The 121896-nt window shown below is 49.3% G+C and overlaps 5 protein-coding genes across 5 annotated transcripts; 2 read left to right on the top strand and 3 right to left on the bottom strand.

The window, feature by feature from the left end:
• The first annotated feature begins 1226 nt into the window (after positions 1–1226).
• Positions 1227–9362, top strand: RAMP1 (receptor activity modifying protein 1). The gene is made up of 3 exons (XM_084289613.1): positions 1227–1341; positions 5953–6091; positions 8564–9362. The coding sequence occupies exons 1-3, from the start codon at positions 1302–1304 to the stop codon at positions 8817–8819; spliced, it is 435 nt and encodes a 144-aa protein (XP_084145739.1). The 5' UTR covers positions 1227–1301; the 3' UTR covers positions 8820–9362.
• Positions 9363–10060: 698 nt separating this feature from the next.
• UBE2F (ubiquitin conjugating enzyme E2 F (putative)) lies at positions 10061–71163 on the bottom strand. Its single transcript, XM_084289292.1, has 10 exons — positions 71048–71163; positions 69014–69147; positions 64408–64437; positions 61672–61737; positions 55712–55779; positions 49508–49578; positions 44164–44221; positions 32630–32662; positions 30944–31006; positions 10061–11357 (listed from the first exon to the last, which is right to left on the bottom strand). The coding sequence occupies exons 2-10, from the start codon at positions 69129–69131 to the stop codon at positions 11307–11309; spliced, it is 558 nt and encodes a 185-aa protein (XP_084145418.1). The 5' UTR covers positions 69132–69147; positions 71048–71163; the 3' UTR covers positions 10061–11306.
• Positions 71164–78163: 7000 nt separating this feature from the next.
• On the bottom strand, positions 78164–79248 carry LOC311210985 (interferon lambda-3-like; the record flags this gene model as incomplete). The annotated part of the gene is made up of 4 exons (XM_084289406.1): positions 78164–78259; positions 78441–78521; positions 78631–78774; positions 78868–79248. 4 exons carry the CDS (start codon positions 79246–79248, stop codon positions 78164–78166), a joined length of 702 nt encoding a protein of 233 aa, XP_084145532.1.
• A 3704-nt stretch (positions 79249–82952) lies between these two features.
• On the bottom strand, positions 82953–85489 carry LOC311210694 (putative methyltransferase). Its single transcript, XM_084288788.1, has 6 exons — positions 85107–85489; positions 84716–84876; positions 84281–84494; positions 83860–83960; positions 83501–83638; positions 82953–83259 (listed from the first exon to the last, which is right to left on the bottom strand). The coding sequence occupies exons 1-6, from the start codon at positions 85215–85217 to the stop codon at positions 83169–83171; spliced, it is 816 nt and encodes a 271-aa protein (XP_084144914.1). The 5' UTR covers positions 85218–85489; the 3' UTR covers positions 82953–83168.
• A 2370-nt stretch (positions 85490–87859) lies between these two features.
• MREG (melanoregulin) lies at positions 87860–97568 on the top strand (the record flags this gene model as incomplete). Its single annotated transcript, XM_084289405.1, has 5 exons — positions 87860–87951; positions 90640–90799; positions 95704–95794; positions 96960–97123; positions 97449–97568. The coding sequence occupies 5 exons, from the start codon at positions 87860–87862 to the stop codon at positions 97566–97568; spliced, it is 627 nt and encodes a 208-aa protein (XP_084145531.1).
• Between the last annotated feature and the right edge of the window lie 24328 nt (positions 97569–121896).

The following is a 121896-nucleotide window of genomic DNA, read 5'->3' as shown; positions in this document are numbered from 1 at the left end:
TCACTGCGTGATTTGCAGTCTTGGTTGAGGGAACGTAGCCTGGAGGTCAGTTGGTTGTTTTTCTGTATCGGCAGAAATTAAATGATTCTTCCCAGTTCTGTTGTTCTCCGCAGTTGGTTCAAGTGCTCAGCACGTTTCTCGAAGGCTGAAGAAATCACATTTCAGCGTGGCGAGACTTCTCTAATAACAGCAGGACTTTGCTGTGCTGAAGTACGCAACCCTTGCACACCACTTCATTTTAGGCATGGCAGTAGCTGCTACGATGTTAATAAAGAGCCAGCACGCTTAAGTTCTTTCCTGATAGTATTCTAAATGGGCTGTGGAAGTGTCACGTATCCTTCTGATACCCGCAGGAGAGGGAGGCAGCGAGGACGTGGAGCAAAGCAAGCTTTGGAGCTCGCGGTGCTGAGGGCCGTGGTTATGCAAGCCCCGTGCTGCAGCGGCGACTCGCAAGCAGGCATCTCCTGCCCGCCCTCACTGCAGCACCATTCCGCGTCCTGGCACGGCACGTCTCTCCGTCAGCATCATATTGTAGCCTAGATTCTCTTCTTCCAGAATACGGCTGCCTTTTTTTTTTTTCTTTTTGTCTCCTATTCCACTTCTGTTGCTGTAAGCAGAGCTGGGCCTCTGCCTCCTCCTTTTGTACCCCATAGCCCAGGACAGTGGTGAGCTTGTCACCCCACTGCTGACCCCTGAGCCGTTGGTGCAGGGGGAGCAGGAATGGTGAGGGAATCCATCTGTTGGTTTTGGGGGGGAGATGAGGAGAGGTCTGCACTTTAAATCCTGGCAGAGGAGGGAGAGGCAGCTTGGGTGTGTGTGGGGTGAGGGGGTGAGGAGAATTATTGTTGGGATCAGGGGCAGGCACCCCCACCTGCCGTGGTGCTGCGTCCTTGTCCATCTCTGTCCCTCTGCCGTGCTCTGCTCTAAATCCTGCCTGCGTGTGCTGCTGCAGCTCCCCTTACCTGTGAATAAAGGTTAAAATCCCTTCTTCAAAAACTTGTGCTGCCGTTTCCCTTCCTCCAGCCCTCGCCTCTCTCCTCCCTTAGCAGGACTCCTGCCGTTAACGCTTCAAGCCCCAGCCTCCTCCTTCAGCCCCGAGCTGCGGGGCTGGGATGAGCTTTGTCCCCCCCCCTCTCTCTCTCTCTCTGAAAGCAGCTGGAGGCTTCTCTCCGCCGCGTTATTAATAGCAAACGCCGCCCTTCGCTTCGTCCCGCGCTTCGGCAGCTCTGCCAGCCCCGGCTTCTCCCTCCTGCGGCCCCTCGGCGGGCTCAGCCGCTCTCCAACGGGGACAGGGCCCGGGCATGGCCCCACTGCCGCGCCGCTTCCTCTGCTTCGTGCTCGGTAGGTGCGCGCCTGTCCCCGGCACCGTGGCGTGGAGGCCAAGGGTGAGCCACCGGGGCCATCCCGGCCTCGAGCTCTGCCCAAATCCACCCTCTGAGGCTGGCTGCCGGGGTGCAAATCGGCCTCCGGGGGTCCCATCCCTCCCTTTGCCCCTTCTGCCTCCTCCTGCGGGGATGCTCCGAAAAACGCTCAGCTGGGACCCGCCGTGCTGCCCGTGCGGGGCTCTCGGGGGGCTGTAGGGCTTCAGGTGCAACAGGCGGCGGGTTGGGCTGCTCACCCCAACACACACACGCAGCGCAGGGCTTGGGAGGGCCGTGCTTTGCTTACTTTTTCTTAAAAGCGTGTTTATTTAAGGTTGTTTAAAGGGAAACCGGGTGCTGTGCGTGCGCTGCTGCTCCTGCATGAGTTGCTTTTCCCTTCGCTCTCTGAGGGTTTTCTCCTCCAGCCCCGCTGCGAGCAGCAGGCTTCTCCGAGCGCCCTAATTAACTATTGAGTGCTCCCTGGCTGCTGCTGCTCCGCGGGGAACCGGCGAGTAGTTGGGATTTCTCCCTGCCCTGCTTTCCCCGCTCCCTTTCCCCTCTCTCCTCACCACTCTGCCTCTGGGGCTCGGTGCTGCCGGGGTGTCTCACACCGCTGATGCTTTCTCCAGCCGTGGCTGGGATGCCCTGGCCGTATTTCCATCCTCCTCCCCATCGGTCCCGAGCCCCAAACCCAGACCAAACCCACCTCTCCCCATCCCCATCACGGCTGGTCCTTGTGCTGCTCCTCCCTCCTCGTGCCTCGGTGCCGCAGCTTTGGGCGCTGAGAGCGGGAGCTGCCGCTTCTCCAGGCTGCTTTTTGCCCCCTCCCGCAGGAGCACAACATCTGCCTGCGTGCAAGCCACTTAGCCCTGATAGATGGCAGCTAATCCCGCTGCTGAGTGCCAGATGCGGTTGGCTTTCACTGCGTCCTCCTCCTGCCTTTATTTTTCCTTTAAGCACGTTAGGGAGGAAAAAAAAGCCAGTTTGTTCCTTGCAGGGCTGTTTTTTTCGGGCACCTGCCAAAAAAAAAAAAAACACCTTCAAGGAGAAAAAGTGCAATAAATTGTTCCCCGGCTGCACACGTGGCTCACCAACAGGTTGTGGTCCGGCTTCGCAGCCTGGGTTGAGCGGGCAGCCAGGGCACCGCAGCGATTTGTGTTGCTTTTCTCCCTGCTGGATTTTTGTGTTTATTTAGTTTGTTCTGCAGCAGGACGCAACGCACAGCCCGTAACGGGCCCGAAATATCGCCTCGGCGAGCAGATGCTCGGCGCCGATAATTGTCGGAGCCGGCTGGAACCAGGGGCGGGCGATGCCAGCCCCGAATCCCCGGTGCGTGGCTGCAACCTGTGCTTCTCCCCATTAATTCAATCAAGGCGGATTATTTTTAAAACGCCCACGCTATTCATTAAGGATGTAATTATCTTTCTAACTAACTGCTCATGCCAGGTTTTGGTCTGTAGGCAGCCAGCGGTCCGTGTTTGGGGTGCCTGGCTTTTGAGCCATCCTGGCTTTTTCATTCATCCCTCCCCTTTTCAGAAGATTTTTATTTTATTTGTGTGCTAAATCATTTTTTTGGGGGGAAAGGGATGTATTTGCCATTCTGCCCTGCGTGGCACCGAGGCCAGGGATGTTCAGGATAAATCCCCTTCCTGGAAAGGTGCTTGGCAGCCGCCAGCGCCCAACGAGGACATCGTGCTTCTGCTGGGCCAGGTGGGAAGCTGAAGCCTGCAGTGATGAGGTGCTTTGGAAGCCTGCTGCCATCCCCAAGCATGCCCTTGCTTCTTCTCAAATCCACGAGTGCTAAATCAGTGTCGAGGCCAGAGACTTCATCCAGCACCCCCCGATGTGTTACTCCCCTTCACTGTGTGGCAGAAAGGAAAACGAGAGGCTTGCTGTTTTCCAGCCAGCACCTACAAGAGATGCGGCCTGCAGCTGAGCTGAATAATTGTGAAACCCAGACGGGTGGCTGAGGTTGTTATTCTGACAGCCTGGCGGGTTTGTGGTGGTGTAACCTCAGCTTCAAAGCCAGGTGCCCTCGCATCCCTGGGATGCGAAAAGAAAAGTTTCCCTCTGTAAGTACCAACCACTCGAGCAGCTGGGTACTCCTGTGGGCACTCACAGGTAAAAAGAAGCACACAAATGGTGAAGGTTTGTGTGAACCAAGAGTAAAGAAGCGTGCAAATAATACAAATGTGGGAGTATTCAATAGCAGAGGCATTCCTGATTTTTTCTATCTCTTCATGGTTATCCTAAACACTGCAAGATGAAATAAAATATGCAGAAATAGCCACCGGTGGCTGCTGCTGGGAGCTCCCCATCTTCCCGCAGCGTTCCCGTGTCAGTTCAGCCTTCCCCGACGGTCGGGGATCTGCCTGTTCCTGTCTGACCTTCTCCTGTTACTGCCTGCCCTAAATACGCCTTCCTCCCGGCCCCGGGCTCCTCGCCTTCCACCCCAGTGGCTCTGCCGGGATCCCAGGGACGGCTGCGCCATCGCCTTGTGGTGGCAAACACATCCCATTGCGCCTCGGACACCCCTGGGGATGGCCACCACCTCCCAGGCAGTCCTGTCCGTGACAAAAGCCTGCCCGAGGAGAGAAGCTGTGGTTATTTAGAGAAAAACCCTGCAGAAGGACTCCTCAAGGGGTTTCAGGGCCGCCACAAGTTCCTGCCTGGGGAACTTTTTTTTTTTTTCCTTGAAATTTTTGAGCCCTTCAGTGCCTGCATGGTTTTTTGGCTAAAAGATACCCGAGCGACTCCTTTGTGCAGCTCTCAGCTGAGCCCTGCTCGGTGTTTGCTGGGACTCCCCAGGACACCAATCCCACAGCAATCAAGAGATGCCCGAAAAATCCTTTCCTCAATCACTTTATGACCGGTGCTCTCGGGATGCTCGCCGTGGGACGCTGAAGCCGCGCTCCTTGCGGCGATGCCTCCCACCAGGCAATCAGCCGCCCTTCGCAGGGAGCGCGTTCGTTAACAGAGGCACGAGTCCTCGTTAGATAAACCCCCAGATCTTGTGGAACTTCCTCCTGCAGCCCTGTCTGCCTCAAGTATGAAAGTGAAGAGCTCTTCGCCGTGATAAAAACCAAACGTGCCCGCGAGGGACCCTGCTTTATGGCAGCAGGATGCGTTTCGGTGCTGAATACAGGACAGATGCAGCCTGCAGCGGGTGCTGCAGCCGGGCTTCGTTGTGTCTCCTCTCCCCACCCAAGGTGGAGCTGCCAGTTAGGGTTTTCCTCCAGAAAATGGCCACGGTGCAGGGACAGACATCAGGAAGCGCTTGGGCTTCCCTAATAATGGTTGTTTTGCTGGTAGGAGTGACCTGGCGCCAGCCTCCTCCGTGCTAATCAGCACAGGCAGCCAACTTCTGCTTCTCTTCCTTCTCATGCCATGTTGCCCTTGAATTTCTCCAGGTGGCTTCACCTTCCCCACTCACCAGCTCTCCGTTTCGTGTGTCTCACTCGGCTCTGCCGGCCTCTGGTTCCTCCTCAGCTCCTGCTTCCCCTTTGGCCGCCCGCCTGGCTGCGTTTTAATCCGCTCTCCCCACCCCACAGCCAGCATCGCTCCCGCAGGGCTCATCGTGACCCCTCACTCCCGAGCCCCCCACGCACCCCTGCACCAGTTCCAGAGCCCCAGCAAGAAGAGAGCTTGGGGGCAGCTTCTTATCAGGGCTTTCAGGGGCTGTGGGACCACGCAGGGAGGATTTGGGGGCTGCAGCAAGACCGTGCACGGAGAGCATTGCCTGGGCAGCAAGGTGCGCTGGCACGACGGCCACCTTCAGGTGCCAAAACGCCCCGGCTTTCCTCCACTGCCAACATTTCTGCAGCTAAATACCGCGCTAATTATTTCTTTTGTTTAAAAAAAATAAAATAAAAATAGCGCCCCCTCCCCTCCCTTCCCTCTTGTGCGCGGAGCTATTCACACGTGGCAAAAAATAGCGCTGGTATGCGATGCTCGCCCGCAATGTGCTCCAGTAGCTGCAAAGGCACGAGCAGGCTCTTTGGGACCGAGAGCAAGGTGTTATTTATAGCCAGCCTCGGTAAATCATTCCCACTAAGGTTTTTCTTTCAGCCTGATCCCCGTTCCCTGTGTAACATTGCTGTTATTTTTCCTGGCAAAACTGTACAAATTTATCCAGCAATGGGATCCAGCTGGGACCCCCGAGCAGGCTGCCCATGGCCGGTCCCTGCTGCCCTCTCTCCATGTGCCATCCAGCCTCCTGCCCCCAAAGTCTCTGAGCCCATAAGAAGCATCCTGTTCTCCCCTGATCCCAAACCTCTGCATGGCAGAGAGGTTCGGCCCGAGGCGAGACCAGAGGGGACGGGAATTTTGGGAATTTCGCTGTGCTCCACGCAGAGATGGGTGTTTGCCTGGCAGCCCAGCACCTTGCAGGAAATGTTTAAGGGTTCCCTTGCACAGCAGCAGCCGGGACCTGTCTGTGCTGTTGCATTTAACACAAAAAAAGCAAGTTTAAACCCAAAGAGGCGCCCAGCAGAGGATAAAGCTGCATCCAATCTTATTTACGGCTTACCCCAGAGGACGCCGTGTGCCTAACCAGCTCAGGGCCGGCGCCTGACCCGTGCCTGTCTTTCAGCCCACCACTTCATCGCGGCCACGGCGTGCCACGAGGCGGAGTACGGCCGGCAGATCCGCGAGCGCTGCCTCCGGCCCTTCAGGCTGAGCATGGAGGGCATCGGGCAGCGGCTCTGGTGCGACTGGGACGAGACCATGGGGTAAGTGCTTGTTTTCTGTGTCATGCTATGGCTGTTCCCAGCCCAGTGCACAAAAACCAGCCCTTGAGATGCACCAGGGGGTTGAGGGAAGTCAGGAACCGTGAGCAGGTGTGGCTGCACGCCACGAGTGTTTTGCAGAAAAGTAGAGGGTTTTGGTTAATTTCCTGCTTGGTCCCCTTCTTCTGTGCCAAATTCAAATCTGTATTTGTGTATATAAACATAAATATATGCATCTGTTTATATAGAGAGAGCCTAGGAAAAGCACAGCCTGGGTTTCTTTCCCCTTTGTTGGTGATAAGATGGAGGGGAGCAGTGGGAAGGCGGTGTGGGAGATGCTCCGATCCCGAGAAACCTCAGAAAACGCTCCGCTTCCTCAAAGAGGCTTTGGCTTTGTGGGACAGGCATTAGCCATGAGCCAGCTTTTCCTATCGGGAAATTATCTGGGGGATTTGGGCATCCCTCACGTTTTCTGTGCAGCCCGGGGCTGCTGCCATTGCCCAGGATGGTGGCTGGGACCTGCTCGGGAAGCACAGGTGCATTAAGGAGCTTGTTCCTTACCTCTGACATCCTGTTCTCCTCCTGAATAGCTTCTGCTAAACTTGTTATCCCCAAGGCACTTGGAGGAAACGTTAATAAACTTGCAGCCTTTAATTTGATTGCGTGAGTCCGTGGGAACACAAGGCTGGGGTTGGTTAAGAGCCGACATTCCTCTGATCCTCCCGTGCCCTCAGGACAGCCGGCTAATCAGGTAGAAATAGCTCAGTGTGGCTGCAGACAACCTGCCCTGCATGGGCAGGGTTTTGGGGTGAGGAAAAGCAGCGTTAGGAGCATGGCCCGGGTAGGAATGGCACGGGCTGGGTGCCTGCTGCAGCAGCAGAGTGAAGGGGTTTGCTTCTGCTGAGCACGAGATGGAGAAATGGAAATAACCCCCCTGCCTAGAGCCTCGAGTCCTCTCCGTGTCTTCCCCCAAACCCAGGAGTTTTGGTGCTTGAACCTAGCTGAGATGGAGAGCTGAAGGAGCAATGCGTGCAGGTTTTTGGCTCTACCCGACAGCTGCCCCCCGGCGCTGGGCTTGGAGCTGTGATTCCCCCGAGTGGCATTTCGGGGTGAGGGACCCGTGAGGCAGAATCACCACGCGCTGCACTGCGGGGCTGGGGCTGCGTGCCCTGCAGCATCTTCCCGGTGAGGGGAGAGGGGGAGAGGAGGCTCGGGGGAGCCCATCCATGCCCACAAGCACCACGGGGAGGGCGCAGAGGACAGAGCCGTGCCCTCGGGTCCTGTCCCCTGTCCCCATCCCCTTCTCATCGCTCCCCGTGGTGCCGTTGGGCAGTGCCCTCATTTGGGGTGCACCCGCAGGACCCCGAATCCACCCCACTTGGGGTCACCGGGAGGGGGCTGATGGCGAAGCCACCGTCACTCCTCTGTGTCCTATTGCCACAGCTGTGCCCGTCAGTCCTGGCTGGGCACCCGGCTGTCACCCGACCCTGCCCCGCTACGGGCACCCCCCGGGGCTCTGCTCAGCTCCCGGCTCTTCGGGATGCGCCTCGGGCAGGGGCATCGCGCAGGATTTGCAGTGCCATCAGCATCCCGAGCCCCCAAAACCATAAATCATCCCTCCATTGCCTCCCTGGGGCAGAGTGCAGCAATATCATTATATTATATATTTGAAAACAAATCGAGCTGTACTTTCCAGGAGAAATGGAAGCCCCCAGAGCCCTCACCTCGCTCTGGGAGCAGCAACAGTGCTGCTCTAGCGTGGGCTCGGCAGCCCCTCCGACAGTGTGAGGGTGGTTACTCGCTCATCCGCGCCCCTCCAAATGCCACGAGCTGCGAGGAGACCTGTTTTCCCTTGGAGAGCCTGCCCATGGCCCGTGATCAGCCCCTGATTAAGGACAGGTGTGGGGAGGCACTAACGAGCACTGCAGGAGGCATTTCGTGTTCATCCCAGCGAGCGCACGGTGTCCCGAGCTGGTGGGACACCCCTAGCGAGGAGGTCCCTGCCACGGATAATGTGGATGTGTGGAAGAAATGAAAAAAAAATATATATTTTTTTTTCTCTGTTGTTCTAGGATGAGGTGTGAGTAGTTAGGATGGGAACAAAATGCCTTTGTACATATTTATATAGCTGTTTTTACACGTACAGACATTTTTTAGGCGGGTGTTTTGTACTTTACTCAAGGTGTCGGAGCGCTAACTGGGTCAGGCCCCCTGTAGTTCCTAACAGCACCAGTACGGGCGTGTTATTATGGCTAAATAAATATATATTTAGCCCAGTCAGCTCCCTCCTGCTTCAGACAGCACCAACACTGAAAAGCGGGCTCAAAGAGGCAAAACCAGATGGGAATAAAGAAAAAAAAAAGTAATAATAACTTAGATTTTTTATGCCTGGCTGCCTGCAGCCTCACCGCCGTGCCCGCAGCACCCCGTGGCACGAAGCCCGGTGCCAGCGCGGTGCCCCTGTCTGTGTTGCAGCACCTACGGGGAGCTGACCAACTGCACGGCGGCCGTGGCCGAGAACCTCACCTGCTACTGGCCCAACCGGCTGGTGGACGAGTTCTTCGTGGCCGTGCACAGCCACTACTTCAGGAACTGCTCCCCGTCCGGCCGGGCGCTGCACGACCCCCCCAACGGTGTCCTCTGCCCCTTCATCCTGGTGCCCGTCCTCGTCACCCTGCTGATGACGGCGCTGGTGGTGTGGAGGAGCAAACGCAGCGAGGGCATCGTCTAGGGACGGGTTTCGGGCACGGCGCGGCCGAGGAGCGTCCCAGGGGTGCCGAGGCCCCGCGGCGTCCCCGCCGGCCCCCTCCCCAGGCGGTGGTTCCCAATTAAATCAATCGTTAATGACCCGATCACCGGACGGCACGGGGTGCTGGTGGCGGTGAGGATGCTGCTCGCCGGGTGCCGGGGCAGTGCTGCGGCAACACTTGGCTTTTCCCTGCTTCCCTCCCAGCACCCCACAGCCCCCACCGGGGGGAAAAAAAAAAAAAAAAAAAAAAAAGGAAAATTTGGGAAAATAAGGAAAAAAAAAAGACAAATGGGGGGATTGGAGTCCTGCCTGCGGTGCCAGTGCAGCACTGGGACGTGCCATGGCCACGAAGATGGCAGGTCTGGGTGCAAGCTGGGTGATGAAACCTTTGCTTTTCTTCCTTTTAGCCTTTTTTTCTTTGTCTACCCTTTTTAAGGCCAGGAAGGGAACCTTCTCCCCCCAGCCCACCCGTGGATGGTCGCTGCCCTGCGCTGGGAGGTGACGCCGGTGGTGGCACTGGTGGCCTTGGCGGTGCCGCAGGGCCGACGAGCAGCGGGAGTTGGATGCGTTTCCTAATAAATAAATGAACACCTACAGAAGGAAAGCAGGTGCCGGCCTTTGGTGTGAACCCTGAGCGCTCATCCCCTCCACGAAGCCACGGCTCTGCGTGGATCAGGGGCCTCCGGAACCTGCTGCCCACGGGCTGGGGTTGGGGCGTCCCTATGGGGTCTCCTTTGGGGTCGCAGGAGCTTCACCCCAAGCTGGGCCCAGGGGAGGGAGGGGTTGGGGCATCAGAGGCTGAGGAGGAGCCGGGGGGATCGCACCCAGCTCCGGGCTGCGGGGAGGCTGCTGGGGAGGGAAACGTGGCAAGGGCAGGGCAAGAGCAGCCCCTGATGTCCCCCCAGGGTCCCACTGCTGCCCCCAGGTAGGGGTTTCACCCCTGGCTCTCTGCAGCCCCCTTGCTTCCATTCCGAGGGCCCCAAAGCTGCAGGACGGCTCAGCACCCCACCTGCATTCACATCCCCGCAGGGACAAGGGTGAGAGCCCAAAAAGCGTGGAGCTTCTCCCCTTGTGCTGCAGGAGGGAAGGTGACGGGTACCGGGGTGCAGTGAAGGGGGCTGGTGTCCCTTCTGCCTCCGTAAGCAAAATCGCGCTGCGCTTCCCCACCCCTCTGTGGGGTTAACCCTCAGGCAGTGCCCGGGCGCCACACAACACACGCTTGCTCCGTAGGAAACCACACGAACATTTATTTCTATGGTTCATCTATTTATAAAAGCATTTCGCTCCCCGGCGGGAGCTCGGGGCGCCGCAGCCGGCAGCAGGGGAACGCCAAACGCCCTCGGCCTGGACTCCGAAGCGATTCCTGAGGTTCATGCTACTCTTCTCGGGAGGAGCTCGGCTTTCGCCTCCTCTGACCGGGTGGGGGACGTGCAGCTACTTACAGACGAGGCAATTGCAGCGGGATATCCTTCCAAATTACCCAAAACCAGCCAGGCGCACAGGAGTGTTTGAGAGGGGGTGCAGCGCGGTGCTACTCCGAGGCTGAGGGGCACCCCCGGGTGCTCTCCGGATGACGGTGCCCGAATTCACTTCCATCAGATCCAACAGCGCCTGCTGCGCCCTCACCGCATCCAGATCCGAAAGCCAAAGGCAGATTTCTTAAACAAAAAATCTGCCTTTTGTTACATTTTCACAGAAATATATATATAATATATATATAATTTTACTAATACTACACATTTACTTAAGTTACGGATTAGCCTATATTTCTTTTAGCTACTTCACACAATGGATAGAAACAAACAAAAAAAAAAACATACTGTAGCCCAAACAGGAGCTGAAAATAACATAAAAATCCCAAACTTGTGACAAGATGGACTTACATTAAATATAATCAGAATTTCAATACCAGAGCTAGAGTTTTGTTTCGGGCTTGCGCTCAGGCAAGCTCTCAGCCTGACTTCACTGACTCTTGGAGAAAGCTCCCGTTGGTTTTGCTCATCAAAGGCAACAGGATTGGGATTTGGTTCACAGGAGACCATTTTATTGCCAACTTGAAGTGTTCCAAAACCACACCACCTCCTTTCTTTTTTCTTTTTTTTTTTTTTTCCCCTCAACCTAGGCAAGAGTTTAAAAAAAAGTGTGTAATTACAATTTCAATAGTGATTTCTTGCAACTTCTCAAGCGTATCTCATCAACAGGATATACAGTACAGTTCAGAGGAGTAAACATTTTAAAAGTAAGCAAACAACTTTTTTTTTTTTTTTTTCAACCAACATACACAATTTCTCGCTGCATTTATGCTGAACTCTCCTTTTAACATGGACAGGTTATGAAGTTAGTTTTCTTCTTCGGTACAACATGGACACAGGACTAGTACAATCCGGGCTGGTTTTCTGGTTGGTGTTGTTGAAGTTCAGGACAACTCTGCAGCATGGAAACCGTGGTCCTGCCATCCCTCCCCCTTCATCATCTCGCGTAGCGCTTAATGTAATCTTCAACTTTATTTCGGAAGTCCTCCTAGAGGGAAGCAGAGGCAGAATTACCGCGGGGGAGCCGGAGAGGGACTGAACAGGGCTTCAGCTCCGGTGCATAACCGAGCAAGATCGGTCACTGCTTTTTTGTTTGTCACAGCCTAGAGAATTAAAATTTGATAATCCAAGCGCCTCGTTTCCGAAAGCGGTTCAGAGGGGACACAGCGACACGGAGAGCCCTCTGCAGAGCACCCACAGGACTGTCACACAGCCTCTGAACCCCTGGAAAAGCTTGCACTGCTTGGAAAGAACGACTGACCTGGTCACTGTGCAAGGACTTTAAGGCTGGGTTTTCACTGTTTTGTGAAGAGCAGGAAGAAGGGAGCACCACGAGACGCGCTACGGCTTTGAGTGTCAGTGCCAGGAAGGTCTGAAAAGCAGCGAGCAGTCACCTCTGGGGTGAAGCTCTTACAGACACCCACAAAATCCGTGAAGTGCTCCAAGTCTCTTCCAGGAAACCACCCTGAGGGCTGTGTGCCGCCAGGGGGGCAATGCCTTAGCCTCACGCATATCTGCTTCCACGCCTGGACACGGTGAGTGTGCAGAGAAACCAGTGCTGGGGAGCTGCTGCCTTCTCCGCTTTAAATAAGATGCTGTGCATCAGCCAACTTCAATCCTCTGACAACACTCGGGAGCGCTGAGTAGCACGCTCGAGTGTTGCTGAAGTAACTACTTACAAGCAGCTCGTCTCGGAGCGGTCCCCGGGTCTCGGGCTGTCTGCAGCACCAGAAATCTCCCGGTGCCTCGCGTCTGCTAAAATATCACGCAGCCAAAAATAAGTGGCACTTTGAACTTGTTTTCAGCTCGGCTAAGTTGCGGACTACCTTGATGCAAAGCAGAGCAATTACTCACGACGGCACCGCACGCTGGAAACCTTGGCTGGGCGTGATGGGCATCCTCAGCACTACAGGCTGATCCCTCGCCGCAGCACAAGGCACGAGGCCAGGAAAAACAAGGCCAGGAAATACCACTGGGCACGTACTGGGGCCAGCTGCATCTTTCCCGGACCCACAACACCCGCAGGCAGCTCAGGAGCCTTCTCCCTGCTCCCACCAGCCCCTTTTTGTGGCTCCCAGATGCACAGGATTACGCTCTCTGCACCACGACGCGGCACGGAGCAGCTGTCCCCGTGCCACCGGGGCTCTCCGGGATCCAGAAGTCCAGCTCTGCAGGTGCTCGGCTCTCAAACCCACGTAGGAGAAGAAACCAGCTAAAACTGGAGATTGTACATGGCTTTGGGGCATGCCTAGAGCAGCTCTGCCCCGAGCTGCAGGGAGTTCAGAGGGGTACGTGAGCACCACGCGTCCTGGGGGGACGCGCGAGCAGTGCTGCAAGAAGCATTTGCTGCGTGAGTAATGCTCACCGAAATCACTGCTTCGTCTGCTGAAAATCCCTCTGGGACAATCAATCCATCAAAAGGAGATTCCAAATGAATCGCGAGATGAAGAGCACGGAGTAGCCAGCTCGTACAGCGCAGCTCACGATAGCACTGTGCTGGAAACCGGGTCACAGCACGGGCTGCGTGCTGCAACACACATCCCACCCAACTTCTCCTACACGCGTTGAAACAAAGAAGTTTAGCCTGTAAACTTCAAGCAAATAGAAACAGATTTGTAGTTGACGCTCTGGCCAACAGTCTCAGCTTCAGACATCTACAGATTTCACAATTTCCACTTGTACTCTACGTTCCTGCTAGGCAGCACGGAGCGTGCGGCGATGTGCAGTAAGAAAATAGCAAAAACAACTCCTTGCCTAATTACATCGAGGGAAAAGTTACATGGACTGATGTATTACCAACACAATTCACCGCAGTCTCAACTGATGAGCTTCTTGTCTTGAAGACACTGAAACGAGATGAATTCCTAAAGCTATGGCACCTCTAGATTTGGGAACCTTTTGGAGAAACGCTGACCTGATCTGGCACCTCTCCGAGCGGCTGTGCCTTCTTCCAGCGTGCTGTCCAGCACCGAGCTGCACTGATTAACGGCTCTCCTATTATTAAGCTGTTAATTGGGGAAGAAGACCTGTTCAAGTACCCAATGCAAACACAATAAATGCTTCAATGCAAGTACCCACAGCAACCAGAGAAGCTTGCAGCTTGCTGAAAAAGAGTGTAAAACTCAGATTTTTTACGTATGAAGCTGCATAATAAAACAAAGAGGACTGAGCTCCTTACCCCTAGTGTAGTTGGCAAAACTTTTCTTCTTCCTGCTAACATTGACCTTGGTTTCTGCCTTCAGGGAGGCCTTTCCACCCTCCTCGTGGTGTGTTAGGGTGGCTGCAGGCCGTGCTGCCCGGCTCCTGCAGGAGGATGCGCAGCTACTGCCTCCAGGGTGACTGCAAGGACTGAATTATGTTGGTTTGCTATTTCTGACCCACCTTCATATCATTTAGATTTACAGTTCTGGAAAATCCAAGCTGATACAAAGAAGTAATGATCACAGAAATACTCAGTTGCTCCTGCTCTTCCCTCCTTTGCATAAAGCAAGGCTGAAATATTAACAAGAAGCCACCGTTTTAACAGAAAATTATTTTAATCCAAAGTTTATCACAGCTTTATATCCCAAATGACTTCTCTCAGGTCCTTGTGTTTTTACTTAAAGTGCATTTCAGTCCAAAAAAAGGGTCTTTGTGCGCCAGTAACCAAGCAACAGCCAGATGACATTACTCAGCCCCGTGCGAAGTTTTGGGAGGAGGATATAATCATCAGGTAGACTCACCCGTGAGCCCCACGAAACATGTTTAAAACGACCTTCCCTTTCTGTTCCTCCTCCGGGGAAATAATGAGTGCTCACGCCCACCAGCCCCCACACACCCACTCCCAGTTAGAGAGGAGCTGAATGAAACCTGTGAGCAACCCGAAGAGCTCACGTACGAGGCACGCTTCCAGCTCACACCCCTACCTTGCTACGATTTCCTTGTCACCGGTATATTTAGCTCAGCTTCGACACCATTTGGGGAATTTTCGGAGCTAATTACATTCGAGTTCCGTAAAGAAAGGCTCAGAGAAAAAAGGGAGGGTGGAAAACCTGGCCATAAACCCACTGCATCTCCTGCAGGCTCCCACGGCTAACAGACCCAGCCCTGGCAGCATCAACCTTTGGACACTTTTCCCAAAATCGCTGTGCTGACAGGCAGGTTACAGGATCGATGTGCAAGGTGGCAGTGGCCTACCTGCCTGCTGGAAGGAGAAAGGGAAAAAGCATTCCCTGAAGCTGTCAGGAGAGGAAAGGGCTCTGGATTGAAGGCAGAAGGTGAAAGCTGCTGGGGCAGCCGGGGATAGCTGCATCTCAGTCCTGGTCGTGCAAAGGTGATGGGACCAAAAAGGTTGAGGAGGGCTAAGCAGAAAAATCAGATCAGGAGTGATGCAGGTCCTGACGTTCTTGCCAAATCTGCCCTCTGACTCGTGGAGCAGCTTGGCTGGAGGCAGCTGGAGAGAGCCCTCCTCTGTGGCTAGTGCCACGGCTCGTTGTAGGGCCGGGGCTCACCCCCAGCTGCATTCAGCCCCCAGTAGGGGAAGGTCCAAGAGCCCCGCAGCCATTCTCACCTTCCCTCAGAGTGGAGACTTGTGTGAAATCCTCTCTTGTGGGAGCTTTTGCAAGTCCTGCCCCATCCGAGCCGTGCCCTGGGCCAGCAAACCTCCCCGGGCTGGTGAGCGCTCGGGGCTCGGTGCAGGCACTCCTGCTGTCTGCTCACATTTTAGAGCCGTGTTTTTTTCCTAAAGAACCCAAAACAAAAGCTTTCCTGTTCAGCCACTTATTTGCCTAAAGCACGTAAATCAGAAGCTTTAAGACATCTGCATTTCTTTCACATTTCTCTCATTACCTCCAGTCAAACCATCTGCAAAAGCTTAATCAACTTTCGCAAACCACAAAGAGGCTCCATCCGTAATCAAAGCGTTGGGAGCGATGGATGATGGCTCCTATAAATATTTCTAGCTCTCCAAAAGTAACTTTTGTTCCTATTTCCATCTGTTAGCACAATTAGCAGATGTGCTGCTGCTCATTTGCACATGCTGCTTAATGCGCTTTACGCTCAGGGGGAAAAGGCTTTGAGGCTGTAACAGGGGCAGCATAAAACGGTGGGGAAACCCAAGAAAAAAAACACAGTGCAGATCTCTAAATGAGTGAATGCTACAGAAAAACAAAATGTTTGTCCTACCGCAGCTGCTGCAATTCCAGGAAGAACAACAAATACCAAGCAGGGTGGTCAGCTGTGCAAAGCAAGCAAAGGATTTGCTGCAATAAATATGGGGATAAGGCAATGTAATGACTCACGGGGTGAGATCCACACCAAGAGATGCTTTTGGGCTGGGGTGGTTTTGTTGTTCTCATTAGGGCAGCTCAGCCGTAATCAAAGAGTAAGCCTGCACTACCTTAGCAAATATTTGTGAGAAAGCCTTGATGCAACACGAGCTGAATCGGTTACAAGTGCTTTGGGATTCATTACAAATCGAGGGGAAAAAAGTTGGCCTCCACGTCAGATGACAGGTTTGTCTGGCCAAAGGTGAGCACATACTTCAAATCCTCGGATACGCTTGCGGGTGCATTTAATTAGAGCAATCCTTCAACGTCTCACAACCTCTTAGAAGACACTGGGAAACAGATCCTTGCCTCGGCATCCAGGAATAAATGCGAGCTGCTTATTTTACTTGAAGGAGGGTAAAAAAACCCTCGCGCTTTTGTCACGTCACAGCTTTGTAGTGTTTGAAACAAGCAGCGCTGCTGCTGAAGAAAACGTTCAGGGCCAGCTACTTCCTATTAGCAAGAGAGATTTCAGGATGTCAAGGGCTGGCGCAGGGCTATCAATTTGAACCAGGGAACGAGGTTAAGTGGAAAACCTTATAGCAGACAACGGACAAAGCCAGATCCCAGGCCACGAGAAGCTCAACCACGAGTACACAAAGCAGCACAGCAGGAGCACGCTGATCTAAGCAACGCCTTGGCTCAAATATTCTGCAATGCAAACAGCTTAAAAAATGAGGGCCTGATAATGCCAGCTTGAAGCAAACATAGTGAGGGCTGCAACAAACCCCACGGACACGCACTGAGCAGCCTTGCTGCTGCCTGCCCTTCCTCGAGCTGATTGCAGCAACTGAGCTGTTGACAAAGTCCAGCACTGAAGAAGCTGAAGGTAAAAACACACCGACCTGCGTCCTAAATTCTTGGACCCCGGTGAACACACAAATCAAAAGGCCGAGGAGTTCCTGGAGGCACGGATCGATTTTGGTAGCTCTTCCCGAGTCTCTCTCTGGAAGAGCAGTGGAAGAGAAGTCGGAGGATGGAGGTGGCTGCCCTAGCTCAAATCGGCTGCGTGTTTGTGCTACGAGGGCTGGCACTGAGAACAAAGGTTTAGCACTCCGTAAGAGTGTAAGTTGAACACACAAACCAGCAGTTTCAGGCTCCCTGAATGCCAAGCACAGCAATTATCCAAATGTTTAAGCCTGATGTATGGGGACTACAAACGCTGCCACAACCAGATGAGCTCCCGGGTAAAATAAACAGGCACCAAGAAGCCCCAAGCTACTTAAGAAGAGACAAAAGTAGTGAAAAGGTCGAGTTACAGCCTACTGATGTCCTCAAGCATTTCATTTCCAAGATTAATTGGATCATCCTGCAGCAGAAACTGTCTGGAGAGCTGTCCTGACATACCTCAACAGGAGAAGCAACATCGGGAAACCACACGAAGACCAAGGGGTTCCTGAAATGTTGTAGCGATCAATGACCACGTCTGGCAAAACATTTCTTATCCTATTAAGCTTCATTACGAGCATCTCATTGTTCTTACTGTTTCTGTGGGTCTATAGAAGCACTCCTACCACCTCCAGCTCTTCTCTTCCATAGCCTTGTGTCCCACAGCAAGCTCCTGGGCACTTTCTTTTTCCACTGTAATTTCTTGCTGAGAAACAAGCGCGACATCAGACTCCGCTACGATACGATGTGCAATTTTACAGTGAAGAATTAATAACGCCAGATGAAGTCATTCCAAAGCACTGACCTCTTAAGCAGTCTGCATAGCACGCGTCTCTCTATTGTTGGTGCAACTGTCAATTACAGAACGTGAGCTGTGCAAAAATCCCCCCAAAAAACAACGAGCACTGCAGTAGGTACGGCTAAACACGGCAAAAAGCAAAAAGCAAGCAAAAATATGCAGAGCCTGTAATCAGGATGAGGTAATGGGGCTCCCCTCGGTGTTGAATAGCTTGTGGGTAGTTCTCCAGCCCAGAATAAAGCCTCATTTAGTCAGTGTGCAAGAGTCAATTTGCAGCCCACACGCTTTTACCCACACAGCCACAGAATACCCAGCAAAACTGAGAACGGGCTTTAAAGCACACATTCAGCAAGCAAAGATAGCCTGCAGATCTGTAGGCAGTCAGGTTTCGCTATCATTACTTCCCTCCTCCCCCCAGCACAATAGAGCCTCCTTGATATTCCCCTCCTCTCTCCAGCTCCTTCATCCTCCTGGATGCAGGTGGGAGAGGGGCGAGGCTGTGCTCCGAGCTCCGCGTGCTCTCAAAGCCTTTTGCTGGTGGCTCACTCCCAGAGCATCCTCTCTTTATTCCTGCTGCCGATTTGCATGGAGGTTATGGGAACTGGATTTAGAGATGCTGCTGCCCTGTTGGGTTTGATGGAAATTGGAAAGCGTGTTTGAAGGGAATGAGGATTGATGGGGAAAGGGACAGATGGACGGCACTGCAAAGCCCAATTCCTCTACAGAAAGACTGCCAAGCAAAGCAGGAAACACTGGGAAAATAAATTACAGTGAGGGTGATGGAGCACAGGAGCAGGCTGCAGTCTCCATCGGAGATGCCCAACATCCACAGGACGCCATCCTGGGCAGCCTCCTGCAGCTGACTCCACCACGAGCTCAGGGGCTGGATTAGATGGATCTGCAGAGGTCCCCGCCACCCTCAGCAGCGCTGGGATTCTGTGAGATGCCTTCTGAAAACGCCTCGAGGATGATGTGCTGGACACGCCGTCACTGCAGAACAAACAGCCCTCCCAGCATGATTCAGACTCAGTTTATTCAGTTACGCCAGGCATAAGCAAGCAAGAACAAATCTGTACTCATATCGAGGCCTCCAACTTCAAGTCCAATTAAAAACACGAGCTCTTCATGTAACCTGCCAGCTGCCTAGCAAAATTTCCCAGCGTCTCCTCACTCATTTTAATCGGTAATCCATCATCTTATATTTCTTCAGATTATTTTGCTGCTGTTGCAGGAATATGAGACTGGCGGTCTCCAAAACAATACCCAAGTTTTATCGGAGAAACCAAGGGAGAGAAAACAGAAATCCTTCAAAAGCAACAGCAGCACCGAGGCTGGCATGTATACCCAGACTGGAGTGAGGCTCCAAACAAAGGAAATTCTGTGAAAAGTCTAATTTTTAGTTTGAGGAATGATGCAGGGAAGTGTCAGGCTTGTCAACTCAATAAATCCTTTCCTCTCAGCTGCAGAGAAATGCTTTTGTTCTACACCTAATTGCTATTATCTCATATTCCAATGTGCTCCAGACCAGATTGTTTAGTACACAGCTGAATTCCCCTCCTACCCCTACCCAGCTGTAGTTTTACAGTCTGGGAAGCTTGAATCAAACAATGAAACCTGAAGTGCCGTGCAATTCTGCATCTCTCCCCACGTAAAATAACTCACATTAATCACGTTGAATTGATTGCCACCGACTTGAACCACACTAGAGAGAGAATTCCCTTGAAGCCAAGGAATTACAGCCAGGACTGCCTCTTACACCAGCTAGAGAGAAGTGAGAGTTACTTAAGAGTTACTTACTGTTAGGGACTCGGTCTTGAGACCAATTTCCTTGCCAAACAATCTCTGTTTACCACAACAAGCACTAGATTGTGGGGGTGATGTTGCTAAGATGTTAGAGAGTAAAGCATTACGACGAGAGCCTTGGCTGTGACTGCAGTCAGTGCAGCACCGGGCTGATTTAAGACACAGTCTGAAAGCCAGACAAGGGGATTATTTTGTCGAAAGATTAAAAAAAGCAGAAAGTCAAACTTAGTTTATAAAATAGGCTGCTTCTCCCCTTTTCCTTTTATCTTTTTTGTATAACACGAACCTTTGGCACCCACACGGAAGATGAGCACCACGTCAGAGAAAAGCAGTCTGTGCTCCTTCAGCCCTGAACTTGTCAGAGCAGAGACAAAGCGGGCTGAAAAGGTTGCCTGTGGAGGAACATTACAGCAAGACTGAGACATATTCAAGTCAAAATTAAGGAAAGGACAAGAACGAGAATGCAAGTTAAATGCCAGGGCATTAATTCAGGATTAAGATGGTCCAAATGAATGCCTAGCCATTAACTGCCTTGTTGTCTCCACAGGGTGAATCATTTCCCTCTCTGCACTGTGCTCCCTCCTGCAAAGCAGCAAAAATGCAACGTGCTCTCCATCAGCGTGCTTCGTTTCCACTGATTTAATGTCCTTAATAAGAGCTAGGAATTAGATCTCGAGTTTAACAGTGACTTAGACTGCCCGAGCCCTTGTCACCTCTGCCACGCTGGTAGCTGTGTCCTCTTACCATGATAACGAGTCCTCAGCTGCTTCAGGGCTCTGCCAATTTGTACAGCTCCGAGTCCTGTCTCCCAGGAACTGCTCAAAATTGCATGCTGGATGCAAAAACTAAAAATACAGACATCAGATCCTGTGCTACTCGCACAAAAGCAAGCGTCAAACACATGTACGAATTTTGCTGCAAACCAACATTCACTAAATCTGTAATATTTTTCTTTAAAAACGTTTCTTCGGGTTATTATTAAAAGGCACCAAAACTGAAATCGCTTACAATTACCACTAATTATTGTAACAAAAATGAACTCAAAGCGAAAAGCTTGGCCTGACTGCAGCCAGTGGAAAAACAAACCCAAAAACCAAAACTGCAAGCAGTGAAAAGTTAAATTTAATTCCCAAAGAAGCAAAAGTCTTAAACCAAAGGATCATCCTTGTTGCTGTCTGCTAAGTCTTTCAGGCCTATCTAATTATTTAAGCATTGCAGCACAGCAGACAGACATCTGTGGGTTTTCAGACAATGTGAAATAACCAGAATATTCAGAATACGTCCAAGCCTAGTTTACTGACTCTTCCTCTTATTAAATGTAATTCCCATTTATTTTTCAAGAGGGATTTCAGCTCCTGGGTTCATGTGCTCAATGATATTAAAGAATCAGAAGCAGCTGTTGTTTTCTCCAACAAGCAGGGCACGCACTCTGGAAGCTGTACAGGGCTTGTTTTGAGCTGAGCGATAGGCAAATACCCCAGCAGCGTTCGATCAGAGCAGAGGTATGAGGATGGAGGCTCTGGACCATTCGTGCAGGTCCTGCTGAATAATCACGTAAATTCCAGAGAAAGCAATTTGCAGGTTACCTGGTGAATGCCTTCACTAGTGAAACGCAGCTTTCTAGGCACCGGAAGAATCCAATATCCTGGCTCTACACATTTTGTTACCGAGCATTTACACTGCTGACAAGGTAGTGGGCACACCACGACAAGCTGAAGTTTGCAGCCACTTTCTGCACAAGTCTGCAATCCACTGAGAAGCCCCACTCCCTGACAACACCTCCCTTGGCAGCTGTAACCCATCCGTTTCCTCTGCTGACACCGACGCGAGGCTAAACAAGGCGGAAATGAGATTTCAGATTATTTTGACAAATACTCGGTGTGCTTGTCTGAACCACATGCAAGCTTGGTTTTGTAGCTAAGAAGGCAGCAAGCGAGCTGCTGTCAGGCAGCATCCCTTCGTGCTGTGCCCAAGCGAGCCATCAGCCTCCACGTCCACAGGAGCTGGCAGAGGCTCACGCTCTGGATGTGCCAAAGGGCGAGTGAGGAGTCGCAGCCTGGAATCAAGGCGCATCCAGCACCACGAGGTGCTCTCAGCACGGTGCTTGACTCAAGGATGCTGCTTGACTCCGTTTTTTGCTGTGTGCCTACCAAAATGCTCCTACGCTGCTGCTGCGAGACAGCTGCGCCTGCACCTGCGGCTCCTCTGGTCGTTTTGGAAGGGGAGGCCGCTCTGCCTCACTGAATTACAAATTAAACGGGACGAAGGCAGATACTCGAGCAAGCAGCGCAGAGCTGTCAGTCACGAGCCTGAGGTTCCTGACAAGCAGGCAGCAGGAAACAGGCTGGTAACGAGACGAGCCAGATCTCCTCACTCGTGCACAATTAGCAAAATATCAGGCTGTTTCCATCACCCTGGAGCGAAGATACCCGATCGCCTTCTTCCAGTAACAGCAAAGTTTCGTTTTGTTTTTTCATCTCCATTCATTTATGCAAGATTACACCGGGGTGCGTTGACCCAAGACGTCACTAACAGCTTGCTATTCCCCTCCACGCTGCCGTCAGCCTTTGTTCTGGCACGCAGCAGACAGGGATGAGTGGCAGGCAGTCTGCATCCTGACTTCATTACACCTCTGGGCCTTGCAGGAACCGCTGGTGCTTTTTCATGTGTCATGCTGAAACGGAGGAAGGACAGTCAGCTCACGGTGCTCTGTGGAAGGGCTGCTACGTGATCGAGGCAAAATTAAAAGGCTCCTCCTGCAGAATTCGGAGTGCTCTCGGTTCTGTTTTAATTGAAAGGGAAAATGATGGCATCCAGCACTTGCCACAGTGAGATGCACGGTGTAACTGGAGTTTTGCAAGCTAGCAGTAACGTCAAACACCAACCTGATCCTTCTGCACTGCTAACAAACTGGTAATGATGCTGTCCCGATACTCGGAAGGTGTGAAATCACACTTTGATCGGCTACATTCTGCATTCAGTTGGCTTGACAGATGAAAGTAGGGGCTTATTATTACAACTTTTCGGCTTAGTGTTTCCGTTTTCTTTGCATTTCAGCTTTGTGGCCATAATGTTGTTGGCCAGAAATTACAAAAAAAAAAAAAAAAGCTTTAAAAATGATACATGCCCACGTTTTAACCTCCTAAAAAGAATTTACCTAGAACTTCAAAGCATCTAACAGCTGGGTGTTTACACTGTGGGACTACAAAACAGAGCCTGGCATTTGACTATCTGGAAAGAAGGACTCCTACATGTTCTGACCCCGTAGAGGTAACCCTGTAAAGCCGACCTCTCGAATCTCCACTTTGGTCCCACCAGCAGGAAAAAGCCTGCTAGGAAGAAACACAAGCACCTCATTAGCAGCGGCCAAGCCACGAACTAAACCATTTCTGCCCCAAACAAAAGCATTCCCACCCAGTGGGCCTGTCAAGCTTATCGCAAAGACGGGTAAAACAATAATTTAGCAAGAAGGCTCTTCCACAAAGCATGGCAGCGGGGACTGAAAGGCCTCCAGCATGCCTTCAGAAATGGCCAAAGCACAGGCTTTCCCTCTAGACCATTGACAGCCCAACTCACTTTTGCACTCTCCATGGCACCTCCCCACCTTTTCCACCTGCAGTGAGTCAGGCACGGTGCAGTTTGGGGACTCCTCACCTCATAAAATCACCCTGCACAACGCCCCCCTGCCTGCTTGCTCCTGCAGCCCCAGCTCAAACACCTTCCCAACACAAAAATGCAGCCAAAAGACAACCCGAAATGAACTTCAAGTAAATGTTTTCAAATAATTCCTCTGTTCTAAGACTTATTTTCCAGCTGTCTTGAGCCATCACTAAGCTTCAAGCATCTGAGCTTGGAAATGAAAATAGTAATTAAAACTTGACTGCTATTAAGTGGAAAATTAAGATTCATGATCAGAGTTCTTCAAATATTAGTGGCACTTTCTGCATACAAAATGTTACGGGGATATGGTTGAGACAGTGGAGAAGCTTAACCACGTGTATGGCTGTGATGGGAAACTGCTGGCAACAGGGCTGCACGTTTGGCACAGGGAACTGGGCACAGATATTCCTTATTTAGTTCACCAGTGCATTACTTTTTAAATGCACAATGGGAGAAAGTATTAGAAAAAAAAAATACTTCTAGTAAAAACCTTTTGGAGTGCATTGCTCAGACCCAAACGAATGTAGAAACAAATGCTCAGATACAAGCAGGATATAACCCTGGGTAACACATCGCTGGTATTTGACTTCTGGCATACCCATAAGCTCTTGACTACTTTGCAAAATAAAAACGTTTCAACTGCTTTCAATTTCTTCAAGGAACAGCAGCCATCAAAGGACCGCAGCTATTTCACATAATTCATCACAATCTGGAAAATAAAATGCTTGTTTAGAGCTCTTTCTAACACTTTCCACCACGTATTTATGAATAGCTGTCTTTTTCTGAGATGCACAGCAAGATGCAGCACCCACGGACCATGAAATTTTATGTGGAGTATTTTATGTCATATAAATGTTTCATATTGAAATGTCTTCTATAAAACCTTGGTCAATCCTGGTGAGTGCTATCCAAGCAAACTGCTTTGCACTCAGATTTGCAACAGTCACTGTAGGCGGACGTTATTTCTAATTCTCAGATAGACTGATTTCGAGAGACTTACGCTGCTAACTGGTAAATCTAGAGCAGAAAACCCAGTGAGGAACACCCCCAGGCAGGTTTTTGCTGCCAGCAAGAAACCCAATTAACTCAGAGGTGGAAAAGATGTCCCTCTGGGTCACTCAGTCTGTGCTCACGAAGAGGTGAGCTGACCAGGATGCCTTGAGCTAACACAGTAACTTACATGTTCCCTAAAGCCAAATTTAAAATCATCAACAAGATGAAGAAGAAAAAAGAAAGCAAGCCCCAAACTTCTCGGCTGTGGGTGGGGTGCTGAAAGATTTCTTTCAACACAGAAACCTCTCGTCTCTGAAAAAAAACAACAGCCCACCATCATCCCAACAGGGAAAACTGAGCACAAAGAGCACGTAAAGACAGATGCCTTGCTCACAAAATGCCTCTGACATAAAAATATTAACCGAAAAAAGAACTACTATGACAGAGAAGCTAAATGAATGAGTTAAATGAATTAACTTGGACCAGAAGATCTGAAGAAATACAATCTTTTTTTTTTTTTAACCAAGCTTTAATTCCAGTTTGTGTTGCCCTTTGTCTGCTTAGAGGCTCCAAAACACCTACCGCAAGCCAGCATCATGCTTTTCATTCAGATGCATCAAATAACGTTTTAAATGGGCTAATCTCCTACTATATGAAATTACATTACTAGAAGAAAACTTGGAAGTGATCGCAAGAGATCAAGGACAATGCAAATTTGAAAACTCCATTTCTTTTCCCGTGCAGTTCTCCAGCTACATAGAAAAATGGATTTTCAAGGTAGACTTAAATCCAAATATAATTTCGCCCGTATTAAATATAGGCACAGAAATAAAAAGCCGAGGGGATAAGGGTACAGCTAGCCATGCCATTATTTAGGAAGAGTCTTTAGCAGGATCGAATTGGAAATGATGCACAGGCTGCAAGCTCTGGGACTTTTTAACTCTCTGAAGGCATTAGCAGTCTGAGGACAAAATCACTCGAAACTCCACCGTGATTTACAGGCAGACCACTTGCTGACAACTCTCTCTTTCAAGGACCTACCTGGTTTCAGAAGATACACTCACGTCCTCTCCAGAACATGGCCCAGGTTCTGGCGCTTTGTCCTGGTTCCTGCCCAGTAGCCAGGGGAAGGCTTTGAGATTTAAGATTGTTCTATAAAAATATTGAACTGTTTGCTATTGAAGGACTAAAAAAAACTGCACACGATTATGAATAGTTAAAAGGTCTTCAGCAAAATTTGTAACCTACAACTGTCCCTAATTATCAATGGAATTTGTAATGGGATTAAGTTGGCGCGCTCAGTTGTGTGGATGAATTCCTCAAGTAATTCAAGGAAAACCTTCATCCCCAAAGCCTCACTAGAACAACCTCCAAAGGCTGCAAGCAATTCAGAGACTTTTTCCAGCCTAGCTTCCTAACGAACCGAGGCTATGAAGGGCCATTAAAATCCCAAGAGGAAACTTAAGAGGCGGCTTCGGGCTCTGTACCAGCACCACCGCTACAAACCCATCTCCACAGAAACAGTCCTGAAATAAAACTTACTCATTTTATCACTGAGAAGACTGGAACGACAACAACAAAAATAATTGCAAATGCAAAGCGGTAATGAACTTTCTTCTGTAAAAAATTTGATGGCTGTCAGCACAGCAAGCAACAGAAGGGAAAGGCTGCCCTGACAGCTTCTGGCCTCACATACCCCTGCAGCAAGCACTGACCGTGTTTTATTTATCTGAGGGTACAGTTCATGAAAACAGGCCATTATCCAAGGTGAAAGGAGGCTGGCAACGCTGTCCCTGGTGTCTCTCAGAGGGTTTTTGGCACTACTGCAGTGAGGAATGAGAATAACATTAGGACAGGAGTACAAACTGGCACTGTAAGGATGATCTACTGGAGAATAAAGGCAGCCATGAAACATCAGGAATAGTCCAGAGTCACGTGTAGCTGCATTATGTCATGTACAAGTCCCAGCTCCCCTAAATTTTAATATCCTTAATATCATTAATATCCTTACAGATGCACAACCCCCTCCCGCTGTCTCTGAACAAACCCACCCCGGCACGGAAAGCTACCGAAACCCAGATGGACCAGACACAGCCAGCGACAGCCACAACTGCCAAAATCGTGCAGCTATAATGAAAAGCCATGATTTCTAAAACCTGGACTAGAACCAAATTCCTCCACGCAAATCAATGCAAAATAATTCATCGTTAAAATGTCAAAACAACAGCACTAGCTTCGCGATCCAGCCATGGGAAGGCAAGGGCACAATTAAAACTCCCTTCACTGATAGCAGCAGAAGGTAGCTAGGAAAAAAAAAAAGGGCAAAAAGGCAAAACCAAGAGCAGTTTTACGCAGGGGTGTTGTGCTGCGTGTTCTTTACAACCTGGCAGACAGCTGGTAAATCAAACAACGCAGGTAGGGATGAGGATGCTTGGCACCTGGAGTGCCTGCTGGAAGCAGCGCGCTGACCTCCTCGCATCCAGGAGGTTTGCAGCCAGGATTTTATCGAGTCTGACAGCAGCCTTCCTCCAGCAACAAGAGTCATCCCTCCGCCTGGGGCGAGCAAGGAGAGGGCCACGAAGGCGAGGCATTAATCATCTCCTCCTGCCGTGATCGCCAGCAGAGAGGTGGCACCCCCACCCGGCAGTGTCCTGTGATGAGGGGCAGGCTGGCACTGCTTTCCAAGGAAGATTCGAATAAAATCATTTACATCAAATTCAAAATATGTTTAAGACTGATCCTTGGCAAATGTGTGCTTGTTCTGGTTAGACTGCTCACCTCTGGTATGCCAGAACTGCTGGGAGAAGTTTTACAGAAGATGACGTGCAAGATTTTCACAAGGGGGAAAAAAACCTCCTGGATTTTAAAAGGATTTTACCCTTTAACAATGACACAGCAGGAAACAGCTCCATGCACCAGACACTGGCAGGTGAATTCCACTGAGAAGATGGAAAGATCGTGCAGGAGAAGAGCAGGGTTGCAGTGTTACCCAGCTCCTCTTATTAAAGCTCCTCAGACTGACGCACGGATAAACAAGTAAAGGAGTGTTTGCTAATTTGCAAGGCTACAAAAATTGCTTTAGCCTTCGAAATTATACAGAATACAACAGGAAAATACAACTTCAATAGGCCATGGCATTAGCATTCATGGTATGGAAGGCAGAGATGAAGAAGATAAGAAGTATTGGGAGAAATATTTTTACTTGAAGCCACGTGAACAGCGCAATGAATTTTCTTGTTGGGTAGCACATATGGCTTTGAAATGGCTTTGGCAAACGCAGACTGCTAGGAAATATAAGGGCAGTGGTAGATAGGAAGCCTTTAAGGAACCCAGGGAATTGCAGTGTCCTGAGATAGCATCTTCAAACACCCATGACAGACGAACGCGTGGAAAGTATTTTCTAGATTGCAGCTAACAAATAGCAGGCGGGTCCCACAGCACCTCGGGCTAGGGAATACACAAGTCCTGAACTCCTGGGCTGATCCTGCTTTGCATTACCAAGGCACAGCCCTATTATTGCAGTGCTCAGCTTGTTTGCCACGGAAGGCAAATCAATAATGCTCTGTTTGTTCACTGCACAAACCAGCAGATCCTACGCTGAGTGCTCAGGAATCCCTGGAATCGATTTTAGCAACAGTCAATGGCTCTGGCATCCACCTAACGAGGGGCTGACTTCTCTGCTAGATACAAAGCCGCTAGTTAAGCAGCAGGTTGTTATTTTAACGAGTAAGTTCTTATTTGAAATCCACAAGAAAACTCAAAGCACTAAACTGATGAGATTTTATCAGCTTGAGAAGATTAAATCATGGTAAACACGCTGCTCAGCTTGTGTAATGACACCAATCATCTTTTTATTCTGATTTATGGAGCCCTAAAACAAAAGAGGATGGCCACTTACCTTCCAGCAATCGTGACTTAACTGCAGTGTCATGTGCAAACCACAGATGTTCCCAAAAGCAACACGACAGAAACGAACAACGCAAACTTTAACCGTTTCCAGAGTAGGCAGAGGGGAAAAAAAAAGTGAAGGGGAGCTACAAATTTTAAGGAATGCTTTACTAAAAGCTGAAAGCCACAGGCAGCAAGTTTGCAAAGAAGATCAGTCTTAAAAAAATGAGCAATGAAGTTGGCAGGAGGTCTACAGGAATACAGACACTGGATAGGATGCAGTCAACGTGCTGGAGGGCAAATGCAGCCTCCAGAGGGAGGTGGGAGGGCTGGAGGAAGGGCTGGCAGCACCCCACGAGGCTCAGCAAGGCCTTGGGATGCTCTCAGCAGGTAATCTGTGGATGCAGAGGTAGAGGGCTGAATATTGAGGTGATCTCATTTAGGAAAATGGATGTTGACTGCTGAAGTTTGTTGTACGACCTCCCCAAAAGTTACTGAGATCTAGCAGAACATTTGGGGACGAAACGTAGAATTATTACAACTGTAGAAACAAAGAAGAGTGCATTTAAAAGTGACTCGATGATCAGTGGCTGACAGAAGCTGCAGGGGCAGAGGTTCAGTAGCTGACAGCTCCTTCCTCGAGCTGAAGGAGCTCGAGGGTTAGGAGCTGAAGCTGCACTAACACAGCTGATCAAATGAGCCTTTTTTTTTTTTTTTTTTTACAGCAATTAATTGAACAACTTGAGCTCTGAATTTCATATAATTTCCTGATATTACAACAGCTATGGCTATGTGCTCTGGTAGGAGCCAGAGATCTAATGCAAAAATTAAGCAGTGCCTTAAGCAGGGAGAGAGGAGAACCATCCCTCGCAGCCCGGTCTGTAACGCAAACATTCACGGTACAACTGCTCTCCAAAAATCAGCAGTAAGGGTTTGATATCTCTGATGTGACTACAAACATGACTTCCCGTCAGTTTTGATGGCATAACACCGGCCCAGGGAGCTGAACAAACTCCTGCCCCACACTGTAAACAACCAGAGGCAGGCTTCACGTTATCTGCTAACCTCTCAAGCAGCCACACTTAGCCTGAAGGTCTGCAAAAGGATCCCAGGATCTGCGATGTGAAATGACATCAGCGAAACAGCCATCTCCTCCAGGAGACCCACAAAGACCACTCGATGGGCATTTGGTTTGGCTTTTCCAGTCCCACACTGTCAAATGGCCAAAGGGATTTTCTTCCAAGATCTCCTCTGCACAGCCATCCATACGCAGAACTATTTGCACACAGATATACTTGCATACCTGTACACAGCATATGTGCACATCTACGTTACATTTATACCAGCTGTATATTTGTATTACGCATGTAGGAGTGTCTCAGGGAAAAATTCATTAAGGGAAAATTCATTACAATTCTCTTATGAATCACATTGTGCATTGCAAGTATGTTCTTGAGAGGGACACAGCACAGCAGCTTCGCTTCCCAGTGCAGTGCTCAGACACTACATGACATCTATGCCTCAGAGAGACAAAAACTAACTCAAGCTGCAATTACATCCCTTGAGGCTAATTGTAAAAGCTGCCATTTCTCCCCCTTGCATAAGTTATTCTCTCCAGATAAGCATTATTAGTTTCGTTTTGTGATGCTGTAGAGACATGCTTTGGGTAGCCCAGAACAATACCTGTTAAAATATAAGCAGTGTGTGTCACCAAGTGCACTGAAGACGAAATTCTGATAAGCACCAAAAGAAGTTAGCATGGTAGAACACAAATTTCACATATAACTAAATGCAATGAATCTCCATAGGAGTTTAATAAATAAAAAAAAAATAGTCTGCAATTTTTTAATTTTTTTAACTTAGAAGACTGACAAAAAAAAACACTCAATTTCCTTTTCACGACTTCTGCAGCTGCTGGTATCTGAAAAAGCTTCCATGCTACTAGAGCAGCAGCGCTTTGAATGCTCGCCTCTCCTTTTCTGAGGAAGGTGACTTCTTAAAAGCAAGTTGTGTTCTTCCCCTGTTAGGGCTCCCCAGATTTCCAGTTTCTGAGTGAGGTCAGGGGATGCAGGACAGTGCTTTCTTCGCTGTTCTTTGGGAAGAGGACATTACTGCCTGGCTTGTCTGATGCCTTGCAGGGCTGGCAAGCCTCTAAAGCCTCAGGAGATCTGACACAAGACTGTGCTAGGGAGCATCACTCCTTATGAAACCTATCCAGACACACACAGCCTGCTTCCCTCTGGCAGTTACAGATGCCAGATTTGACACTCAGCAATAGGTGTGTAGCCTCACCATTCCCAAGGGGCATACACCCTGGCACAATGTTGGAACAATTCGGTCTGGCACTGCAAACAAAGACAGTGCTGCCACCTCCACCAGCCTGCTTTTCTTCCTTGAGCTCCATCCTGCCTGAGACTTTCATAGCTTTGCAGCTTGGAAGGCTCCCTGGCACTCTGCACCAAGGTGGTATAACACAACTGTAGATAAAATTACTTCCAGAAGAGGTTTCTACCTGAATTTGCATTTTCAATGAACTCTTCACATGAATACCTACCTAGAAACTTTGCTCAGTCTTTAAGGTTAACCTCGCCAAAAGTATCTGAAGAGTTTAACTTAAATAAATGAGTGATCCTGACCACACCACGTGTAAATTTGATATGCTGAAGGTAAGCACCCATATAATGCACGGTGATACAATTTCAGGGATGCATGTAAGGGAACTTACCACTTTTGCTCATCTCTACCACCACACCATCTCAGCTGACAGGTACGCATCCCCAACACTTCCAAATTTCTTATGGGTCAATAAAAGCATGCAACGTCAAGGCTTGTGAAGGAAAAAGTAGCACTTTGGTAGAGAAAGAGAAGAATGAGATGTGCTTGTTGGCCTTTAAGTTAAAGGCTGCTCACGTAGCTGTGCCAAAACAACTCACTGTCGCTTGCTCCACAGAGCATATGCAGCTTGAGGGAAAATCTTAGAAACAAGAAGCAAAAGACCATCTATTTCGGGGATGTGATGCTCAAATTGTTGACCATAAGGTAATATAGACGACCACGTTGAGTTTACTTGCTCAGATAAAGCACATTTTTGTTTAAATATCTGCTCCCTGATACACTGAGTCACCCTACTGCCTGAAGTACCAGCTGAAATGCTATAAAAGGACTGACTGGGAATCACAGAGCACAGCGTGTGTAGTTGTTTAGGAACAAAATGCTTTAAATAAACCACTGACTCACCTTGTCACGCAAATGATGCTCTGCAGCCTCAATATTCAAGGGATCGTCAAAATTCAAAAGATCCTGGAAAAGAACCAGAGAACATTACAGGGTTTCCCCCCATACTCCCTTCAGTGATTATACAAGAAATCCTAAGCCCTAATGAACAAGAAAATGAAGCAATGCAAACAAGACCAGAAAGCACAGTGCTATTTCCTCCCTACCTTTGTAGGTATCCCTGACAAAGGTAAATGCAAATAAATTCGGTGGCTGCGAACTGAATCACAAGTCAATTAAAGGATAACCACGGCGAGGCACTCGACCCCAGGCTGGCTGCATGCCACATACAGAGATAAATGTAACTAAATGAAGTTTTTAAGGGACATTGAAAATTTCAGGAAGCTCAACTGCTGTTGATTTCTGTTCAAGGGTAAAGTAAACCCTAATTACGTTCAGACCTGCAAACAGCCTGCTGATAAAGCAGGAAGAGTTTCCTTAATGCCACTTCCAGTAGCAAAGTAATTTCATTCTCTCTAACCTACAGCCTGATAGACTGGAAATTTTAGGGCAAGGGAAAAACATGGCCCAGAAGGAAATGGACTGTGAAGACCTCAGGAGTTAAGGACACATGGGATGCAGAGAGCAGAAACACCCAAAATAAATCTCAGGTCTATCAATTTACATCTCAATATTAACTCTGGAAGGAGAAAGGGTTAAGAGCAAAGGAAGGCAAGCTGCTGCTAACAGGTGAATCATCACAAAAACAATGCCCCTATTCTGCCTGCAGTCTAAGCCAATTTTCCCCGGTTGAAGACTGCCACCATTTCACAGGTGAGAACAGCTTGCTGCTCTCAGGCTCATTTTCACCTGCATGGCTGACAGATACAGACTTCTCCCTGGAAAAGTCAGCTTTTCAAAGACAAATTGTTGTTAAGAAGCAGGGTGGGAGGGGAATATGAGGCAAGCTGCAAAGCATGACTCTTAGAGGACACAAGGAATCCCTGAAGCCTCCGATGTGTGACCATCGCTGCTCTTTGCCCAACAGATTATTTGGATGTGCAGTTCTGCCACTGAAGGACTGCTTTGTACCTCCGCTGGATTTCATCTTCCTCCACTTACTTAACATGCAGCGGGAGACTAACTGTGAAATGCAGTTACTCTTTGTTGAAAGGGCAATGTTCCCCCATCTCCTAAATCAACTTATTCCTCTCCGAAGCAGCCTGGGGCTAACAAAACCTCCAAAGCCCATGGAGATGCTCCTCAGCCAAGTTTCTCAAAGCCTGCCCTGCACGCCCTTGAGCATGCATGTAAGTATTCAAAGCACTGAGACTGCAGGACAGTGATTAATCCCTAAACATCGCTCTCAAAAACCCAAACACCAATACAATTTTCTGAGTGATGATGAATTTCTAGTTCGGGCAAAGCAGCAGAAGGAACCTCGTAGCCTGTGGAGTATCCCAAGGAACTCATTACCAAAATATCCTGTAATAGATTTGCAACCAGAAGTAAAAATCTAGGAAAACATGGGCATTACAGACCATCTGTACGAGTCCTGCAGTTAACAAAAGCACAAACCGATTTTTATATTTACACAACACCCACTGAGGTCTGAGGGAACGACAACCTTACGAGGCAACATAAGGCGATGCTGAAACCATAGCAGGCAGGAAAAGGGAAAGTGGATAAGCAAAATATTCGTTTACTTACAGTAAATAAAGAGTTTAATCCCCAGACAACATCCTGCAAAAAGAAAAGCAAGGTCAGTTAGGCATGCATTTCAGGTGCTTTGAACGAGCTGAAAAACTATTTTTAAATATTAATCCATTAAGTTCCTGGAAATTAAATCTAGATTAAGGCCTTTTACTAGTTTAAATGAAAATACTGTAAAAGCTTCCACATCTCATGGATGCCTGATATTTACAAGTCACCGAAAAAAACAATACTCAAATAAAAATTCAGATCTTCCTGTGCATACAGGAACCTTATTCCTGTGGCTTCTGTGCACAAGGAGAGGAGGAATATCTTATATATCACCACCTGAGAACTGCAGTGTTTAGTTCAAACTATGGGTATGAAACTTAATTTAGCAATCAAGTCTAATAATTAAAAAATTAAAGTTATGTCAGCCAAGTATTTGAAACTGTGTCAAGAAAGAGAAAACAGAGTGATGCAGTATGAGCACAGTGACACTATCCTCACGTGAGCCTATGTGTCAAATTATTTTCTTGCCTTTAAGCATCTATTTTAAAAATACTTGAATAGAGAGGATTTGCAGTTGCTAAAAGCAGGAAGCTTCAGGGGAAACTGTCTCCAAATGTTCCCTCATTTGGTGTCAGCAAATGCAGCTTGTTTTGGGGCGTGCATCTCCAAAACACGTCCGTTAGCACTGACCTAGGAGCCAACACCCTCAATTACAAGGGTTTAAGACAACGCACAAAAACTAATTATTACGGGCTCAAAAGGATCACCCACCACCAACTCCAAGACTTTCTAGAGAAAAAAAATAAATCTTTAGCAGCAACGTAACTAAACTTCCCTGCTGCAAAACCCCAGTGAAGCCAGGGCACTGGAGCTCGGACCTACCAGGCAAACGTGCAAGCTCAGCGCTGCACGCCCTGCTCGCAGCCAGCTAGCACTTGACTGCCTACCAACAAAATCCACGCCGCCTGATTTCCACTAGTGGGACAAAGACCACCCGTTAATTGTTTCCTGGCTAAAATGCACCCTTCACAATATAGCCTCAAAGGAAAAAGTGCCTAGCCACAGCCAAAAAGCCCCAATAAATGAGCGTATTTCTGCTTGTTTCCTGTTCTGGGCACATTAGCTGAAAGTGGAGGACCACAGAAATCCACATCCCCTAAAAAATCTATCCAATTATGTCCTAATGCAAAAGACACCATGTCAGCATTATCTGAACAACAGCCTCTTACAGTCCCATTTTCCTTTGATCTTGCAGAAACAAGGTGCTCAGCGCAGCTACTTTTACTGACGCCAAGCTGCCCGGGAGAGCTGACGCTGCCACCGAGGATTTCTAGTTTGTGTCTTCTCCTAATGGAGCCTCTGAAACCAGCAGCTGGGGCGAGGACAGTGACTCTTTCAAATATATTCCTCACCCTCCCTGACAGCATGAACACAAACTGCAAAAAAAGGGGCACACCTGAGATATCCAAAAATTAGTTCCCCATATATTTGAGGATTGCAGTCACCTCTGCTCCCAACCAACCCTGCTGGCAGGTCTTTGGGAAATAATAGAAAGACTGCTCCAAAAAGTGGATGAAAGCCCTCATTTTGTCCTTTCCTGCTGTCCTGCCGTGGCAGCACCACAGCACGGCGATTTTGCTCTCCTCCTCTTGAAGGAGCCAGATTAAATTAATTTTTTAAGGGTTGGCTTTTGTCCACAGCGTGTAGCAGCAGGCTGTGGCTGGGGAATGCCATGCAGAATTAGGATCCTGAGTGTTAGAAAACATCCAAAAGAGGTGCAAGCAGCTCACCCTAGTGCACTGGGGTCTGCCCGTTTCCAAATCCTGCCTGAATGCCCAGATGGCACGGCCAAGGTTGCAAAGCCTTTACAGCTGTTAGCTACCAGCACGGCTAAAAACAGCCAAAAAAGCAACTTGTTCACATGGTTTCTAAGATCCCGATCAGCTCACCTCCTCCTCCTACCTTTCAGGTGTCCTTTCCAAGCGTTACAGCCTTGGGTTTCCCCGAGCCTCCCCAAGAGGAGGCTCACACCCCCCAACAGCACCACTTCTGCTCTACAACAAGCAGTCCCGAGCTGCACCTTATACAAGCAGATGCTGCAGCTCAAGACAGAAATGTAATTTTTATCAGTTTTGTCTCCCACATCGTTCAGTAAACACCACATTTTTACGTCTCCCTGAATTGCTCCCAAATTCTCAGATGTCAAACCCTGTTTTTAAGGCTTCAGGATCTTCGATTATTGAATTCAAGCTGGCTTTGCAGAGAATCATATAAAAAAATAGCAAAACCCTCTCTAAGGCTGCAAGCTTTCAAAGTGCTGTATGTTCTCACAGCCATTCTAGAGACCAAAAAGCATAAAAGGAGGATTATTATTCTTCCTGAACAAGTCGTGTGCGAGATTCTTAAAATATGTTTCCGCCTATTCAAGGTTTAGGATATGCTGGATTCAGTTGATGCCGTTGCAGGGTTCCGTAATAAATAATGCTAAATTATTACGAGAGGACAACACTTGTCGTGAGCTTGAGGCTAGCCCAGATTTCAATCTAGGGTACTGAGAAAGCGAGGTGGGGTGGAACAGCTGAGCAGCAGTGAAACAAGCATTTGGGATTTGCAAAACGTGACAGTGTTGTACTGCAAAAATCATCACTTGGCTTTACGGACTTGGGCAGAGCTGCGAGCTGCATGCAGATGAGCCCCAGTGCTTCATGTTTTCCTGCCCAACTGAACGGATTTGCAAGGCAAAGAACAGATTGAACAGTTCAAATAAGCTCAACTTCAGTTCTCCTTTAATGTAAAGTATCAGCCCTGGCTCCAAACATCCACTGAACTTCTGGCTGAAAAGCTCTGAAAGCAGAAAGTTTTTATGTACGAGAATTTTAATGACTAATCTCATATACATGTGGGGCTGGGGTTGCCTTCAGATCTTAAGTATCTGTGCCTTTATGCAGCTCTGTTTCAGTAACACTTTTCTCACTCCCAAAACTTCAGAAAAAAACGCCTTTAAAAGAGAATGGAGCATGGGAATCTGCACGTTCACAGTGCGAACTGGAGAGGCTGTGTCCTTCACAATGATTTTTTTCTATTTGCTTCCATGTGCTTAGCATCACAGGTATGAGTGGTGGTGTTTTTTTTTTAATTCCCTTCTGCTCTGTTAATTGGGAGCTGCAATTATCACACCTGAACCAAGGAGCCCAGCAGGTTGAATCCCCATTGTGAGTGAAAAAAAGGGTATAAGTGAAAAAAAGGGTGTAACGGAGGAAAAGCATCCTTTTCACGGCACTGTAACTGTGTCGATGGTGAAGTCAACCAACACAAGCAGCTCAGAGATCAACAGGCTGTTGGAAATAACCCTCTGTAAGTGCCCCTTTCACTCGTGGGCAAGTCGGTGCTGCATCCAAGGGAGATGTCAGAGGAAATCCCTGCCCGCAGGTTTATTTCTGGCACGCCGAATGAGTGGGAAAAAAAAAATCCACCGCTGCAGCGACGCTTAAAGTTCAAGAGCAAAGAGGCACAACGCTAAGTACAGCCTTTGAAGCAGCCTCTCCTGAGGCTGGGGACTCTCCAAGCCCTGTGCTCGCAGGGGGCCCTAACTCAGTGAGCCAGAGCACACCGCACGTGGCCCATCCCACAACCACTTCACAGAAGCGATGCCATTGAAACCATGTCAGAGACGAGCCTTCAGCTCCGGCTTTCGGATGTCTGGAGGAAAACAGCCACACAGCAGTTCTTTTGAAGGGCGAGCAAACATGGAAATTGTAAATTAAGGCTTTCCTGGAGCAGGCAAAGTATGTGTAGTACATTAATTTAAGCGGGGAACGGGCCAGACAAAAGCAGCTAATGAACTTCCAATCAAAGAAACTTCTTTAGAGATTCAAGGAGGATTTCTGATCTATTAGACTAATTAAATTAAAGCCCTTTGCTAAGCCATTTTTTATGTACAAACAGTTTAACCCATTCCGATCGACGAAAGCAGCAGCAGCAGTCACTTAAACAAGCTGACGTCTGATGGGAGACTTCAAAAAATGAAGTAGCAGCTCCTGTAAAACACATGCCAGGCTTCGTAGCTCACCATGTGGAAAGGGAAAATCCCACCTGCAAACTCAGCTTGCAGAAAGCCAGGGGGCAGCTCGCTCCTCTCTGCCTGCGGACCAGCCCAGGGTGATTTCCAGCTCCATTCACTTTCTGTCAGCTCTTCTTCCTCTCTTCATCTCAGCCTGCAATGCCGAGCATCCTTCATCCCACCCACACCCACCTTCCCTAGGGGCTGGAGGACTCCTTTCTGTCTCTTCAACATGCCTCCATGAACATCTTGCATTTCTCCCCACGGATTAACCACCCATTTGCAACCACTAACCTGCAACTGACTGCCCAAAACTTATCAGTGGGGTTAAGAAAATACCAAGTTTTCACTCCAGAGGTGGCAGAACTTCTTGGTTCACCAAAAAAAACACACTTCCTTCCTAAGCAGTCCTCTCCCAAACACAAAGTCTGCGTTTAACATTGCTTCCCCTGTCCTGCTGCTCTGATCTTGCAGGTAACGTTGCTAAAATGTCTTGCAAAATGCCCGTGCCGGGTGAAACACCGCTTCCACCCGCAGTAAGGGGATGGAGGGAGTGTCAGCTTTCCTCTATCACAGCAGCAACCTGGCTTCTCACGTGCTTGCAGCCCCAGCCATACCAGCAGCTCACTTGGAGGGCTCTGGGGAACTTAAATGGCATGAGCTGCCCCAGTTAGCAAACACAAAAAAAAAAGAAACAGGAGGAAGGCTGCTTCTGTGCTCAAACACACTGGAGGGAAGAAAATAGGAACAATTATCGTCTGTTCCTCTCCCAGGCTAAGGCAGCTGTGCATTGCCAAGCAGGCAGGAGCGCTCAGCTAAAATCCCCTACTTTTGTTCCTGACTCCTTGACTTTTGTCCCCAAGGTTACTCGGGAGCCAGCAGATAATCCGGGGGAAGTTGTTCCCAGGGGAACTCTTAATGAACTACTCCACGCTGATTATGTATGCCGAAGCGATCGCCCTCTGGAGACCAGACTACTCAACCGATTGAAGTTCAACACAAATTGGGCATTTCAGAAATCAACGGTTTGGGGAAAACAAGCACAGTTTAATTAGGCTTACAATGCCTACTGAATTACACTACCCTACTGAATCACTCTAAAAAATCGCTAGTAATAACAGCGGCAGTGTTTAAAGCAAATATTTAAATACATTTTAAATGCCAGAGCCCTTTAAGAGCAAAAAAAAATAGTATTTGCAGAAGTTTTCTCTGTGAAGCAGAGGTTAGCACAGGAGATTGATTTGTGTCAGTATTTTCACCGGTTTGGGCACGTACAGAGAGAAAATCAAACCTGACAAAATTGGTAAAACAGGTTTATAAAATCAAGCTACAACACAACGTGCTCCTGCAGAAAAACTTCCCAAAGCTTATTTTGAGAAAAATACAATCGTGTCAGATCTACCCAGAAGACCATATTCAGAGGTTTATAACTTCTCTTTAATGAACACTAGAGGTCTGATGGCGTTTGTCTGCTGCTTATTCAATTTCTAGAGGTAGAGGAGAAAAGGAAAGTAGTGAAAGCAACAACAATGGACATTTTAAGCATTTTAGAGAGCAAAGATATTGAAAAAACAGCAATCTTTTGCACTGCACTTTCCTTTAGATGACTTTCTTCACAGAAGGAGACACGAACCATGGAAAGGTAACTGGTGACAAAGCTGTGCCTTTTGCAGTAGCTGCAACCAGCTAATTTACTCGTGACCATCCCAGATGTTCAGAAATCCCTGTGTAACAGCCCGCAACACTCTCCAAACTATACCAGAAAGAAGGCTCTGAACCACCTGGAGCTCCTCCAACGCCAAGGCACTTATATTTGGAAGAAGAATGGTGCACCTCCTGTCCTGGTTCCCAACCCACCCACCCTTTCCCGGTTCAAAGCCTCTCTCCTGGACCTGCCTCTGCTGCCTGCTTGCTAAATTTACTGTTTCTTCTTTATTTATCCACTTGCTTTATTGCTGGGCTGCTGTAACCTGCCACCGGTCCCTCTTCCTCCTCAGCTTGAAGGCAGGCAGCCTGCAGCCAGGCCAGGAGCTGCGAGCAGGTCAGGAGCTGCCCGTGGGAAGGAGATGAAGAAATGCGGTGTTATTTGCTAACGTGCTGTGGGCTCTAACAGGACGTTGAGATGCCTGCAGATGCACCGCATTCAAAACGAGACCTGGAAAAGCCTTAATTTCAGCAGAAATCCCCTTCTTCAACCAGCCAGGCAGACACCCGGACACCCCTGCTCATCTCCAGGGCTTGGGGAGAGATGACACTGCAAGATATTTGGCTATTTCACTGCTCTTTTCAGCCCACGTGAAGGGAAAACACTACAAATACTCCCAGTGCTTCAAGGGAAACTGTCAGCAGGACCTGTGGGGACAGGGACCATACGTGGCAGACCAGCACCCTTTCCCTCAGGGACACTCAGCAACCAGCAGGCTTGCTTTCCTTTCATTCAAAGATATCTTCAAAGGGGATACATTTTCCAGAAGCTCAGGTTTGTAATCTCGATAATCACATCCAAGAAGATCCCAGAAGCTGGCTGTAAGATTCATTAAATCGGGAATCTCCTTGCAAAGCTGTGCCTTACGTTCTGATCCTCCTGCGCAGTAAGAGCTGGCATCTGTGCTCTTGGGTACAGCCATCGAGCCTTCAGTTTTCTTCCTTTGGCACATTTCTCTTCCTTGCTTTGCCAGTATGGGGGATGAACATATTCCGTCTAGGAAGGCAGCTTTCACAAGCGGGTGCTTTGATGCTTCTGCATACAGCGGGAAGGCCCTTTGCAAGGTGGGATTTGGAGAAATCAATAGCACAACACGAATCAGGAGTGATTCTACCAGGGTGACAGCAAACTGCGTTACCGTAATGCTGGCTGAGAAAGAAGGAGCAGCAGCAGCAAGAATTGAATTAGAAGAGCACAGAACATACAGGCTTACTCTTTTCCTCTTCATCTTGAAGGCAGTGACAGTCATTGTCAGTTTAAAAGACTCCTCTACGCTAATTGCATACAATTTTGACAGCAGACCACCTATTTTCATTAAGACAATGAATGAAGGCTTTGTGCTTACACCAAAGCTTTTAAAACTGTGCTTAAACATTGGTAAGTGGAAAAATTAAGCCAGGACCTTCTGATTTATTTCTCCACGACACTGCGGTTTGACATTTGCATGATTTCAAATAAGATAACTTCACTGCCTGAAGACAACAGCAGAACAAATACAAATAGGACATTTTCCCAGCTAATAATACATGCTAATTAAATAAGCAAACCTCTTAAGGACACACTTCAAATAATGGTAGTTAATTTGAAATGAGCCATAATTAATAAAAAAGGTATTAAAGGAATTATCTAATAACACAAACAGATACTTCTTAGCCTGGTATCTGAAGCTATGGGAAATTAATTGCTGAAAAGAAGTATTTTTTCCTACAGGATGGTACCAAAAGCTGTCTGCACAACAATAGCTCAAGAAAACCTTGATGATTCCCACTCCTGCTCTTATCTCTATTGACAGCAGTGCCACAAACACGACAGAACCAGCTCTTTAAAATACCTTAACAAAGAACTGAAATGCATATGCATCCTAGCAGCAAACATTAAGACCCCACAGAAAAAGACCAAATACTCCCTTGAATGTTCATCATTAATTTTAAAACACTGTTTTTAACATCACCATGCGCAGCCCTCTGGAGTCAGAGTTGCACATAAGTGCTTTGATTATTTTTATGGTTCATAAATCAGTCACTGACCAATTTCCAGTTGTAGCTCGTTGGAGGTAATTGCAGAAGAAACAGCTTGACTTTTAGAACCAATTAGGCAATCACAATACATGGATCCACTCTTTTTTTTTTTTAATCAATCGCCCGAGATAATTTCACAGCAAAGTCAAAACAAACATTTGAGAGAAAGCTGATGAGCGCCGGGGGGGGCTGCCTTAACCAGGCAGATGATAGTTATGGTGAACACGGCACAAGGAGATGTTTGTTGGGGAATAACAGGAGCTAACGAAGTACTTCCGAGTCCAAATTTGGAACTACAGAGGGTACAAGAAGCAGGCTGTCAAAGCAAAGGTAATATTGCTATTTCATAGCAGGTATCTATTTAAAAGCTGGTAGCTTTAGTAAAGTAAAAATCTGAGAACTGAATGAATTAAAGCCAGCTATCCACTTTCCACCTGGGTAAGTCCAGCTTAGACCATTAGACCTAAAAAATGAGAAAAGCAAACTACCCAGATAGTTCCAGCAGGGGCATAAAGTGGCTTCTGCAGCCCCACACTTTCTGAACAGTATTTTAGAGAGAAGCATGCAAGTAAAACAATGCAGGACCTCATGGTTCAGAGACAGAAAGGTAAGTGAGCTCTTGCTGGCTCTAAAGAAGCAAAAGATTACCCAGGAGGATCAGTCAGGAAGTAGTGCATTGGTTTTTACACAGTCCCTGCTCTATGGAGCAAGCTGCTACCAGAATTTATCTGAGAATGTAGAGCTCAGGAGTGTTTCTATGGATACAGACAATATTTGCAATTGCATCACTGGTGCTAAAATACAGATTGTTTTAAAAATATTAACCTACCCATGATCATCTTCAGGGTTAAAACCCAACTTTCCTTGCAACTTGCTTAGAACATATTTAATCCAGGCACATTCCTTAGCCCCTTCCCTAGCACACAGGCTGCACCTCCCTGCAGTCCGTGGAAACATGTTCAGCAATGGGAAGTGGAAGAAAGCACCGTGCTTGATACCAAAAGTGTAAAAAAAAAAGAAAGTCACAGTAGTTTTTTTCAAAGGATTTTTCCTTCAAGAGCTCTGCTGCCACCGCAAGGATGTGGAAGATGGGACAATCTGAAAGTTTTAAAGCTTGGGTCCTCTGAAAGTTTAAGCATGTAACATACGAATGGATGTGGTAGCAGGAAACCTACAACCAAGCTGGTTTGGTTTCTGCCTGTGGCTTTTGAGGTTTTTGTTACCCATTGAAATGGCTTTATTAATGCACTCAGAATGGCTGCATCAGTAATGTTTGACAGTATTTGTTGTAGAAACCCAATACATCCCGCCCATTCTCCAAGAAAATATTTCAGCAGTATTTCAGAGCACTGTACTTGACAAAGTCGGGCACTATTCCTCCACAAAACCAGGCTGCCTTCGTATTCTCAGTGAGTGGAGTACAAAACACTGACTTTCACATCTGCCACTGGCCAGGACCGGATATTTTCCATAGTGCTACTGCGCAAATTCACATGGTATTCAGCCTGGGGAGATGAGCTACGTCCTCCCAGCCACGGTGCCCGAGTGTTGGAAAGGATTCAGGAAGGCTGGATTAGTGGGTGCGGAGATAAAAGCGAGCCGTGTCGGATCGAATGGCTCCAGTTTGCCACCAGTCACCCTCACAGACTGCTCCACGCAATTCTCTGGTGTGCAGTGATCATGTACCTACCAGAGAATGATTCATGTGGATGGCAAATCCTGTGTTTTTGTGGCTACACTGCAGATAAACCAGCACAATTCTGTGTTTTCCAGCTCAGAATTGCATGGAGCCTGCAATCCAAGCACTTGGACACCAAATTCAACAGCACTTCTCTGGGAATAGAGCTTGCAGCTTCCCGACATCCCCAGTGGCTATTTCTGCATGTTTTTTGAAGCTATTTTCCTGTTAGAGCAACGTTGCAATCACCACGTTTCTGCAGAGGCACAACTCTGAAGTCAGGACCGATGGTCAGTAATTCTGCTTAGTGATGATGTGTCAAAAATCACAGGGAGAGATCACACAACTGGTGAGAGAACACTTACTGAAACTGCATATTTTAAACGGACTCTCTGATAAACTTTACAGATTTTAAGCTATAAAATGTGACCTTGCATTTGTGGTGCTCCAATGTCCAATGGGAGTAAGGAAATCCAGATGGGATGCTAGATTTATTTTACTTTACCTTATGGAAGGTAAAAATGCCCTAAATTACTTCATAAATAATTTACTTATTATTTAAGTAACTTGACTCTCCTGGTAGCTGAGATTCCAGGATGTTTCCTCTTTGAAATCAATCACATGCAATTAGTAAACTGATGCAAGAATAGAACGGAAAAGAAAATTAATACGCATCTTCCGTCCTTGCTGAGGATAGGAAGTCAAATGCAGTGTCAATAATTATTGGCACCCATGGGCTTAACACACAGCAGTACTTTAATCCCCAGGGGAAATACCATAAACAAAGCTAGAACAGAAAAATCCATGTGCATTCTTGTTGAGTTGTAATATTGGTATTGTAATTTTCTAATTGTCTGAAGCTTAAACATTTGTCGTCCAAAAACTTTCTCTGGGAATGAAATACAGGAACAGAACCAGTTAATTTAATTACCCAGTGTCTTGATTTAAGCTAATAAAAAATTGTATTTACTGATGAAAAATAAGCAAAGAGAAAAAAAAAAACAGATGAACACACACTGATTGTACTTCACTTTTACAGGAAATCAGATCACTCATGAAGAGATTTTTAGAGACAAGTAGGTTGCATAGCTCCAAAAAGGAGATTAAGGATTCAATAAAATTCTTTTTCAATTTGCCTTTTAAAAAGAAAAACACCTGACGTGTACCCTTTATTGACCCAGTTAGTGCTCCTTGAGAAGCAATTCTGTTGGGTTTCCTGTTAAGAGCTACAGAAATTATTGCTCAGCACTCTGTGAGACTTCTGACAGCAAGGTCACATAGCAGCAAATGGACAACAAAGCAGCTTCTATCTCCAGACAGGAGCAGTTCCTGCACTGAAGCAGATGTCCTCAGTGACCATCCCAAGAGTACTTCATATGGGAGCTATGGCTCTGGACTTGTTAGCATCACCCAGCTGTTGGGGGAGCAACCTCTGAAGCCATTCTGTGATCGTGGTGGCAGTTAGTTCCCTCCTGCAGTTATCAGAACAGCTAAGACTGCCTCAATTACACAGTATTTAAGTGCAGACATGTTGCTCACTCCTTCCAACACCTGGGATGAAACAAAATTCAAGGCAGTACAGCCCAATTCTATGCACCATGTGGTGTTTCTCCCAAATGCATTGTGCCCTTTACACCTCCCCAAATCATCTCTATGCAAAAAAGAAGTTTGTGAGACAGCCTATTGATCTGTCAGAAATGTAAATGCAATGGAAATTCCAAGGGCTATGGATTACTGTTAGTCCTGCTGACATCATGCTGTCATATTTGTTGCCTGGGTTTAAAAACAGTGAAGAAATCAGATCACCTTTACTGAGAGTGTTTTTTTTTTGGGTCAAACATAGTCCTATCATTCTTTTAAACTTTTTATCAGTCAAATCAGCTACACTAAAGCTAGCAGAAGTTTCTATACTCAGCACTGTACTTGTTGCTTCAGTATTGTCACCAGCAGAACTTGAAAAACTACAAAACCACACAGCTGTTTCTACAGCAAACTGCATTACCCGTCTCTCTGCAAGTCCATAAAAGTATTTGAACAGGTACATCTAGTTTGAGGTATGGATCTAAAAGGAAACGGTACCTTTAACGTTCTAGTTGGAGCCCAGCCAGTGCCATCAATTGAATGTTCTCTCAATAAACTGAAAAAAAAAAGACAGACGTATTACACAGTGTAACTTCTAGTTAAACTTTGTCAGAAGTCTTCTCAGAAAGCATTAACACCGTTGGAAGAAATTGCACTGTTAGAGTTACAGACCTCTTACACCTGGTACTGGTGTCCTAGAACTATGTTCTTCACAGAGCTCATTACAGGTTTCCTGATCTGAGCTCAGCTTTGTTAAAAAAAAAAATCAAATTATTTTGTTTAAGTGTACCAAGTGTGACAGCAGGCCTCATGACACAGCCTGACGCTGAGCCTTTCTGTTCCCCTGAGCACAGACACACGTGTGTGCCCCAGTCCAGAACACGTTCATCTTTGGTGCCAGACCAAAGCATGCCAACAGAGCAAATCTGGTGGGAGGCACCACGTCCTGCCTCATTCGATCCCCTGAAGAGGATTTTTTTGGAGGGATAACTAATTAGCAGCAATGAGGATTAGTACCCTCTTCTGTCAAAGGACTTCAGCTGCTCAAAATCAGGTAGAATAAAATTAAATAGCTCTGGTTTGTCTCTTCAGGAAGGTTTTGTGACAGCCATAACATCGACAGATGTGTGCCAAACCTCCGGGGACCCAGAACAGGGAATTCTGAAGGCAAAATCTTAGAGGCAGCTTCTCATCTTCCAGCAGGTGAGCTGCATGGCGTGCAGAACATTTTAAGGCTTTACAGGCAAACTCAATACAGCACGTACCACCAGCTTGAAACCATGAAGCACTTTGTTAATTAGTCTGTGAAAAACGGATTGCTACAGAAGAAAAGAGTTCCTTATGAACTGCAGTACACACTCTTATCATTTATATCAATGTAAATAAAGCATGGACTTTCCTACGTGCACGCACACCGTATAGGAACGTTACACAACCTGCCTGTCATGTTAAATATTAAGTCCACTGAAATCGTTGACCCATTTACAAGATGAAAGCGTTGAGGTGCATTCAGTTGGCTGGGCATTCTTGGACCTTTTCTTGGTAAATCCATCAGCAGTTCTGAGAAGTACTGCAGCCTAGCACACAATTTAGAAGTTTCAAAAGTCTTGGAAAATTGACAAAAGAACTCTTGCTCACGTTTGTGAGAGCAAAGGCAATCATCTGAATAAGGAAGAGGATCTGGAAAACTTCAAGCATCATCTCACAATCGTGCCTTCCTCTGTTAAGAAGCAATGAAACTGAAAACATACAGTATTGAGGCACAAAAATTCATCAGCAACAGTAGCTTCTACTACTAAAGTACCAGGGTTAGAGAGAAATAGTCTTAAATTACTCTTTTTTTGTGCGACATTACTCCTGGTTCCCTGTACAGATGCTAGGACCAGGATGAATGCACTAGTCAAGACTATCCCATCTTAACTGCGCTGCTAATCTCATTTCTGTGCCTTTGAAAAGATTAAACATGTCATTAACACAAGCACAGCCCCAAAACTAATTTAAATAACATTAAAAAGAGCATATTGTGGCTGTGTCTTTTGATTGTATTACAGAAGTATAAGCAAAAATGCTACTGAACAGGCAACAGCCAGGATTCTCAGATTTTGAGGAGATAATGGGCTTTTTGAGCTTCCTTTCTGGCTGCTGCTCTGAATTCTGCTCCCCTCTTCCTACTCATACATAGCTCCCTGAGAACCTAAGAACGAGGAGTAAGTGAACACATATAATAAGAAAGCCTGAGAGTATCCACTGAGAGAGCTCAAGGTGCCTGAGCACATCAGCCAAGCCTCGTTAACACCCTTCAAGCTCCCCAAGCTCCTCTCTGTGCAAATCTCCAGCTGGGGATGCTCAGCAGCCAGGCCTGGAGAGGAGACACTCATATCCCTCGTAGAGCTCTGGCAGGAAAGCAGTGACGACAGATAATTGTACCTTTGCCTCCTGTTTCTGATCTGCTGATGTAATTCGGTTTTAGAGCAGCATCCTCTTTCTTCCTACAGATTGGGAGCGATCATTACGCCCCGAAGCAAATCCTTTTTCTGTGCAGGGTGCCTAGAAATTGCATCTCACGTTCTCCACGACGTTGACCTAGATACAACTGCCAGGCAGCTTGGAGGTCTGAACGGCGATCTGCTCTCAGCACTTCACACGAACCAACAGCAGAAGGAAGACCAAAGCCAGCAGAAAGGAGCCAAGTACATCCTGAATTAGGGGATGAGCAAGCCTCTGCGGGTAGCTCCTGTTCAAAGGGGATGAGTCCTGCTGCCACGGAGGAGCTGGTTAGCACCAAGATCTTGTATCACACAACCTGCAGAGCTTTCCTCCTCCACCTGCTGCTTCAAGACGCTGCCCTCAACAAGCTCCCAGCCAAGCTACAGGAGCCACGTGTTCTAGCAGGGACACCCGATGGGCTGGAAAACCCACCAGGTTTTTAATTTGAAGTCACTACTGTAAAACTGCCAGGACTTGGCTGCATCATAGCAGGCTGCTGGAAGGCTTATCCAGCATGATGTGCTTCTTTGTGATGCTGTAGAATGAGTGTGCCTCCAGAGAGGGAAGGGTAAGCAAATTCAGCAGTTTCAGCAGCACTTCTGACCCCTAGAGCTGGTTACTAAAGGCACTCACTGCTGCTGAAGGGACAGGAGGGTAAGTGCCAGGGTCTGAGCAGTTTACCAGGCAGGTAACCTACCTGGGAACTGGGGTGGTCGGTGAAAGAGCATTCCCAGCTGTAGTCGGATCTGACAGAAGCCAAGCACACCCTCAGTGATGGGAAGTGGGAACTGCTCCTCAGCTCTGATATCGCTAAGGAGACCTCACCAGAGCAGGATTTCAAGTCCCTGTATCTGAGTCGCCGTGGGAATACGGTGAGCTCACTATTTCTGAATGTATGGTAACCAAAACAGCCACCAAAATGCTCTGCCCTCTGTTCTGCATTCATTTCCACAAATACCTTCTCCTGCTGTGACTTCACTTGTGCATGGAGAAAAAATGAGGAAGTTTCTTTTTAAATACATAGCAGCCTAAAAAAACTACGCAGAAACAGCTACTGAGCTGGGAACTACACGGCTCTAGCAAGCTGAAAACTTTCTGAAACACCAGTTGACAAGATTATAGCTTAACTAAAAAGAAAAAACAAAGATACTGCAATGGGGGGTCAGTCCCAGAGGATGACTGCTTTACACGAACATCTCAGACAAATGTTTATCAACACAAAGCATTAGTTCCAACAGAAGTGTTGCTTTTCATATTGTTTTGCCCGGAGAAAATGAAGTGGTGGGTGCCCTGGCAGTGCCCAAGGCCAGGCTGGATGGGCTCTGAGGTTCTTCCAGCCTTCTGTGAGCCTGTGGTTCCTTTAGCCAACACAAAGCATCAGGCGAGGTAAGCTTGAATTAAGGTATGATAATACAATTATATGATAATATACCTATGATAATACAACTCGTCAGTTCCAAACACTTCTGCATTCATCACCCTTTAACACCGTGCCATGAGCTCAGGGCACCAGTGGCAGGAGGACACATCCACCAACACGGAGCAGCTCACTGTGTTTTCCTTCTGAGTATCTCGATGTTTCCTATCCACAGGTGGAGTGGAAACAACATCCGTAATTACGGTCCAGACCAAATTTGAGTAATTGTAATTCATACAGCAGAGGAATCATGTTTTTTTATGCCCAAAACTTGATGCAAATTTAATCATTTGCTGTCTTTTAAATGGGGACCATTACCTATGAAACCAAGACATACCATGGTGTAAGGTGTGTTTAGCAGAAAACAGATGGAAAAATACTGGTACTAATTTTTTTTGCTGCTTAAAAAAAACACCTGAAGCTATTTTTATGTAAATACCCTGGTAGAAGTTGATTGCAGGTACTATATATAGACTGCATTCTCTGTTATAACAGGCAGAAAGTAGTCGGGGTTATTTTAGCTTTTCCATCTAAATGGTAAGACATTTCAAAGGTTTAATATGCTTAAGTATCTGACAATCAAATAAAGCTGACATTTCAGTGCAGATGCCAAAGAAATGACTTCACTTCATTAAGCAGAATTATGATGTTCCAACACTGCATTTATCTGTCATAATTAAAACCATTTTTAAGACTCGAAACACTGAAATATCCTCAAGAGTGCAGGGAGGCTTTGTTTAACCTCGGAAGACGCAGCACTGCAGGCAGAGCTTCAACTTTCAGCTATCTTTTGGTATCCAGCATTTCCTGCTCACTGGTTCCACACAGCTCCTCTACTCACACCTTTACTCAGTCTTTTAGGCTAACAACATCCAGGCTCTGACCCTGTCTAACGCCAGGTACATGCTGAGCTGTCCGAGGCTGGTTCCCATCACCCTTTGATGGCGTTAGCTTCTCGGAGGCACGGATCAGCCCCCAGAGGCTAAAAGCACTGATATCAGCTCATTAGCTGTTATCAACCCACCAGCTTCACCTGCCTAGAAAGGGAGAGACTACCCTGAGAAAGCTTCATTTGTAGCCAGGACCTCGTTCACAGCACTAAAATGATTTTTAAACCTAGAGGGGAAAAAAACATCTATCTTTTAAGCACTAATTTGCTACACATGGTGCTAACTGGTTTGGATTTTCAGAGCAGCCTTCAGTCGTTCTTCCATTGCTTATGCTTCATTTCATTTGTGTCCCATTAACTTGAGAAATGAGGGCCATGCTTCTCATGTCTGTTTATGTTTACTTTCTGGCCAATTTCACCATCCGGCACTCGAGATGAAACGGTGAATTTACGAAGTTTCAGAAAAACTGATTTTGAGGAGGAAACATTTACTGTCAGGCAAAAAGGCAGAGCACCATAAACTCGTCCCTTTTGTAAAAGTGAGCTTTCGTGCTTCCTATTTTGACTTACACCTACCCAATTCCCTTTTGCTATAACAAGTGTGTCTTTTAGCAGATATTAAATGTGAAAATAACAGCAAATACAGAATCGTTACTGTCAAAGTTAAATTATTTGTTTTCCTTTTATGAAATAGAGTTTCCAAGCACTTAACACGTTTGGAAATAAAATAACTGAAGCCTTCAGTCCTTTCAAATCCTGAGGACTATTCGTCTACGAAGGGAGGAAAAGTAAAATAAATAAATAAATAAATTCTCTAGATTGGATTTTATACTTTTACCCTAAATAGAACAAAATGTTAAGACCGAACCTAAAGAGCCAGATTCTACCCAGTCTCTAAAGCACAACAAGAACACTTTCAGTACATTTGTGTGGTCCTATGGGTCACATGCCAGTCTAATTTCCAAAATCTGTTGAAGAAGTAATACTGACATGAAAATTACATGCAACATTTTATGACACAAAGGCATAAAAAAAAACGCTGTTGCTACCTTAAGCAGATTTCTCCCATCTCTGTAATGTTCGGATGCCAGATTCTTGTCAAGCATTTTACTTTTGGAGGCTGTCAGGATAGAAAACAAATTGCAACGTTATCCTTTAAAATAAAGCCAAATCACTGCTACAAGTCACAGAACTGCAAAGGGAAATGTATTTGATATTCACAGCCTAGGTTCGCATGTTAAAGACCCCAATAATATAATCTACAGGAGGTAGATTATATTATATTAATATATAATATTAATAATACAATATTAATGTAATAATTATATTATTACACCAGCTTTCTCTGCCCTTTTAGCTTCTCTCCACTCTTTACAAATCATGGGCTGGTACCGGGCCTTTTCCTAGAAAAAAGCAATTTTGAAGAAAGACAAGAAAATGTACACTCTTCTCCTACCTCCTTCAGGGAAAGGAAACCAAAAACCACTCGATGTTATTTAGTTTCTCAACACTTAACTAGTAAGACAACAATTTGAACTGCATAACTACTAAGTGTTTTTCTACATGGTTTATCCAAGTTTTGGGGGGTTTGTTAAAAAAAACAGCAGAGGGTGTAATGATAAGTGAATAGGAGTAGTAAGAGAAATGTGAAGAAGGGCAGTTATACCCAAACTCAAGATATTAAGTTAAAAAGACTTGTTTTCAGGCAAGACCACCGGATTTCTCAATTGCACAGTGAGTTTTGAAATACAGATCCTTAAAACACAGCCTCGTTTCCTCTACTTTTGGAAGTAAACAAAGCACAGGTCATAAAAACACCAGTAGCTAAGCAACAGCACACGATCCCATCCCTGTTCTCCAGCTGAGGATGTGCAGCTTTCAATCAAGCAGATTAGTTTTTACAGTAGGCATACTGGACCATCAGCCCGGCCCAGTCTAAGAGCTGTATCTGCATGGCGGTGTGTTTTGGCTCGCTGCTTTTTTCTCAGTTCCCCAAAATCTCCGTAAAATATTGAGATGCACATTAGAAACTTATATCAAATAATATTTGATATATACTTAAAGTTTGATATTTAACAGCGGTCCAACAACTGCTCAACATCCAGCCCTCAGGGCACCGGCTGCCTGTTACCGAACAGCAAGGGGAATGCTGATAACATTTTCCAACTTTTTAACCTTTAAAATCCCCAAATGTTCACCTTGGAAGCTTTCTAAGAGCCCAACCTTCCGGCAGCTACGCCCTCACACTGTTTTGAAAGATGTCTGGCTCTCAAAAAAGGGGAAAGCAGCGGTATTCATTCCGTGCTGGTAGCTCGAGATAAAAGAGCAAATTTCACCATACGTGCCTTCAGACAGAGAATGTAGTAATGAATAGAAAAAGTGAGTTCTACGCAAACTAAATCTTTACAAAAAATCCCTAAATCCTCACAGTTACTCAGAGCGAAGTAACTTGTCTCAATTTTGAGTAATACGGTTACAAAAGAATTCATTTATCCTTTCACCACAGCGCTTTTCATCTCTACAAATTAGAAAAACCCACTCCTGACAGTAAGACAAAGGTTTTCTTTTTCTCTCCCCTTCTCCTTCTGTTCGGAAGACAAGCAGGACACCTGCAGCACTGCCACAAACCGTCCTTCAGACAGAACTTCTTTGAGCAATCATTGAGTTTTCCTTAAATCAGGGAACCCACACAAGCTTTCCTTGCCGTGATGTTTCCCTTGAGCACCTCGAACCACCTCCAGGTCATACACGGGACACTTTGCCCAGCAAAGCTTAAAAAAATCCATGTACTTTGCTGTTTATAAGCTCACCTTTCCCCTCAGGTGCTGGAGGATGCATGCGTAGATCCAAACTCAAACACAGCAGCAAATTGAGTGATTTCCTTCTCCATCCCTAAGCAGCCACTGATATTTTCTTATTTGCCAGAAGAACCAAGAAGAGCAGCTCTGCTGCTAAATCCCTGGCTTTTGGCCTCTGCCTAAGGCATCCCATGTCATAAAAACCTTGGAAAACCGCAGAGTCCCTAAGCCTCTCTACGCCAACAACATGACAGATGAAAACCACGGGAGCTGCAAACCAGGCCTGGCTCGTGGAGTCACATTGGTTTTATGTCCTCGTCAAACCACATCTGTGCTATTTATCAGGTTTGGTTCCTTAAAGCACCAGGTCCCAGTCTTGCAGCACTCATTGCTTCATTAGCTGGCACCTCAAGGCAGAAAAAAATTGTTTTAAATCGTACATCCCCTGGACAGTGGATTTTTTAAATTAAATTAAAATAAAAAACAATTATTCCCATTTCTGAATGTCTCCTGTTTCTGGGTAGCTGGTCAATGAATAAAGCAGTGCTTGGGAAACAGATGCTGCAGAGCCAGGGGTCGGGCAGCAGCCCGTGGCACTGAAGGCATCTGCTGTGCACTCCACCACCACTTGGCTTGCCAGTCCCCAGCTTCCTCTGATGTCTCTGATGTTGGTGACAGCAGCGTTCATTCCCGGAGCTCTGTGTGAGCACAAACCCTGGCAAGCCTCTCCTCGCCGTTCACAAACACAAAGGTTTGTGTACTAAGGGCAGCTTCCTGCGTGTTTTTGCAGGCAAGAAGCACACAGTCGCTTTTTTTTCCCCCAAATATGTAGTGTTTAACAGCACAGTGGGTGCACCCACATTCCCTACCTGGGACAGCAGGGAGCCCTCGTATAGAAGCCAACACTGAAATTTCTTCCAGTACTTCAGCAATTACCTCTACACCACAATTGAGGAAAAAATTGGAGCTTTAAAAGCAATTCAGAAAAGGTAAAGTTAAGCATTGACCTTCTAGAGACTTTTAATGCCACAAGAAGAGCCCTGATGGCTAAACATCAATCCCCTTCCTTCTACCAGCACAGCATCTTACCACAGAGTAGCTCTGATTTCAGGGGGAAAAAGGCCTCCCGGGACAATTTTTTTTCTCTTTTTGTATTCAGACCATGGCCAGTGCTTACGGGAAAAGCTAACAGAGTCTGGAAAACATCAGAAGCTCAAGCCTACCAGTTTTCTGTGTCTTGCCCGTAAAACAGTGCTATAAAAATGAAGCAAGTCTTGGCTGTGAAGAGAAATCAAGGCGACCAGAAGACTTTGGATGTGAGCAGAGGGCTCTGCAGGCACCAGGGTTTCCTAAGGCAGGCAGCCTGAATCAGATGCGTACGGAAGGAACAGATCTGAGGTGCACAGATTCCTTTTGGAATATATTTTTGGGTGAATTCCTCCCTTCAGGATGTTTTTTACCCCATCTGTCCCTGGAAAACAGGCCTGCCCGTTCAGGACCACATGAATACACTCGCATCCTTGTCACCAACTGTGCTTCCCTCCTTAGGGCTGCAGGAAGCATTCAGTTTAGTTAATTATGGATACAGCAGCAGAACCCTTACAATACTTTATTTCCTTACAGCTGATCAGAACAAGCATCCCCGGTACCACACAGAGCAGCTCAGCGATGCTGCAGTGCCTGATGAGCCAGCTGGGTGCTCTGCTCACAAAAAAAGAGGCAGCTCTTCATGAGAGCTCGCTCCAGAGCATCCCCCCCACACTTTAGGCTCTTGAATCTTTGCCCAGAGGAAGTGTATGGCCGAGGTGCCAGGAGCTGGAGCACGCCTGACTCAGGAATACACAGAGCAGAGGATGAGTTACTTCCCTACGTTCACTTCTTACCCAGAAATGAAGTCAGCTCCCAGCGCTTCGCTCCCTGGACAGAGCAGCACGCCCCAGCTGCACATCACAACACAAAGCCTTCCACGTCTTCCCTCTGCCATCATCCTACACAGCTGCTTCTTTTTCCAAGGCGAAAGCTGACTGCTTGCTCATGAGGAACGAAGGGGGAAGACAATTCCCCAGGGGAGCAATGAACATAAGGGATGTGGGCAACAGCTGGCTACAGAAATTATAGGATGCTGTTACAGAAACTACATTACAAATTACGCATTTGGTAGCATTAAAACCAGATTTTTTTCTGATATACAAGCTCAAGAAATTAACTGGAAAATGATGGCTATAATGACCTGCCTGGTGCTTATACTGCTACCAACACAGCCATGCTCAGCATCACTGCAGGCAGCTTGATGCAGATGTGCAATATCCCAACCTCACCTGCAGGCTGGAAGAGCACTGGCCCCTCTAAAGAGAGGTTAAAAACGTCACCACCGCTGATCTCAGTTTCCTCCTGCCTGGCAGAAAAACAAACCAGACTATTTTCACAATATTTCTGAATATATACACGTTCGTTAATAACCTGGCCAGCCCTCGACATTCAGCCACCTGCATTTTGCTTTTTTTAAATAAATAGCACAAAGGCAAACTTCACCTTTGTGCTGAATGAGGCAGGTGCTCAGGATTCAGAAATCTCTTAGTAACATTTGCTGTCAATTTTCTGTCAATGTTGAGCAGGGAGCCATAACAAACCAGAAGATTTTTTAATTATAGCAATTAAACAGATCTAAATTAACATTGTGTTCTCCTGTTACCACGTAGCGAGTACTTTCCTGCAACAGCATTGTGCAGGTGAATACCTTAAATTCAGGAGTTCAAGAAATTAAACTGAGTATAGAGATTTTGTGTATTACCCTTACGCCCAGCATTGCCATAGTGGTTAAACTCTTACTGAAGATGACTAAAAAAAAAAAATCAGGCAGGTGAGAACATCAGAGGGTTCCCCCTCCATGTTTTTCAGCTACGTGATGGCTCAGTTTATTCAAGTTTGCAGAAGGATGCAGACATTTAAGTGGCTACCTATATATCTATGTAGTGACCACCTATATATCAATAGTAGGCACGAAACCACACGCAAGTGTGGAAAACTCACCACGTGAAATTCTCTGGGGAGGTTACAAGGGGAGCTTCAAAGCAAAAAGAAACACAACTGGAAACACCAGATGTACTAATAGAAGCCTATCGATAGACACCCAGGATTCATCGTTTGGTTTTGACCAGTCCCAATAAAACACTGAACTGCAGGAGTTTCAAATCCCCAAAGAGCATTACTTCTCTCTTTACCTGTTCCCAAAGCAAAGGGAAAAGGTCCTCCACAAGCAGGACCCTTTTAAAAGCTACAGTGCACGTCCCCTGCATTTGTTGACTATAAATAAAGGAACATTAGGAAACTTGTGAAGGCATCTTCTAGAATGCCAACCCAATTATTTTGTTATATATAAACAAACTAACGATGCTGTGACTGCAGCTACTACGTAGATATGTTGCTGGATCTAGGCCTGGTGCATCTGAACACAAGTCGAAGGTCTTCTCGGACACATTTCTCCAGCATCCTCCCCTATCCATTTTTCAGCCTCTAAGCTACCACCACCAGAGGCCAGAAAACGGAAAGAAGAGATGTTAAATAAAGTTACAAAACCAGGCAAAATCGTTTAGTTTGAACATTTTTAAAGAAAGTAAGGCTTCCTTGGTAATTCATGCCTCTAAATGCAATTATTGCAACTCAAACGCCCAAATGAATATAGTTTCCTTACATATCAAATTATCAGAACACAGAACAGCAAGAGTAATTCAGGAGAACCAGACATATGCCCCAGCTGCTTTCCATTTTTGAGTCAATCTTTTCCTTTTTGACAGCTAAACTCTGAAAACAACGTCTGAAGTTATTTTTATCGTAATTGTACCTCCACCTCCCTTGCCAGGATCTGCAGCTTTAGCAGGGGATAATACTGAAATAACGTTTCTCATGCTTCAGAAGTTCTCCGGAGCTTTCTTTTTATCTATAATATATGGCAATCATTTGGGGGTCCTCTGGAGAGGCTGAGGGACCTGGGTTTGTTCAGCCTGGAGAAGGGAAGGCAAAAGGACCTTACTGCTGTCTGCACCTCCCTAAAGGGACAGTCTACAGGGCTCAGACTCTTCTCCGAGGTGCACGGAGATAAAGGAAGAGGTGGCAGACAAGCTGCAACAAGGGAAATTCTGACCTAAGAAAAAAAATCACAAGGGTAATCAAACATCAGAAGAGAGGCACAGAAAGGCTGCGCAATCCTCATCCTCAGGTTTTCAAACCCCACCTGGCCAAGGCTTTGAGCAACCAGATCCTATTTTAATGCTACCCCAGCTCGAAGCAGGACTTAGGGGACCTGCAAACGTTCCAGACATCCAAGATTCTTCTACATTTCTACAATATCTAGCAACAGGCAGAAGACCCTTTCTTAATCTCACTGCCAGCTTCCCTCTCAAATCCTATTAGGTAGAAAGGAAATTAACGACTACTGGACTGATGAGAGACACTCACCACCATATTGTAGGCATCAGGAACTTCAATTTCAAATTGAAACTTTCCACCTTGGTAATAGCCCTCATCTAGGAAAGAAAAAACAATAAATATTAAAATGGTTACCTAAGAAAATAAGGGATGCCATGTAATACATACACATCATTTCGTAACAAAGATTCAAGAAACAACATTAGTTTATCACCAAAAATTTAAAAAAAAATACCAAAATGCTAGCTGCCTGCTACTCCAAAGGGTATGAACATGGTGTTTTTCACCCTCCCCAACACCTGTACAGCAGAAATTATCAAATCAGAAGAGCCCACAGCCCCAGACCTGTAGGATCACAGCACCAGGTGACACGAAGCTGGACAAACCTTTGAACTTCTCGTGTTTGTCTCCACAAAACTGTGCCACACAATGGCCACAGGGCTAGTGGTACTCCAAATCCAGCTCTCAGGAGGAGCTGGTTATGGATGGTGCTTGCCAATGCACGCTAAATCCTGCTCAAGCCCTTCATCCTCAGCCTTGAGCTGGCAATTACTTACCCTAATAGAAATAACGGTGTGCGAGAGCATGCTTCGCAGCGTGCTGTAATGAAAAGGCAAGTCAGGCCTTCCAGCTGACAATTATCCCCTGATGATGTATCAGTCAGGGAAATCTGCCTGCCTCTGCCAACCTCAGACTCGATGCTGAGTTATCAGAGCTGCTGGATTGTAAAATATAAATTCTGGAGATATCTAGCTAGGTGTAACCAGAGATAATACAGTAGGCATCAGTCAGCCTGCAGCTCCTGAGGTCCTGAGCTCCCCATCCACATCCACCTGCACGGAGCTGCAAGCCTGACCTGTTGCAGATCTCATGTTAATAGCCTGCCCAGAACACAGTTTTTTCAAATACATCCTCCGTTTCCACTCCAATTCAATTGTGAAGTGTTTGATTTATTAAGCAGACCTCTCCGGCACGCTGCTAACGCCTTGCCAGCGAGTAACTGCACGTGCACTGATTTTTATGGAAAAAAAGGCAAGTCGAAGCATTTATTTGTTTCTAAACGTACTAGAGATTAAAAAAAATGAGTAAAGCAAGCCATTTCTAGAGAATCACATCTGTAAGAGGCGAGTTATACCAATATCCTTTCAATGAAAGTGCTCCAAATTCACCAAACACTTGAGGCAAGATGCTGTTGCAAGGAAGAATGGTGGCATAACACTGCTTGGTGTTCAAAGAGCCCAGCCACCACCGAGCTACCCTGTAGGACGCAGCTGATGCTTCATTTTTATAGGTTATCCACCAGCTAGCACCATGTACCAGCCTTTCAACCAGGATGCAGGAACCCACACGATGCCACTCTGTGTAAAACCCTAGTGGGAAAATCAGATTCAGGGCTCTTTCGGTGAGCCTAACAGCACAACTAACACCCGATGGGAATTTGGTGCTTGCTACAGCACAAAGCACGTCCCTCGAAGCCTCCCACCAGCCTCCTGGCTGCCCTTTGGCTCGCAGGCACTTCTCAGGCTATCACCTCCCAGCTGAAGCCATGGCACGCAACGCCCACGTGTGAACACCCAGGGAGAAGGCTGCTGCAAGGTAAAAGCAGCAGCAACGCTGGGGAGGCTGCTGGTGAAGCCCGGCAGTGGGAAGTTATTTCCCCTGGCTTCGTTTCAATAGTTCCAGGATTTGCTGGCCTGGGAGCGCAGCGCACAGCAGCCCTTCGTGCTCCACCCCTGCTAATGTGAAATAGATGCCTGCTGATGGATGGAGCTGCATGTGCCTCATGTCAGAGCAACCCGCAGATTTAACCAATCTTCGCTGTAATCCAATTGTCCAAAAGAAACATTCAAAAACGGCTCCAGGGGAGGAGAGCTTGCCAGAAGGCTGTCAGATTGCTGCCAGCCCGACGGCGAGAGAAAAGCCATGCTCCACGTCCCCACGCACCGAAACAACCAGCCCCACAGCCTCCCTGGGCGGCAGCATTAATTAATGTACGTCCTCACCTACAGGCACAGGCAGCGAGATTGCTGTTGAGATTGCTCAGGAGATGCACAAGGAGAGGGAAAAAAAAAGCTGAAGGGCGGTTCTTCACTCTCTCTGCTGAATCCCACGATGCAGACACAGCCCAGGGTAGCTTTTGTCTGGGGCCCCCCGCAGGAGGAGGACGGGATCTGTTAGAGCAGGTCCAGAGGAGGGCCAAGAAGATGATCAGAGGGCTGGAGCACCTCTCCTCTTAGAAGGGTAAAACATTTCTTCCCTACCTTCTTTTATTGAAACAATTCTTCCTGTATGCTTGTAGATCTTTTCACTAAAACCCCAAATCCCAAATCCCAACCCCCTTGATTTTTCAGCCATGTAACTGTGCTGCAAAAAAAAAAAAATGAAGTTCTGGCAAAGTTAACAGCGAGAAAAGCCCTGTAATGGTCAATTAAAATAGCTTTAGCTCATAACCTGCCCACTTATGAGAGACTTTTCCAAAAAGGGAACAAGCCTCAGCTCCTGATTTTCTCCTGCTGCTTAAATTTCTGTCTTCAAGCTGTATTAACATTCCTCCCACTTCAGTCTTGAGTTTCATTACTACCAGCCCGACTCCGATCGTAGTTTGTGTTTGCGAGGTGGTTTGATGGTTAAAAGTGCTGTGAAGATGCAAAGTTATTCTGCTGCTTTAAAAGAAAACGCGTGATAATTAGGGCAGGCCACAAAGGATGGGCTTTTGACAGCAGCTCCTTGAATCAGCACTGCTGATTGCTCAGCCATGCTCGCTGACATTCGGCATTTCATGGCATGCCAAACAGAAAACAGGCTCTGTAGGAATTCCCTGAAGAATGCGACTCAAAGAAGCACACCAACCCGAACCTCCCCAACCGTCTGGGAGATCCCATTAACTCTACACCTTCCTCTGGTTGTCTCCGTGTACAAGCTACCCAACTCACCCTCCCCTGCAAAGTCATTACTGTGTCTCAGCTTCCAATTTTGGGCTCCAAGCGGAGCAGGAGCACCTGGGTTGTAGCAGCCATCTCTTTATTTCGTCTGGCTTTGGATCCAATAAGGTGCTGGTGCAGAAATAAGAGGCAAATGGTGCCATAAGGGCATTTTTCCAACGGCAGAACAATTGCTTCGATGGCACAAGGGACAGAACAATTGCTTCAGACAGCAGCAAAAGCCAGCAGAACCTGCCTCAGGAACACGCAGCCTGCACACAATATGGCAATAAAATCTATTTTTTTAGCCATTTTCTCTGCTATACCTCATCTCATCGGGCACCGCACAGAGCTGCACCTTAAAGGAAACACAAATTCTCGAGCACAAGTTAAAGTAACACTTTTTGCATGAAATTAACAGTCATCCTGGTCAAAGTTTTTTGAAAATTCATTTCCATTTGAAACTCATCCACCAGAATGATTTTGTGACATTAAATACTAAGAAAGGTTATGGTGGGACGTGGAGAACAAAGGAGCTGGAAGTATTTCTGCTTGATGTTAGTTTATTTTCTCATTCAAACCCAAAGAAGCTTCTTTTATTGTCCTTTCACAACCAGCCACGTTCAAAATGACTGCATAAAACAAAGCGCCCAGCAACACTGTCAGCAAAATAAGGCCAGACTGCAGAAGGCACTTCCAATGTCAAACATCTTCAATTGGTATCCTCACGGTAACTTTGGGAAACTGTCTTGGGGTAGGGTTCCCTACAAAGTGCAGTTACAGAATTCAGGCTTTAATGTTGATCAGAAGAAGAAATGTAAGCGTAAAGTGTGAATTTAGAACAATCAGCACGCCTTCAGCAGATCTTTCATGGAAGGATGCAGCTTCTGACTGCAGGTCAGCAAACTCAGAAGCCAAAGGTGTGAGCCTGCAAGCACCAGCTCACGATGCAGCCTACCAAACCCGGCTGCCACACGCTTCCTACGCAGCCCTGAGCTGTGAAAACTGCAAGAAGGCATCAGATACCCCCTGAGCCCAGCTCTCGTTCTGCAACTGGAGAGCCACAGAGGTATTTGCAAAGCTCTCCCTTCAGAACCACGTGTGTGAGCAGGATTCCTACAAGTAATTTGGCAGTGCAATGCCAGAGACACTTGCAGGCAGGAGGAGGAGAACTGGCTCTGCCTTCTAACTGTCAAGATTCATGCAGCACTGCATAGACACTACAAAAATAATTGCCTCCAGACAAGGGTTTTATCCCGCTTGAGCCAGAAAAGTTCCAGGACAACCACTTAGCAGCCTCTCTGCTATCCCTGAGAAAACAGAGTTAGCATTCTTTAAATAAAAAAAAAAAAAACAAAAACAAACAAACAAAAAAAAACTCTGTATAATAAAGGTAATTAGAAAGCTACAAAGATTTTCTTGTCCGTGTCGTGCTCTGCATTGACGGGGCTGTGCTGAGTTGCAGCCGATCACAAGATTCTGTACCTGAAAATAGATGTTTACCTCGCTCAGGCTGCAACTGCAGAGACTTCAGCTGTGCAGCTATATTTAGAGCAACAAAATGTTAATTAAGATCGTCTCATTCCTGGGATCATTTCAGCAACGAAGCCAGCACAGAACCCATGCACTGCACTCCAGGGCTGCCTCCCGACTGCAACATCTTGCTGCACAGCAGTTAGCAAACAAATCAAATGATTACGTATTTAGACACCTTAACAAAGAAGCCATCATACTGAAGACATCCCTGACTTGTGCTCTGATGAATTCATGAATTCAGCTCATTTCCAAAACATAACAAGGAAGCATTCACAAACTGAAGGACAATTAATTGGTGCAAACAGACTAACACTCACCGAGTACACGTGAATACACCTCCTACATACAGTGAGGGGTTAGAAGTTTGACAACAGCACCTGCATTGTTTTTCATTATACAGACTAGGGCAGCCTTACTCATTTTTCCATCCCCAAAAGGGGTTGCAATGAATTAATATGTTAGAAGATAACCCAGGATTCTTACTGCCAAGGAAGCGATCGTTGATTTGGGGTAATAAGAAGCAACAGTGACATCTAGTGTTTATTTGATACCAAGATGCTGATTAGCAAAGCTATTCCTATAACCCTATTAAATGTAAACCATTAATTGCATAAGGTAGGACACCACAACGACCATCACACTGCACACAAGTTCTGTTGTCAATAAACAGCTACAAAAATCTACCAGAATTAGCTGGCAAGGAGGCACTGATCCCAGCACACCTCACTCACGTGTGCAGTGTACAGCACGTATCAGCGCCCTCATCTGAATTGTTGTGGAGTCTCAAAGGGAACAGACAAAAAGTGTTCCTGAAGTTTAGAGAGATGCAAATCCCATGCAAATTCGCCCACAGAACACAAGCACAGCTTTCTACTCCCTAACAGCCGTGAGCTAACTCCATAAATTCAGGTTACTATTAAGAAACTCACCTGAAGTGATGAATTCTGAAAAGGTGGTTCTGAGGCTCTGTTTTACTGAACAACCTGCCAGCAGATGCTCTCCAGCATACTTAATCATATTAAGAGATCTAATTTCCACACACTCGGACATTCAAACACAAAGAGACTCCTACTTGTTAAGCGTCTTCAGACATGCATAATTTGACGTTTTCCAGCAGTGTTACACCCATGATCTACCTTTTCAACAACAGAACCAACTTAATCACTAGAAAAGAATAAATCTGCAACGTAACAGGGCTGTAAAACATTCATTTCTCTAGAAATAGCCCAAGTGTTTTTTTCTCAGCTAATAAAATGACTTGAAATTGGCTCAGAAAAAAAAATGTTTTTGATCAAAATGAGCAAATAAGGCCTGATTACTTACTGAGCCTGCCTGATTGTAATGGCATTTTTATTACCAACTAGTACTCTAAATCCAGCCCAATTTTTCAATTGACCCTATAAAATAACCACTGTGTTACAGCCAGTCTTTCCTTGATTAGAAGGTTTATTGTGTTTTTTACCAGTCTTTGCATTATGGTCCCTAACCACCAACACACACAGAAACAAAACCAACTTTTTAAAAGAAAATTACCTGGGATTACAGTTAGCTGAAAGTAATGAAGCTTGTTTGGGTCAGGAAAATTCACTTTACATGTACCTGTGAAGCAAAAGAGCAATTTGTATCAGACAAGTGTATCTCCATTGGTGGGAAGACAAATATATCACCTTTCATATCCTCCAAATTCACACCCTGATTAATCCCCACATTCCAGTCAAATGACTTCCTACACTTTCTTTTCAAGTGCCTCTTCTCCCTACAGCTGGAGCTCACCTGCAGTAATCGAACCTCACTTCTCTGAGCTGTGAGGAAGTTTATTTCCTTTCAGCAAACCACGTTGTCTCATGGACTTGAAAACACCAAGAGAATTACCTTCTGCAGAGATGCTACATGTCAGCATCCAGAAGCAGCATTTCTTCCTTACAAATTCTTTAGCAGTAACCTGTGCATCTTAACATCTGATAGATAATACACTGCAGTTCCCAAGAGGTCTTGCAACCACAGCCCTATGCTAGCAAAGTATTTATATTTATTTTTATTTATACTACAAGGCGTGCTGAGATGACAGCACCATCCCAAATCAGGTGTCCTGTAGAACAAAGTTGTTTCTCACCCCAGCTGGGTGCCACGATCAGCCTGCTTTACTACACCCAAAGCAAGGTTCAAACCCCTAACAGGCAGTCAGATCCCTGCCCTATCCCTTCAAAAATTAGCTCTTAGAAAGAAAATTAGTTTTTTTCAGGCTTTTGCACCAAAATAAAAAGGGCAAGGGGAAAGAAAGAGTCTACGTTTCAATAGGGCTTTTTATAATGAATTTCAGTACTGAAATGTTGTTAAAAAAGGGCTTAATTAGCAAACTAACGCTGCATTGGCAACGTGCACATTTTAATTTATGAGGCAACATTTCCTCCTACCCAGGCTTCACAATCAGCCAGGAGCTGCTTGGATTTGACGACCTGACTGCTCCAGACATCATGATTGCAGAATGACTGCAGCTACTGCACTGTTCAGAAGTTGGCAGGTGAGTGGAAATCAAACAGATACTGCAGGCGTATGCAGCACCCAAGACTGCCTCAAGATGTGCATGTACAACTACTGCATATTTGTGTTTTGTTTTCGTTTTTTTTTTTTATGTTATTAGCAAGTACATGCATTCGGAGCAAAGGCTCTGAAGGTTCAACACAAACACTGTTTTTATTCTCAGGCTAGAGGAATTTAAGGACAATAATGAGAATGAAGGACAAGTGAAAAAAAGAAGTGAAAACATCCATCTGCGAGGTTTTGTGGGGGCTGTTAGGAAACTAGTCAGTAGTTTCAGTTCAACAGATGCAACTGGGAGCATAACAGCCCTTTGTTTGCTTTTGATGGCACAAAGTAGTTGCCTCTCATGCACAGAGCTGGCCTTTCTGGGTTATGGCACAGACAAGATGTCAAGCTGGCAGCAGACACGTATATCCATGGATACATTATTATCCATATTATGCAGCCTTTAGCTTCTGAATCCATCAAGCTGGCTGTGTTATTTTCCTTCGTCAAGAAGATAAATAGCAGCAAAGCTACAGATCCTATTTGCCTGCAGGAATAAGTAGGAGCTTACACAAACCCTAGTAATGCATTCAGCATAATAGCTACAAACCCCAAAATACATTTTTCAACACCTTATTATCGCACAGAGGAGTCTAAGCAAAAAAGTTAAAAGCTAAAACTACTGTGTAAGAGCTCTGTAATTGCCTCGAAGACAGAAGAGCGGACAGAAAGGAAGAGATAAATAATGCTCCTTCATGCCATCCCTTTTTGCTGCTTCTCGTCTGTATTTTTCGCCCCTCAATTCCTCCCATCAGGCAGCCTGCACACTGAGAAGGCTGATTTTTGAGACCTGACAGCTGATTTAGAGGCATGCAAATAGAAGAGGCTCAGCAGAAGAAGCACTCAGAGGTCTAACCTGGAGGGGGGAAAAAAAAAACAAAACAGCCAAAGCTTTTCTCAGATGGAGAAGACTGGAAACATAGCGGGTTACCTGCCAGCGTAATCAGAGGGCACATTCACTGCATTTTTGGGGGAGATAAGCATATGGGCAGGCAGTGTGACTGCACGGCATGGCAGCACCCTGCACATGAGCTCAGAGGCTGCAGCGAGCAGCTCACACCTTGTTCTCTCCTGGGCTCTGAAATAAGAGCACGCACCAGGGGAAGTTATGTAGAGCCAGTGATGGGATCTTGAAGTGCCTCCAAGCCTGCTACGTGGTAGCTCCCAAGCTCCTTTTCCAGGAATCTTGGTCCTTTTGTCATTAGTTTTCATTATTATGTCCACTTAAATAGCACACCAGGTTAGGGTGTGCATAATAAGTAATATAAGAAACAAAAAAGCAGCAGGCTGACAGCACGCTTCCTGAGAACTCAGCTATTTGCCCTGCCTCTAAATCAGCATTTCCAGTTTTTAAATAAAGAACAGAGGAGAAACAGCACCGAGGCCGTGAGCGTACTCCTCAGCTCCAGGTAACTTTGGGGTTTTGTGACAAGGAAGCTCGCATTGCACCAGCAGTCAGGCTCTGTAAGGTAACCAGAGGAGCAATAGGATCAATGGGATCCCCTTCCAAAAGGCACCAGCAAGGCCCCACGACTCCAACAACGATAACCTGGGGCTGGCAGAGTTTTGCACAGCTTGCCCTCCAGTTAACCAATCCATCAGCAGCATTCATACGTCAGTCCAAACAGTCAGACGAACGGTCCTTTCCCCCTGAAAACACGTGCCATGAAATGCTATACTTACAAGGTAAATTAGCTTCAAGTTCTGCAACCTCTGTTGAAAGAAAAAAACAAAACACTGTTATTTACGCAAGCATAACACCACACTTGAAGCCCAAATTGGCAGATGTAATTTAAGCCACGCCGTAAATCAATTTTCACTTAGAATATAATTAAGCCTCGCTGAAGATTTACCTTGAAATTTCTCTTTCAGCCACACAATTCATTACTGAAGCTGCTTCCCTGCCCCACGGAGGAAGGCAAGCGCGCCCTGGTGTGATGAGAGGGTCCAGCTCTGCCAAGAGCCGAGCGCCAGGCTTCTGCTGCACACAGCACTGGCATTTCAAAAGCTGGCACCGTCCAAACCTCCCAGCTCGTCTACATCACCTTCTGGGGGATGCCTCCAAGCACAGTGCCACAGCCTTTGTCCCTAAACCCCTCTCTCTCCCCACGCTGCCCTCTTTGGGAGACCTGCTGCTTCCTCCCTCGTCTTTACTTTACACCAAAGCCTTACTGACAGCTGCTTGTACCTTTTACAGGAACATGTTTAAGATGCAGGAAGCTACCTCACCCTTTTACTTTTCAAGTTCTAGGAAACCTAATCAAGTGTGTATCTGCATTTCCTGTAGGTTTTCTTTCCCCTGCTTGATTTCTCACTTCACTTTCTAGCCTGCACAGCCACCAACTATTAATGTGGGCTGACAACGTGTATGAGATCTGAACACCAGCTCTGAAAAATATACATCTACAAAAAATTATGATTAAGCTTCAGATACGGGGAGGCTTTTTGGCACAGAATCCAAACTGATCTCAACACAATTAACAACTCACTAATTCCCCAGCACTCTTCTTGTATCTGTGCTTCCCAAACCTGCCTGGACGCTGCAGCAAGCACGATGCTTGTTTGACTTATGTGTTTCACATAAAAAAATCACCATTGCATTCTTTAAAATCCCAGTCTCCTGAAAAAAATAAAGGACAAAGGCCCACAGTTCAGGCACTGCCCAAAACACCTGCATACAGGAGAGCAGGATGAAACAACGCTGAACATTTGGAGCAATCTGAAACACAACCTACCAGCACGGACAGTGTCCAACTGCTGCAGCAGCCCAAGGACTGTGTATGTGCAGCGTCCTGCGTGCACTGCCTGGAACCAGTAACTCACTGTCTCCCCGCTGGCTTTCCTCCCTGGCACGGATAGGTTGCAGCTTGGATGCCAAAGGTTTCCTGTGTGCACCCCTCAAACATCAACGTGGAATGGTTTAACAGCTCCAGAGGCTACACCAAAAGGCAGGGGCTGAACTCCAGCCCACCACAGGCTTAACAGAGCTGACTGCACACCGCTGACATCCCCGGAACAGCTCGAGGAACTCTGCAGAACGGGAGAAAGCTCAGCACAAGCAGCCGGAGCTATTTATAAACGCTTTCACAAACAATAATTCTCCCTAGCCACGGCAATTCTCGGGCCAGAAATAGGAACGCACACTGGCATGTGTGCAGGCATATGCTTTACGACAGACCCGCGTGCAGGTTATATCCAGTCAGGCACAAACTGTCGTCGAGTTACTCTGCTCCCTGTCCCCAGCTCAGCACGACACACGGTGCTTTGTCTACTCACCCCGCCACAACTCAAACATCTGCTTCCCGCTGCACTTTAAGTGCACAGAAAAAGTGTTGCTTCCTCGACTGAAATTAGCCTTCACATCCACTGCAGCACTTATTTCTCCTGGTTTTGTCCCAAACTCCCCTCTCCTGTGTAGCGTGCATCTTTAAGGCTGTGAGAGATGAAGATAAACACCTTGGAGCTCTAAGAAAGCTTGGTTTTCCTAGCATTGCTCCTAGCAGTAAAATGCTGTTTGCCCCCTAATCCTCACCTGTCTCACAGCTTTCCACACCGAGCTCCTCTGACCCGTGCAGCTGTACGGATCGGGGTGAGAAGGCAAACAACCTGCCTGAAACCAACAGGTTCTCGATGAAGATTTCTTCTTACTCGTTCTTCTCCATGTCATTCCAGATGTTGGTTCTTGAACAAAACACTACCAAACCCCACGCTTAGCTTCTGTGTGTTCTGTTATTGAACTCACCAACCTGACACCCGTACCTACAGCGAGCCACTGGGGTTAGAAAGCTCTCACTCTGCAAGGCTTCAGGTGCCCTGTTGGTTCTACACTATCACAGGTACCCTGCAAGCATTTGATCGTGAACTGGTTTCCCCTTCAATAAATACATCGCTCATTTACCAAGGAGCTTTCCACTGTTTTCTCCCAAAATAAGGGATGTCTCTTTGGGGGGCATAAAAGCATCACTGATAAAGAAAAACTTGCGTGACTGAGGTCACACAACGTGCAGAAGTTAATGCTGAATTTTCAAAACAACGCCTGAGATTATCTCAGGAGTGCTAATGAAGCAAGGTCTTTTTATTCTCAGAAGTACAATTTTATTCTCATCTCTCTATTTTCCTCGCCTACTACTGTGCCAAGGGATAGTACTGTACCTGAAGGCTTGAAAAAATCCAATCCTGGGATTCTCCTAGTTTTTATTTACAGTGCACATCTACCTCATTCTTGAGGCCAGTTTCCCACTTGGTTCCTTTCAGGCTCATACACACCTGACACTTTCAGGCTGCCTGAATCTGGTTGCAAACCCAGACGTGCTGAAGACCAAGGAATAAAGCACGCTAACTTGCTTTCTTAGAAATTAAGTTAGCTCAAGCTGTCACTTGCAATCAAGCTAAGCAGCAGTGGTGAGATAAAACCAGATGCTGCTTAGATGCAGAGCACCAAAAAACAAAAGCAGTTTGAGTGACAGCCTTTGTGATCAAGAAGCAGACACGGGGCTGCTGCTGACATGCCCTTTGTTTTTGATCCAATTTAGTAGCCGTGTTGATTAGATAACATTAACGTCACAGAACCTAAACGTGCTCTGGTATTTGCAGGGATGATCACCAGGGGACAGCCAGCTTCCAAACCACGACTTCATCACCCCAGGGAAAAAGCAGCTGCGAGGGAAGATCCAGCTGTCTCTGAACGACTTCCCTTCACAAAACTTTAGGGACAGGGATTCTTCCTCCAGAACGTGCCCCTGGCATAACCCAGCAGCACGGCACCCTGAGCCACGGCTGATCACAGCTGGCAGGCAGGTGCAGCTGGCCACACTCGGTTTTTCAGTGTGAAAGCACCGCCTGCGTTTATCAGCAGCGGAGGTCGAGGCCATCTAACCCCGACTCCAAATGCCACTGCTGTGTTTACCAGCCCGTGTACACGACACAGCGAGCACCGCGGGGTTATCGGCGTGACAAATGAATCCTTCAGAGAGATCCCGCAACACTTCCCCAGACCGTGCTCCCTGTCAGCACCAACACGGCTGTCCTTACCCCCAGATAAAAGGTCCCGTGTGTGGGTGACACCCCCAGACACCTGCCTGCAGGGCTGACGAGACACTCGCCAGCTTTGCACGGACTGGGAAGAGGAAAACATCTCTCCACAGGGCAGTGTCACCAAGCAGGCAGCTATCAGACCTCAGCCCATACTGCCAGCTCCTGGAGCGAGGTGGGATTTAGGGTGCTGCTCCAAAATCACCCTCAGCTACGCTTCCAAGGCAGCCCACCACGTGTCAGCTGCTGGGTGAGTGCTGCGTGGACCCAGTACCTGCTGCTCTCCTGTTGGCTCAGAAGCTCTGGCCCAACGTGAGGCCAGAAAGGATCCAGGAATGCTATTTAATTCACAGCTTTTAATTCCCAGCTGCCAGGAGACAGAGCTTGGCCTTTCACCCTTTCTGGAGCTGACATCTGATACCTGCAGCCCATCCAAACATCACCAACAGCCTCTCCTTACCACTACTCTTTCAGGCTCCCACCAGCTTCCTTGCAAATCTATCACAGCCACCTGAAGTTCTGAAGTGAAAGGAACCTCGCTGGTCCAGATACAACCCCAAACTGGAAATCTAAAGCAAGCTCTTCACAAGAGTTAATCAGAATTTAAAGTGAATTGAAACTCCTTGTCCTTGGAGCAACACAGAGAGAGAAAATTTGAGCAACCCACAGGAGCAACTCAGTTCTACAAAAAGTAGCTTTTTTTTTTCCCCTCCATTCCCTGCTTCTTACCCAACTTCCAGACTCTACGCCTAAGAAAAATCTTTCTGTGTAGGAGTTTGTTTTTCTAACACTTTTTAAAGTTTATTGGCTCTTATCTTACACCATTAATGACTAGCAGAACACTGGTGCTAGTTTTAGGATTTACTTTCCTCTCACAGGCAGTTGTTATGGTTTTTCCTCAAAAAATACCTTCCTGTCAAGTCAAATCTGATCCTCTTCTCCTATATATCTAGCAACACTTCTGGGCCAATATTTTATCATAATAACTTGACACTGTACAGTTCCCACTGATGGATTGATTTTAAAACAGAGTAAGGAGGAAACTTTTTTGGCTGTGCATTACCCAAAGAAAATCACTGTCCTGCAGGCAGGGCACCATTGGAGGTTTGATGTATGCATGTCTATACCCTGCACCCAAAATCACGAAACAAGTCACCAACAGCTTTAAGAATACTTCTGGAAACCATTTTACCCCAGATTTACTGTTGGAGCCCTGTAAGTTGTAAACCCACAACATTTCAGTGTAAGCTCCTTTCACCTTTAACCAGCAGTTTGTCTCGAACAGACACCCTCCGAGTCGAGTCAGAAGCTGGGCTGGACGTACGGGGTCCTCTGACACCATCATCCCGCTTCAGCTTGCTTGCCAGCGTTAGCATTACTGCTGCCTTCAGTCTAGAACAGAAATCAGAACAAAGCTGATTACCAAAACCCAAAGAACTAAGGGAAACAATACAGAAATAGGCTACGGTCAGCCACATTCTGCAACTACGATGATGTTCTCAGCACTCAAAGACCGAGATGCACGCAGTTAGTGGCTGCTGTTAGAGCCATGGATGGAGCAGGGTGTTTGAAGAATGCAGGTTTGTTTCAGAGATGAATGCTGAGGGAGTTGCAGCGTGTGAGGCCAAGAGGAAGTTCAGTTTTCCCGGAGAAAGGTCAGGCTTTCATCATTGTTTACAATCTCGTTTCGCTGCTCCATCTCCACAGCGCACCCCAGCTTCACATCAGCCCTTCAAAAAAGAGCTGTGGAGAGAATCCAAAGCATTACAGAGAGAATCCCCCCGCTGGGACCATCCTCGCCCATGTCCCTCGTGACAACGCTTTTTGGCTGGCCAAAGAGCAGCGGGAAGGGAGGGGAGGGGTTCCTGGAACTGCTCCGCGGCGCTGGGAAGCGAGCGTTGAGTCAGCGAGCAGGACACAAGGAAGGGAAGGGGTCTGGGCTGCAAGGAGCACGATTTTCTTTGCAGTGCACAGCAGCAACACCCAGCGCTCCTCACAGGGCAGAGGAAATTACGTACAGAGATTTGGTGGCTGAAATGGAGAGAGATTCGGTACACCAGTTATCAGAAGGTAACTGTGATGATAAATAACTTGCAACAAAAGGTGGGCACAAAGCCCAAGTCAACAGGAAATGTTCCACCTGCTGTGCCCTGAGACACCCTGCCCCTGCTGGAAGGCAATTTGTTCTCCTTAACAGCATGGCCAAAGCCAAAATAATGCTAACAAGACCAATACCCTTCAGGCCCTACCACCACTAAATTGGGGTAATGTTTATCCTTTAGTCATACACATTAATTGAGCAAAATAAAGGCAAAAAAAGCTTGTAAAAAGTCAGCAGCCTTTACACAAAGTATTTGGAACAGAAGAGCAGACAGGTACGACACAGCAGGCACCAGGCCACGAAGAGGATGCTCACGTAACACCAGCTTGCATGGCATGGAACAGAATCAGCCAAAACATGACACAGGCAAGGGAAGGAAACCACTGAGAAGACGACGAGCAAAATGAAAAGCACCAAGGCTCGATGCGAGGTTTTTCTGGGTGCTTCTTCCACTCGTGTAAGCCAGCCCTGAAGTTTATCAGCTGGGCTGTGACAGCGGTTGTTTCCTTCGCTTATCTGCTTCTGTCCCGGAGAAAACAGGTAGCAGGAAAACCCTCCCTGGCCTGCCAGCCTCGTCACTGCTCCTCCAGGCCCTTGGGGAAGCTGGGGGGGTTAAAGCAAAGACCAAACGGACCCCGCTGCTGGAAGGACGTGGGGGTAGGGCAGAGGAGGAGCGACAGCTGGGTGTGGGGAAGGTGGCGATGAACCAGAGGGAGATGATTAACAGGGGCTGGAAGGAAAATGCGTCCTGAAGCAGCGCGCAGCTGGTGGGGCACGGCGAGGTGCAATGGGGTACAGTGAGGCACAGGGGGGTAAAACAAGACATAATAAGGTGTAATAAGGCACAATGGGGTACAATAAGGCACAATAAGGTGTAATAAGGCACAATATATGGTTTTTGTGCACAGGAAGGTCAGGCACAGGCGCCGGGCTCAAGGCAGAGGTTAAGCACAGCCCCGACCCGTGCCCCACGCGCTGTTTTGGGGCAGTTTCCCCCCCGCTGCCTCACGGAAAGGCGCAGAGGGCGCCCGCGGCCGCGCTGCCCGCGGAAACCGGGGGTTAAAGGGGAGGGGGGGGCAGCGCAAGGCCCGGCCCCGAGGCCTGGAGGGCCGCGGCCGCCCGGGGCCAGCTCGGAGCCGGCTGCCGAGGCCGGGTCCGGTCCGGGGGTGGCGGGGGGCGGCCGGCACCTACCTGAGCGCCGCGTCAGGGCCCGGCTGCGGGGCCAAGGCCAGCCCCGGGGCCGGCCCGGGGCAGGGGCGGCGGCGGCTCCTCCTCCTCCCGCAGCCGCCCGCCCGCCCGCCGCGCCGGAAATGGGCGGGGCCCCGCGGTGGCACCGCCCCCCTTCTCCCCGCCGCCGCTGAGATCTCGCGAGATGTGGTGTGGTGGCAAATGGCCGCCGCCATTTTGTGGGGTTGGGAGGGGGCCGGGGTGTTGGTTAAATTGTGTCATAAAAGTCACGGAATTGGCAATGTCGGAAGAAATCTCCCAAATCAGCTGGTCCAACTAGCCCCTACCACCACTATCACCCACCAAACCGTGTCCCCAAGCACCACGTCCAGCCTCTCCTTGAACACCCCCAGGGATGGTGACGCCACCACCTCCCTGGGCATCCCGTCCCAACGCCTGACATTTATCTTTCTGAGCACAAATATCCCCTCATTCCCAGCCCGAACCTCTGTTTCTGAGTGAAAGTGACTATTTAGTGTCCTGAGTCTGGGCTAATTTCACCACCGCAATCTTTAGAAACCTGCACAATCATCCCAGATCAGGCTGTGACCCATAAAACTTAACTGCACGCATAACGCTGAATTCTTCTTCCATCCCGTAGCATGCAATGAATAGGGGAACCAAAATGAAGCAATTAGAGAAGCCTCCGGGTTAAAAGGTTTGATAAAACAAAGCCAGAGACCAGACACAAGGAAGGATTGGCAGGCCGCTATTAAAATACTTATTACTTCCTAAACATCACAGGAATAATACTGCTTCTCCTTTACTGAAGAAAAACAAAACAAAACAAACAAACAAGAAAAGAATTTAGCTCAGTCAAATCTAGTTAATCCAGTGGAGAGACACAACTCAGAAACCTTATAGTGTCTTAACCCTTTCACAAGGTTATTGTAAAAGATTGATAAAAAAAAAATGTTACTTGTTTTTTGACAGAAAAAATCTGCAGATGAAAAATGAAGAAACTGCTTAGAAAAAACTGCCCGCTGCTCTCTGTCTGCAGCAGGGTAGAAAGCAAGAGGGAATAAAATCCCACCACAACATGTATATATGTTGACAGTGGTTAGTGACCATGAAGATAGCAGTCCCTTTCCTACCCATGTCCATAGTTGTTCCACACATACCACCTGGGATGTTTAAAAACTGCCAACTTTAAGGGGAAAATAATCTAAAAAGATATCTAGAAAGCTACACCTCAGTTTGTTTTTCTGATTGCAGGTGAATCCAAGCACAAACAGACCCAAAATGAGCTCATGGCATAGCTGCAGAGATGCAGGAGGCTGCCTGGTCTGCCTCCTCCCTGGCGGTGCCTGGCAGTGGGTGCCTGGAAATGCCTCTGCGTAATTCTGCTTCCAAACTTCCAATGCAGTCAGGAAATGAGAAGATGGCTTGAGGATAGCTGCACCTTCAGCATCAGTAAGCCAAAGCCATTTCATGCTCTGAAGCAGACTCAGTCCTACGTGGCAGATCCCGTCATAACGCTTGCTGGTGCAAACAGAGGCTACAAAGTCAACCTCAGCACTGCCATTTCCTGGCTTTTAAGTGTTTACCTCGTAATGGCAACATCCTGAAAAAGACGAGTCTGAAGGCTCAAGATACTGATGGATATCATCTGCTTTTTTGCCGGTTTGATTCTCTTGTGGAAAGCACTGCCCACTACCAAAGCTCAAAGTTCAGCGAGCAGGCCAGAGTCACAAGTGTTATTATTTATAAGCCTTAAGATGCCCCATCCAAACTAAACAGCCAAACTCAGCTGCTGTGTAAGGGCCAATCCAAAATGTGCTTCCTTCAGGAAAGCCAAGAAACCTCCTTTCTATTTTATCTTCAGGTACCAACAGCTGTCCTCCCTCTTTCCACAGTACGGCAGTTCAGTTAATATCTGATGGCCGTGACCTGTGCTGGGATTAATAAAATATTTTTATGAGCCAATTCGTGAAGGTGCTGTCAACAAACTGCTGCCTCCTCTAAAGACTAATTAAAGGCGAGCCAATATTGTCTGGCACAGGCTGTAACGGTGACAGGTCCCCTTGTACCCTCCACCAGTTCCTCTGAGTAGCGATGAGCAGAACTCAGCATCTGATGTTCGGTGACCTTCTGGAACCACTTAACAGTTCCAATTCACTGCAGCGTGAAGAAAAATCTTTGAAAATCAGATTAATCTGAAGCCATGGCCTGGTTACTCATTTTCTTCAGACAGTGCAGGCTGCAAGGCAGCAGTGCTGTTTGCTGGATGCAAGAGTCTCCTGTTCTTACTGTGGTCCTGTACAAAAGGTAGTCTGCTAAAAATGAAATTAATGTCATATTAACAAAATAGGCATCACAAGGGATACGTGGCACATGCACACACTTCCTAAAGGCATATTTTCTAAACTCATTTTTGTTCCTTCTTTTGCTTTGTGTTTTACAGTTTACTGTTGTTTTTTTTTTTTTTTTTTTCCTCATTTTCTCACCTCCTTTTATCCCTGAGACTCAAGATTGTAGTGAAAGATGCTCCTGAAGCTAATCCCTCAATCACCCAAGAGTGAGGAAGCCAGGCTCTTGGGAAATACTTTCTGCAACAAGTAGAGGACCTTGATTTTCAAAGGCTGATTCAGTCAAACTGCTCCAGTGAAAACTTTCCCAGTGGGTTCCACCTTGCATGTTTGTGCAATCAAAACTAGGTATTTTCAGAGCTGCTGAAGAGATGAAGAGTCTTAAATTGTTCAGCACCTCAGGAAATAATTGCAGTTTATTAAGCAGTTTCATGATGTAAGATCTATATTTGTATCTCTGCATCACTTATTACCTGATGATTTGTTGAAAATAACGGTAAGAAAACATTCATGTTTCATTTCCCCATCGCTGTTTCTTTAACCTGGAAAATATTCCATGTTCCACACAGCAAAATTCTGAGCAGTTCCAGACACCACCTGGTATGTCACACAAAACCAAGACTCTGCCTTTACTGGATTTCAGATAATGAGCCGACGGTTTCTCATTGCCCAGCAGCCACTGTTCTTGAAGCTAGAGAGATGAAACAAATGTCTTGCATCTAAACTATCCCACTATGTAAGAATATTTATGGTTTCTTTTGTCCTTTTTGGTCTTTTTTTTTTTTTTTGAGCTTTTATTTAACCCGTACTTCTCTCTGCTGGATGAAGCAGAGAAGTCTGTGTTTTGTTAGAGGTATCAGTTCCTGCCTTGATGGGCAATTGTGATCCTCATGGCTTTCCTAAGCACAGCTTTTCTGTGCTCTTCCTTTATAAACTCCAGCTCTCTATCCAAACACACTCCAGCTACCGAAAGGTGAAGTAGAAGACCCCGCCGCAAAGAAGCACCAGAAAGGTAGAGGTGATCCGAAATGAACCCTACAAGAATGAGAAGCAAGTAAGGAGAAGGAGTAGAAATGAGAAAAGAGGAGCGAGGACTTTCACTAGCGGAAAATCGCTGGGCAAAGTGCAACACTGACAACTTTCCTAAAAGAAAAGTAAAAGTGGAACAACGTCATGCTCTTCTCCAACACCTTGGGGCACTTGCTTAGTCAGAAGGGAGGGCAGGGTGGGAAACAATGGGACGTAGGATGACAATGATGTGATTACATCCCACGTACCATTAAGAAACTTGGCCTTCTCCCTCTCCTGCTCCCTTAAGCAATTAGCCTTGCAGATGCTGCAAATTAGCAGCGGGCTGTTCTCCCTCCTAACAGCCTTGTCAGCCTCACTGGGCTCACTCGAGGAGGCTCAGAAGTGCTCTGCAAGCCAGGAGAGCTGGGATCGCATTTTGCCCACAAAAGAGAAGAGGTTAAACCTCGATAGAAAAGGCCACATATTTTTAAGCCTTTATGGAGAGGCAGGTTAAGGATGTATCTCATTTGTCTCTCTTTAGGTAGGGCATCTGATTTTAAGGATGGAGATGATCGTGGTACCATCGCACCACCTGCAGTGGTTAAAGAGGGAAGGAAGCCAGGGAGCATGCAGCACAGAAATCCCTGGCGTAGCAGGAAAAGTGCTCACCAGGTCTTTGCTTTCTACCTCGTTTGCTTCTTTGGGTTTAACCCTGCTGTCTTTTCCCCCTCTGTCTCTCAAACACGAGCACTGCACTTTCATATGAGATCATTAGAGGCTGACCTCTAACACCGCCCCCAAAAGTGGCTGTGGAGCATCAGAGAGGATGCTGTGCGACAGGAGCTGTAGCAATGGGCCCTCACGCTATTGCAACTGCTAATCTGGGGCTAGATAGCTAAGAAAAAGTGCATCTTTCTGATGTGAGGCACCTGGGGTGGTGGCCACGTGCAGGGCTTTGCCTCCCGCACCCTTCAGCTCGCATCCGCTGCGAGCCGTCTGGAAGAAGAGCAGATCCCTGTAATGTAATTGTGGTCACGACGGCAACGTCGGAGCGTTTTTCCACACGCCGCTTTAATGAAGTTGCATTAAAAAGGGGTTTTAGGAGTTCTTGCAGTGTCACCTAATGGGAAGCCAGCCCCTAAAGTCACCGTGGGTGGTTTGTGAGCAGAGCACCAGGGAAGAAACACGCCAAGAACAGGGGAAAACGGCCCCGTAGGCTGTGTCTCCTGATGAGCAGCTGGGATTTGGTGTGTATTTTATAACAAACAACCTTGCAAGCCTCTGATTAAATCAATGTTTCTCTGCTGATACCTATCAGGCACGGCAGTGACCTGGAGTTTAGCTGCTGCTTCCTCGGAGCACTGCTAAAACCAGGGAACGAAACACTGGGGTGATGCTCTGATTATGAGGCCACGTTTTGCCTGCAGCCCTAGGACAAAAGAAAGAACCTTTCTTCCTCCTGGCTTTTTATTATTTGCCTTTTCATCTTCATTTTTTTTTTTTTCAGTGAAGCTTTTCTCCGTCAATATTTCTCATTCATTCCTTCTCAGAGGTCATTACCTTTATCTGTCCAGTCCATCAGTGCCGACCCTGATGGTTTCAGGCTGTTTATCCAAAACAGGCAGAGGGCTTTGCTGCAGCTAAGGCGAGGAAATGGGGCTGGGTTGTGGCGGCAAAGGTAATGCCCAAAAGGAGACTTCTGGAGTGCAAAGGAAGCAAGGAAGGCAATCGTTACTAGCTCACACAGCAGCCTCGAGTCCCAGCAGCTGTCAGCAGCCACCTCCCAGCCTGTTCTTCTGGTGCAAAGCATTGGGAGAAAAAAAGAAAAAAAAAGCCTCTCAGGTAGCTGTAAGTCATCCGCACAAAAAGGTGAAGGTTTTTTGTCAAATGATCTTTCATGTCAAAGCAGATTGAAAGCAATTGGGTTTCCTTGAATCCCCAGGCCCGTGACTAAACGATTCCTGGTCCCAGTGTGATTTCTGAGAGATGGGAGCTGTTATTCTGAATTATGAAATGCAGTGAAATGAAGCGGGAGGAGGAGTTACAACATCAAGAGCACCAGCAGCTAGCGTATTAGTAAGCAAGGAGTTCACTAGTGATTAAGGTTTTTGTTTTGCTTTAAACAGAGCGGCTTGAGCTATCGTTACAGTGCTGCAGTTAGAGAACTCGATCTGTAATCCTCTATCTTGACCTCTTTCAGGAACAAAAGAGATTGAAACAAAAGCCCTGCCCAGGCAGCAGCAGGAGGCACAAGCAGCTGCAGCGTTTGTCAGCTACCTTTTGAGCCAGCCAAGCTTAAGAAGCTCAGACCAGGAAGAAGGAAGACATCCACACTGGAGGTCAGTCAGGGCACCTGGAGCATCTCGCTCCGGAGCAGGCACTTCATGACTTTTCCTAATAGGCACAGCTCACAGACACATTTTGGGTTTGCTGCATAGACAGCCAAGCACTTTTACCTGGCGAGGGTCTTCCCATAAGGCTCAGGGACAAAAACGAGTGGCAACAAACCCCACAACCCACTTTTTTTCCCCTCCACCCTTAACTCTCAGGCTTCTCTGCAATGTGATGTCTTTCACGTGGGGGAGGCAACGACAGCACAAAGTGGCTGTTCCACAACAAGCTGGATAAGGCTTTTCCTCCCCTCCAATAGGAATAAAATAATCTTGAGCAAGGCCTTTCTTCATAGCCCACTTATACCCCTGTGTAAGAACCAATTCCCTCTGTTTTTTTACCTGCTTTTTCAGGTCCTTAAAGCTGTTTTCCTACCAAAGCGATGGGCCATCAGTTTTCATTTTCCTAGCCATGGTTCATGCTGCAAAATCCCTCTTCCTGGAAATGCTCGTGACTCACCCAGACCTGTTCCCGAGCAACCTGCCCTGACTCCAGAGCTGCACCAGATGCTCTTCAGGTCCCTTCTGGCCTGAATGGGTCAAGGCCGTAGCTCAGAGTCTCCAGGAAAAAGAACTAGAGGCTCATTTTGGCCACTCCTCATGCAAAATGCCCTCAAAACCAGCACAGTCCCACAGATAATTATCTTTCCCCTTTAATTCCAGTATTAAAACACCCTCTGGCAAAACCTCTTCTTCCACAACACTCCCTTTGCCCACCCTTTACTTGTATCTGCAGCAGAGGAACGAGCAAATTGCTCGCAGCTTTGCAGAAGTCTCCAGGGTGAGCCAAATCCCCTGCAGCCAGCACCTGGGGGGTCCCTTCCCCTCGGTGTCCCCCTGCAGCACCACAAATCTGGCATCAGCAGGTGGACCGAGGTGTTGCCCATTTCTAAATGCCCAAGTTTCTCTGTGGTGTCCTCCCCACCCCTAAATAATTCCGACAGGATGATATTATAACAAAATATAGGGAAGACAGGATGGCGGCTTGTCAGTTTTATGGTATCTGTTTTATTTTTCATGTTAAATAGCGTACAAAAATATATTATCTATGCAGGCAAACATACATAATACAGTGTGCAATAAATAGCAAGCTCAAAAATAGATTTCTTTAAAAACAGTCAGTGTTCTGACAACCAGCAAAACAAAGACATGCAATAAATAATAAATTCTGAGCAGTGCCTGTCAGAAGGGGCATTGCTTTACGTCTTCCTAAGACGTTATAAATACACAATTAAAAAATATAATAAAAAAAAATAGACAATAACTGAGAAGACTGTTAAAAAATCGCTCCCTGAGCTCACGTAAAAAAGCCAAGTGCTTAAACAGGAAAACGCAGCCGGGCGTCCGTCAGGCAAGGCAGGAAGAAGAGGCTACGTGCACCGCTCCGGAATGGCCACGCAGCCCAGGTCGTGCAGCACTTGGAAGAGGTGGACGATGGTGGAGTACTCCAGGCAGCTGGCGGTCTCCTGGGGAGGGAGAAGAGGAGGTGAGCACACTGCGGGCACGGATGGGGCTCGAGCCATGGCTGGGGGCACCATGGGGAGGCCTTTCTGGCTGCTTCTTAATGATTTGGACCCAAAGTGGTGTGGTGTCTGCCAGGGGGCCCCTGAAACCCCATCAGCCTTCTTCCCCAGCCTCCTGTCTTACCGTCTTCTTGGCCGTCTCCAGCTTCTGCAGCCAGTGCCTCAGCTTCCCAGAGGGCTGATGCGAAGGAGCCTCAGCGGCCACCTGCAAGGAGAGCGTGCGGGTAAGGACCGGCGATGCCCCACGGCGCTGCCACTGGCGCCCATCAGTGCCACTGAGCTGGGGCCACTTCCCGACCCAGGGGGACACTCACGCAGCCTCGCAGGTCCTCCCGGGCTTGGGTGAAGAAGGCCAGGGGCTGCTGGCTCTTCTCGGCCAGCTTGTGGACCGTGGGGTGTGCCAGCACGGCAATGGTGAGGTCCAGCTCGGCTTCCACCAGGAGGAGTCGGTCAGGCACCTGCGGGCAGGAGCGGGGTGGTTACGGACCCTGATGGAAAGCCACCCCGGGGGGTGGGTGGAGGGGGTCTCCCTTCCCTGGCGTCACCCTTACCGACAGCTCGTTGGGTTTCCACTTCCGATTGAAGAGCCTGGTGCTGCATTTGGGGTCCTTCGGCATGATGTTCTGTAACACAAGAGGGGTTGGGGGCAGGTTAGAAAGCTGCCCTTTGGCTTGGGGCTGCGTTGTGCGACCCCCGTCCCCCTCCTGAGCTCTGAAACCAGGACGAGATTCAGCCCAGCCCCGCAGCCCCAGGTTGCTGTCGGTACTCACGTAGTACTCCCTAAACTTCAGCACCTCCGCCAGCTCGGAATACGCCGGGGACCCGTACTGGGAGAGGCGGCAGCTCTTCTTCAGGGCAGCCTGGGGGAAGGCGCCCGCCAGCAGGGGCCCCAGGCCCACCACCAGCACCACGGCGAACACGGGGCACAGCATCTTCGTGTCCAGCTGCGACGAGGATGCAAAGATCCAGAAAGACGGGAGGAGGAGGAGAGGACGACCGGTGTGCGAACCCACGAAATCCCTCGAGACGCCTCGAGTCCTCGTTTCTTGTGTCCAGAGCTGTGCTGTCGCTCGATCCTGCCGCTCTGCCCCATCTCCCCGGCTTTTAAGCAGCCGGGCAGTGCCGCGCTTTCACCTTGGCAGGAAAACCCGCGGCGCGGCGGCTCCGCGACAGGAAAGTGAAAGCGCCGGGCGAGGAAAGCCCAGGCTGCAGGTGTGCCTGCAGGTGAGGGCACTGCGGGGACGTGGCGGCTGGGAAGGGGCTGGGGGTGTGGTGGGATCCTGCGGTGCCGCGTGTGGGTTTTCTTCTCCCTCTCCAGCGGGACGTGGGAAAGGCGAACGCGGCGCTCCCATGGCAGCCGCACAAGAACACGCCTGCACAAGGAGAAGCTGCGCCTTCCTCGGGGCAGCCTGAGCCCTGAAGCCATAATCACACTCCGGTTTGTGCGTTAATTCATCAGTGCTTGTGACAAAACGTACCCGTGTGTGTGTGTAAAGAGCAGCTCTGCGCTAGCGCGGCACCGAAAAACGCGCTCGCCTGTTTGCCACCATAAAAATGCACCCACATAACCAAAAGCTGCCCTCTCCTCTAGGCAGCCTGAGGTGAGAACCAATAAATGCCTTTTGTTTTGTGTGTTAATCAACCATTCAATATGGCAAAGTATCCCTGTGTGTGTATAAAAAGCAGGGGCAGCTGCAGCAGGTGCGTGGTTTTGGCTAACACCTGGCTGGTGTTAACACAGCTCTGAGCATCCCGTGCCAGTGCCCGGAGTACAGAAGTGTTTGCGGGTGTTTAGGCAGCCTGCCACGTGTCCGGGGTTGTGCCCACGGCCTGCTGGCCCCAGACACAGAAATAAAACACGGTGGGCACGGGTGGGACTCCCACCAGCCTCCCCGCAGCAGCAGGTTGTTAACAAGGTCAGTAATTAAAAGCCTGAGGCGCAGCCAGGGCTTGGTTCGTTAGCTTGTGCTCTCCATGAGTGGGAAATTCTCTTTCCTTTCTGTCCAGTTAAAGAAACAAACAGATTTGGAAAAAAAAAAAGTTTTATTCAAAGCAGTTTGCTCACGGTTGGTAACAGCTGTGGGATACAAGCCCGAAGCGGCACAAATAACGTCACGTCAGCTTCCCAAGCAAGGCACAGATCATCAATTATACAAAGTGCTGTAGCAAAATCCCGAGCGGAGTAAGCACAAACACTTCCCCGGTGGAGGAAGCGTGTGTCCTCGCTGTGGGGCCACCCTTGGGATGTACCCTTGCTGCATCCCCGACGTGGCCGGAGCGTTGTCCCCTCCCGGCGAGGAGGCAGAAGGGGCGACGAGCCAGGTCACCCTTCCCTCAGCTCCAGCTCTGCTCCCGTGGCCCCATCCCCACCATGATCCAAAAAAAACCCCGCAGAGCCCATTGCTGGCAGCGGCACTCAGGGGCAGGAGGAGCCTCAGGTGCTGCTCGTTGGGTTTGGTTCGTCATCGCTGCGGTGGCTGTCGTCACGCACGTGCCGCTGCTGGCTGGAAGAGCAGACGGAGACGTCACGCCTCTGCGCAGGGAATCCCAGGGTGCCAAAGGGAAAGCAAAAGCAGAGCAGGGATGCACGCAGGGATGCACGCTCCACGTGGCCTGGCACCACGGTAAGAGCGGTGAAACCCCAAATCCTGCACAAGCAAGGGATGCCTCGGGCAGCGACACCGCGCTGGGACGTACCCCGAGCCCGGCTGCATCGGGCACGGCTCCTCCAGCTCGGCCACTGCAGCGGGGTGTCACTGCACAGCGTCCCCAAAGCCACCATGGGCTGGGGACACCGTGCCCAGCCCAGCGGGGCTTCAGAGCAGCAGAGGCAGCAGCCCCTCACCCATTTGTTCCATCCCACAAGCAAAGGGGCAGCTATGCCGTGTTAAGGAACTGCCTGCTCTCAATTTTCATCAGCCGTGCTGTCAATGTATCGAGCACCACAGAAGTATTTCCACGTCCCGGTCAAGAAACAGCTCCAAAAGCCATAAAAAAAGCAGCGTGAGGGCTGGCTCAGCGTTTTTCCAGAGCAAGGAATCCCAAGCACGCAGGAGATTCCCAGGTATGGAAAGGAAAGCGAAAGGGGCAGGGCTGCAGGCTGGGTGCTGTGCCAGGTGAGGAAGCGCTCCGTGACTCAGCGGGAGGCTGGCACGGGGCTGGGGCAGGACGGAAGGGACGGGACGGGGCTGCTTCTTCCCACCCTTCTTGGAGCCGGTCGGACAAAGTCTTGGAAAAGCCCCCCAAAAGGAAGGAAACAGCCCCAAAAACGCAAAAGGCACCACGGGCAACAAGCCGGAGCCCTGCCCGCCGCCGTCCAAGGGGCGCAGGGGCGGGGACATCAGGTGGCCACCGCTGGTGCCACCTGGAGCTGTGGTGCCAGAGCCTGCTCCAGTGCCGCAAGCCCTGCCCTGCTGTCACCGCAGCTCACCCGCGGCGTCACCCCTCTGGCACCGGCACCGGGGGAAGGGCCCTTTATGGGAAAGCCGGGCAGCGAGCTGTTCCAACAGGCTGCACTAAGCTTAAAGCCTCGTGTTTTTTTCCCCTAAAGGCTTCGTGCAGGTGCTGCAAGGGCCTGAAATCCCATTGGGATTTCGGGGAAGCACAGGGCTTTCCTCCCAGGACCTCCCATCCTCCTGGCAGCCACCAGCTGCAGACAAAGCCCTTGCTTCGCCCCAGGCACGCTGAGCCCCGTGGCACCGGCCCCTGGCATCCCGATGGGGACGTGCCCAGGGCCGAGCACCACCAGCAGGTAGCAGAGGCTCCATCTCCCCGTGCCCACGGTGGGCCCACAGCTGGAAACCTCCTGGAGCTCACTGCGGGTTTACAGGAAAGGGAAAGGGCCCCACAGAGACTCAAGGTCTCCAGAAAGCAAACAGGAGGTGTCGGGTACTGGTGCAGACCCGGCTTTGAATCACTGCCTCTCAAACACAGCCGATATGTTTGGTTTGCGGAGCAGATAAAAAAAAACACAAGGCTGGGTTAAAGGGGTGTGCAAACATTCCTCTCTAGGAACAAGCCCAGAGAGCCTCAGAAACCACAGCAGCTGCCACACGCTGGGGCTGAGCAGCTTGTGGGCAGCTTGCACAGGCACCACACAGCTCCCAGCTGCGTTGCGTGACAGAGCAGGCCCCCAGCGTGTTCCCAGGAGACAAAAAGCTGCAGAGAAGCAGGCTAAAAGGTCACCCTGGTTAGCAGGAGGCCTGGGCTGCAACCTCAAGTTTCTGTTCGCTTGCAGGCCAAGTGCTTTTCTTCGAAAGCGTGTGATGTGTGGAAGCGTTTTTCGGTGGGAAAAGCTGCAGCTCCCAGCCCAGGGAGCAGCTCGGGGGGCACCCAGGGCCTCCCACCCCTCGTGTTTCTCAGAAATGCCACTGAGACTGGGGCCCACGAGCCTCCCGTGTTGTCTTTGCACCCAAGGCAAGAGGAGGATGAATTATTTCAAAAACTGGCCAAGTTACACGTCTGAAACTGGCCTCTTCTGCAGAGACGCAGATTAGAGCCTACCCACCCCACAAAGCAGGTCCCCGGGGAGCAGTGCTCATGAAGCCCGGTTACTCTCACCCCAGCAGATGCTCTGTGAAGAAGCGGCCACAAGGAACTTTATTTTATTTGCTTTTAATTGTCTAAGGAACGTCGGCCACACGGGACCCTCCCAGCACCAACAGAGCAGCGCTGGGCAGAGCAGGACCGCAGCACAGACAGGATCTTGCATTCAACCCCCCTCTGCTTTCCACAGAAGGTTAAGGAGTTTTAAGGCTTTAATCACCCAAATATCCGATTTTCCCAGGGAATAAGAGCCGGGTGTTAGGACATCCTCTTTTTCCTCCCCTTCCAGCGCCAGAGGCTTTTGCTCTCACGCTTCCTTGTGCCCCAGTATGCAGACGTGCCTCACCCAGAACTCCAGGGGGGTTTCAGGCGAGGGGACCCCCATCACCTCCAGCAACCTGCAAGAAGCAGAGAAGGGTCTCCTGCTGTCTGGCCAGCTCTCACCAGACATGGGACAACATCCACAGCTGGAGAGCAGATTTTTCCCACTCAGAGCACCTCCAAAGCACAGAAGCTTGGGCTGCAGATGCACACCAAGGGCTGTGCTACTTCAGCTTTGGAGGGGCCCCGCAACCTCTCTTTGGTCACTGTTTGAGGGGGGGTGTCCGTGCCCTCCTCATTTTCCTGAGTGCTTTTTACCTCTTTTCCATCTCTGGGAGGAGGGTTTTTGCAGCTTCGGGGTCGTTCTTCAGGAAGACTTGGTAGGGAGAGGCAGACTCTAAGTACCCAACCACACCAGCGACCGTCATGGGAATTTTGTCGTAGATGTCAGTGATTCTAGAAAAAAAAAAAAGGGGGAAAAAAAAGCATCATTGGCAAACAAACTGCAAGCAGTGAGGCGAGATGACTGCAGGCCGGGGCGGTGACAGGTAACACATGGCATTCTCAGAGGTCCAGGAGAGGGAAGCAGCACAGCATTTGATGGGGGCAAGAGTGGTGTCCCCGCAGGCTGCCACTTTTGCCCCCCCGTGGTGGTGCACCAAGGAGTTTCTGCTCACCTCTTCTTGTCTGGAAACGGCAAGGCCTCGAATATCTCTTTGTAGTCTTCCAGGACGTGTTTTACTCTGTTATGTGAGTATTTTAAGAGCTGCCCCCAGGTCTGTGGAGACAGATAATAAACAAAAGCACTTGAAACACTCGGTTTCTATTTAACTCAGGCTCACTTGGCCCTAGATCCGAGGCCATGATTTTTTTTCCTTCACTTTCAACTACTTGCATTTAAAATTCAACACTTTGCTCAGCATCGAGAACATAAGCACACTCTTTTATTCCAGCCATAAGCATGGCTCTGCCCCATCCATCCCCTGCTGGGTGGGGGTCCTTTGTCTGCACCCACCAGCCCGGTGCTCCTCCTCCCTGCACCTTTCTCCTTGCCCAGAGCAGCAGGGGAAGCCCCGAGGCGTGGGTTTCATCCCTCACCTCCCTGAAGATCTGGGTCAGCTTCTCGGAGCAGGTTCCGTAGTGCAGGCTCATGTCCACGGTGTAGGTGCTGATGGCCACGCAGCCGCCCGGCCTGACCACGCGGCTCACTTCTCTCATGAACTTCTCCATGTCGAACCAGTGCGCGGCCGTGAACGAAGCGAGGAGGTCGACCGAGGCGTCCTCGAAGGGCAGCTCCTCCGCAGGGCACACACTGGGGATAGAGGGAAAAAAAAAAAAAAGGTAGAATATATCACAGGAAATTAGGAAGATACAAAATCAATGGGTATTTTTCGGCATGCATGGCTTGGATGCTGCAAGGGTAGGATAACTCGTGTGCTAGGAGTCCCTCCAGGTGGGTCATGCTTTATCACCCATACCCAGCCCACCAGCTCAGTGTGAGGACCCGAATTTCGTCTCGGCTCTGGTACTCACAGGTAGGAGACGTTGGGAGGCGAGGGGGCAGCCTTGGCCTCCTGGATCTGTGCCTGGCTGATGTCGGTGCCCACCACCTTCCCGAAGCGCTCGGCCAGGAACAGGGTGCCTTGCCCCGAGCCGCAGCCCACGTCCACGGCCAGCTCTGTGGGGTTTGTGCCCTGCAGAGTGGGGAAGGAAGCACACCACAGTCCAACACCCCCAAATCTTGCGTTTTTAACCCCATTCCGCGCCCCTGTGTGCACCTATGCTGCAGGCTGTGACTTGTGGAAAGGCTCAGGGGGGCACCCACGCCTCGCAGACTCCTCGCCACGGCCCCACACAACGCAGCACCCCCCATACGACAAAAACACCCCCCTCACACACCACATTTCGGCCGTGCCCTGCTCACCTTCTCCCTCAGGTAGCCGAGGATGGCTCCCTGCAGCTCCTCGCCGGGGCTGAAGCGGTATTTCTGGTAGACGGCCGCGTGCCCCCTCCCCTCAAACATCTGCGTGGCCATGCCGCCGGCCGCCAGACCTCGTCCTGCGCCACCCAAACCCTCCTGCCTCCACTGCTCGGCCTCGGGGAGGACTTTGCCCTCACCCACGGCACCAGAGGTGCCCTCAGCTCCCCTCGGCCTCTCCCTGGGCGGCGGCGGCCCCGGCAGGCCACACAGCCATGGGAAATGTCGCTCGGCCACCGAGCAGGCGCCGCTCGGCACGGGAAGGCCGGGAAGGCTGCCAGGAGGATGTGCTGCGCCCTTCGCAGGCTGCACGCGAGGGTTTTTGGAGCTGCAGGCCGCCAAGGTTTAAGGGCTGGAGCTGCAGGCAGCGGAGGTTTTGGTTGTTGTTGTTCTTTTTCCGCTTCTGAGCGCTGGTTGCAGGGAGAATTGCTCCCTCTAGAGCAGCCCTGGAGCTGTACCAGCCGCACGGCTGGCTCTGTGCGCTCACCCCTACGGGCGTACAGTGCTGTGGGGGCCCCCAAAAATTTAACACTGCTGCTGGAGCCCATCCCCTAAGGCAGGCTGAGCCCTCTCCTCTGCACCATCACTGTGATAATTCAGCAAAGTCCCCAAAAGCACACAAAATTGGGGGTGCTCGACAGCCCTGCGCCCCTCAGGAAGCAGCTGTGAAGCCCAGCAGACACCATAAGCTGGAGCCAAGCCCTGCAGGAGCCCCAGCCCCTGCTGCACAGCCTGGCTGTGCCAAAACGCCCCCCTGCCACCCAGCAGAAAGGGAAAAAGCTCCACCTGACATCAGGGGCAAAGCCCTCACCTGGCACTGTGTGGAGGCAGTACCGCTTATCGCACACACCTGGGGCCAGCACAGCCTGGATGCACCCCAGGTAGGTTCCTTCGATTTGTAATTTGCTTGTGAGTCAGTAATAAGCAGAGATTTTGAGCCCATGCTAACGTTAAGGGCCCCAAAGCCCCTGTATTTTCTGGCGTGGAAGAGCTGCTCCTCGAGATGCTGGCTTTCTACCCAGAACAAATTCCACTCCCTGGCAGGCCTCGCTCTGTTAACAGTGTTCGTGCTGCCCCAGCAATACCTCTCTGGGAGAAAAAAATAAAAATCTCCCCTAATTTCAGTACAAAAAACTCTTAACCAGCTCCTTTTCCTGCAGCTACAAAGCACTTGTTACAAAACTCATAAACGCTTTCTAATTAATTACACGTATTTTCCAAACATGAATTTCTCCTCGATTTCCTCTGTGACCGTATTTTAAGCGCTTCAGCTCTGAGCCTTTTGGATTTGTGGCTGGGCTGATTTAAAATGTACAATGTGAATGTGTGCAGGTGCATGATGAGCATATGATAAATGTATGAGATGCCATGGAAACCTCTGCCACGAGGACAATTTTGGGGAAGCAGGAACGCGCATTCACGTGTGTGCAAATAACCACCGCGGCCGATTGCTGGAGCATTTTCATAGTGGCAGGCACGTCTTCTGGCTGTCCTTGTGCTCAAGCACACGAGAGGCTGAAAAGAAGCAAGGGCAAGCTGCAGGCTACGAGGGAACCGGTGGAAGAGCCCTCGGCTTTGAAATCCTGCCTGGCCGGTCAGCTCATCCTGTGGAAATCCTGCCCTGTGAACGCTGTACGCACGGAGGAACTGAAAGCCTCAGCTAAGCACAAAAGCCCAGCGCTGGGACCTTCAGGAAGCAGCATGGAACAAGTCCTTCTCCCTCAATCTCACCCTTTAATTAAGGAAGACTGGCTGGGGGGATGATTAATGAAGCAAACAAGTCACATGAGAATCTGTGGCTGGGCTGGGGAGCACGCCAAGCTCCCCACACAGGCACCCACAGCTCCTCTTGCCTCCCCTTCTCCACCTCGTGCCACTACTTCCTTATAAAAGTGTCACCAAGTGCTTAATTTGCAAGATGAAATGAATTAACTAATTAACCTTCTGTGGCCTCAGACAGATGCAGATGTGCCACGGCACCTTGGTGGCACCGTCACCCTGAATTTCATCCCTCTGTGTCAAGCAAAGGGTGCCCACGGAGCGAGAGCATCATGCATTTTCTCCGAGGAATGATGCAGAAGCACCTCCAGAAGCTCGTGGAGAAGCTTTGAGCTTTGAGGATGTGCCACGGGCGTGCTGGCACTGGCCAAGAGCCTGGAGAAGTAATGGGGCGATCCCACATGGGCTCAGAGCGGGCCACGCACCAAAACCTGGGCCTAGTGAACCTCCTTCTGCCCCAAACATGGGTCTGTCGGGCACAGCGCCCGGTCCTGGGTGGGAAATAACCTTTGGGGTGTCTGCGGGTGTGCTCGGCTCCCCAAATCCAGCATGCTCCTTTCGGGCATTGGGCACTGCTCACACCTCAGGGCCGCGTTGTGCAGGCAGGGAGCCTCGCTCCCCGAGCAGCCAAGTGGCCATAATTCACCGGAAGGGGATGATCGTGGATCGGCGCAGCCCTGCAATGAAGAAGAGGGAGCGAGCAGGAGCAGCGCGCACCGCCTTCCCCTCGCCTCCCTGCCTGCCTTTGGGCCGCGCCAGGCTCCGGCGCAGGAGCGCGATGGCTCCCAGCGGCTGAGGCCGTGGGAAAGCTGCGGGAGGAGCGCATCCAAAGCCGGGGAAGGGCTTGGGGAGGCGCTGAGGAGACGGGGGAGGGCAGAGCCCGAGCGAGCGGAGCCCAAGGAGGCTCCCCGGAGGAGCCCATGGGGCTGGGGGCTTGGCTGCGCTCGCTGGGCGGCTGCTGCGGCTGCTGCGGAGGGGAGGCGGCGGCCCCCGAGAAGGAGCCGCTGCTCAGGTGAGTGCCCCCCTTCCCCATCCCCATCCCTGCGGCCCCAGGGCCGGGGGGATGCTCCGAGCCCAGCCCCTCTTCTCCTTCTCCCATCTTTGTCACCCTTTTTGCTGTTTTTTACCCTGCGGGAGGCTCCGGGGTGGGGGGTTCCACGCAGGGTCTCGCCCCCCGCGCCGTGACGCCGCTGCGTGCGCTGGGCTCTCGGACAAACAAATGGAACAAGTTTTCGAGAGAGAAGCTGCAGCTGCGTCTCCCCCTGGGGAAACCGCAGGGCCGAGCCTCGGGGTTGGGGTCCCCATGGGGTGAGGAGCAACGAGGGGGTCCCACTGGGGCACCCCGCACCCCATGGGCTGGGGATGCTGGGGTGGGCGAGGGCGGCACAGCCCCTGCAGCGCCGTGGCGTGGAGCAGCGTGCACGCTGATTTTTATTTTATTTTTTGTGAGATTTCCTTTCTTTGCTGTCAGGCTCGGAGGCTGGGAGGAGGACAGACCCGTGCCCGTGCAGAATCGGGGTTTGCACCTTGCAGGCGGCCCCGTGCGCGGCACCTCTCCGTCCTCCCGCAGCGCCGCGGGGGCCGGGGGGCTGGCAGGACGCGGGGTGACCCATTTAGTGAGCGGGGAGTCACGGGAGCTGCCGGCGGGGTGGAGGCGCCCTGATTCCCCACTGCTAAAGCGGTTACCTCAGTAAGAAGGGGATAATCCCCAGCATGGGGCCTGCATCCCAGGAAATTGGCATTAACCTAACGAGAGCTCGGCGCACGTGCGAGCGTGGCTGTGCACCTTTAGCGGCGTGCCTTCGTACACCTGCATCCATCCCTTGTTGCTGGCTGTAAGCAGGGATGTATAAATATTGGGCATTTGACAGGCACCTGCTGCTGCGCAAGTGTGGCCGCGTTAATTAACCTAATAGCCTAATCACTGGCTTGTCCCTGGATGGGAGGCTTTGGGGTTTTATTTTCGAAGCGGGGATCTCGCGGGAGCGCGGCGCTGTTTGTTTTATCGCGGCGCTGTTTGAAGGGAGTGACCTGGTGGGGGTTTCAGCTCTTTGCTCCTTGGGAGCTGGGAGCCCTGGGATAGCTCCCTGCGTGTTGACTCCGCGACTTTTCACCTTAATCTGCCCAAGCCATAAATCTGATATTCGGAGAAGGAAGCGATGATGGGAAGGAAACCTGTGGGCGAAGCGTTAATGCCTCCGGTCCCATGGAGACTGCTGCAGCTGGCCTTGCAGGCTGCCCTTCACGTGCTCATTTTTCCCCCATTCCTTCAGTTTCAGTGATGTTTGGCAGTATGGCATGCTCAGGGGATGCTTGCTCTGTGCCCGTGCTCCCCGCTGCTGCCCGCTGTGTGTGCTTGGGCTGCCTCCTGGGCAGCGTTTGGAAATGAAGACACTTTGGGAAGCGCCCTGCAAGCTGTGAGAGAGCACCTCGTAAAAGCTGAGGCGTGTTAGTGTCATTACCAAACAGTGTTTTCATGGTGAGCCGGGTGCTGAGGGCTGCAGGTGGCTCGGTGAGTAGGAGGAAGCCCGCTGAGGGCAGGAGGATGGTGATGGAGGCATGCGAGTGATGCCCCGTGGGCTGGGATGCTGCGTGCCCCGCAGGGAGGCTTGGAAAAATCACAGAAACCCTCCTGGCACGGCTGGGTGCTTGCTCTGGTGTCCCCACAACGCCCCCTGATCCATCCACAGCACTCACTCGGGGACAAGAGGGTGTGAAGACACTTTGGGCGAGCCCGTGTTGGCAGGGCTGAGTTATGCCATCCACAGCCTCACCCTTACCTTCGCTTACTTGGCTGCAATGGGAGATTGTAAGAGATTATCTTTCCCCTTGTTACCTGTTGCTCAGGTTTTCGGTTTGCTGAGCCTAATTAAGCTTCCTGCAGGAATGCTGATGTGAGTTGTGCTGTCTTATCCATGCGCTGGAGCTCCTCTTAGCACCCCTTGCAATGCCCTGACGTCACGGATAAAGCGCTCGCGGTGCTATCTGAGGTTTGGCCGGGTGGGTTTCTTGCAAAAGGTGTCCCTGCAGAATTAAACAACCCTATAAAAAACCATGCACTACCACCAGCAACGAGCACAGCACCTAGAAAAACTCACCTCGGTGGGGACAGTCTCCCCAGAAGGTGATGCTCTGCTTTGCTCACCATTGATCGAATAAATCCGGGATTTCCCTGGCAGGCTGAGGAGGTCACCACCCCGTGCAGCCCCTGCTCGAGCAGGGTCACCTCCAGCAGGCTGGGAGTTGGGTTTTGAGCATCTCCACAGGTGGAGACTCCACAACCTCTCTGGGCAACCCATGCCAGTTTTTACTTACCATTAAAACAGAATTTCCTGCATTTTCTGGCTCCATCTCTGGCTCCCTCCCACCAGGATTTAGGATGGGATGGGGTATTCGGATCAGGCACATGGATAAGATCGCCCCGAACCACCTCTTCCCCAGTCCCAGCTCCGACAGAAGCACTGTGTGTTTTGTCCAGAATAAAACACAGCCCAACAGCCGTGCCTGTGAGGGGGAGGTGGGTGGGAGCAGAAGCTTGAGCCTGAGAAGAAGCTGAGCTCTTGGAGGTAGGATCTTCATTTTCACAAGGTGTGCCAGTGCGGACACCGTGAAAAGAGATCGAAGCTCACAGAAGGGATAATTTGGGACGGCCAGGGTGATGCTCGGGTGGTTGACACAGCCTCGTGTCCCCTCTCTGCAGCAACAACAACCCCTACGCCTCCTTCGGAGCCACGCTGGCGCGGGACGAGGAGCAGAACCTGTGGAGCACCCCGCACGACGTGACCCACACGGAGGCGGACGACGACCGGGTGCTGTACAACATGATCGTGGGCAGGAGCCAGCTGGACAAGGACTCCGAGGTGAGGACGAGCAACCTGCCCTGGGCTTCACGGGGCACCGGGGTCGCTGTCCCTATTTCCTAGCTCACCAGGACGGGTTTTGTCCGATACTTGCTTGTTTTGGGGTTTTTGGGATGGGATGGCGGTAGCTCTGCCTGCGGTGGCCACATCCCAGGTTCACATGGCATCGTCAGTGCCTTGGCTGAGCTGCTGCTGCAGCGAGGTGTTGCCTTAGACACTTCTCCAATGGGTTATCGGGCGATTACCAAGAAGTGGAGAACTGGCACATCACAGAAGGGAAAAATCATCTCTGTTACATAAACACTGCTTTGCAGCCCTCGTTTCCTTCCCCAAAGCACTTCTGTGCAAAGGAGATTTCGGCGGCCTGATTAGGTCCATGCGGCAGCAAATGCAGATGCCTCTCCCCCTCTCTGATTGCTTTTCAGACTCCAAAAGATTTTCAGAAAAGCCTGGAGGCTTCCCGTTTAGTTTCAGCACAATCCCATTTCATCCAAGAGACCACGAGACCGTAACTCCTCCCCACTGCGAGACAGTCCCCTTAACCAAAAAGCTTTCACTGGAAGGTATGGCTGAGATTAAAGAAAAGATTTAAATACCAAAATACCCTTTTCCTTCCCCACTCTGTCTTCCCCACAGCCTAACGGGGTTGAAGGAAAGGAGGACAGCTCCGTTCAGGGGCTGGATGCGGAGCGGGGTGGACTTCAGGGTCCAAAGCAAGGGAAAGCACATGACAGTGCCTGATTTCAGCCTTTTAAGGCCCATTATAAGGCAGGAGTCATAAAAAAAAATATATTATTAGCTATAAAACGGTATCCTAAGTGCTAAATGATGGCTCCCTGGGCGAGGGAGTGCTGTGTGTCAGCCTTGCTGGGGCTGCAGATGTGAGTGTAAGTCGGGGGGCAAGCGAGCAAGCGCTTCTGCTCCTGCTTGTGCCGAAACAACTGCACAATTTGGTTGCAGCACGATTAATAAAAAACCCTGAGGAGTATGACAGCAGGCCGACCTGCAAGCTTGCTGCAGTGCAGCGTGGTTGGGGAAACTCTGAAGGTTTGCATGAGCTGCAGCGTGGGGCTGTGCCCCGTGCACGTGCTCTGCAGCGAGGGAAACTGAGGCACGCAATGCACATTGCTTAGCTTTGGTCTGCTGCCTCCCATCCAGGTGCTGTAATTTGCTTAAAACGAAGACTCGAGGATATACAAGCTGTTGTAGTCCTGAGCTGCAGCCCTTTCCTGGTGCCAGGACAGGGAGGAATTTGGCCTGGGAAGCCAACATTCCTGCGGTCGGCCCCGGGTGCCGAAATCTCTCCTCACTCTCCAGCGAGCATTGAAGAAAACTAGGCCAGATTGTGTCGCCCTCTCCTCCTAATGAGAGAGAAAAGTCTAATTGCAAAACAGGGCTGGCCTGCAAAAGCCCTAAGCTGCTTTGGGAGCTGCTGTTGGCAGCTGGGCCCCGGGGAGCGCGCAGATGCCGCGGGCAGGGGCCGGGCCAGGGCTGCTGCTTCGTGCTGAGCACAGGCGTCACGAAACCATCCCTCCGTCTGCTCAATCTCAGTTAAAATAGGACCGAAAGGAGAACTGACCCCTGCATCTCTGCCTCTGGATTTAACTTCAGCGTGCAGTGCACTCATTGAGTGCTTCCTTCCCACCTTTATCGCCCTGATTTCCTAGCACGGGGGCTGGCAGGGCCACAAAGGGCAGCTCTCTCCACGTGGCTGCGTGACACCACCGCGCCATTCAAACCCGTATTGCATTTTCCTCAGTCTACCCCCTGTCTGCTTTCTGTTGCATTTTCTGTTTTAAAATCACTGCACGCAGAGGGACAAATGCTGTGAGTTAGGACACAAGCAGGGGGCCAGGATGTAATGGCAGGGGAAAGCCCGGGCGCCCCATCGCCAGCAGAATGAGCAGTGCTAAGGCATAGCGAGCTTTCTGGTGGTGATGCCTGGGGTGTAAACTTCTGGACATCAATGAAGAGATGGAAAAAAAAATGTTTTCCTCCTTTGTGCTGTTCCTTGTGCAAGCCTGCAGGGTTTGGATGGTGGAAATCGCCTGGTAACTCCACGTGGTGCCCAAGAGTGGCCTGTAAGCATCCTCGGAGGAGCCTGTTTACACTGTTTGCCTATCCAAGCATTTTTTTGGCAAGTCTTTGCATCAAGACAGGCTTTTTTTCTGAAAGAGCAGCTGCAGCCCATGTGCAAGTGGAGGATGCTGGTGAGGGGTGAGCACCTCCCCGTGTGTAAGCACAACAGAGCAACATTGGAGGCGCAGCACAAGGCGGCAATTTACTGTGCTCACGCAGCAGCAGAGACTTCGGACACGTCCAGCTCGGTGTTTCTCCTCCCTGCCCCTTCCCTCCGTGAAACTTGGCAGCTCTGGTGCAAATTCCTTGTGCCTTTTTTTTTTTCCTGCAGCGGTGTCAAACCTGTTGTGGTGTGAAATAAAAGCCCGAATCTGGAGGTGAAATGAGGACCTCTAGGAAAACACGGTGTGATTTGGCAAGGTGCTGTTCCAGCAGGCAGCCCGCTAATACAGAGAGAAGCATTTTATGGGACTGTGTTTATGGGACTCCAGTGGTAACAGACAAGCTGAGATGTGGGATGATGGCTGAGTGTATGAACGTGCCTGTGTTTGTATTTGTTCAGCCTCTTCGTGCTGGGTGAGAGCAGGAGCACCCCTGGGTGCAGGGTGCTACCTCCCTGGCCTGGGGTTTTGCAGTTTTTCACTAATAACTGTGCTTCAACCCCATTTCCTACAAAAATAGCAACCAGAACAGTGAGATGAATTGCTTTCAAAGGAATAGGGGAAATGGCCTCGCTAGGGGGTTGCTTTGACAACATGAAGAAAACCTCCCTGCTAATTAGAAAATTTCCATCTGAGCAGGGATGAAAGGTCCGGCGGTGCCTGCCTGCTCTTTGGCACATTCGTTCCGGAGTCACGGAGCGCCCTCCAAGCCACGTTTTCATCTTCCAGCTCAGCTCCGAGTTGCTCGCCCTGCTGAAAACAGGAGGAAATAACACCCCACAGCAGCAGCGAGGGCTGAGGGAGCGCAGGGTTTGGCACGAGCCCCAGCTCCCTGCCCTCGGGTTTGGAGCATCCTCGGCCTCGTGATGCCCGCCGCAGGTCACCTCCTGGTGACTCAGGGATGCACATGGGGAACACCCGCCTGCTCTTGGCTCTGATGTTGCTTGTTGCTGCGCGGAGACACGGGGCCAGACAGCATTTGCTCTTCCTCTGCTGTGCAGCTAAAGGGAGAGGCTCTTTTAGATTAATTTTGGGGGTAGAAAGCTGCTGATATTTCTGTGTTAAAGCAGCGCAGCGGGCAGGCCCCTGCTGCATTTAGGATGGTTGCGCTGAGGGGAGAGCTTGGTGGTTTCTGAGGCTGGTGGAGAGCAGGGCATCGCCCGGCCTCACCCAGATAATCCCTGCTTGTCAAGCCTTCGTGCTGTCTGGAGGGCAGCCAGAGGTGACAAACAGCAGGGAGAGGCGATGCTCATAAGCACCATCTCCGGTCCCAAAGCCTCTCCGTCGCACACTCCCCAAATTCTCCCCCAGCAGGGCAGTGCTCGAGGTCCTCAGGGACTGGGTTCGCTCCGTGGAGCAGCTCAGGAAGCAGGATGTGCAAGGAAGCCGTAACCTAGATTCCCTCAGAACAAAAATAGACGGGGGAAGCCACGCTGCCCTGAATCCAGGGAGCGTCACGGCTCCCTCCCGGCCGCCAGCTCGGCAGCCTGACCTCCTCCTGCTCCTGCTCCTGCAGGCATTTAATTCTCGGCAGCCATGGCATACTGGCCAGCTTGGGGAAAAAGCAGTAGAAAAAAAGTATAAAAAAGCAAGCAAGCAAGAAATCTGCAAGAAATCTCCACCTCGGAATCTCCATCTCTTTACCAAATCAAGGGAACTCTGCAAGGCGGCAGCTGCTGGAAAAGCAGTGGGATTCCTGACGCAGTCTGCCTCCGTGGATATTCACCACCCCCCTGAACCCAGGGAGGAAAATCCTGGGGGGGCGGCACAGATGAGCACCCGTTTGTTCTGCAGGAGTCCGCCCGTGCTGCCTGCTGCTCAGCAGGGTGACTAATTAAGGCTGTTAGCACGAGGAAATGATCTGAGCGATGCTCCAACCCGCTGCGTGGACGCTGCTGTCAACGCATCCTTCGCAGTGTGCGTACTTACTGCCTCTTTTTTTATTGTTCCCAAGTGCTTTTGAAGACCTGCCTGCCCCAGGTAGCAGCCAAACAGGGGCTGAGGCCTTTGGAGAGGATACCGTGTGTGTGTCACCATGCACAGCAGCAACTTTCAGTTTTCTGCAGGCTGTCAGCAGCTATTAGAAATGTGCCGTGCCAGTTTAACCACGCGGGTATGCGAACAAGGTGTTGCAATAGGCTGTAGAAGGTAATTATTACTATGTGCTCGTGCTTTCTCAAGCTGCAAGGGTCAATTAAGGTGTTTTCACAGCCTGAGGTTTTGGGGTGTCAGGGTTTGGGGTAAAAAAGGGCTCTGGTTCGTGTCGTTCCCCATCCAGGACAGCACCACCATGGCCAGCACCGAGCACGGCAGCAGGTTTGTGCTCTCCCCGTCCCACCAAGGAGCCCACCTCGGCCGCCAGCAACACCCAGGCCAAATGCTGTGACCCCAGCTCAAGGGAACTGGAAGCCTGCTCAGCCTGTGCTAAGGAGATACGGAGATGCTGTGCCAAAAGCCAAGCTAAAATATCCTTCCTTGCTCAGCATAACTTCTCCCAGAGGCAACGGAGGCCTGGCCACTGACCTTCACAGCGATCCCTCGCTGCCAGCGTCACTGGTTTAGCTCTGGCTTCATTTCTAGAAGCTGAAATTCCTAGAAAAGCAGCAGAGCTCCCCCCCCCTCGCGTGCAAATGCCTGACCATGTTTTATCTCTTTGCTTTGCAGGAATGGCAGAAGCTCAACTATGATATCTATACCTTACGGCAAACCCGGAAAGAAGTGAGAAGCAGGTGGAAACACATTTTGGAGGATTTAGGTAAGCTGAAGGACAAAACGATGTCATTTCTGTGGTGCTGAGTGAGAGGTCCCACGACTGGAAAGCCCAGGGAGCACAGCCAGCAGGAGGCAGGGGTCCAGGAGAGCCCCTCAAGCCCAGCAATGCGCAGTCATCCCTGTCTAGTTTCCTTCTGCAAGCTTAGCAGGACTACCTGGGAGCTCCCCCTGTGTTTTATAACCAAGATAAGCAGGGAGAACTGAATATTGCTTCCAGATCAGATCACAGATACCTCTAGTTTTCCTCCTTGGCTCACGCCACTGGGTGCTCCACAGCCTGTGCAGACCACACGTGGGAGAGATCACTTGGTCCCTACATCTACACATACCCCTGCGTGTTGAGAAAGACTCTCCCAGGTCCTGAATCTGTCCCTGCTCGTTGGCAAAGGCCCTCCCGAGCAGCCACATCTCCCTCACATCTGCAGTGGCTCCAGAGTTGGTTTGCAAAGGGTGGGAAGCTCAAGGCCTGGGATCTTTTGGCCGTAGCAAAGTGATGTGAAAGCAGAAGCGAAACCTGCTATATTGCGCTAGCTACACCTGTGTTTTAATCATAAGACCGTCGCTCTTTTCCCTGTAAACATTTCCAGATAAGATGCATCACCACCAGCTCCCTGGAGCTGAGTTAGTGGTAGCGATTACGTGCTCACCGCCCTGATTCATCCTCCTCCCTTTTCCTTCCCTGGGTACCTTTTCTTATAAGAGATCCTGACTGCTACGGGAACGATCTCACTTGCATTCATTACTGCCAGAGGTTTTTTATCACTCTCACTTACAACTTACCACCCACATACTGCTGTACTCACTGGGGTGCCCCGCCAGCCCCGAAAGCTCTTGCACCACTTACCTCAGGAGCATGCAGGAGCTGAATCAACACCCAGGGTTTGGGTGGGGCGATCGTGGCCCTCCTGTGGAAAACTAGCTACTTGCTCTGAATTTTCCGAATGTTTATTCTCCAGGCAGCAAGCTCGTGCCTGCCCCAAGTGCAGCCATGGAGCTTGCTGTGGAAAACTCTGGTTTGTTTTAGTATGTCGGGAAAGCAGCAGCCCGGGGTGGAGGGGGAACGAGGAATTTGGCAAGGGCATTTAGTCCTCAGGGATGGCCCCTGCTCTCCGTACATTTGGCTCCTTTCTCTAACATCTCCTCCCCAGGTTTCCAGAAGGAAGCAGACTCCCTCCTGTCCGTGACCAAACTCAGCATCATCAGCGACTCTCAGAACATGGGCAAAGCCCGGGACATCCTGCTAAAGCTGTCCGAAGAGACAAACATCTTCCCGACCAGCTGGCAGCTCTCCGAGCGCTACCTCTTCGTGGTGGTGAGTAGCTCTGAGCGTGCCTCCCTCCCTGCCACCCCGGCTCTGAAAATGGGCTCAAGCACAGGGGAGCAGGTAGGTGGAAGGAAATTCAAGTACCTGGTGGCATCTGGGGCATCCCCATCAGATGTTGCGCCTGTAGCTCCTTGCAGACGTGTTGTAGCACCATCAACTTGCTCCCAAAGGTGCTGTGCAGTTGGGTGCTCTCATAGCCTGTTAATGAGGTGGGAGAAGATTAGAGCTCACGCCTGGCTTAACCTGAGAGCCACGGAGGGAGGACCCCGACCAGGCAGCTCGCACTGACTGTAAAACCCTGTTGCTTTGGCAGGACCGGCTCATAGCTCTGGACGCTGCGGATGAGTTCTTCAAGATGGCCAGCGTGGTGTACCCAAAGAGGGCCAGCATGGAACGGGTGGATGAAAAGCAGGTCTCCGCCGGGATGGCCTGAGGAGCACGCCTCGCTGGTGCTACAGCAGGATTCCCTCCCCCGGGACCAAGTTTCCCTGCCAAGGGCTTGTAGCACGAGTAGTGCCCTTCCTTGTTTCCCTGCCGAGAAGCGAGCGGGCTGCCCGGAGCAGAGCTGAGAGCCGGGGGTGCTCCGTGGGGAGGGTATGGGAAAAGGGCTGGTGGACCCCAAGGTGCTCCAGGAGAAGGGAGCAGGAGCTGCTGCGGCTTTGTCCTGGTAGGGGGCCACCGGCTGGTGGGCACGGGGGGAATTGCTGTTCCCAGTAGCTGAAAAAGGTGGGATGTCTCTGGTGAGGAGAGCCACGCTGCTCCCTTCGTGGTATCAGCCACCTCCCTCAGCCCTCCCATCCAGGAGAACCGGCAAGGAAGGGAAAATACCTCGGTCGTCTTCAACTTCGGGACACTGCTCTGCGTGCTGCTCCTCATCCTCGTCCCCGCCGGGCTGGTCCCAGCTCCTGCAGGAGAGGAGCTCACGGCTGGAGCCTCGTTCAGTTGGGTGCTGGGACCCCAGCAGCGAGCAGTTCGGAGGCGTTTCCCTCGAGGGATGCTCAGCCCGACGCTGTAAACAAAGGTAGATTTTAGGGAGGCTCCGTGGTGGGACCTGCTGAGAAATGTTCTCCTGTAACACCCTCAGACTGGTCACACCGACGTCTCCATTCATTTCTGAAAGTTCGGGTCTTGATTGCAATAGGAACAGCACCACAAAATTGCACGTGCTGTCCGGGGATATGGTCACTGCTCTTCATGAAGATGTTAAATGGACACCCTTCGTATCTTTGTGTGTGTGTGTGTGTGTGTGTGTGTCTGATAATGAGCAATAATTTTAAAACACTGGATTTCACCACTTAAAAAGAAGTGGAAGTTCATCACTGGTTATCACGTTTGCTGCTAACGGACCAGATGAAAATGCTGGTTGCTTAGGACCTCCCAAAACAGCAATATAGAGCTTTTATTTGTTTATACCTACAGAGTTTGAAATATATATATATATTTATGAAACGTTTCTGCTTGTCAGTCTTCCTGGGAAACATTTTTCTCAGCTCTGGACATCAATGAGAACTGAATTTAATAAACAAAACATGGTACAAAAGCGAGGTTTCTTGCTCTCTCTCTGACCCTATTCAGGAAACAACATTTATCTCGCCTGCTGATAGCAAAAGGGCTGAGGTATTTGTAGAGCGTGGGCTTCTGCAACCTGTTCTTTACACACTTAAACAACTTACCTGTTGACTTGCAAGAGAAAGGTCATTTTCCAGCCTAAGACCCAAAGCCTCTGTAGAAGATGATGGGGACTGAAATGAATTTCAATGGGATTTGGAGCTCAGTGCCCAGTTCCCACTGATTATTTTTTTTTCTATTTTTTTTAGCAAAAGTTGAGCTGCTCTTTGGAAAGCCTCCCGTGGTTTAATAGAAAATAAACAAACCCTAGTGCACGTTAACTCTTGTGCTGGAGGGTTTGGTCTGAACAAACTTGTTGCAGAACAGGGAGATCCGGCAGCCCGAGCAAACCCGTGCCAAGGTACACAGCACCATGCAAAAGGCAGCCCCTGGGATATTGTCATTTTGTACTTCTACGTGTTATGTAAAGCCACCTGAGGTGCTCCTCGGCCTTGGGCTCCCTTCTGTGATGTAGGGGAAAGTGGCCAGGCTGAGGGACTCGTGCACCAAGTTACATACTGGTCACCTCGTGTCAATCCCAGCTCTTCTGCCTAAACCTGGCTAAGGGGATAGGGCAAATATTGCAGAATAGCCTTTGGTGAATGTAAGAAATTTGACAACTTGAAACGTGAAAGCCAGCAGTAATTGTTTCCCCAGAGGTCCAAGCTCAGGCTGGTCATTCTGTCCATCTCTGCAGGAAACACCCTGTCTTTCGTGCATGTGCAGACTGATGAACTGGATTTCAGTTCCCAAAATCAAGAGAGTAATTTGCCTTTTCCAATTTGCATAGAAATTACCAGGGAGAAATGCACCTTTTCCTTTTGGTTTGCTCGGATTTGGGCTCCTTGCTGTGCTGGCAGGAGAAGGAAGCTTGGCTCAGTTTGTCTTGCAGCGAGGCTTTGGCTGTGCCCCAGAGATGGGCAGTAGAGGATGCACCACCTGGAACACAGGTACACAAAAATCTCCCAACTAAACTCATCGCAAGCTTTGGGTGCATTAAAGTCACCGACACTGGCAGGGGAGAGGCTCCTGGGCAGTTTTTGCATTTGGGGTGTTTGAAAACGTGAGACTAAATTGCGGAGATACTCAGATCCTGAAAGCAGTGCAGACACAGAGGACATCCCTCCACCCCTAGCTGCCGTTCAGCTGGGTTTCAGCCTCCCGTACACCCCACAGCACCCCTCAGCAGATGTCACCAGGGCCCCAAATCCTGCCTGCACACGGTGAAACCTGCAAGAACCCAGCTGGGAAGTGGTGGCTGTAGGACAGCGGAGCGAACACCAGATGCCACTGTTCCCCTAGCCGTGCCGTGGGAAACCATCTGTACAGTGCGGGGAAAAAATTCCCAACCTTTTCTTGGGTGCACGAAGTCTCTCAAGCCTGGGAGGACTGGCTTTCTGGCAAAAGATTGGGGGTTGGATGTTCAATAGTTGCTCCGGCCGTTTCCAGGGGATGGTGGGAGCCCTTCAGAGGTTCCCAGGGCTGGTAAGAGGGTCTCTGCTCCTGCCTGGAAGTGACGTTAACTGATATTTCAACTGGAAAGGAAAAAAAAAAAAGAAAAAAAAGATATTTTCCATCTATCTATAAGCCACAAAAGGTGTCACCTGGATGTCTTTTTCCTAGGCCATAGGGGTCACAGACACGACCAGCCCAGTTCATACAACAACCTGGAACAGATCCCACCAGGTATGAATCAGGGCAGCTTCTCTGAACTCAGGGGAGACAACCAGACCTATAATGACCCACAGCCAAAGCTTCCCTTCCCCAGCCTCCCTTTGCTTATTTCAGCCCCTGCCGGCATCGCTCAGGCCGTCGAGCAAACCTGGGCAAACAAACGCCTGTGGCTAATGGTTGGCCAGTGGCTGAGCAAAGTATTTTGGTTTTGTGGGTCACAAGGAGCAGCACTGCAGGGCTCCCCTCCCCTCAGTCGAAGGCAGGAATTATGTACAAGGCAACCAGCAGCCGAAATAGAGAGCAGCTCGAAACAAATTGAATTTACAGACCAACGTGACCGTGCACACGTGGTTTCTTCTTTGTATTCCACGTTTGACTGGGACACACACTATGAATCTTGCAGGGTAAGAAAAAACAACTGAGCTGTGAGCTCAGCACAGGCAGAAGGTGGCAGTGAAGGTGTTTGGGAAAGGCTGAGCACAGAGGCGGAGGAGGTGGGAGGCAGGAATCAGCCTTTCCACCCCGCTCGCGAGGGATGTAAATCACGCCCGTGCTTCTGATAAGTAATGAGAACGGACATGGGAAAGAAAACTGTCGTCTACTAAATTTCAGCCATAGGAAAAATTACCATTTCAAACCCCTCAGTTTCAATCATTTCTAACGTTAGAAATTCCAACACTTACATACTTTTCCTGGAGGGAAAGCCTGTACTTTTCTAATCTAATGAGGATCAGTAATGTTGAGTGACTTACCACAAAATAGCTCTCCAAAAGTATTTCTTTGAAGACAAACAACCTTTTTTTTTTTTTTTTTTTTTTTTTTTTGCTTGGGGAGTCCTTGTTATGCAAGTTATGGCTTACTGAAAGCGTTTCCTTGGCTTACAAATTGCAAACCTTGTGGAGGGAGCTGCCCTTGCACGAGGAGGCCACGGAGAAATCTGCTCACCGAGCTCTGCCGAGTGCCCTATGCAAAGACCTGCGTGGCCAAAAGCTTGTCTGGTTTTCCTATCAGCTGATCTCATGCAAAGTCCTGCCTCCCTCTATAAACTTTATCCTTATCCTTCAATAACAACAGTTATTTTCTCAAAGTAATAGATTCCATTGACAATTTTGTTGTATTTGGGTTAGGAAAGGAAGGCACCATGGAGGCTGTGGGCAGCCTTGGCAAGGCGGGATCCCAGCAGCATTAAAAAAAATAAAGAGATGTAGGCAGCCAAACCAGCAGGAGCCATAGCAGAGCAGCCAACAGAGGCAAATAGGCACAGCCTGGGCGCTGCCCAAGGAAAGGGAAGGGAATTTGGCAGGTGGAGAAGGTTGTGTGCCAAAATGGGTTTTGATGGTGCTGCAGGGAGCATCGGCAGGATGAAATGTGTTTGTGTACGCCTGGATAACCATCGTTAAAATAAAGTCTGCTCGGTGGAAGTTCACCGGCAGATCAGAAGGAAGAGACACGGATGAGGAGATGTGCTACCAGAAGTTTATCCCTCGGAGAGTGGCAACTTTATATCTGCAAAGCTCCTGGGATGCTTCCCCTTGGCCTCAGCAGGGCTTGAGTCAGACTGCAGAGACACAAACACCAGGGCAAGTCCAGACGCTTCTGAAGTCAAAAACAAACCTTCTGCCAGCTGCCCATCCAGTCCTCTCTGGCATCAAAGTCTCAGAAATAACAAGGATGGCTCCTGAAGAGATTTCCACAAGCGGCGAGAGGACCTGTGCCTGTCTGATGGAAGAAAATAAAGCCCACACGTTTCTCGTAGCGTAGGGATCACGGGGGAAATTCGGGACGGAGGAGGTCATCTTGGCCAACACCCCTCTCTGAAATCATCTCTCCCTTCTGAAGATGGTGTGAACGATTTGGATGGAAAACACGAATGGGAAGGAAGGGCAAGGAACAGCGTTATTTGCTGATGGGCTTTGGCAATTTGGTTTCCATTCCCAGAGCTGCCCCATCTCTGTCTGCCCATCGGGTTATCCCGGTGCCAGACGGGGAGGGCGTTCAGACCTCCTGGGGCCGATGGCAAAGTGGTGTTGCTTCCTTGAGGGAATTGTCAAGAGTTTGATATTTCTTCGCCTGTCTTCCAGCAAAACTTTCTATCTCACAACCGTTCACAAGCCTATTATCCAAAACACTCCGCTATAATAGTTTCAAGATGTCTTGATTCAGCTTTGACTTTTTTTTTTAATGCTCTCCAGCTTTTTAGTGTAAGCCGGATAAAGCATTGTTTCTACCCAGAAAATAGAACTTCGAATTTAGATCACAGCAGTGCCTTTTGAACATTTTCTTTTAATTCAGGGGAATACCTAGTCCTGCAAGCAATTTCAGCTCTGAAAACTTATTTTCCAGGCAGATAATCAGTATGTTTAGTATAAATTCCCCCTGTCCAACACTTAACTCTTTGGTGTGAGCTCCCTAGAAAAGCGTGCTGCATGGCAGCCAGTAATACCCGGATTATTTCTCGAGTCAAAATTGCTTCAAAACAGGAGGGAAGGGCACCTTTTAATCTCTGAGGCCATGCTGAAGCGAGATCACCCAGAGAGACTGCAGCCCTGCTCAGGATGTGTGCAGGCACGCCGAGGAATTTGGCTTGCCTGCAGTTTATCTGTCCCGATTGAAGGCAGATGCAGCCTCCATCGCACAGTTAATGTATAGCGACTGGCCCTGAGCTCATCAGACCCAGTTTTTACGGGGTGGTTTGGCCACAGCTTGCCCTACTGCATGGAAAAGAGTCTCACTTTTCCTTCCCACCTTGTTGGACAAGATGCACCCCCGAAATGACCCGAGTTTGGGTAACCATGCGTTTGGGGTCAGTTTTCTGTGACAAAAGAGGGGAGTTCTGCTCTCCAGAAGGGAAGGAGCTTCCCCAGGGGATGTGCAAAGACACCGGGAGCAGGGACTGGCTCAGGAAGCCCAGCTGATATCAAACCTGCCTCTTGATCAACTATGTGAAGAGTCGTGCTGGACCTGTGCACCACCGCTGCTGTGCTGGGGGCTTAATTACAGCTTCCTGACGAACACGCCAGATGCTTGGTGGACCTGCAGCCCGGTCCCCAGCAGGGCATCTCTGATAAAACGCGTGTGCCAACCTTCCTGTGCTGTGCAAACCAGCGGAAAGCAAGCCCCGTGTCCTTCTGCTGTGGCCACCAGGTCTCCAGGAAGCTCGATCCAGCCTGGACACACTTCAGAGATGAAATACAGCAGCATCCTCTCGCTATTACCCACTCCTCGTGCAGCAGGGGCACTAAAAAGCCTGATTGCAAGAGATTGCAGGGCTCTAGGAGCAGCTGCGCACATCCAGCCCTCCTGTTTCTGAGCCAGCACAAACCCTGCTAGACGGACAGCAGACGAGCAGGAAGCCTCGGTGCAGTTTCTGCTCCTGGAACCACAAATACTGCTTAGTAATGTTAATTTCTCTTCACATTATGTGCTATTTAAGCTCCCGAGAAGTCCAACAGGAACGTGTGCTTCACGCTCCTACTGCGGAGCATCTGCAGGCTCAGGGCAGCCGTTTCCTCCAACCCCAGCCTTTATTTTCCTTAGCACCGACCGTTTACATTACCAGTTGTAAAAAAACGAGGCCTGTTTTTCAACCCATCACCTATTTTCAAATCCTTTCCTGACATTTTATTAGGCCTATTTTGTGTTACGTTGGCCACGACACGTTTTCTGCCTTTGAGCCTAACCCCTCGCACCTCCCCGTTTCCTCGTTTTTATTACCGCAAACCTGCAGCTTTTAGGAGGCAACGGGGTGGCAGGGGGCTGGCGGGGACCAGGAGCGCCTGACGTCGGCGATTACCAGGATTTTCCAGTATTTTGAGCAAGATGTAACCATGAAACCACGCGAGCTGATGGTAGGCAAGCCTACAGCTTCACCGCAAAATCCGCGGTGCCGGCACAACCGGCGGCCCGGGACTGACTCCCACCCGGCGCAGCAAGCAGAAAGGCTTGCTAGAGAGAACAAAACTCTTTCCTTGTGCAAGGCTTCATGCAAATAGAGAGCTGGCTTCAGCAGGGAGAACTCGAGGCTCGAGTCTGGGAGGGCTGAGCAGCCTCGAAGTACAAATAAACACATTTCTCAGCGCTGAATAAGGGTTGTCCAGAAGAGGAAAAGTGGTCCACAACCACCCCGCTCTGCATTCCTGTGCTTGCAGCCTCTTTTGGAAATGTTATTTGCAATTTTTTCCCCATTTCTGTCGCATTAAGGACTGGCTACACTCGGTGAGCTGGCATTGGGTAAAGGCAGCCTCGAAGGAGGGAGCAGAAGTGGAAATAGGCTTGCTCGGAGAGGGATGTTGCAATCCTGATGTCGTGAACTCTTTACCAGTGGGCTTCCCTTTGCCCAGCTGCAGCTACAAGGATCAGAATTACCCCGCAGGGTAATCACCTCCTAACACACACAAGGCCATAACACAGCCATTTGTCCTACAATCATCTCCCATGGAAACGCGGGGTGACACGCAGGGAACAGCAAGCCGTGGGTAAGAGGAGGTCAGCACGGCTCTCTGCGGCGGAGCTGCACGCACACCTGACAGAAGCAGTCCATCTTCTTGCTAGCTGCATGCCCAACGCTTTTTTTTTTTTGCTTGGATTCCTTTCCCAGCCACCAGGGATGGTGGTTCAGCGGGATGTCAGTGCAGCACACCTGGGCTGCACCCCTGGGGCATCCTCGAGGTGCTCCTGCGCCTCCAAATCTCTGGGAGCAGAAACGGGATGCAGAAAACCCCAAACCCTTGAGTAGAAAGGTTTTGAGGATGCCATCCCATCGGGCTCCTTCCCTCTCTGTGTCTTTGATGGGATCGACTTTCTGACCACAATGCAAGGGGAGAGGTCCGTGCCCTGCTGGAGGCTCCCGTAAATCACGGCAGCTCCGCCGGCTCCAGGTGTCTGGGGACACGGCCCTGAGCACGACACCTGTACGGTTCCTTCCGTCACCAGCCACCTGGGAATGATTTGTGTTCTTTGAGGACACAGAGCTGACTTCAGCCCGGGAAAGGGCAGCGGGAGCTGCTGACCCGTTTCCTGGGTGGAAACGAGATGCACGACAGCGAGGAGCAAAGGGCATCAGCTCCGGGTATGAGTCTTCAGCCAAGAAGGAGGGCAGCAAACATCCTTCCCTAGCCAGCAGCTTTTCAGGTCGACTGAATTTACAGCTCTCCTTGCAGCTTTTTTCAGTGGTTTCTCACCCAGGAAAAGGCAGATGCGATGTTTTCTGCTTGGGGTTGGAGAACATCAGGAGGCGCACCCAGTTTCTGCCGTTTGGCTTTAGCCTTCCTTCGGACCAGGTGTGTGCTCTGAAAGGAGAGGAGCAGTCCCTGCCAGACGGAGGGGAGCACGCAGACATCACGGGGTGATGGAAGAGCTGAAAGACACCCAGGAGCCTACATCCACCCACCCCAGGGCACAGCTCTCTCTCCATGTGAGACTCGGGGAAGGAGACAGCACACAGCTGTCTCCTCCCACCCTTGCAGGCACTATCCCCTCCTGAGTTGGTATTATTCTCCGCAAAAGACCCTACAAAATGCTGGATTCGGGTTCTCTCTTCCTATTTGTATTCCTCCCGCGTGCTCCTCTGAACCATGTTTTAATTCTCCCCGTTCCCCAACCTCATTTCAGCTGGTGGTGCTGCAAGGTATTTAAAGTTACAGCCGTGCTCCCCTGGGTCACCATGAAAGGAATTAGGAAAAAAAAAAAGGGGAAGGGGGGGGGGGGAACACAGAAAGAAAGCCCGTGCCTGTCTGATGCACAGCAATGCTTATATTTCAATTACAGAGAGCGAGAGGCCAGACTCAACAGAGAGTCTGGGACGGGGGGAAAGGAAGAATTATGTTGGAAAGCCAGACGCCGCGGCCATAAAAAGGTGGCTGCCTGCAGGGGCTGACCCGGTTAGCGAGGCAGACAGGTGGCAGCCACGCTTCCCACCCGGACGGCGAGCCAGCACGGCCGGGCAGGCTGATTTACACCACCCGCGGGCTCCTCCAGCAGGGCAAGGATGACCCCCAGCCCTGAAATAAAACACATGCTGGAAAATCACCGCCTCCTCTCTATCTCCCGGGGTTGAATCGGGGCTCTGCTGCTCCCCAGCACCACCTCCGTGCTCCTTTCTTCCTCGAGATGGTGTTTGCCTCCTGCGTTTATGGCCTGAAGCTTTTGGGGCTGGTGTTTGCCTCCGTGTTGGCAGACCCTGCCCGCAGGACCGAAGGAGCTCGCAGTGCTTTCCACCAGCACAGACTCGTGCTGATAAGCCAGGTTGCCTGCTCCGGGCTGGGCAGGGCTCCTTGCTCCAATACAAGGCTTTTGTGGGATTTTATGAATGAGGCTGGGCAGGGCTTCGGGCAGCCGAGGTGACACGGTGCAGCTGCCTCCCCTGGGGAGGCGGAGGACGAGATAAACAGCCCGGCTGGCTCCTGGAGGCCACTTCTCCGATTACCCAATGTTTTCCTCCGGGCTCTGGTCACCACGTCTCATAAATCCCTTTGCTATTTGGCTCCCGAGCGCTGATGGAGCAGGAACAGGCGCCCAGCGATGCGCCCTGTGCCGGGCTAACAAGGGACTGTTTGAAAGCAGCTCTGCAAGCTGCATCCTGCAGCTCGGGGTGACGTCAAGCAAGGAACCTCTGGGAGGATGTTGCAAGCCGGGCTTTAAAGGCAGGGTTTGTTTAGGAACATCAGGCTTCAGCTGGATCCACTGATACTGGGCACGCCAGGGAGACATCCCAATTACTGGGCAGAACTGAGTAAGAGGCTTTCAGGCTGTGGGTACCTTCTGGTGAGCAGCACGTAAACATCCTGCCCTGCTCAGCGGGGAGGGATGGAGAAACCTCTCTGCCTCATGTGCTCTGAGCTCAGAGGTCCCCCAGAGCACAGCCAGCTGTGCCTCGTCCTTCACCCCGGGCTGGCAGAAAGCTGGCAGAGGCTCAGAATAGAGGGTGTGTGTTGGAGAGGGGCTGGCCGTGCCCCTCGCCAGCCCCTGTGTGTGTACATTTATGATCTTGACAGTCTTTTCCAACCTTAATGATTCTGTGATCTCCTCTAGCTGAGCTACGTGGGATTGCACCGAGGTCCTAGGGGGTGGTCAGGCTTGGCGTATTGCAGTCAGCAGGAGAGCCATCGGCATTTGGGAAGGTGAAGCACTGCAGAAATAAATCCTGCCAGACATCAGGGACCACCAGGGAATGGCACACGGCCTCCTGAATTCCCAGCTCGTGGCTTGGATCTGCCTATATTAAAAATGAGGCTTCAAAAGAGATTTAGCTCCCTCTGCTCCCGCCTGTCCTTGGCCAAGCTTTTCCCATAGGAGCTGGGGCCGCTTTGGTCTTTGCCCAGAGGCTGTTCCTCAGAGTGGGGGATGCTTTAATTCCTCTGATTTGCTGCTCTCAGCTCACATCAGAAGCCCCACGTCTGGATGCTGTATCAAACAGCAAACAGCTTGGTGCTTTTAGGAGGCGAGACAGATGCAGTCAGGCTTTTTATCTTGCAGGGCCTCCAAATTGCTGGATTTGTATTTTATTTCAGTGATCTCTCAATTGCTAGTCATTACACAGAGCAAAAGAACAGCCACATTTGGATAACTTTTCGCTTGGCCAAAGCCCGTGCTTAAATACAATTCCTGTCTCCCAGCGACCCACGGTGGGGTTTATTTTCCAGCCTGAAACCTCGAGAAGTCGAGGCGAGCTGGAAATGATCTGTGCCACTGTGCGTGCCGAGAGCTGAGAGCGGGACTGCTGATGGCTGTGAGTTTCCTTTACCCATCAGTGAATCACCAACCTGTAGAAAGGAGAAAAGAGAAATAGAAGTGGGCTCCCACGCCCGGCTCTCCCCGTCAGCGCCAGCTGCTGACGGCCTCTCCGAGCAGTTTCACTTCATGCCACGGCGCTCCATCTGCAGCTGCAGTCCACCAACTGGCTCTTTGGGAGCTCGCTGACCTTATAAAGCATGATTTGGTTTTGTTTAAGGAAACAACCCCGACTGTTTGGAAGATGCTTTGATCCTAAATAGCGTTTTGAAGCCACGGGGCCGGGTGAGGCTATGAAATGATCTGCTGGTGAGTCACAGCACCGCTTTCGGGGCTGTCCGTTTTGTCAAGCAGCATACCTGATTCTCTTGCTCCTCGTCAAATATTTGCTGTCTGTCTGAGCACATAAAGGCGACTCCACAGCCGAAGCAAACGCCTGCCTTGACGGTGGTCCATCCTTGCACTGCTGGCTCCTCTCTTGCACTCACCTACACACGGAGCCGTGCACAAAGCCAGCAGACAAAGGCAGTAATCAAAGCTGCACGCAAAGCAAAAGAGACGACCAACAAATGCCTGCCGTTAGCTTCCAGGAAACAGCAAGCTTTCAGAGTCCAAATCACCCTTGGTGAGAGCTAGCCCAGCTCCATTAAATTCAACAGACGCTGTTACACTTCAGTGAAGTAGGTCTTTTAGGGTTTATTTGAGGTTAACTGCCCAAATCCCTGGCTTACAGACCTCTTTATGTCCAAGATAACAAATGGGAAGGCAAATAAGAGCTCAGAAAGAAGCCGTGCTAGCGGCTGGTTGCCTGCCCTCTGGCTCGCCGTGTTTGCTGACAGCACAGCTATGCAAAGCGTGGCCATCCTGCTTCTATTTCACGACACCACCTCGCTCCCCTCTGCTTGCTTTTTGGGGACTTTGCTTAGCTGCCAGCTAGGGATACCCACATCGAGTAAACGAGTCCTATCTGCACTTTTCCCAGCATAAACAAAGGCTGGGCTTTGTCCTCACCACGAGCATGCTGCAGCAAGGAAAAAAAAAAAAAAAAGGCTAACACTTACCTTCTTGCCTTTCAGTGAGTAGGATTCTCCTAAAACAAATAAAAGGATGTTTAAAAATGAATGTTAAAGCTGTGGAGCAACCTAAGCTGTTAGATTAGCAATTGCTTAGTCCCAGGTCAGCCCTAATCATCCTCTGGTGGCAGGGGACATGGCTCTGTGGGAAGATGGAGGCGTTAATGCCCCTGGAGCTCCTGACCCTATAAATGTTCAGTCCCTTGGTTAGCTGCTCCCACCAACGCCAGGCTCTTCATCAAGCTTGTGCCCAAGTGCCTGTGACCCAGACTTCAGATCATTACCCATACGGATTGGTAATGGGAAAGGGAAAATAAAAGGTTGTGGGGGGAAGAAGGAGGAAGATGCACTTAAAGCCTAGGAGCTGGACAAAACAATGCTGATTTTAGTCATGGCCCTGGGATCAGCAATAAAGGAGATCTGGATCTCAGAAGATTACACGCATTGGGTGCAAGCTGTTGGGAAGCAGAAATTGTGTGCTAGTAACACAAGGATGACACACCGATGGGGAGGATGCTGGCATTTGGATGCCCCCCCCGGCATGCCCTTCCTCATCACTTCCATTCTCCAAGAGGCAAATTTACTTATCTCTGCCCCAAATGTGCCTTGGGGAACCCCAGACCTCCAGACCCACAAATGCAGGCAGCGATTTGACATTGAACGCGGAGCAGTCCTGGGCACTGAGCTCTCGAAGACGTGAGGTAACTGGAGAAAGTCCAAGAGGGAACATTAAGAAAGGCCAGAAGACACAATTTATGAGGAAAGAGTGAAAGAATGAAGGTTGTTTAGTCTAGAAGATGGATGATTACGACCTTCAGCTACATACAGGACAGAAAATGGATTAATCCTTCCTCAGCAGTCATGGTAGACAGTCAAAGTAGTAATGGGCTTACATTGTACCACGGATGATTCTGGTTACATGTTAAGCAACACTTTCCTATGCTTGCTCTCCAGGATTGCCTGCTGAGTCTGCATCCATGGATTTGTATTTATTTACTTACTTAAGATTATATATAATAATATCTCTATATTTTTTTTAAGTGAGGTCTTAGGCTGATTTGCATCTAATGGGAGTGAGGGGACTTAGCCTCTCATTTTTATGATTTTGTGATAGAACAAGTGCAGCCATCACTCACCAACCTACATGTTACCACAGAAAGTCTCCACGTAGAAAGGAGTTTGGGGATCAGAGCCCATTCTGTAACCTTGGAGCAAAATACGGCCCTTTGCAAGACAAGAAAAAGCCCCAAACTCTGCCAGATGCCTCGGGAGAGACGCTGTGGTGCATCTCCCAAAGGCACAGCACAGTGTCACAGCTGCAATAAGAGCTCAGGCATCATTTCTTGCACCACAGGATCACGAGCACCTCCCTGGGCTCAGTTAGTCAAGTGCCCTATTGCTTTTCTCTCTCTTAATAAAAACAAAAAAGAATTCAACATTATTACCACCATCACTGGCCCTACAAAAAGGCTGGGACACCCCAGAACACCACACGAGCATCACCTGGAAAGCAGGAGAGCTTGCTCCAAATTATTCCTCTCCTAGCAGGCAGGGGGTTGGGTTTAGGGTTGTTTTTCCCTTGTGCAAGTGGCCTTTTCCCCTCCCTGCCATGCCAGACGCCCTCGCATCCTGCTCCTCCCATTTTAGCCACAGCAATTTGGGAATACAGATCCTGTCCCAGCCACTGAGGCCCCAGAAGAGCAGGGACAGTAAAAATAGCCACTGATGCAATGTGCTGCCAAGGGGAAGCGTGCTCAGGGAGAGTAAAAAGTGTAAAATGGAGGATTTCTATCTCCATTCTTCCCCAGCAGCCCCCAGGAGGCTTGCTTAGACCCCTGCAGCACATTAAATACTAAACCCCGTTATCCTCAGAGCATCTGAGCCCCAAATTTCACTCTGATACTCAAATACTGGGACACTCAGGGCAGGGGAAGGCAGCGGGGGAGATGGTGGGAAGAGAAGGAGGCCGTGGAGGGAAAGGCAGAACAATAGTTATTTATTTTGATTTTAAATCCCTAAATTTCTAGTTTGTTTATTCTGCATCCTAAGGAGAGAACGCAGATTCCCAGAAAAAGGGTCTGGGAAAAAGAGGCTCCCATGTCTCCTTCAGCCCATCAAAGAACAAGACCACGGTGTTTATTTGAATAAAAGAATATTAAAAAAATCCAAGCTCCCCACAGGAGCCATTCCCATGCGCAGCCTCACACAGCCCCTGGTGCGTGCTTGCTCCGCGTGTCGCCTTCATCTCGGATTCCCCACCACAGCCTCGTGGAGGGCAGACGTGTGAGGGAGCTGGGAAACAAATGAAAAACCATCCTACCTGCCAACCCCACTGGCTCAGCCCAGACGAATCCACGGTTTAGGAGTTAAAGAGGACGTCTCTCCTCAGCCACTCCATCACTGCTGTCACTTAGCACGAATTCGTTCGGTTTTCAGGCTGGCAGGCTGTCTGGGGATATGATTACACGGCTGAAGCACACACCAGCACTTGCTGGGCTCCCCCCCACCCTTTTGCCAACTGCAAAGCTCTCCCAGTGATCACGAAGCACGCCCTGAGGAGCGAGGCGAGTGGCTTAACACCTAGTAATACTTGGGTTCTCCTGGTCTCCGTTTGCCAGACAGTAGCATCGTATTTTCAGGCTTTGAATCCGCAATTATGCCAGCTAGGGTTTTATTAGCTTTTTTTCACCTCTTCAGTCTCTCCTCGAGGACCTCAAGCACAAAATAACACAAGAGGTGCAAGAGCTGGAGACACTGCCAGAGAGAAAAATTTGCATCCTGCCGGTCTCTGCTCTTAGAATTGCAAGGGGATGTGCACTCAAGAAAAAGGAGGGTTTTTCAGCCTGAATCCCTGCTCCTTTTTGTGAGAAAACTCTTGCCTCTGCCTGGGGCAGGGGAAGAGATGAAGCCACCCTGCAGGAGTGGGGCTGCAGAGGGCTTTGATAAAGCACTTCTCTGCTTCACAGTCCCTGAAAGCACAGCCACGCCAAGAAAGAGCCCGACTCCCAGGATGGCAGAGGGGGGAAAGAAAGGGAAAGTATTAAAAATAAAAGAGCCATTCAAATATTAAAGAAGCGATAAAATGCAGTGCACACGTTTGTACTTACTGCAAATAACTCAGAGTGTAAGGCAGATGTCAGCCTGGATGAGCACCGAGGGGCTGCACGGCACAACGCCTCGTGCCATTAGACCTACCAGGGAATCTGGATAGAGCAGAATTAAATTTTTAACATTTCTCCTGCTCGGGTTTTAACCAGAGCAACAGCTTAACTCGTTGCTGTCCTGCAGCTGCACTATGAAATGCCAGACACCGGTCTGATGCCTAGACTAGGGGAGAAACAGCCTTTCCTGCTCAAAACTTAGACCGGAGAAGTCTGATCTGGCGCTGCTTCAGTAGGAGAAGAGAGCTCACATTCAGCAGAAAAGCACCCCTGAAAGCAGGCTTATTGCAAATACTGGAGAAGGAATCCTGCCTGCAATTATTCGTGTGCAGATACCTGGCACACCAAGCTCGCTGGGACAAGAAGTCTTCTATAATCTGGCTGACGTTGGTGGAGCAGAGGCTGAAATGCCCTGTTGCTGCCCAGGAAAGGTGCGTTTCCCCACGGAATGATGATGGCAGGGATGCCACGTCAGCCTCAGCACATGGTCCAGCTCTTCACCAGCTTTGGGATAACCCAGGCCACCCATCCATGGTGAGGTCAGAGAGCTTTGTGGAGGGACTGGGAGAGAAGCGAGATGCTGGCACACAGAGGAGACGGAGTCCAAGGCTGGCCCTAGAGAAACTTGACATGGAAAATATGTCAAGAAAGAAATCTGGATGGAAAACCACCTGAAACAGATACACATTCCCTGGGGGGGCTGCATAGGTTAACTCCTGAAGTCCGAAGCCCATCTCTTTGCCTGGCTGGAGTCAGCTCAGGAGCCATTCTCAGGAAATCGCAGGCGCTGGGCGCAGATGGTGAGGTCTGAGTTCCTCCCACCCATCCCAAGCACTGATGTATTCTCCAGAGCTATTTTGCAATCCCCACTTGCAGCAATATTCCCGGGACGTGGATCATCCCCACGCTTCACAGAGAGGCTTCCCAGACTCAACTTCAGCTCCCCAGGAGGGAGGTGACCACGATTCAGCCCTCTGCACCTTGAATTTAACGCTCTTGGTGGACACTGGAGATTTTGGTGGTGCTTTGCCAGGCACAGCCACTAACCAGCCCTGTTCCGGCTCTTCTCCTCTTGCCATTTCTCTGATTCATTTGCAGGAATTACTGAGGCTTAGGGAGTGTCTGTTGGTGTCAGAGCCCTGCTCCCAGTTCCCATTTAGGGTCGGTAAGACATTATAAGGTCAAATTTTCATTCTCACCATGGGGCTGAAGGCAGGCAGAGAATCACATACCAATAGGTGCAAAAAGCTTGTTGTTCTTTTTTTTTTTAATCCGTCCGGGTTGACATCCACTTGTGTGGGTTTGTTTCAAGAGCTGATTCTCAGCTGGTATGTTATTGGGAGAAGCAAGGAACAACTCCTAATTCTGTTTTAAATCCAGGTATTTCCACTCAACGAGCAATCTGGCCTGAGATCTACTGTAATAATAAAAGTATGCATTTCATACCAGTAATGTGTGGAGAAAATAAACGGACAATGAGTTTGTCTCAGTGTTAGCAATGTCCAAATATATTTAACCTTACACTAGGAGACTGTCGAAAGAATTTCTGGTATGCAAAATGTTGAGTAGAAAAGGAACATACTGAAATTTGCTATCTGGTGGTCCTCTTGGAAGACAAAAGAGAGTAAACTGACCCAAAGATGCAGACAGAGCCTCTGGCTGGGCTGGTGGATGTTGGGTGGGTAGGGTCGATGCTTCTCCCTCCATTGCACGTTCTCTGCATCTGACATTGGCCACTCGAACAGGAGCGATGCTGGGAAAGATGAAGTCGTGCTCTGAGCCACCAGAGATGTCCTTGCCTTTGGTAAACAACAATAATTAGGCTGGGCTTTTATTCACTTCCTCTACACTTGCATGCTTCCTTTCTGTTACAGAAATGGCTTTAGGAAATGAAATTCAAGGAGCAGCATTTTCTTGTTTTCTGGCAGCAGAAACACCAAACAAAGCACAAGAAAATTCTCTTGCTCTATGGTTCTGCATATCTTTCAAAATGGTTCTCCCACTCCGGAGGAATCCACTCCAAGCTGGATTTGCCCTATGAACTTCCCTATCTTTCTCCCTCTTCCCCCAACACATTTACACATCGATGCCTACCTACGTGTGGAAGACTTCTGTGGAAAGAAAAGCTGTGGGGTTTCTCCTTTGGGGAAAGCAGGGGTTTGTTTTCTTTTTATAATGCTGAACTTCTTACCTCTTCTCTATCGGAGAGATTTCACATCCTGCTGACTAGCCCCTTCGTAGACTGATTCAAGCCCAAGAGACACCCCTGACCACATCTGAATGATGACAGCACGAATTCAGGACTGTGCACAAGATTTCCCCTCCTCGAAATGTTTCCATCCGGTGTGATTAATCAAATATTTGCTTTTCCTCCGAGCAGATAACACTGGTGAACTTACAAACTTCAGCCATGTAGTACCCACAGACTCCTATCTCCTTGTTCTACTTATCTCAGGAGTACAAAGGCCAACTGATGTCTCCCATCCCAACCAGAGCCAGGCTCTCAGCTTCCATCCCGGCTGCAATCCTGGTGGTTTAGTCTTTGTTTTGGACTCACTTGATTTAGAGAACAAGGGAGAAGAAAACAAGTGAGAAAAGGGTCAGTCAGGAACAAAAATGAACCCAAATCAGTAAAAGTAAATGGTCCAACCTCAACACCAGTCTCTCTGCAGTGAAGGATTTAACCCATAGACCTTTAAAGTGGTCACACCAATTTCTGCCACTTACAAGAGGCAGTTCCAACCCCCCCAGCTAGCTGGACAAAATACATACCCAACTTCTGCCATCCCTGAGACATCAAGTGCAGTTTCAGTCTCTCAGAGAACTTGTGGACCTTGGAACATGAGGTCAAACCTCCAACGCCTTCGCCTTCAATGGAGAAGCAGCAGCAAGATGCGAGTCTCCACACCCCGAAGCACAGAAGGGGATAGCTGGAGATGCTGGCAGTAATGAGGAAAGCACAGCTTGGCACAGGGACAAGCTATCGCTGCTTCTTGCTCTCCCTAACAATTTTCAGATGGAGGCCACCGGGCCAGGGAGGCCGCTGGAGGAGCGATACCACGAGGATCCGCAGCCTGAGGATGACCTCGAGAAATGGAATCGCTTCAGGAAACAGAGCTATGAGAAAAAGATCAGCTAAAAAAATGCAGTGGAAAATATGCATCACTTGGCTTAACTTTAGTTTTGAAAGTAGGGGAAGAGCCTTAAGTTTCTCACTCCTGCATCTTGCTTTTTCTTAAGCCTTCGCGACAGAGGGAAGATAGCTTCTGCCTGGCAGGACAGTTGGACACCTTTAAGGCAAAGAAGTCTTAATGGCAACCTCTTCTCCCCTTGAACTCATTTGAAATTGCCCTTTCTTGGGCACTGACACTGTGAATGGAAAGGAGACAACAAGAACAGGTCCTTTCCATGAGCCACAAGCAGGAGGAGTCAAAGTCAGGGAGGACAGGATCAGGAGCGTGCAGAAGGTGGATTTAGGAAAGCAGATGAGCTGGAGAAATTGGTAGAGAGAGTCAGAGTAGAGAAGCATCCTCTGTGTTCAGAGAGGCAGGAAGCTCCTCTGGGGAAGCAGGCTTTCTGGCAGCCTCTTGTGATATTTATTTTCCCACCCTGAATCCTTGGGTTTCCCCTTTGAGGCTTAGCACACCCGGGACTCCCCTTATTCCCCAGGTATCCCTCTGCCTTGGCTTTGTGCTCTGGAGAAGATTCCTCAAACACAGTCACCTACCTCAGGTCTCTCTTTTTTTTTTTTTTTTTGCAGAAAGCTGCTAGGGAAGAGGATATGCAGCTGGCAAGTCCGGGTGGCTTACTGGGGAGATGCTCTGTGCCTTTGAGCAATGCCCATGAGACCTATACCCACCGCACAAATGTTGGGGAAGGCAGAGGTGTTCCTGAGCAGCTCTTCAGCCATCTCTCCCCACTACACCAGTTCCAGAATTAGTCTCAGCACAATCTATTCATCTTTGGAATAATGTTATGAGTGGGTATTGCTGGAAGCCAGTTTCATCGTTGGTGACCATGAAGGAACTTGCTCCAAAAGCTCACTAAGGCCTGCCCCTCACCGAGGGGCAGACGTGCAATTTCCTACTCTGCCAACTAAATTTTTCCTTCTGTTCTCATTTAATCTGAAATAACGTCATCTGCATAGCACAGATACAGGAGAAAAATACAAGGCGAAAGCTACATGCTGGAAACAGAACGGGAGAATCGGCCAAGAACAATAATTTACAATAATACTTCTCACTTCACACGTCTTACCCCAATGCATGAAAAGCATGACGGAAAAGGAGAGCTTATATTGTTTCCCTCTCACAAAAACCCTTACTTTCGAAAACACTAAGAGGCCTGGCTCCTGGTAGACGTGCCCTGTAGAAAGCTCCCTGTATCCCCAGGAGAGAAACCTCCTGTTTGGAGCTTGTTTTTCTGTCTCCCAAAAGAGAGAAACAGAGCAAACGCTGCCAGCCACCGCTGTCCCAAGGGTACATGGGTGTGCTGGCAAGGCGGGGGCTGCTACACCGCTTCTTCCAGGAGAATAGATGTTCTTCCAGCTTCCCTCACTCAGACATGCCCTTGAACATCTCACAAGACTGAATGAGATCATTAGACACAGAGAACATGATTCAGAGCCTGTCCTCAAACTTGTTTTTTGCTTTTCTTTGCACATTTTCCCCCCTCCATACAACAGGGGAAAGGATGCTATGGCATGTTAGCTCTCTCCTTCTCCTCATTCTCCTGCGGGTACACAGGGCATTTCTTTAAAGAAACTGAAGAAAAAAGAGTCGGCAATGAGATACCCTAGAAGCAGGCACAGCCCTATTGGAATTGCCACAGATAAATCAACACATGGAAAGCCAGAGTCAGGAAAAATCCCATTAATTTCTATTTACATCCCCTTCAGAACTTGCCCCTCAAAGTTTTAATCACTTAACCTAGTTTTAAGGAGCCATGTATTATGGAATCCCACTCTTTTATCACCATGAAATAACATAGCTGGAATTTGGTTTGTTTGTACATAAACTCAGCCGCAAAAATAAATGAAGTGGGAACTGCCCACATCTCTTGCATATGGAAATCTGTGTTTAAGAACAAGAACACCCACACAGCTAATTGTCATGAGATGAGTTCCTTGTTGTTTCTTGGTTGCGTTCACAATGGGAACACTGTTCGGTGATACAGTATTTTAAGCCTCACATCCTGCAATTTGCATGGTATTTTCATTTGCATTTCTAGTCTCACTGAAGCTTGAAAAGTCAATTTTGGAGGGATATTAATAGTTTGTTGATCCATATTCTAGTCCTTGAAGACATCCTCATCAGAACTCATGGGGACGAAGAAGGTGCACAAGCTACACCTCTTAAGGGGCTTAAGAAAAACCCTGTGTCAAATCCACGTTGCACTGGTGGCAGGACTAAGTGGTTGTTTTTAATCTAACCTGTTTCATTCAAAAGCTGTTTTACCTTCTCAGGTAGGAGCTGCTATGATTTTGCTAGGCAAACCTCGCGGTAATTTTGCCAGATGCCCCTGGCGCCAAGTCTAATGGTCCCACAGGCATGGCAGAGATTTTTTCCTTGCTTCCCTGGTCAATGTCATCCCTGGATCCTCTAAAATTGGGCTGGAATAAACTCCTTGGGCAGAGGTCTGTCACCACATGCAGCAGCTGATCACTGCAGGTACCTCACAGCCTGTCATTACCAATAGCATCTACTGGCAGAGACCCCTACAGTCTCTGTGGGAGTGCAAAGCTTCTGTTATTCCTCATATTTTATAGGGGAAGAAGAACCGAGCAGGTTAACCATGGAAATCTGTGATAAATAAAGAGACTCAACATGATCTCCCCGTTTTCTGCTGCTCCTAAACCAAGGGTCAAGCCTAGAAATGCTGCATGGGGTGAGGTTCCCAGAAAGGATTTTGCACCACAAGAAATTCTTCACAAGGATTTCATACCTTATTTCTTCATTTGCTCTTACATACTGCAGTAGAGGAAACACAAGGTCTTACCTACTAGCTGCTGTAGGCTGAACTGTGAGCCTTTTGTCCGCTTTGCCTCTTTGGCCACAGGGAAGGCAGCAGAGAACAGGGCCAGCACCTCCTGAACAGCTGTACCTCGGGCTGAGCGTGCATGCTTGGACAAGAGTCACTTAGAAGCGGGCTCCCTAAGAGGACATTATTAGAAACAGCTGTGGGATCAGCCCAGCAGCGGCTCACGTGCGTTCAGCTGTGCTCAGCTATGAGCAGGGCAAGCTCAGAGAAGCGCGGCCTTCCTCACGAAGGTGGGCTGGGGCCGTGACGTTTGGCAGCTGGGGTGGGCACGGTGGGAGCAGGGACTTCCCTCCCCAGCCACACACCGAGCAAGAATGGGAAGATACACCCCATCCTCACCTCCTTGGCATCCAAACCCTCGAGCACGCTCCTCTGCAGGAGGAAGAGGAGGGTAGTATCAGCACTCAGGCTCGCCGACAGCCCTTCACGTTCAGCTCTCCCCAGAGAGCAGCAAAATATCTCTTCAGGAAGCAAAACACATTTTTTCCAGAGTGATGATGAATGGGAGGGAGAGGTTCTTACAGCCAAACACTAGCCGACCCCCCAGTCCCATAACACGCAGCTCGGGAGGATCACAGCGGGATGCAGCTGGCTGGATGAACGCCGCCTGCCACGGACGGCAGCATTCGTGCCTGCATCAAGCACCGAGCGCCACCCGGCACGCTCTGCAAGGCCCCTCACATCCCACACACGCTTCTGGGAGGTCACGTTAGGCATTTGGGGATGGGTGAGAACGTGCTTTTCATGCCCTGCTGACTGGGAAACCAGAGCGAACTGTGTGGTAGCACGCGTTGGGCCCGACCACCGCCATTTTGGTTGGCCCCAGGCATCACGCACAGGCCGCCACAGTGCCTGTGGCCGGGACAAAGCCTCCTGTGGGTTGCATTAATTACTCACAGTATTAAATACTGGTCCACAGCCCAAGGCAAAGAGATGCTGTGAGGGGAGGAGGAGGAGGAGACAGCTCCAAAAGGCCACCGGTGCAGCTCCCGGGACATCTGCCTTCAAGGGCTCCTAACCAGAGGTCGGGTCAGTGTTGACTGCTGGCCACACACGCACCTCTTAGAGGGGACAGCTGGGTCACAACCTCTGCTCGAGTGGCTCCGTACCTCTGCCAAGAGACCTGTGAGACAGCAGCAGAGGAAAACCCCAAACACACAGCTCTCTGACTCTCTCAGATGCTCCTGCATCATCCCACACACAGAGGAGAGTCGGTGGCCTCTGGACCTCAGGGGCCGTGACAGCTCCCCGTAATGTTTTCAATGCCTTGACCCTTTTGGCTAGCATTACCCCATGCTCAGGTAGCAAAGCCAACATTAACAACTCACAGGGTGGCTTTAAAGCAAGGAGGTGGTCGCAGAGATATCAGCATTGTTCACTAAGCCCCCCAGGAGCTCCGAGCCAAAGGAGCAAGAAGCAGCTAAAGTGAGCAGAGGCGCCTTTTTGTTTTGCAAACCGCGGCAGTTGCCAGCTCTCCCTTACCTGCTAAACCCATCTCAGGCATGTGGAAAAGCATTTGGGAATGAGATCATGGCCTCTGCTGCTGCTGCTGGCCTCATCTTCTAGCCTAAAGGGCAGGCTGAAGCCAGCTCCCCCAGGAGCAGAGCCAGTGTAGGGCCAGTGAGGCCCAGCCAAGTATCTCTGAGGGGTTTTATGCCCCAGCACTGATGGCTGGGCTGCCAGCAGGAGGTGCTGTGAGGAGAGGACTTCACTCCTCGAGCTCCCTGCGGTCCCGCTGAGGATCGCACAGATTGTCTGTGGTGAGAACCAGCCACGTCTCGCTTCTTTTTTTCTTCTTTCTGACACAGCACACCTGGGTGTAACAGGTCCCTCAGAGACTGGCAGCAAGGGAGAAGGAGGCTCAGTTTGAGCCCATCTCAGATCAGATCAGATCATACTGAGTCACGTGGAGAGGAAAACAAAACAACAACTATACCAAAACACCCCCCACAAGAGCAGCACATTTGTCCCCAGTTGCAAACGCACAGAATAATATGGAATCACTTCAAAGAATAGAATCAAACATTGTTTCTCCTCTGATTTCCTCAGTTTGAGGGAAAAAAATGCATTTATAATGTGCTGTGATAAAGGCATGACGGGTGGGATACTGTGAGATGCTGTGGAGCATGGGAAGGGTTTTTAGATTTGCTCTGCTTCAGCACTGGTCTCTGCTAAAAGTGTGCTTAAGGGGTCTGGCAGAGGGGTGTGTTCCTGGAAGTTACCATGCCTGTTGTCCATGCAGCACTTTATAACTCATTGCTACCACCTCCTTACTGACACCTAGTTCAAGGCATCCGATTCAGAGCATGTGAAAATTATTAGAGGTGTCAACAGGACACAGGTCACTGGGAGATGAGGCAAGTGACAACCACAAGGAGCCCAAGCTAAGCACCACCTCATCCTCTCAAAAACAGGATGGGGACTCCCAGGTGGGCTTTGCTTTTGTTTCCTCCCTGCTTGTCTACCAGGAGCATCTCCTTCAAAGATTAGGATCTATTTTATTTGAGGAGAGAGGAAGCACCATGATGCAGCAGCTTGACACACACACACACAAGTTTTTCACAATAAATTGTTCCCAGCCCCATCAGCAAGCTCTTGTCAGTAATTAATTGGGCAAACCCTTTGTCTAGCCACCAAATATGACGAAGCAACTGTCATAAGTTTCAGGCCACATCCCAAGGTCACAGCGGGGCTTGTGGTGAACAGGACAGGCAGGGATCCAACCTTCCAAAAAAAAAACAAGGCTCCCTTTTGTGAACCCGGCCCCTGGGGCTTCTCTTTGTCATACAAGAGTAATTATTTTGCATATCTCACCCAGGATAAGCTTGATGGTTGCAATTTCTTGCATCCATTGCACATCCCAGACACAGGTATCGTATCAGGCTGTAGCTGATCCTGCCCAGGAGCAAGGAGAACTGGTTATCAAAAGGCCATTAATACAAATGCATTACTAGAAAGAAGGCAGTAAATAAAACAGAGATGGCCCCTTTAATTATGCATAGGCAGTAATTAAACCGTGTTCTGAACCAATTAATGACTCGCTGCAAGGACAAAGCAAAACGGTCTGTTTATAGCTTGAAACGATGTTATTGCTGCTTCAAAAACAAAAACAAAACCTAAACAACTGAAGATCAAACAGCCCCGTCAAGGCCCAAACTCGTTTCCAGGAAATCCTGTGTTCTTCTCACCAAGATGCGGTGATTCATGGTGGTGTCTCACTAAACAGCCTGAAGTCGGGTGCACTCATTTGCTCCACATCGACAAGTTCTTACATTTTTTGTCCAAATTCGCAGGTGCCCAGAGCCAAAATAAGCCGCGGAGTGTCAGACAATAATACAAATTTGAGATTTATTACGCTGTTAGTATTATTTTAGCACTTTGGAGGCCTGGTAGAGAGCCAAGACGCCCTTCTCTTTCCTTTTTGCCAAGGATTGTGTGAAGCAGAACAAAACAACGTGGTGTCTGCCCTCAAAGGCTC

Source organism: Netta rufina (assembly GCF_964035555.1).
Source record: "Netta rufina genome assembly, chromosome: 6".
Classification (NCBI taxonomy): domain Eukaryota; kingdom Metazoa; phylum Chordata; class Aves; order Anseriformes; family Anatidae; genus Netta; species Netta rufina.
This window is presented reverse-complemented; position numbering and strand designations above follow the sequence as displayed.

Excerpts from the sequence above, each read along its gene's own strand:
- UBE2F (XM_084289292.1), bottom strand. The coding sequence starts at position 69,131 with ATGCTAACGCTGGCAAGCAAGCTGAAGCGGGATGATGGTGTCAGAGGA. Across the intron at positions 31,007-32,629 it reads GATTAAACTCTTTATTTACT|GATCTTTTGAATTTTGACGA; the intron begins GTAAGTAAACGA and ends GTTCTTTTCCAG. Across the intron at positions 11,358-30,943 it reads AGCATCATTTGCGTGACAAG|GAGGACTTCCGAAATAAAGT; the intron begins GTGAGTCAGTGG and ends GCTTCCCTCTAG.
- RAMP1 (XM_084289613.1), top strand. The coding sequence starts at position 1,302 with ATGGCCCCACTGCCGCGCCGCTTCCTCTGCTTCGTGCTCG. Across the intron at positions 1,342-5,952 it reads CTTCCTCTGCTTCGTGCTCG|CCCACCACTTCATCGCGGCC; the intron begins GTAGGTGCGCGC and ends CCTGTCTTTCAG. Across the intron at positions 6,092-8,563 it reads GACTGGGACGAGACCATGGG|CACCTACGGGGAGCTGACCA; the intron begins GTAAGTGCTTGT and ends TCTGTGTTGCAG.
- LOC311210694 (XM_084288788.1), bottom strand. The coding sequence starts at position 85,217 with ATGGCCACGCAGATGTTTGAGGGGAGGGGGCACGCGGCCGTCTACCAG. Across the intron at positions 84,877-85,106 it reads TCGGCTACCTGAGGGAGAAG|GGCACAAACCCCACAGAGCT; the intron begins GTGAGCAGGGCA and ends CCCACTCTGCAG. Across the intron at positions 84,495-84,715 it reads CCTCCCAACGTCTCCTACCT|TGTGTGCCCTGCGGAGGAGC; the intron begins GTGAGTACCAGA and ends CTCTATCCCCAG.